This window comes from Ambystoma mexicanum, chromosome 12 (assembly GCF_040938575.1).
Source record: "Ambystoma mexicanum isolate Mex_15411 chromosome 12, UKY_AmexF1_1, whole genome shotgun sequence".
Classification (NCBI taxonomy): Eukaryota; Metazoa; Chordata; class Amphibia; order Caudata; family Ambystomatidae; genus Ambystoma; species Ambystoma mexicanum.
The window spans coordinates 249,970,825-250,115,003 of NC_090936.1; positions in this window are offsets into that span (position 1 = coordinate 249,970,825).

Sequence of the window (144,179 nt, forward strand, 5' to 3'; positions counted from 1 at the left end):
GTTCTTTGGGAATTTGGTACAAGGTCAGGGTCTCTCCACCTGCCCCTCAGACACCTGGGCTTCCTTTCATGTGCCCTGGAGAAAAAGTCTTGCAGTGGACAGAGCCAGGAGGCTGCAATCTGTCATCTCTGGCCCTTGGGAGACATGGCTCCTCAGCTGTGCAGCAGACCCTCACAGGCACTGGGCCAGCACCTTACCCTTCCGTTCTCCTCTGGACGTTCTCCATAGGTTCTTATGCACCCTCCTTCTTCTGGGCTCTCTAGGTCCTCTGTGCACTTTCGGCTGTCACAATGCTGTTTCTGGCTGCTGTTTTTATACTCCCAGCTAGAGTTTATTGGAGTGAGGTGTGTGTAGTTGTCCCTCCCTGCCTGGCCATGCCTGACCTCAATATTGGGACATCATGGAGACTGCGCATAGGAATCCATTGCCCATAGATTTCTATGGGTAATCCTCATGACTCCCATCTGCCCCTTCCTTGTCACAGTCCTTGTGTATTTCAAAAGGAGAATGGGATTATGGGAGTTGTGGTCTTCTACAAGAAAAGGATAAACACGTTGTGGAATTTTGTCAGGAAAAGGGGTTTGAATGTATGGTTCATAAAAAGTGGGTTTTGAGGAAAGGGGGGTAAAACTCATGTTGGATTTTATGGGTGGTATTTGTTTTCCTTGATGGTTTCACCTTTTCATTACAGAAAGGTACTGGGGTATGATGGGACGCTGTTTATAATATCCCATAACAACTGAGGAGATGTCGAATAGGGTTGCATCAGAATGGGAGGATTAACCATGTCTCACCCGAGGGTGTGTCTCCCAAAGTACCCAAGCACCCCCTACCCAGGAGATCCTCCCTCGTTCATCCTCCCCCAGGGTTGGGATCCAAAAGCAATGGCCCGCACCTGGCCACTGTCCTGATGCCTATCCTCGGGGAACCAGACAAGGTCAAGCAACCCCGGAAGCAGGCATCAAGTTATTTTGAGCAAGCCAAAAAAACCCTGCTAGGGGCTGTTTGGGTGCGGTCCTGGTGCCAGGCTCATATGGAGAGTCAGTCCTGGCGCCATAGGTGCCAGGCTCATAGAGTAGAACTTACCTGATGCAGACCATGCTGCAAAGCTCCAAGCCAAATGAGGCTTGGAAGGGACTATTTTACCTAGGGACTATTTTTTACTCGGGTGGGGCTGCGGAGGAATACTTACCTGGGACTACTTTGGAGGCTATTTAAACCACGCCCGAAGAGCAGCACACGCTTCGCGTTATTATGCATCCAGCAGCGTAACGCTCACCGTGTCTGCAAGCCTGCATATAGTCTTCGCCCATGCCCGCCTCGAGTCTGCTGCTCCTAGAAAAAGGGAGGAACAGAAGGAGAAAAGGTTAGAATAAGAGCAAAACCTTCGATCCTTTCCTGAATTCCGGATCCACCGCGCCTTCGAGCTGGAAGAAAGAAGCATTTTATGCGCGCCGCCTCGCCTGCTGCAGCGCCGCGCTGAACTCACCGGCCTTCGCAGCATCCTCACGATCCACTGCATCCTTCTGCACGTTCCCGCCGCACTCTGGCACCTAAGGGGAACACAAGAACAGCAAAGGTGAGCCAAGGGAATAAACAGAGGCAATAGTAACTACCCCCATAGACTTACCTGATTACCGCCGGGGGTACTATTCCTCTACGGGTCGGCGCAGTCTCCATTGCATTTTCGCCGTACCCCGGCCCCTAAGGAGAACAAAAGGACAACAAGGTGAGACAAAGGGACAAACAAGGGGAAACTCTTCTCACCACAATAGTCTTACCTAATTTTACCGCCGGAGGCATTATTCCCCGAACTTCATATTTTCTCTGCACATCTGAATAAGGGAGCAAGCAACAGGTTACATTCTGGCCTTATTTTATTGAACTGTGTAGGATAAGCCAAATCCTTACCTGAACTTCGTCAGCTACCACGAGGAACTCTTCACTGGGGTCAAGCTGCAAACTGCAAGGAATCGGACAAGAGTGAAAGTCAGACATGTGAACTCTTACGAACTACATACTTTTCGGAGTCAATATTGTTCTAGAACTCACCAATTCCTTCGAGCCAGTGAAGCAACTGGTTATCAATGCGCCCCTGCACTCAATGCAGGATGGAGAGCTCATCTTTTCAAACCATCAGGTGAGACTATAAGAGGGGACATCAAAGGTGATCTGTGGGGAGAACAGCGGAGGTGGGGGGAATTTACGCTCAACTCCACGGGTGGTTAATTCCCTTTCTCCATTTGCAGAAGAATATTCCTACGGGCCAAGCTAACGAAGCTAGGTGGACCAGTCCAGTCCGTCATCTCGGCCCTACGCGTCACATTGGTGGAGACCGCAGCTGTCCAGTTCAGATCGAAGCCTCTGTGGGAGCCAGGTGAGCGTAACATCCACCTGAACAAAGGATCCCTGGGAATAACCTGGGAGAAACGCCTCAGGTTTCTCACAGCACGAAAACTAGGTCGATTACATGGAGAACTCCTCTGTTGAAAGGGTTTGCCTGCAATCTGGCCCCAGGTGTTCACTGAATCATGTTCTTTTTTTAGGCATCATCAACTGCTTGCCCAAAAGAACATTGTCCTTAATTGGCATGTTGAGGAGACTGACCTGTGTTTCTGTCTGAAAACTGACCATCACAGCCAAGCATGTCTTGACAATAGTTCCTTCTGTAATAACTCTGCCAGCAGTCCTAGCTGAATCAAGTGCATTTTTAATAACTGCATTTGCAGATTGCTTGCCCTCTTGTAGAACCTTGAGCATCTGTGACTTAAGGTGTTGTTGGACATCCCTACCAGATTGTTATCTCATCCCACTGTGTCCAGTTATAGCTGGCTATCAGGGCAGTGGCTCTGGAAATGCAAGTCTGATATGGTGTGGAGGTTGCTACATGTATCCCCAGAGCACTGATCTTCTTGCTCTCTATCAGGTGGAGCTTCAGAAGATGTCAAAGGTGTCTGAGCCCATTTACGAGTTGTAGACACTATCAGGGAGTCAGGCGTTAGATGGTCTTTTATGAAAAGAGGGTCCTCTGTGCCAGGTTTAAAGCTCTTCTCTACATGGAGGTTAACTGCCTTAATGAGAGCGGCAGTAACATGTGAAAGTGTTATCCTCTTTTTTCACTGATTGCAATAGGCGATATATAGACCTATTTGGATATTTTCGTTGAAGGTTTCCCTCAATGAAATCTGTCTCCTCCTTGGAATTTTGTTTAATTTTAAAATGCTCAGCAGCCTTTTTAAAAGATTGTATAAAATGTGATTGTTGGGGTTACCTAAATTAGGTCGTCAATGGTACAATAGTATCCAGGGAGGCATTGAGTCAGCATCTGGTTCAAAATTTGCATATATATATATATATATATTCAGTGAAAAAACATTGTTAAATGGACATTATGGTTAAGTTGCGCTACTAAAAACCTATGAAATTCAGTGAAAAAACTTTGTCAAAGGGACGTTATGGTTCCAAGTAAAACCGAAAAACCCTTGAAATTCGCCAGTTATGGTAAGCTAAGCAACCATAACTCACGCCACCACCGTGCACTGCTAAGACTAACACCCAGAACATCAAAGATGACATCACAAATGTCATTGATGACATCACGGATGACATCACATGTGTATGTACTTTTCATGAAATATGTGTACAAGGGATTCTTATTATAATGTTGCAAAACAAGTGTCAAGGATCATTGCAATAAATATCATACCCTAATTAGTGCATTGAACGATGCATTGATATAAATAGCATTCTATTATGGGGTTCTATCTAGTATACTAAGCTACTCATACAAAAACATAACATTGTGTGCAGCGTACAAGATGCAGGTATAATATTCGTAATGTTAATATGTTGAATAATGAAATGATAATTGTTTTCTTAATAGATTTTTGTGTACTGTGAAATATGTAATACGTAGCTAATAAAACACATGTATTACATAATTGCATTACTATAGACAAAACACAAAGACACAAGAACACATACCAATATGGGTATATACAGGGAAAGTGAAGTTAGCAAAAAAGCACAAGTAGTAGCAGAAACAATTCATAACTTAACTGATTATTTTCATGCAAATAAATGATTGCTCTGTTTCAAAGCTGCTATTTACCCTATGTATATCTATCACTTGATGTGATTGGACCAGAAGGAAAGTAGTGTGAGTACAATGTATACAAATATGACCATATACAGGGAAAGTACAGCCATAAAAAAAAACAGAACTATTAGAAAGTGCTGATACTCTATTGATTATCTTTATGCACAAAAAGGATTGGTGTCTTTCAAGCTTGTGTCTTCCCGTATGTATATGTTTCATATGATGTGACTGGACTCTAAGGGAATTACTGTAATTACTTGAAGGATATGTCTACAAATAAAATAAAATGTTTAATTTCTGACTGTTACTGAAGAAAACCATGTGACCTAAATATGTCAGCAAAAGAAAAAAGAATGAGCCAGACATGTGATGTCATCAGTGATGTCATCAATGACATTTGTGATGTCATCTTTGATGTCCTGGGTGTTAGTCTTAGCAGTGCACGGTGGTGGCGCGAGTCATGGTTGCTTACCTTACCATAACTGGCGAATTTCAAGGGTTTTTCGGTTTTACTTGAAACCATAACGCCCATTTAACAAAGTTTTTTCACTGAATTTCATAGGTTTTTAGTAGCGCAACTTAACCATAACGTCCCTGTAACACATTTTGTTTTTACTGAATTTTATAGGTTTTTATTAGTGCAACGTCACCATAACATCCTTTTCAATAGATGAAGACCACTAGCATCTTAGGTCCTCAAAGTGGGAACCCTGGGTGGTAAAAAAAAAAAGATTTTCCTTCCTACACCGGGACGCCTGCAGCGTCCCGGTGTAGGAAGGAAAATCTTTTACCAAGATGGCCACCATAGAAAGGGAAGGCGGGGTGTATAAAGAGAACACAACAGGGCATGAGCGGGGGGTGGGGGGAACAGGGGAGATACATGGGCATGAGCAGGGGGTGGGGGGAACATGAGGGAGACACGGGGCATGAGCGGGGAGGTGGGGGGTAACATGAGGGAAACACGGAGCATGAGCGGGGGTGGGGCGAACACGAGGGAGACACGGGGCAAGAGGGAGACACAGGGCATGAGCAGGGGGTGAGGGGTACACGATGGAGACACAGGGCATGGGTGGGGGGTGCGGGGAACACGAGGGAGACACGGGGCATGAGCGGGGGGTGGGGGCAACAGGAGACACAATGGGCATGAGCGGAGGGTGAGGGGGTACATGAGGGAGACACAGGGCATGAGCGGGGGTGGACGGAACACGAGGGAGACATGGGGCATGAGCGGGGGTGGGGGAACAGGGCGCACACGGGGCATGAGCGGCGGTGGGGGAATAGGGCGCACACACGGGGCATGAGCGGGGGTGGGGGAACAGGGTGCACACACGGGGCATGAGCGTGGGGTGGGGGAAAAGTAGAGAGACACGGGGCATGAGCGGGTGATGGGGCAACACGAGGGGGACACGGGGCATGAGCGGGAGGGGGTGGGGGTAACACGAGGGAAACACAAGGAATGAGCGGGGGTGGGAGGAACACGAGGTAGACACGGGGCATGAGCGGGGGTTGGGGGCAACAGGAGACACGGGGCATGAGTGGGGTGTGGGGGGAACACGAGGGAGACACGGGGCATAAGCGGGGTGGGGGTAACACGAGGGAGACACGGGGCATGAGCGGGGGGTGGAGGGGGTGCGGGGAACACGAGGGAAACACGGGTCATGAGCGGGGAGGTGGGGGTACAGGAGGGAAACACGGGGCATGAGCGGGGGGTGGGGGTCCAGCATATGGGAAAAAAGTATAGAAGCACGTGCTTTTCCTTTACTCTTTTCTTCTGGGAAAGGAGGAAGGTATGATGATAGACCCACTCAGATAACAGCATCAGAATACCGCTCGTTATGAATGTATTCTAAAGATCCAAGATTTGGACAAAATGTGGAATACATATTCCACCTATTCTTTGAAAGTGAAATAGCTTCTCTATGCTACAGAGTTGCACACAAATTGAAATCAGGTACCCATTTTCAAAATATGTCAGCTACGCAATTACTACAAAATGTGCAAGAAAAAGATGAGGTTTTACAATCAAGCATTCCAAATCTGTTAGCAAACATGCGTGTTACTAAAGAGTACTGGTTCTGACATCACAGAGATGTACGTTGTATGATAAGAAACCTTGGCCCACCCACTTGGTTTGTTACATTAAGTTGTGCAGAATATGCATGGGAAGATTTACATGGTTTCCTATGCATATCAAACAAAAACAAAACAAACATAGATATACTAACACCTGGAGAAATTTGCTCTCTTGATCCTGTTAATGTTTCAAGATATGCCCATCATTGTTTCATTGCTATGCTACACTTTATTTGTAATAAAACTGTTCCTCCCATCAGAGAAGTCCAACACTTCTTTTGGAGAAAAGAATACCAAGCCAGAGGAGCACCACATATCCACAAGCTTTTATGGATTAAAGATACTCCTAAATTTGGTCAAGACAGTGATGCCACCGTTTTACTGTTTATCATAAAATATGTCACTTGTGAAATTCCTTCAGAAGCAACAAATAGTGATCTTCCTGCACAAAGTTTACAATTTCAAAGACACAAATGTGTGAAATATTGTTGTTGCAAATACAAAAACAAAGGAAAATACTACACCAAATGCCGCTTTGGTTTCCCTAGACCATTTACAGCAACAGGTCAAGTAAACAACTTCATGTCTTCAGTTAAACCTGGTGTTAAAGGTAAATTACCTAAGCACACATATTACAAAAAAAGAACAGAAGAAGCAAAATATGTCAATGATTACAATGCAATCATTGCCCTCTTATGGAATGCAAACATTGATGTGCAGTACATTGCAAACAATTCCACTGCAGTTGCACGATATGTTACAGCCTACTTAACCAAAGCAGAAAAAACAGAGCTTCAAGACCTCTGGGATGACCTATCATCGGACAAACACTGTCTCAGAAATTGTACAGCTTGGGCATAAAAATGCTCTCTCATAGAAAATGTGGCTCCTATGAAGCTGCAGACCGTTTAACCAGTACTGCTTTGTATGGAAAATCTGAAAATATAGTGTGGCTAAGTCTTGGTCTTGCTAAATCTAGAAAAAGAGTTCTCAAATCATATGACGACATAGAAACAATAGCCAAAAATGATCCCAACAGCCAAGACATTTTGAAAAACAATTTACCAGACACATGCTACCCAAACAGGAGTACCACTTTGGAAACCATGTGTCTATACCACATAGTCCAAGATTTCACATACAAACATAATATAAAACTAGATGGAAACAAAGCTAGATACTGAGTGACAAATTGTGAAGGCACTTTAGTGAAACTTACCAAACAAAGCTTAATTAATCATATCAAATTGTCATTAAAACCTCCTCAACATAAAGAACTATATTACATGTCCTGTTACAACTTTTTAAACCATGGAGAAAAGAAGAAGAGTTACTAGATATCTATGACTCCTATGAAGATGCTTTCAAAGCAAATGAAAGCACTATAACTAATGTAAACTTTACACAGTACCAAACAATATTGCACAAGGAAAAGCAACATGAAGAACTACTCCAGGCCTAACTAGATAAGAACACTCCCAACAGTAGTCAACCTTCTGTAACAGGAAGCAAAGAACCATGGGACAGTCACTAATAGCAAATGAGGCAGAAGTAGCTATGACAGAAGTAGAAAACACCATGTGTCACTATGAAGAAGATACAGAAGACTTAACTGTACTGCAATCAAAACTGAACAATGAGCAGCGTAGCATTTTCTAGAAGTAACAAAAGAAATTGCAAATGGTGTACAACATGAAAACAAAGAATGTACCTGCCAAAATTACAAACCTATACTACTATACGTCAGTGGTGAAGCTGGTTCAGGCAAAACATTCTCAATCAAAATCATCAGCAAGATCCTTCAACAAGTGACAAACAACACACTTTCAGCTGTTGCAACTGCCCCCCAAAGGTTTAGTTGCCTATAACATAGGCGGTGTCACTTTACACTGATTACTACTCCTTCCAGTAGAACATCAAAACAAATTAGAATATTACAAATTTCCTACAGAAGCTGCACAGAGTGCTAAAACAAATGGAAATGCTACTAATAGATGAAGTGAGCATGGGCTCCAATCTAATGTTGGCTTTGATTCACCTCAGATTACAAGAAGTACTCAAAACAAACTACGAAGAGCTCTTTGGAGGAAAAAACATTATTGTTTTCGGAGATCTTCTTCAATTGACACCAGTGAAAGGTCAACCTATGTTTAAAACCTTAGGACACAACTCTGCCGTAAAACTGCTGGCAGCATAGGAACTGTCAACCTTTGGCAACATTTCCAATACAGAGAATTAACAGAAAACATGCGCCATTCTGCAGACCTCACATACGCCAACATTTTAAAAAGTATTAGAGTTGGTGTACTACCTCAAGAAGCACAATCAATATTAAAAATCTGGCACATCCATGCACTGTATGGCCATAACTCATATGCTACTGATGTCATGGAAAAATTAGCACACCACAATGTTAATTGTATGTCCTTGATGCCAACTCTTGCAAGCTGTTCAAAATTCAATGAAACAATGTTGAAAAAAGAAATGCAACCAATAATTGAAATTTGCTCCACAGAAAAACTGGAAGTACATGGTATGACACTACCCATGTGTCAATAAGCCTCAACAAGACTAAATAACTTAGAAAACTCTATCTCCAACACAGCTGGTTTGGAGAAAATATTAAAATTATCTTTAAACTGTAGAGTAATGCTTAAACGTAACCTTGATGTGGAGCAAGGACTAGTTAATGGAGCACTTGGTACAGTTGTTGGCTTTCAACCATACCCACGTGACAACAACATTCAGTTTGTCAATATTCTCTTTGACAAACTATCAGAAGTAAAAAGGATAGGACACTCAACAGCTTGATTACTTCTATTCAAAGACATGTATGTGCGCAGAGAGCAATTTTCTCTAACTCTAGCATATGCAGTCACCATTCACAAATCACAAGGTCTTACCCTAGCTAAAGCACTGATAGATATTGGGAACACAGTCTTTAAAGAAGGCATGAGCTATGTAGCACTATCCCGCGTATGTACACTTGACGGTCTTTTTCTAATCAACTTTGATGAAGTAATTAAACGCTGATATTCCTTGCATTTTAGAATACAATAGACTACATTCACTGTACACCCCCATCTAAAAACCTATCAAGTTCCACAAAAAGCTAAATATTGTAAAAGAAAACTACTGCAAACAGAAATGCAACAGGATCTCACTGCAAATCCTCCAAAGAGAGTAAAAGAAGCTAATACTTCATCAATTACTACAACCAAAGAAGAATCTACTACTCAAAGTAACTCAGGTACTTCTTCAAAGAAGCAACACAAACTCCAAAGAAATGACTTGGACACAGAACTATCTGGTCCATTCAGATTTTCAAATATAACTGGTGTAAATTGCTATGCAAATCTAGCAATAAATATTCTATTCCAATTGTTGACATTTATTTACACGATACAGACCAATTGTGTTTGCAACTGTTAGTCCTTCATAGAAATGCAACCTATAATCCTGACAACACATACACAGGCCGATTCATGGAATTAATGTGCGCAGAAAATTCCCGCGCAAGCGTGCGAAACCGTGCGAATCGCAGTGCAAGTGCGAAAATAGCAGCAAAACCTGCGCACATCGATTCATGGAAGTCTGTGTGCGAGAAAAATCTGGGATGTGCGCTGAAAATCTGCGTGGCACATGCTGGCACAAAGGTCATCTAACGGTGTGCGCTACGGCCACAGCAAAGCGCACATAGCGTGGTGCACATAACAAAAGTAGGCGTAACACGGGGTGTGACACGCGGAATGGGGAACAACGCGTGCAAATGTGGGCATCATGGGGGAAGTACGGGAGGCAAGTGCGCGGAACGCCCACACACTCGCATACAACACGTATTCATGGAATCGAATAGTGCAAACCAGTGCACCGGCGAAGACGTACACAGGCCTAAACACGTATGCCACACGAAGGCAGGCGGTAGCGTCCCTGCGCATGAAAAAAATGTGCGCCCAAATGTGCGCTAACAAAAAGCATGTATATACAACTCTGATGATTGTCCCATACTGTGGCCCTCTAGGACAAATGACGTGCAAAGGGGTACACGACAAACCCGAACACCCGCTGTGTCAAAAATAGCGTGTGCGTGTATTTCGGGGGTGCGCAGGAAGTTTCACACGCGATTGGCCTTGGGTGAGCGGGGTGCGTGTAAATCTGGGGTTGCGGGAAGTTTCACACGCGATAGGCCCTGTGCGAGTGGGGTGCGTGTATTCCTGGGGTTCGCGTGAAGTTTCACACGCGATTGGCTTGGGTACGTGTAAATCTGGGGTGCAAGGAAAGTTTCACACGCGATTGGCCTTGGGCGAGCGGGGTACGTGTATTTCGGGGGTGCGTGGGAAGTTTCACACGCGACAGGCCCTGTGTGAGTGGGGTACGTGTATATCTGGGGTGCAGGGGAGTCGTACACGTGAATTGGCAGTGTGGGTCCTCCCAGGTGTTCCCTCTACACCCTCCACGGCCCCTGCAGGCAGCCCACACCACAGGGGACTACCCTGCACCCCTGGTCATGTCCCGCAGGCAGCCCATCCACCATGGGCATGCCCCCCAGCCAAGCCACATGTCACCTTGCACTACTGATCACCAACGCATGACCCCCTTCACCCCCACCCCCCCAGCAGTGCAGGGCACCTGCCAGCAGGCCCCCACTCATGTCCCCTTGCACACCCACCCCGCAGCACTGAGGGGCACCTGCCAGCAGGCCCCCACTCATGTCCCCCAGCACCCCCACCCCAGCACTGAGGGGCACCTGCCAGCAGACCCCCACTCATGTCCCCTTGCACCCCCACCCCCCAGCAGTGCAGGGCACCTGCCAGCAGGCCCCCACTCATGTCCCCTTGCACCCCCACCCCCCAGCAGTGCAGGGCACCTGCCAGCAGGCCCCCACTCATGTCCCCACGCAGCCCCATCCCCCAGCAGTGCAGGGCACCTGCCAGCAGGCCCCCACTCATGTCCCACTCATGTCCCCCTGCACTCCCACCCCCCAGCACTGAGGGGCACCTGCCAGCAGTCCCCCACTCATGTCCCCTTGCACCCCCACCCCCCAGCAGTGCAGGGCACCTGCCAGCAGGCCCCCACTCATGTCCCACTCATGTCCCCCTGCACCCCCACCTCCCAGCACTGAGGGGCACCTGCCAGCAGGCCACCACTCATATCTCCTTGCACCCCCAGCCCCCAGCAGTGTCGGGCACCTGCCAGCAGGCCCCCACTCATGTCCCCTTGCACGCCCACCCCCCAGCAGTGCAGGGCACCTGCCAGCATGCCCCCACGCATGTCCCCTCGCACCCCCACCCCCCAGCACTGAGGGGCACCTGCCAGCAGGCCCCCACTCATGTCCCCTTGCACCCCCACCCCCAGCAGTGCAGGGCACCTGCCAGCAGGCCCCCACTCATGTCCCCTTGCACCCCCACCCCCCAGCAGTGCAGCGCACCTGCCAGCAGGCCCCCACTCATGTCCCCTTGCACACCCACTCCCAGCACTGAGGGGCACCTGCCAGCAGGCCCCCACTCATGTCCCCTTGCACCCCCACCCCCCAGCAGTGCAGGGCACCTGCCAGCAGGCCCCCACTCATGTCCCCTTGCACACCCACCCCCCAGCACTGAGGGGCACCTGCCAGCAGGCCCCCACTCATGTCCCCCAGCACCCTCACCACCCAGCACCGAGGGGCACCTGCCAGCAGGCCCCCACTCATGTCCCCTTGCACACCCACCCCCCAGCACAGAGGGGCACCTGCCAGCAGGCCCCCACTCATGTCCCCTTGCACCCCCAGCAGTGCAGGGCACCTGCCAGCAGGCCCCCACTCATGTCCCCTTGCACCCCCAGCCCCCAGCACTGAGGGGCACCTGCCAGCAGGCCCCCACTCATGTCCCCTTTCACCCCCACTCCCCAGCAGTGCAGGGCACCTGCCAGCAGGCCCCCACTCATGTCCCCTTGCACCCCCACCCCCCAGCACTGAGGGGCACCTGGCAGCAGGCCCCCACTCAAGTCCCCTTGCACCCCCAACCCCCAGCACTGAGGGGCACCTGCCAGCATGCCCCCACTCATGTCCCCTTGCACCCCCACCCCCCCAGCAGTGCAGGGCACCTGCCAGCAGGCCCCCACTCATGTCCCTTTGCACCCGCACCCCCCAGCAGTGCAGGGCACCTGCCAGCAGGCCCCCACTCATGTCCCACTCATGTCCCCCTGCACCCCCACCCCCCAGCACTGAGGGGCACCTGCCAGCAGGCCCTCACTCATGTCCACTTGCACCCCCACCCCCCAGCAGTGTCAGGCACCTGCCAGCAGGCCCCCATTCATGTCCCACTCATGTCCCCTTGCACGCCCACCCCCCAGCAGTGCAGGGCACCTGCCAGCAGGCCCCCACGCATGTCCCCTTGCACACCCACCCCCCAGCACTGAGGGGCACCTGCCAGCAGGCCCCCACTCATGTCCCCTTGCTCCCCCAGCAGTGCAGGGCACCTGCCAGCAGGCCCCCACTCATGTCCCCTTGCACCCCCACCCCCCAGCAGTGCAGCGCACCTGCCAGCAGGCCCCCACTCATGTCCCCTTGCACACCCACTCCCAGCACTGAGGGGCACCTGCCAGCAGGCCTCCACTCATGTCCCCTTGCACACCCACCCCCCAGCACTGAGGGGCGCCTGCCAGCAGGCCCCCACTCATGTCCCCCAGCACACCCACCCCCCAGCACTGAGGGGCACCTGCCAGCAGGCCCCCACTCATGTCCCCCAGCACCCCCACCCCCCAGCACTGAGGGGCACCTGCCAGCAGGCCCCCACTCATGTCCCCTTGCACACCCACCCCCCAGCACTGAGGGGCACCTGCCAGCAGGCCCCCACTCATGTCCCCTTGCACCCCCACCCCCCAGCAGTGCAGGGCACCTGCCAGCAGGCCCCCACTCATGCCCCCTTGCACCTCTACCCCCAGCACTGAGGGGCACCTGCCAGCAGGCCCCCACTCATGTCCCCTTGCACCCCCACTCCCCAGCAGTGCGGGGCACCTGCCAGCAGGCCCCCACTCATGTCCCCTTGCACACCCACCCCCCAGCACTGAGGGGAACCTGCCAGCAGGCCCCCACTCATGACCCCCAGCACCCGCACCCCCCAGCACTGAGGGGCACCTGCCAGCAGGCCCCCACTCATGTCCCCTTGCACACCCACCCCCCAGCACTGAGGGGCACCTGCCAGCAGCCCCCACTCATGTCCCCTTGCACCCCCACCCCCCAGCAGTGCAGGCACCTGCCAGCAGGCCCCCACTCATGTCCCCTTGCACCCCCACCCACCAGCACTGAGGGGCACCTGCCAGCAGGCCCCCACTCATGTCCCCTTGCACCCCCACCCCCCAGCAGTGCAGGGCACCTGCCAGCTGGCCACCACTCATGTCCCACTCATGTCCCCTTGCACCCCCACCCCCCAGCAGTGAAATGGCGATCTCATGACACAAACCAAAAGTCAACTATGTACATCAACACATGTCCGCCACACGAAGGCAGGCGGTAGCGTCCCTGCGCTAACAAAAAGCCTGTATATACAGCTCTGATGAATGTCCCATAACGTGGCCCTCTAGGACAAATGACGTGCAAAGGGGTACGCGACAAACACGGACACCCGCTTTGTCAAGAATAGCGTGTTTTATTTGGGGGTGTGCGGGAAGTTTCACACGCAATTGTGCCTGGGCGAGCGGGGTACGTGTACTTCAGGGGCTCGCGGGTAGTTTTACACGCGATTGTGCCTGGGTGAGCGGGGTACGTGTACTTCAGGGGCTCGCAGGAAGTTTTACACGCGATTGTGCCTGGGTGAGCGGGGTACGTGTACTTCAGGGGCTCGCGGGAAGTTTACAAGCGATTGTGCCTCGCCGAGCGGGGTACGTGTACTTCAGGGGCTCGCAGGAAGTTTTACATGCGATTGGGCCTGGGCGAGCGGGGTACGTGTATTACTGGGGTGGGCGGGGAAGTACAGGAGGCAAATGCGTGGAACGCCCACACGCACGTGCCAAAAAAGACGCGCTAATCCGGAAACACGTACGCCAGCAGGAAGCAGGAGTACGTGGACCCGCGCAGCATAAAAGTGCGCGCAAACAACAAGCAAGCTCAGACGCCAGGATGAACATACCGTTCCTAGCAGCAGTGGTCGTGGGATACCGCAGGAGGAGGAAGAGGATAGTCGGGCCCAGAATTTTCACACCAAGAACCAGCCTTTTTGGCATGCCTGATGACCAGGTGTATGGGAGGTACAGGTTTCCACCTCACATAATACTCGACCTGGTCAGTGAGTGGGAGGATGACCTCACATCACCCACCCTCTGCTCCCAAGCACTCAACCCCCTGGAGAAGGTCCTCAATGAACTGCACTTTTTGGCCACCGGATCATTTCAGCGGACAAGTGCCATAGTGGGGGGGGTTTCACAGGCCACGCAGTCACGCTGCCTACACCAGGTCTTGGCCATCATGACTGCACGCCCATCAGTCCGTAGGCACATATACCTGCCCAGAACACCTGCAGAAAGGCAGGCTGCCGTCCAGGATTTCTACGGGGTGGCACAATTCCCCAAAGTCCTAGATGCCATTGATTGCACCCATGTGGCTCTATGTCCCCCCAGGGCATCAGAGCACATCTATAGAAACCGCAAGCACTGGCATTCCATCAACGTCCAGGTAGTATGTGATGCCAAGGGAATCATTACCTCAGTATATGCCAACTATCCAGGGTCCACCCACGACAGTTTCATTTACAGAATGTCAACCCTAAACCGGGACCTAGAAGCTGGGCGGCATGGCGATACATGGCTGCTCGGTGAGTATACATGCCACAGCACATGCATGCATGCCAGATACTGTAATGTCACAACCCTACTAATGATACCCATCACCATCTCCCCAGGGGACAGTGCCTACCCTCTGAGCACCCACATGATGATGCCAATTCGGAAACCCCACCACGCCACCCGAGGTAAGATACAACACAGCCCATATTGCAACCCGGGGCATAGTGGAGCGCACATTCGGAGTGCTCAAGTCACGCTTTCGCTCCCTTGACCGTTCTGGAGGGCAGCTGTTATACGCTCCCCCAGTAGTGTGCAGGATCATAGGAGCAGCATGTGTCCTGCACAACGTTGCAACACGCTGGGGCCTGCCGGTAGACATGGTGCTGCCCCCACATCCCCAACTACATGCACGCCCGCTGCGCATGGGAGGGGAAAGGGCACGGGGTGAGGCAGCCCGAACACAGCTGGTGGCTAATTACTTCACTTAGAATCACACCCCTGTGGAGTGCACACAGCCCTGCCACATACCGGCTGACAATCGATGATGACACAAGGGACAGTGAACTGTCACAACCATACCAGCGTGAGATTGGTCACCTGGAAGTGTCACAATGTGTGCATCCCTACCTACAGAAACACCACCAATGCTGTGTCATCAAAAGACACATATGCTGCTAAATGCATTATCCCCTTGCAAAATACAACATGAGAACAGTGCCATGTCACCCAACCCCTCCCCAGCACCACCACCCAACACACCATGGCATGTCATGCTATGTGAGAGCAAACAAAGCAATCCCGAAAACCTGACACAAGTGTCACAAAGTACAGTGTCCCTAATGGAAACTGGCCACACACAATATGCTCCCAGTAATGTTAAACTAAAAAGACACATGACCAAATACTTACCAACAATACAATGCAGCTACACAAGCTCAAACATAACTAAAACATGACAGCACTAAGTTAAAGTAGTCGTTGTCTTACAACCTGAATATGCCACCACATCGCCCCCTTCCAACTGTAGTCTTGCAGGCTTCAAAACTTGTCTGTGTAATGCATACAACATGAACTCCATCTCCAAAGTAGACGGCCTTGTGAAGACATGAGGAATGAACCTGCAAATTCAGAGGGAGACATGGAAGCAGAAGCATACATAATTCCAGCATGGAGTGTACAATACAACAACAATATACACAAGGAATGTCTACACAGTATTGACTACAGACTGCCCACACAGCTCATGGGAGCCCAACATTACTGTGTACATCACTGTCACTTGGTCACACCCTTTGCAAGCCCATGGAAACGGGAAGCAGGAGGGGTGTGTGTCTCATGAACCCAAGCATCGAACCCAAACTCAGGACAAGCCTGCATGTGCCCAGCCGGAATACAGTGGATGCCCACAGGAGCCACACAAGGCAACACACTGTTAAAAAATAATCAAAAATCAAAAAAGCAAAAATCAAAAATGGCCATGTTGGGGCCGGGGGCGGGGGGAGGCCACCCAGACGGTCCAAGGACAGGGTGCGCACCAACAGCCGCCTGTGTGGATGTTGGGAAAAAAAACACCTCCATGGGCTCATGGCCTGCACGGCTATGCCAATGTGGGAGAACTGCTGCTGTCGCTCTCATTACCCTCTGCTGCTGCCACAGGAGGTGGTGGTGCTATGGGAGGCAGCCCACGCAAAGCCCTGGTATGGTCCTCCATGGCAGCAAGCATGCGGGTGTGGAAGGTCTCGTTCTGGAGGATTATAGTGCGGAGTTCCCCATGCAGCACCTGACGTGATGCCCGGATCTCCTCCCGAGTTGCCTGCATCTCAGCTGAGAGTGGACGTGTGAGCTGCTCCAGCTGCTGTTCTGTCCTCAAGTTAGTGGAAGTCTCAAGGTCAACAAGAGTCTCCCTGAGGTGGAGTTCTACCCTCAGGGCTTCCCTGTGGCCCTGGGACTCTATTGATATCGATTGGCGTAGAGTCTCCAGTGCCGCCCGTCTGTCCCTGTTGGACGCCAACATGTCCTCCCTGTGTGATTGGCAAATGGAGTCTGTTGCCTGCTGTAGTAGCTCCATCTGCCTTTCAGGGGGGACAATGGAAGTGGCCACCCTCTCCATTGCTTGAGCCATCATCTCAACTGATGCTGCCTGTTGGGTTGCCATACCGTAAATGGATTGTTCCCATGCGGTATTGCCGGGTGGCGTACGGCCACCACACCTGTTTGGGGCAAGGCGATCTGCGCCTTGCTGTGCCGGCACTGCCTGAGGCTGCAGGACTGCATTCCCCCTCTGATCTGCTGGCCCAGGAACAGGATCAGATGTTGTGGAGTGTGACCCTGTACCCGTAACCGCCAAAGGCTGACTAACCAACACTGACATCCCCATAGAGGGTTCTACCCCTGGTGCAGGTGGGTTGGACAGAACAGAACCCCTTCCAGAAACACTTACCTGCGACGCCACATAGGTCTCATCATCCGAATCAACACCTGAATAGAGGTTTGGGGAGGTGCACCCAGAGACACCCCTTGACAGAATCGTCTGCAGCAAGAGTGGGTTCTCCCCACCACCACACCACGTCCCCCACTGGTGGCCGGTTGTGCCTCAGGTTCCTCCTGGGTCTGCACCATCTCCTCAACCTCACCAGCATCAAGTGCGTCATCCCCTGCAAAAACATGAAAGACAAAAAATGGAAACAGGCATTAGCACCATAGCACACAAATATGCCTGACAAGCTACAGAACCAATACATGATTTACATATGTCCCACATGACTATAACCCTCCCATGCATGCACTGTCACAGAGTTGGAAGGGGAGGCAAAACTCTGACACTGATTACACCAAGATGGAAGAGCAACACATTAGCTGCATGCTGGGTAGCACTGCCATCACACATTGGCCTGTGAGTGGCATGTCCTATACACATAAATGACACATGCCATCACACAGATGGCATGTACCATAGCCATGGTATTTTCCACAAGTACATCCATATGTCAGTGAATGAGTACTGTCACCCATCCATGTGAGATGGACATGAAGAGATGAAAAAGGCCACATTGTGTGAAAAGATACGCCATGTGCCACACACTGCAACACATCCAGTGTACAAAAATACAGTGATTGCAGGGCCATGTACACATCAATGGTTGTGCACATCAACATGACAGGAAACAACTAGCATGTTCCACATTCAAACAGGCCCAAAAACATCATGTGATCAGGACAATACTCATTCAGCCTGAATGGTCAAATCATTCAACTACCAAGGTGACACATGTGGGCCAATGTGGGGTTCTTCAATGACAGAAGCATGTCACATATGTCACAATAGGGCTGAGGAATGTGTTGCAAAAGTGGGAGAATTGGAACAATCAGCCTGAAAGAACAATGAAAAATACAAACAATGTTGTTGCATGATGCCACCTCAAGGGCAACTATCGTAATGTTGCGCTAAATTACTACTGTGACCAGAAGGGATAGTGTCACACCCAAATTCAAGGCCGCAGAATGTTTTGGATGAAGCACATGGGTGACCCATACTACTCAGTCACACACACCCTCACCTGCCACTCAATCAGAACCTGTCACCCAAACAACATACACATGCATTACACACACATGCATGGGCACTCACCGGACAATGTGTCATAATCGGGTAGTTCTCCCACACCTCGGATCTGTTCCTCTGTGACGAAGGTCCCAGCAACAGACTCATGTTCAGTGAGTTCGTTGTCCTCTTGTGGAGACCCACCGCCAGTCACCAGAGTAGCGGCATGACTTGAGGCCAGCTTGTCCTTTGCTCTGCGTTTCAGGTCGTTCCACCGCTTGTAGCAATCATCAGCTGAGCGCCTCACAAATCCAAGGGCACTTATGTGGTTGGCGATGGTTTGCCAGTGTGCCTTACGTTGACCAGGTGTGGTCTTGGACCCTGCAGTCACCACCATTTCGTGGCTATGTTGCAACACATAGCTCACAAGTGCATTAAGTTCCGAATCATAGAAGCAAGGCTTCCTTGAGGTACCGAGTGTGTAGCCGTGCCTGGGGTCTCAGCCTGTCATGCCAGAGCACCCTTCTTCCTCTTTTTAGAAGGTGGAGAGGGGCCAGAGTGGCTAACGCCGCTCTGGTCAGTAGGGGCAGAATCACCGGTGGACTGGGTAGTAGGAGTGTGCAAATGCACACTGACCATAGGAATTGGTGCAGGCATCGTCTGAAGTGTGATGTTGGCAGGGGGAACATCAGTATGATGGACCAGGACCGACACTGTCCTGGCTGGGAGAGTCAGAGCTGGGGCGGATGGAGCTGCAGCTGCCCCTGCAGCCTCACCACCCTGCATACTTGGGGCAGCAGATGACATAGCTGCCCCAGATCCACTTGCCTTGGTGACAACTTGAAACCGCCACACGTGGCCTAGACTTGCTGACCTGGAAGTCAGCCAGGGAGTCATCCTGTGCCAGGTCAGGTGCCACAATGGGCTGGTCCAACAGGGGCTGAGCTGGGATGGTCTCAGCCACGTTTCCCTCAACCATGGGGGGGGCATGGGTGTCCCTGATTGGTCCTCCACACATGGGGGTATAGGGGCACCCTGCAAATCCTGGCCATGTCCCCTACCGCGCCCGCCACGTCCACCTTTTGAAGGTCGGCCACCTTTGCCTCCCTTACCGCTTGGTCGCCTCCCAACCATGGCACTGATGTTGTTGTGCGTATGGGAGGAGCAGTAAACTATTGTCCTGGGCAATTGGGGGTCAAAGGGGTCGGGTACTAGATGGAATTCGTACCCTAGTGCTCTAACAAGGCTGTCTGCGACCCCTGGGGGAAGATGACGGGTCACGCAACGCACAGGTAGCCCAAAAACAAAAATAAATGTGCACGCAACCCCTCGCAGACCACGTGCGTGGAAAAATGAACCCATACTATGCTGTGGCACCCAGAAACACAAAAATAAGCATACGCTTGATACACACAGCCTACAATGACCTCTGAAGGGGTACGCGACACACGGGGCAAGCACAGTTGCTAAGTACGTGCGGAACTCACCGTTTGCCTGGAAAAGGAACGTGAAAAATATGTGCGTGTGCGTGTTGGCAACACCCCCGCCAAAAGAAGAATTGTAAGCTGTCTGAGGAGACAGGACAAAAGGAGAAGTGAATACTGTTTGAGGAAACAGGCCCAAAAAAAGTACAAAAATGAAAGCTGTCAGAGGTAACAGGGAGTGCGAACTTGAAACACTGTGAAGGAATCGCGTGTGAACCGACAAGAAGTACAGAATCCACCCACTCGCTCTCCACAAAAAGCACGTACAAGGAAATGGTGTCCTACACATACCTTTTAAACCGGCCCACACGTACACGTCACTTACGCATGTACGCGCCGTTTCCTCCAATCACACACGCTGACACTCGGACGTGCAGCTGTTCCACGTGTGCTCTGTCATCACGTGCTATGAGGGAAACACCCGCGCGCGTCACATCACAGACGCGCTTACACGCTAAGGGCCTTTGGTCCAATGAAATCAAGTACGTGCGCTGACGCACTTATGCGCTAAGGGCCTTTCCTCGAATCACACGCTGACGTGCTAGATTTTCACGTACCAAATCACTCCGTATCAAGCTGGCCACGCGTTCACACACGGAAGACCACGCTCCTGCCCAGAAGGCCGAATTACTGCCCCCCAGAGCCCTTAGCATGCTCCCACCTGCCATCTGCTGCTACCTGATTGCCTGCTGCCCACGTGCCCTGCCATTTGCTGCCTGCACGTCAGCCAGGGGTGCTGTTGCTGTGACCACCCCTGCTGGAACCGAAGACTCCTGACTGGGATTCCATCGCTCCATAGCCCAGCCCCAGGACCCAGTTGCCCACCCACTCCTGCCTCTGGGGTTGCCATGTCCAGCACTACACCATCGGGCGGCACTGGCAACCCCCAGCCAGAGAGGCAGAGGGCCACCAGCTTCACTGCCACCGAAGTTGGTGTCCTGGTGGAGCAAGTCCTGGGGCAGTATGATGCCCTGTGAGGAAGGTCGCTCGACGACAAGGAAGGACGGACCAGGATCTGGATGGACATCGTGACTGCCATCAACGCGGAGGGGGTGGCAGTCCACGAATTCCATCATGTCAAGAAGCGCTGGGAGGACTTCAGGTCCAGGACCCTCAACAAGGCCAGGCGCCTCGTGGAGGGAGGTCGGGGCAGCATGAGTACCATCCAGATGAGGGTCCTTGAACGCGTAGGCCCAGCGCTCCACACCCAGATCCTTCGGAGGCAGACCCGTCCGGAGTTGAGCAGTAAGTGGCCAAGCATTGCTGTGTGAGACAGGGCATGTTGCAGTGTGCTGGTTGTCTGATACTTGCCTGTATGTGTGACATAGGCCATGTACGTATGTGTGTGTGCAGGGACATCATGGTCATGCATGTGAGACCAGTCATGTGTGAACTACATGGTTGATGCATGTGTTACAATGCAACATGCGGAGCAGCATGGGGAATGCACACAATGCATGGCTGTCTCTGTTATTGGACATGGATGGGGTGTGAGAGATGGGTGCTGCTGTCATGGACATGCATTGTGTCCATGTCTGTGTGTCTGACTTGCGTGTCTGTGACTTGGAAATGCCATGGATGCATGACACATGTCTGTGACAATGTTCAGATTCACTGATGCAGCCTACTCATCCTTGTATCCACTGTGCCTGTGGTGTACGAGGCCAGATGGATGAAACTAGGGTGAAGTGTGTGCATGTGATGGGCATGACCCATGATGCATGCGAGTTTCAAATCAGCATTGTATGTTTGAAGAGTACCTTGGACATGTATGCTAATGTTCATAGCATGCGCCATGCCTGTTACTGCATGTGTTTTGCTTGCACTGACCCATGTGTTGTGGAGGGACATGATGGAAGTCATGTTTGACAGTGCCACTCATCTGCTATTGCTTCCTGTCTAGGGGACCATTGTACAGTACCCTGATGCTTGTGTTCTATGTCTCCCTCTACACAGTGGCAAGTGATGAAGAGGGCGGAGACGGCGCTGTGGAGCAAAGCGGTGGGGATGCCCCCACTGGCCAGCGACGCAAGGCCCAGTCACCCTCCCAGAATTTACCATTGTCTGGGACTGAGGGAACTGGTGCTGCGTCTGCCACTACGGCTGCAGCAGAAGGGGTGGGTGAGCCCCCACAGGGGCTTGCAACGGTGGAAGATGGTGTGGAGCCATCCAGGTTGGTGGTTTCCACAGAGGAGGAGGAGGCCGCTACTGAGCCACACATGGGGCCTGGTGGGGGTGGTACCACTGGTGCAAGTGGTGCAGTCCAGGGCCAGGGGCAGGAGGCAGCACAGGTCACCGCGGAGGGGCCTGTGCATGTTGCTGTCCCTTACCATGCACCAGCAGGGATGCCCCATCCCAGGCCCGTCCGCAGGTAGGGGGATGTCCATGTCATCTGACACTCCTCTACCTGCGGACGAGGGGACACCTGGCCGTATGGAGAACTTCTTGATTGGTGTTGCGTTGTGCACGCGTGACCTTCGTGATGACGTGCGTGCTTCTCGAGGGGAGCACGCACGTCATCACGAAGAGCAGCGTGCCAACGTGGCCCAGTTGGGAGTGTCCATGGTTGGAGGTTTTGTACATGTGTCGGCCACTCTGGCGGCCCTCTCCTCCTCTGTGGGGACTATGCGCCAGTCGTTCTCCATGCCGTCTTCCGGCCCAGATGCCACCAGGGTCCCCTGTGGACCTGCCCTGACCAATGCAGCTAGCTTGGTGGGGATCCCATCCCTGCCACAGTTGGGAGTCGGAGGTCCAGCAGGGGTGGACACCACAGCAACTGGACCCCAGCAGATGGAGGATGTGCCGGCATCATCGAGCAGGGCATGTGCACGACGGCGTCGGTGGATCCCATCAGCCTGGATGCCGTCGTGCTGGCAGAGGCAGTTGCGTCGGAGGCAGTGGCAGGCTCAAAGTGGGAGGCATCAAGGCTCGGGGCAATCTGTATCAGAGGGGCAGGCATCGGTCGGAGGGCAGGAGAACCCTGGAATGGGAGTGTCTTCCGTGTGGCAGTGGTTGGGCCAGCAGATAGGTGCGGAGCGGCGGCGGGCGGAGGAGGCACGGCTTACGATGGTCAGGGCGGAGAACTCCATGCGCAGGGCGCTGAGGCGGGCTGAGTGCCTCGAGGGAATTCGCAGGGAGTTGGATGTGGACATGGTGTTATCCCTGCGAGACCTCGGGGCCAGAGAACAGGCCCGCCTCCAAGACATTGAACAGGAGTTCGATGATGCCCTGGCCCATGACATCAACAAGTGAGCCGTTGGACTTGCCTGCCGCCATTGTATATAGTTCATTAGTGTTAAGTTTCATTTCTTTTTTCTTTCATTTGGGGCCCATGGACTATGCCCCACATTTTTGTATATAGTTAGTAATTTGGTAGGTTGCATTGTAGGTTTCATTTGTCGTTGGGCTCATGGACCCTGGATTTGCTATTTGTACATAGTTTTACAGTGGATTTTTCTCCTTCATCTTTATTTTTCTTCACCATGGAGCAATGGATAATACGCTTTTCTTTCCCTTTGGATTTGCTTTGTTGGACGGTGACTGTGGACACATTTTCATTTGGATTAACATGGATTCTCTTTTTTTTTATTTATCATTTTTTGGGACATGCTGCATTTTCATTATTATTGGCACTATTGTGTGTTTTTATTTCATTCCCTTCATTTTGACTTGATTACATTTTTGTTTCTTACTTCAATGTGTGGTATTCTCTCATTGGTTTCATGCATGTCACAATGAGGGTTTTCCCAGTCATGTGTTGCCATTGTGTGGGTTGGACAGACTTGTACTCATGCACATACTGCTTATTTGTGATCTATCATGTAATGGGGATTTCTATTTGGAGTGGATGTAAAGCTTGGTTGGTTGTTTGGACTGGGGTGCTGTGGTGTGGGATTTGTGTGGCCATAAGAGCCAGGGATCTGGATTGTGATGACGTGTTGGCTGGGGGACATGTGTCAAGGCCTGCTGGCAGGTGCCTGTCAATGATGGGGGGGTGGGGGTGCAGGGGGACATGTGTGGGACATGTGTGGGGGCCTGCTGGCAGGTGCCCCTGCACTGCTGGGGGGTGGGGGTGCAAGGGGACATGAGTGGGGGCCTGCTGTCAGGTGCCCTGCACTGCTGGGGGGTGGGGTTGCAAGGGGACATGAGTGGGGGCCTGCTGGCAGGGGCCCTGCACTGCTGGGGGGTGGGGGTGCAAGGGGACATGAGTGGGACATGAGTGGGGGCCTGCTGGCAGGTGCCCTGCACTGCTGGGGGGTGGGTGTGCAAGGGGACATGAGTGGGGGCCTGCTGGCAGGTGCCCTGCACTGTTGGGGGCTGGGGGTGCAAGGGTACATGAGTGGGACATGAGTGGGGGTCTGCTGGCAGGTGCCCTGCACTGCTGGGGGGTGGGGGTGCTAGGGGACATGAGTGGGACATGAGTGGGGGCCTGCTGGCAGGTGCCCTGCACTGCTGGTGGGTGGGGGTGCAAGGGGACATGAGTGAGGGCCTGCTGGCAGGTGCCCTGCACTGCTGGGGGGTGGGGGTGCAAGGGGACATGAGTGGGACATGTGTGGGGGCCTGCTGGCAGGTGCCCTGCACTGCTGGGGGGTGGGGGTGCTGGGGGACATGAGTGGGACATGAGTGGGGGCCTGCTGGCAGGTGCCCTGCACTGCTGGGGGGTTTGGGTGCAAGAGGACATGAGTGGGACATGTGTGGGGGCCTGCTGGTTGGTGCCCTGCACTGCTGGGGGGTGGGGTGCTGGGGGACATGAGTGGGACATGAGTGGGGGCCTGCTGGCAGGTGCCCTGCACTGCTGGGGGGTGGGTGTGCAAGGGGACATGAATGGGGGCCTGCTGGCAGGTGCCCTGCACGGCTGGGGGGTGGGGGTGCAAGGGGACATGAGTGGGACATGAGTGGGGGCCTGCTGGCAGGTGCCCTGCAGTGCTGGGGGGTGGGGGTGCAAGGGGACATGAGTGGGACATGTGTGGGGGCCTGCTGGCAGGTGCCCTGCACTGCTGGAGGGTGGGGTGCTGGGGTACATGTGTGGGGGCCTGCTGGCAGGTGCCCTGCACTGCTGGGGGACATGAGTGGGACATGAGTGGGGGCCTGCTGGCAGGTGCCCTGCACTGCTGGGGGGTTGGGGTGCAAGGGGACATGAGTGGGGGCCTGCTGGCAGGTGCCTTGCACTGCTGGGGGTGGGGGTGCAAGGGGACATGTGTGGGGGCCTGCTGGCAGGTGCCCTGCACTTCCGGGGGGTAGGGTGCTGGGGGACATGAGTGGGACATGAGTGGGGGCCTGCTGGCAGGTGCCCTGCACTGCTGGGGGGTGGGGGTGCAAGGGGACATGAGTGGGGCATGTGTGGGGGCCTGCTGGCTGGTGCCCTGCACTGCTGGGGGGTGGGGGTGCTGGGGGACATGAGTGGGGGCCTGCTGGCAGGTGCCCTGCACTGCTGGGGGTTGGGGTGCAAGGGGACATGATTGGGGGCCTGCTGGCAGGTGCCATGCACTGCTGGGGGGTGGGGGTGCAAGGGGACATGAGTGGGACATGTGTGGGGGCCTGCTGGCAGGTGCCCTGCACTGCTGGGGGGTGGGGGTGCTGGGAGACTTGAGTTGGTGATCATATTGCAACGTGACATATGGCTTGGCTGGGGGGCATGCCCATGGTGGATGTGCTGCCTGCGGAACATGACCAGGGGTGCAGGGTAATCCCCTGTGGTGTGGGCTGCCTGCAGGGGCCGTGGAGGGGGTAGAGGAGACACCTGGGAGGACCCACACTGCCAATTAATGTGTAGGACTCCCCGCGCACCCCCGAAATACGCGTTCCCCGCTCTGACAGCAAAATCGCATGTGAAACTTCATGCGCAGCCTGGTAATACACGTACCCTACTCCAAACGCGTGTGAAAGTTCCCGCGCACCCCTGAAATACACGTACCCGGGCCAATCACGTGTGAAACTTCCTGCGCACCCCTGAAATACACGTACCCTACTCCAATCGCGTGTGAAACTTCCCGCGCACCCCTGAAATACACATACCCAGGCCCAATCACATGTGAAACTTCCCGCGCACCCCTGAAATACTCGTACACAGGCCAATCGCGTATGAAACTTCCTGCGCACCCCTGAAATGCACGTACCCAGGCCATTCGCGTGTGATACTTCCCGCGCACCCCTGAGATACACGTACCCAGCCCAATCGCGTGTGAAACTTCCCGCACACCCCCGTCATACACGTACCCCACTCGCACAGGCCCTTTCGCGTGTGAAACTTCACGCGCACCCCAGTAATACACGTTCCCCGCTTGGCGTTTGCTGTTTGGCAGCCCTGTAAACTGGTCCAGGGTTAGCGCAGCCCTTTGCGCTGAATTGGGAATCTTGATGGCTTTTCCTTGCGCGAGGGCGTTCTTGGGGGCGTAACTGGCGCTGCTGCAGGGTCGCTGCGCCACTCTGTGCCACGGCTGGTTTTGGAGGCTAAAATCCATGAATACGCTGTGCGAAATTCTATGAATTACCCTGACAGTGTTCATGGAATAAAACAAGAATTGTAAAATTCACTATAAACTCACAGGAAGATCCACAAGAATTTCTAATGTACTTACTACAAGTACTGGAAAACAAAAACATACCAATAAATGAAATCTTCCAGATTTCATACATGTGGAAACATACATGCACTCTCTGCAACAATGTGGTACAGGAACAAATCCCTAATGAACGCTTCGTGTATGTATCCATACCTAACTGTGAATCCGTTCCATTTCAGCAACTTGTACAAAATGCAAACCATGACAGATTATGTACTACCTGCAATTCAGATAATCGCTCCACCTTACAAATACAAACACATAGTAAATATGTAATACTAATGCTTCTACGTTACAATGCAGATAGTACCAAAAGCAACTGCAAGCTGACTGGATTCACACATGGTCAAGTATCACTTGGTAAGAAAACCTTCACAACAATAGGTATAATCTACCACACAGGAGCCACAACCAATGCAGGTCACTGCACTGCATATATAAAAAAGAATTATGGATGGTTTGAATGTAGTGATAGTACCATTACTCTAAAGCAGAGATTACCAGCAAATCATATAAACGCTTATTTAATATTCTTAAAACCAAAATGTAATAACTAATCTGTGCATAAACATTAATGAAACTTCAATTAGAAAACTATGAACAGTTAGAATACACCAACAGGTATCTAACTGCCCCAAGATTCTGCAACAACCAAACCGATAAATCAATACCATTAAATTATAAGAAGAAATAAACAGTTAGAATATGCCAACAAGTATCTAACTGCCCCAAAAATCTGCAACAACCCAACAGATAGATGAGTAACTTTAAAATAAAAATAAAAAAAACTATAACCAGTTAGAATATGCCAACAGCTATCTAACAATGTGCAACAAGCCAACAGATAGAACATTAGCCAGAAACAACAAATAAGCATTGAAAACAAAGAAATACATGTATTGTACCATAACAAAAAACGTTTTTTTAATCCAACATGGATTTTTGTCCCACAGACCCAATGATTTAAGAAACAGACATAGAAACTGAGCAAATTGCACAGTACACTGGTTTGTAAACTTTGAAATATGAGGGTAGAAATAATGCAGAAATGTCTATTATGCAATGCAATAACTCATCATAAACTATATACACTAACATGATCTTTTCCTTTATCACAGAAATTGAAAAAGAATATCTGCTCCAGTTACCCAAGTCATGAAAAAAATATATCCAATCACAACAAATCAAACAGTAAGTATATTATAATTCAACTCACAAATGCTGCTCCATAATACAACAATTGAAGCAAACATCTAACCATACACCACAATCCAAAATGTTAACTTCCATGGATATGTTATACTGGAGTGCTTGTTACCAAACTCTACAATATTAATTACATGACGTAGCCAAAACTTCACATACAAACGATAAAAATCAAACCATACACAAACTGTAGATTTGTGGATATTTGATGGATGTTTGATTCTATGGGTGTGGAAAGCTGCGGTGGTTGAGGCCAGGGCCTAGAGTCTTGGGTGCATGGCTTACGGCCTTCAGCCATGTAACCAAGACTCTAGGCCCTGGCCACAACCACCGCAGCATAACACACCCATAGAATCAAACTGTTTAACTGTGCTATATGGGCTACTGCATTTTTTATGTCCAAGGACAGCCGCTATGACTGCACACATGATGAACACATCAGGGGCATCTGCCACCTGAACAAATACAGCATTTGACCCATCTCTTACTCCCCCACCCTCCCCAAGCACTCTTACACACTAACGCACTCCTCAAAGTTGTATTTTTCCCCCATTCGTCGCCACACTGTCTGCGAATGTCCGCGGATCCAAGATGGCGGTCGCATCAAAACAACTCGACGCACCTCACGCTTCATCCCAGCCAATCAGCGAACATGTCGTATGTTCGCGGACATGATGCAGGCCGATTAGCCAATCGGTGTCCTGTCCACGGCGCAAACAGGGAAATGTGTCCGCGGGGCAGACATAGATATCACTAATTTTTTGACACCTACTTTTTGGTGGTTTTGAAAAAAAAACTACCACAAATGTGGTGCAAATCCATCCAGCGGTTTGAGCTGTAGGCGTGAGAAAAGTTTTTTCCCCATTCACTCTATGGGAAAAAAAGAAATTTTGGGACCCCCTTTATAACTTTCCCCCCCCTGCACCAAACCTCACTAAACTTTGCAAACGGATTCAGCGTGGGCCATACACTCTTTTTGCAAAGTTTGGTGAGGATTCGTCCAGGGGAAGCAAAGTTATAAGCCACCCAAAAAGTGCTCTTTCTATGGGATTAGGAATCTAACCATAACTACACGGCCACTACCGTGGGCCGTGTAATGTAATATATATATATATATATATATATATATATATATATATATATATATATATACACACACTTTAATCTAGGGTTAACAGACTTTGTAAGAACTTGGTTGGCCACTGAAGGAGTTACTCTCTTCTTGACCGATTTTATCATAGGAATGTACTGAACTACCAAATGTGTTTGCTGCCCTTCTCAGAAGGTCACTGTATAGACACTGACCTTCTGTGAGTGATGATTTTATGGATGGCTCAACCACATCTGGTGAAGGCAAACTTTAATCCTCCGGCTCAATGTCTTTCCCCTCATCCAGAATGACCTCTTCCTCGGAAGAATCTAACACACCATCCTCGCGTTCCAGATGGACTTTTTTTAAAAATAGGATTGCTACCCTCAGAAAAATCATGTTTCCTTTTAATAGGTCTTTTTCTAAACAATCCATATGGGAAAGCATTTGTTCAACAGTCATTTCAAACTTCTTTTTGTCAATGTTTTCCTTGGAATTTGTAGATGGCCCCTGCTACCCCTGCTCTATGTCTTTACATGAATAAGAAAAATGTATTAAAAAAATTTCTGCGTTGAAGCAAATTGTGCCCTTCCCTTCAAACACAGCAGGTGATTTTGATATTGCCTGATTTTTTAATGTTATCAGATTTATTTACCTAATTGGCCGAAGTCGAAATGTTCTATTTTGATTCGTCCAGTCATTTAGATGCTTGTCTTGAGTGTTCTGAACTCGACTGTGCATTTATCATCACTTTTGTAGTTTGACGTCAGCACAGATTGGGTTATGGTTGCTTTCGAACGACTCCGCCATCTTGGAATTTACAGCATGCGTTGAGGCTTCAGTACTTGACTTCAGATTTGCCGCGTGTGATATCACTTTGGGTTTTGTTTCGATATGGGCCGACTTTTGGATGCTAGGTGCAAAGTCAGTGGCCAGACTCCAGAGCTTGGCCCAACTGAAAAGAAAAGTATCTTCCCTCTGTTAGCTCCTCGGTTTCACATTCAAAACCAATGCTGCTTCCCTTGGTATCAAGGCCCTCCGCCATAGTGCTTGACTCACTAAGGTTATTTCCTACCAAGCAACAAGTCAAAATAACTTGCCTTCCTGGAAATGTGGTATTTTATGTATTGTCTTAGTTAAGAAACAGGTCCATCCCCTGTCATCTGACTCCTGGCCATGAATGTGCGAGACATCACAAATGTGAGGATTTTTTGTCATATTTATTTTAGAGGCAAATATGTGATCTGAATATCCCAACAGCCCAGTTTAATGGGTTGGGCACAGATTGATGATGTCTTTATTGTACCAATCAGAGAAAAGAACTCTGATGCCCAATCCTCAAGATCTGCGTTCCATTGGGACTCCATGGAACGGGGATTTACAGCCCTTCCCACCAAATGTAATATCTCAGTTATACCAGGATGTCAGGCAGTGGGAATGGTAATACTTTTTGCCGGTACCGGATTGGAATTATGTGTGGGATACCGGCAAACGTATAATGACCCCCCAGGTGATTTATTTCAATAAGTACAGTGGGTCTCATTACAGTGTTTGTGGTAGTTTTGCAGTGAACCTGCTAAATTACCACAACACTCACCTACTGTTACCGCCACTTGGTCTGGTGGGTTAGCCCTGGCAATACAAGTGGTGGTAGATCAGTGTTATACCTCATTTTTGGAGACCATAGCAGTAGACTGGGATTTTGGTGGCATAACCATGATCAGTAATTCTGCGGATACTTTTTTCTTTTCTTCCTTAAAGGGGTGGATTTACATCCAGTATGATGCTAGAGGAAAATCCTCAACTTCAAGGTCAAAGTTTTAGTTTGGCGGTGTGTGAAATACAGCAGTAATTCTGTTACCATCCATAAAGTGGCAGAAATGGCATTACCACATGTTTTTTCCTGCACTAATGAACTTGCAATGAGGCTGAATGTCTATTGAATTTTAGAATACAGTTTCGGCTTTCTTGCACAATTTGATATGGCTGCACAAAGGAACACCTTTTGATCCTTTTCATTTGAAATGTGCTTCCACATGTTGTTTTGTAAGATGTGCACTATAGAGATGAAAAGCAATGCAAAAGGCATTTTGTTTTGTGACCATGTGTGTTTTAGTTACATTGAATAACTTTTACAGTGTTGGGTGGGCCTTTCGCCTGAAAGTTGCACAGCAGCATTGGGCATCTCCAGCTACTATGCTTCCACATGTGAAGATCTTCTGGGATAGCAGGATTGATTCCTCACACGTGCCTGGATGCTTGAGATTTGGCTATTTAGGAAGACTTGCACATCCGCACACTAAAGCAAAGAAGACCGTACTGCTGGAATTACAATTCTCAGTTCGAATGGCAAATTATTTCACTAAGTGTACCATTATGGTATCACGTATTTGTGGGTAATAGAGAACTCTGAAAGCAATCAGGGTAGTCTCAAGTTTGTAAAAAGGTTTTATGATGTTTATTTAACAAGAAAAATTATACATAAATACTTTGTGAACAATTAAAGACATGATGCCACTTCCCATGTGGATCCTCTTCTGTTTGCCAATTTACTAAAAAACTCAAGGAGTTTAAAATCGGGCAAAAAATGTGGACCCTCTCCTCTATGACAAATTGCAAAACTAAACAGGCAGTTTACTGCATTCAATGCCCCTGTGGGCTTCGATATGTCGGACAAACCTCTCGACCAGTCCACATTAGAATTTCTGAGCATCGCTCAAGAATCAGGTGCCGGACTGAATCCGCACCCCTGGTCAGTCATTACATGGAATTTCAGCACACCGCCAAGGATATATTTTGGTGGATTTTGGACGTGGTAAAAAACACTCCCAATGTGTCCCAATGTCTTCTTCAGAAGGAGGCACGATGGATTTATCGTCTTTCCACTCACATTAATGGTCTTAATGAGGATTTTCTTCCAATATCCTAAGCTACCTTTCCTTCCATCTTCTCCCCTTTTGTTGTCACTATGATCTGATCATTTTACTGCAGACTGTGACTGCTGTCTCAGTCTGACACTAACATTATTCCATCTTTCTCATCCATTTATCAGCTGCCTTCCCAACAATTGGTTCTCAATTTTTCCAATTTTACTTCCATCACACCTATTTTTTGTGGGGCCCATTAACTGTGCTCTTCTCGCCTGTGCACACGCACAGTGCGGGACCTTTCCGCCCACTTTTGTGGAGCCAGTTATTATTATTTATTTTTTTAACTGCTCTCATTTCGCACAGTGCGGCACCTTTCTGCCCATTTCTCTGCTGCACCAGAGTGCCTCAACCACTTTCCTCTTTACATTCATTTTTCCAGGGATTGTTTTCCCCGTTCTCTGACTGACCTAATTAGTGCCAGCTGTGTTCTTTACATCCAGTCCGCGGCTCTCACGGCCGCCTTCACCATGACTCAGCGGTCCTCTCCCCCACAGAGCCGCTCCCATGACTGCAGAACAGCTTGTATGATTCACGGGCTGGGCTTTTGCCCAACCAATCGCAATCGCCGACTTGGAGGCATGTCAGCTTTCAGCCAATCCAGTCACATTAAGGTCTAGCACCAATAGGACAAGGTCTTTGAGACCAACGCCCTCGCCGGAACTAGCAGTTCCATGCTTCTTTGCATCTTACACTTACACAAGCATCTCAGCGTCTCCGCAGAGCAGCACGAAAGGAGCCATCAGACGATAGCTTGGGACTTTCCGAGGTAAGAAAATCAACGATTTCCAGCCTCGTACTGTTCACGCGGATGAGGTTCGCACTGCTCATGCTGCATGAAATAAAAGCCGGGCAGCTTTTACTTAGCAATTTTTTGCCTCCTTGTCCCTTTTCAGAGGCAGGACTCAACGCTTCCTCTTTGCGACTTCTAGGTGGCAACACAGTATTTGCCGCCCGCAGCCGGTACCTCAGCCATCAAATAGCAGGGTCCTTCCTCTCCACCCCATGTGAGGTAGGCTTATGTTGAATTCTTACTGCAATTCGAAGCACTTTTTGTTCTTTGCGCATTCCAAACTTGAACATGTGTACACCTTTACACCCTTTTAGGTCAACCCCTGATGTTACTCCACAGACCTTAGGAATTCTCCCTACATGCTGTGTTGAAGGCAACTGTTTGGATCAGATTCCATCAAGAAAACAACCCTTTTTTTGCAATAATTTCTGAAAGGTAGCCCTTTAATGCGTTCTCCACGCTTTTTTAAACCATATCACACTGCATAGTATCAGCCTCGTTTCTTATTACGTTTCTCTCTTCACTTTTAGAGAGCGTGTTTTCCAATGTGACCCTTTCTTTGATGTAGCTACACCGTGGATCACCCCTGTTCCACTCTTCCAGATGCCTAGTACTGGGTCTCTTTTGCCCACAACGCGCCTGGTTTTTTCTACTCATCTGCAGCTAATTATTTATGTACATTTTGTTGCCATTGGGTATTCGAATGTCTCTTAGAGCAATCTGGGTAGTTTTAAAGAAGGGGGATTGTCCCCTTCACACTAATTATTTATTTTCTTTATGTCTGCTTCCCCACAGGGTCCAGTTGTTGTGAGGTATTTCGCCCTGAGGAAGGCAACTTTCACTATGCCATGGAATATTTGCCTAGACAGGTGGCACCTTTGCCGAAACGTGGTCTAACGATGGCAATTTGAACTTTGGTTTTTTCAGTACCAATTATTTGACACGCACACGTAGGCAGACCTGTCAACAAAGTACTGGAAACAGCACAATTCTGACTCTGCCATTTTCTTCTGAAAAACGATTTTTGCAGTGGCCATTTATAAGGCCATTAAAATTAAGAGTGTTCGCTTACAATTAGGTCATTCTCAACTACTGGCAGCCTATGTGTCTAGTTTCCTCTAGTATTTTTCTCTTTTTTTGCTAAAACAAGTTTGAAGAAAAACTGATATTTGAATTCTTGTCTTTTTCTCTATTATAGTTCGTTCGTTTACTATAATTTACTTGTCAAACAATGAACCTACATGTCTTTATATTTATTTGCTTTCGCATCATGTCTTTAATTGTTCACAGAGTATTTATGTATAATTTTTCTTAAAACCTTTTTACAAACTTGAGACTACCCTGATTGCTTTCAGAGTTCTCTATTACCCACAAATACGTGATACCATAATAGTACACTTAGTGAAATAATTTGCTATTCGAACTGAGAATTGTAATTCCAGCAGTACGGTCTTCTTTGCTTTAGTATAACTTCCAGTCCCTTTCCCTACTGCTTTTTGGGACAATTCCCCCGTTCTCTTTGTGCTTGCACATCCGCACAGGCATGAGGTTCTTAGATTCCAAATGAGCTGAGTTGACGATGGTGTGGAAAGTGGAGATTATGCCATTGTTCAACACTGCTGAAAGCTTCTTGAGCTGATTGACTTGATCATTACTCCTGTCACTGTTTATGCTGGCTAGGATTCTGAATCTAGCTTTAATGTGTGACAAGGCCAGTAACCTGCCCTTGTCAAGAGGAGATGGGAACCCCTTTCTGCTGGGGGGAGTGGTCGAAGGAGGAGTCTAGTGAAAGTCTAAACCCTGAGGTGGACGGTGGCAGTTGAGGCTCGCAGCCCCTGTCCCTGTCTTGTGCCAGCATGTTTCTATGCAGACCACTTTTTTCTCATGCTTTCATATTTGATACATGCCATGTTCTCTCTGGTCCCATTAGAGACAGCTCATCCAGTCTGAGAAGTCAAGCAGAAAGACCAAAAATCGAAATCAGATCCAGTGCCCCACACTCCTAGTGGGGAAACTGAAACACGTTAGCGGCACGGAGAGAGAGATCCACAGAGAAAAGCCACGCCTCTACAGACGTGCACCGCCGGTTTCAATGGTTTATGCCTGGGAAGGAGCATAGTGAAGCCACAGGTCTGTGTGGGCAATGGATAATCATTGCTAGGCAGCCAAAGGTTCCAGTATGCTTGTTCAGTAAACCCACTAGAACGCCCGAGACTAAGGGGGTTGGAGATAGTCCACCGTTCTAGAATACACTTAACTCTGGGGTGCTCTAAACTGTCCAGCATTTAATAGTTAAAATAACACCCAAACTGAATAAAATGATGACGGCCTTCCTGCCTAGAGGGAGAGAAATAACATTTACTGATTTTGGCACTTATTAGGGTTTCTGATTCTTGCTTGCTATCATGTTAAAAAGTGTCACCTGTCAAATGATGGTGCATGCACATAAGTTGGAAAATGAATGTTGAAATAATTTATTTTCACAACCGGACTTCCTAATAACAATGTACAGTGGCATATTTTCTTTCAGCCAGTGTGCAACTCACAGAAATCTAATTTCATAAATGCCCATCTTGAATATTTGTTTTGGAGTGTACCAGCCTTCTGGGCAAAGCATACCTAGGTTGTGTTTGAAATCCTGAGCCGAAAGCATTAAGCACAGGTGATGTACATTTGAAATACAGCTTTTTAGCAGAAAACACAGCAAGAGTTAAAGTGTTCCAAGATGAACAATGGAAAAGCATGTGGAAGGCAGTCCCAGAATAACAGTAGTTATTTTGCAGTGAATACTGCAAGCCATTTAATAAAAAACTACATTTTTTTTATTTTTTATTTTTTGTTAATGTACATGGCTTATACCAATTCAACCTTTACAATAGATAAAAAAACAATTTCATAAAAAAAATCATAAAACTGTATCTTAAGAAAGTACATTAAATAGTAAAACAGTGAAGAAAATCATGGAATTAAAACTTCATAAAATATATCCTTTCTAAAACAGACAAACTATATAAATCTTATATACATTGTGATTATAATATATAGCTCACAAACCTTAACATTGTAACTCAATACTGCAAGGAACACATTCTACCAAGAATAGACAGACACAAGTGATCATTTATTAACCTGCATAGGTTGGGAGGAAAAATGCCTAATCCAAACATGCATCTAAAATGGGAGCAAGCTTTGATTATCAAATGAAAATAAAGCAGTCCAAGTGGCGTATTGTCAAAATTAAAGGGGTGATGCTAAAATAATCTATTACCAAACCTTCCACCTAATTATCAAAAAGAGTGTGGGCAGGATTCAGAAGAAAGAAAGAAGTGTTCACAAATGATACTCAGGATGTGGTAGCCGGGGGGTCACCCTTCCCCGTGTTTTGAGCACAGGACAAGGCGAGACTCCTGAGAACAGCACACGCTTAAGCTTTCGATTCACCCTGAGGTGAGGTGAGGTGAGGTGCTGAGGTGAATCTTTTTTTTAGTTCCTGAAAAGCCTTTTCTGTGTCTTCAGTGCAGGCAACTTTTTTGTTATTTTGTCGAAGTAATGCGGTGATTGGGTGTACGATTTGGGAGAAGTCTGGTATAAACCGGCGATAAAAGTTCGCAAAGCCTAACATGCTTTGTACTCCTTTTACAGACGTTGGTGATGGCCATTTCAGAACAGTGTCGACTTTGTGCAGGTCCATCTTGATGCCTCCGGGAGTAAGAATGAAGCCTAGAAGCTCTACTTCGGTTACGTGAAAATGGCACTTTTCCATCTTGGCAAATAAACGATGTTCACAGAGTTTGGCAAGGACTGAACAGACATGTTTGACATGGTCTTGTTTGGAGGTTGAGTACACCAGGATGTCATCAATGTACACTAAGGCACAGACATCAATTAGCTCTCTCAGGACGTCATTCATGAAGTATTGGAATGCTGCCGGCGTGTTGCATAACCCAAAGGGCATGACTTGATATTCGAACAAACCATATTTAGTACGGAAAGCAGTTTTCCATTCGTCGCCACTTCTGACCAGAACCAGGTGATATGCTCCCCGCAGGCCCAATTTGGTGTAAATTTGAGCATCTTTGACTTGGTCCAGCATTTCCGGAATGAGTGGCAAAGGGTAACGGTTCTTTACAGTGACCTGGTTCAATGCGCGGTAGTCAATACAGGTCCTTAAGTTCCCTTCATTCTTCGGCACGAAGAACAAAGGACTGGCTGCAGGGAACTTCGATGGACGGATGAATCCGTTTGCAAGGTATTGATCTAAATTGGACTTCAGGTGAAGGTTTTCGGGTTCAGTTAGAGCCTACATTCTCCCACAGGGGACTTGGGCACCAGGGACAAGGTTGATTTGACAGTCATAGGGCCTGTGGGGTGGCAGGGTATTTGCCTGGCCCTTCTGGAATACATCCTGTAATTCACTGTATTCCTCAGGCAGATTACTGATTGCACCCAAGACAGATGTCGTTGTTCAGGGAGTTGTTGAACTACTGCAAGCTGTCTTCTGTTCTTGGTAATAACAGGCTAGAGAACAGTCACTGGGGAAGGTTAATTTCCTGTCTCGCCAGTTAATCAAAGGATTATGAGCAACTAACCATGGCATCCCTAGTATAGGCCGAAATTGAGGCGCTTTGATGATGTCAAACGAAATTAGTTCTCTATGCCCATCCTGATACAGCAATGTTATTTCAGCTGTGCATTGGTTAACGGGTCTGGAAGCAATTTCAGTTCCATCAACTGTAGTCACCATATCAGTAGTCGGCTTGGAACATAAGGGGAGTCCCGTCTCTGCAACCAGATTAATTTCCGACTGCCCCACTGTCGATGTAAGCATCAATGGCATGCATTCTTGAGGACCGTTGGTTGTTGATTAGGATCACTGGTATTGCAAAGTGTGAGGTCGGTGGCTCCTTTCTCTCACTTGACAAACTGACCTTTACATTTGTCGAGCTGGGTAGTTTTCCGACTTAGGTTCTTTTTCCTAATCTTTCTTAGTGGCCCCGATGACCTTCCTAGGGGGTTTTACTGGGCAGTCCTTCTGAAAGTGTCCTGATTTTCCACACTTCAGGCATAGGTGTTGCTGCCTTCTTTTGTCTCGCTCTTGTTTGGTTAATGGGGGTCACACTCCCCCAAGTTGCATTGGCTGCACAGGGTTTTCTTGTGCACGAGTTACATTATCTCTTGACTGAACATACACTGCCCGTGGATCCATTTTGGAGCGATCTGCTTTTCGGTCTTGCAGCCAATGGTCTAATTGCACGACTAAGTTTATGAACTCCGAACAGTCTCGAGGGGGGTCCACTACCTGAGCTAGAATGTCTTTTAATTCTCCCCTTAACCCCGATGAAACAACGTGGTTCTCTTGTTTTCAGGCCACCTGGCTTCAGCGACCAGTCTGTTGAAAGTTGCGATGTACGTTACCAAATCCTGATTTCCCTGTCGGAGGGAAAGGAGTTCATTTTCCACTGCTTGTTCTCGAGTGTTACGGGCAAACAGCTTCTCCATCTCCCTCTGAAATCCCCCAAAGTCATGTAATATAGGATCATCATGGGTCACTAATGGTACTGACCAATCTGCTGCGCTACCGCTCAAATATGATAGAACAAAGGCCACCCGAGCTTGGTCATTTGGAAATGCTCCTGGCCTGCAAAGAAAGTGAAGGCAGCATTGAGTCATGAAAGAGGCATATTTCCATGGATCGCATGTAAATCGTTCCGGTGAGGCTAAAGGAACTGCTCCTGGTAGAGTAATTTGCACTGGAGTTGAAGAAGGGGAGGGTTCTGCATCGGATTGCCTCCCGGCAGAGGTGTCTGGCCTGCCTGTGATTGCAAGTATTTTCTGCTAAGGTCTTCTGTGCACTCCTTAGTCACAATTAAATCTCTTCGGAGAGCATTAGTCTCCTGACGGGCAGATTGAACCTCGGCGCGTAATTCTCCTATCAGATGGGCCAATTGGTCTAGTTCTGAGGTTTCCATGGCGCCCAGGTGGATTTTAGTTTGGAGGCTTCGCGTTCTGTTACGCTCACCTGGTTCCACAGGGGCGCCACCCAGCAATCGGTGTCCAGGTATCCCTCCCTGCGATGCCCAGTAGTGACCAGCAGAAGAATCCTGCCAGAAATACAGGTAAACAATGTTTAGGGCAGGGTAACTGGGATTAACAGCCTCCCACCACCCGGTATGTCTGCGGTCCCTCTGGGCTTCCTCTCACCTTGTTCTTGATGTTGGCGTGTTCTCTGTCCTGCTGTCTCGGCAGGGGCGCGTGGTGCTTTGCGGGCAATGGCGGTCGAGTTACTTCACTGATGCTGGCCCGACGTGAGTCTTTCAGGTAGGTCGTATTGCTATGATGTTTTGCTGTCCTAGCATGCCTTTCTGGAATTAACAATGTCTTTTTCTCTTCCTTAGGTATGTGGAAGTCCAATTCATGGCGAAGATTGAATTCAGGGTTCGCTGGTAAGTATTAGCGTTTTTGGAGCGCCTAGATGCGGCGAGTTGGCGCTTAACGCAGCGCTAAGGTGCCTTGCCTTTGCTAACCTGTTATCTTTTGTCTTCACAGTTCGCGGTGCTCCGCCGGAGTGTAGAAGTCCAGAGATGTTGCGGAATGAAGTGCGAGTGGAAGGTAAGCCTTTTGGCGGAGTTTGTTAACTGTATAAAATGTCTAAAGCCTTGTCTTTCCCTTTCTGCAGGTCTGTCGATCCGAAGGAGCGCTGGTTCCAGGATGCCAGTCGGAAGAGCTGAGGACCGCTAAAGATGGAATTCAGGTAAGCTGATACCTTTTCTAACAATGTCTTCTTTCTTTTTCTGCAGATGCTGTTTATCGAGGTTTGTGGCTGAAGCTGAACGCGGTGAGCGTCACGTTGTAGTATTGTAAACTAACGCGAAGCATGTCAGTCCAGTCGGGCGTGGTTTAAATAGCTTCAAGAAAGAAGTCCAGGTAAAAGAGTTCTAAGGTGCCACGCCCAAACCATCCTTCTGCAAGCCAGGTTCCAAGAAGCCTGATTCTGTGGATGCTTCCACATTGAATGACAGTAACAAAAAGTAGTTCCCAAGCACACACTCATTATTAAGTATGAGCCTGGAGCCTAAGGCGCCAGGACTGGCCCCAAGAAGGCCTCGGTTGGGATTTAGTGGAGACTGGGGTCAAGGCTCCCCCCGGCCCATGGGTAGACCAGGGGGGCTTTGGGGTGAGGGTCGTGGCACACAGCAGCCATTGCTGCGAACACTGCTGACATTAACGCATCTGCAGTCGTCATGAGGGACTGTCTGGGGGCAGTAACGCAAGTGCTAACGTCCATCCTGCTCCATATGCAGCGGCCACGCCTTGGAGCAGGTGTGGAATCTGCCTCTGACACGTCCTCTGCTACAACACCTTCAACCTCAGCCCACACAAGCCCTGTGCGGATGACCCGGAGGAGTGCACGACACTCGGAGATGCCACCCCTGGATACCAAAAAGGCCAAGAAGTAGATTGGCCAAACAATGGCCGTTGGACACATGGTTGTTGGTGAAGGGAACAATCATCAGAGTACATTTGGGGACATTTGGGGTTTGTAGGGTGGGTTAGGGAGTTCACTGGGGGTTATTGGGGTTTGTAGGGTGGGTTAAGGAGTTCACTGGGGGTTGGGTGGGAGTGTTCACATTGTTGCCTGTTTGAAAAATACACATGTTGTGTGCCAAAAATTCAATGGCTGGACATTCTTCATTTTGTGCATGTACATTTAATGTGTGATGGTGTTCAGTGGCCAACTCCCAACAATACACATGTGCATGTACACATGGAGCCAGTGTGTCACTGACACATGTCTATCATAGTCCCTGTGTTTCAGAAGTATTTGTGAATTAGTGCTTGGCGTACAGCATGGCCATCCCGTGCATCAGGTTCTGGCAGGGGGCCTACTTCATCTCCCTCTCCATCTTCATCATCCTCACCCGGGCCATGCATGTCAATGTCAGGTGGCAGTGGTACATTTCTCCGGATGCACATGTTGTGCAGCATGTCACAGGCCATGGTGATCTTTGCGACCTTCTCAGGCCTATATAGGAGTGCCCCACCAGACCTGCTGAGGCAGCGGAACCACACCTTCAACAGGCCAAAGGTCTGCTCAATCACAACACGGGTACGGGTGTGCACACGATTGTACTCCTCTTCATGGCTGTTTTGCGGGTTCCGCACAGGGGTAAGTAGCCACTGCCTCAAGAGTTATCCTCCATCACCTGTAAGCAGATACAAATAGGTGTGTGTCACTCTGAACTGCCACCTTCAGGGAGCACAGTCATGGCGGTAGGTATTTGGTGTGGGCATACACATGTCCCTGTACGCATGCAAACATGTCACCTAGATGCAATCTATACTGTCATGAGGTGTGGTAGTCTGGATGGCGTTCAATAGATGATGCAGGGTGTAATCATGCATGCTGAGGCAGATGTGCTGTGGTATTGCAACACTGTTTAGCCTCCAATTATGCTGTTCATTCTTCACTATGCATGGTCACACTGACCACATTGCCTCAGTTGCCATCCTGTTCATTCATGCATTGCTTGCCATCACCATGGTGGCCTGGTTGTGCCTCTTACTTGTTGTCATCGATATGCATAATTTGTGCAATGTGGCCCAGTGATGTGTCATGTTCCGTTTGGCCGGTTCAGGTCAGGAGTGTTTAGCTCTGCATACATTATCCAATCTCTGGCAATTGCCACCCAGGTGGAGTATGCCCCCCCTTTCCCACCCAGGTGGAATATGCCCCCCCCTTTCCCACCCAGGTGGAGTATGCTGTCCCCTTTCCCACCCAGGTGGAGTATGCCCCACCTTTCCCACCCAGGTGGAGTCTGCCCCCCCATGCATCCCTACACATCAGTACGCCAAAGCACTGCCATGGGACAGTTGTGCAGCTCACCAAGCAGCCAGGCACGTGGTCCAGCATGTCGCTCCATGTGACAGGGTAGCATGGAGTTGCGCAGTACCGTGGCATCATGTGTTGATCTGGAATATCGGGCGGAGCAATGTGTGATGATCTTGCTGGAGTCACATACCATTTGCACATTGATGGAGTGGTATTGCTTGTGATTGCGGTACACCGCCTCTATGGCATGGGGGACTACCAATTCCACATGGGTGCAGTCAAGGGCACTAACACAATTGGGCATGCCTGCCAGTGCATGGAAGCCTACTTTGGTGTTGGCTATCTCCTGGGCAGTCCGTGGTAGGGATATGTGGCTGCTTGCGTGCTTCAGGAGGGCATCCAGCACTTGGTTGAACATGCATGAAAGTAGTGGCTGCGAAATGCCATGCAGCTGGCCCACTGTGTGTTGGTAGGTTCCTGTGGCCAGGAAGTGGAGCACAGACACCACCTTTAGTAGCGGGGGGATGGCAGTGCGTATTTCTATGAGGCTGGCAATGTCGTTCTGTATCATGTCCACTATGGTGGTGATGGTGTCACGGTCGAACCGGTACAGGGTGTGGATCTGCTCAGGGGTTACGTTAAAGGGGATGGGTCTGGTGCGAGGGATTGGTGGTTGCCTGCGAGGCACTGCTGGCTGCGCTGGTGGTAATTGCTGGGCCTGTCTCGCCCTCCTTCTCTTCCTGCGTCTCCTCTGTGCTGCCTGTTGTTGCTTCTGTAGTTGTTGTTGTTGTTGCTGTTGTTGCTGTAGTTGTAGCAGTATGGGCATGTCCTCCAGCGCCATGATTACAACAGCTAGTGGTAGCATTTGGTGTTGGAAGGGGTGTGGTGTGTGGGTGTGCTCATTTTATACTGCAGTCTCCATTGACTGCACCTGTGGGGATTGTGTGCACCTGTGGCAGTTGCCTGGTATCCTGATTGCTGTTTGCGGGTGGTCCGCGATGCCTGTATGGGTGGCATCTTGCAGCCCGTGATTACCGGCTTTGCGATGCGGGTATTTGCATGTCTGCGTGGGTTGGGATGTCCACCTACTACTGGCATGCCAGTATTTGCTCCCCGAAGGGGTGCGTGTATGCGCCCATGCCACTATTAGCGGCGCCGTTATTTAGGGTGCCGCTAATACCAGGTTGCTGGGTCAGAATACACCGGAGCGGTAAACAATGCCGGTACTAACATACCGGCATCGTTTTTGCCTTACCGCCAACCTTGTATTGAGGCCCACAGTGTTTTCTACTTCTGTCATGGCTAATTCTGCCTCATTTGCTATCTTTGGCTGTCCAAGTGGTTCTTCACTTCCTGTTACAGAAGGTTGACTACTGTCAGGAGTGTCCACATCTAGTTGTGCCTTAAGTTATTCTTCGTGTTGCTGTTCATTGTGCAACATTGTTTGGTACTGTGTAAAGTTTACATCTGTTATGCGCTTTCATTTGCTTTGAAAGTGTCTTCATAGGAGTCATAGGTATCTAGTAACTCTTCATCTTTTCTCCATGGTTTAAAAAAGTTGTAGCAGGGACATGTAATACAGTTCTTTATGTTGAGGAGTTTTTAATGACAATTTGATATGGTTAAGTAAGCTGCGTTTGGGAAGTTTCACTAAGCTACCTTCACAATTTGCCACTCCGTATCTACCTTCCTTTTCATCTGGTTTAATATTTTTTTGTATGTGAAGTTTTGGGCTATGTGATATAGACACATGGTTTCCAAAGTGGTACTCCTGTTTAGGTAGTAAGTGTCTAGTAAATTGTTTTTCAATATGTCTTGTCTGTTGGGATCATTTTTGGCTATTGTTTCTATGTCCTCATATGATTTGAGAACTCTTTTTCTAGATTTAGCAGGACCAAGACTTAGCCATACTATATTTTCAGATTTTCCATACAAGGCAGTACCGGTTAAATGGTCTGCAGCTTCATAGCAGCCACATTCTCTATGAGAGAACAATTTCTGCCTTACTGTTTTGTCAGATGATATGACATCCTAGAGGTCTTGGAGCTCTGTTTTTTCTGCTTTGGTTAAGTAGGCTGTGACATATCGTGCAACTGCAGTGGAATTGTCTGCAATGTGCTGCACATCTATGTTTGCATTCCTTCGGAGGGCAATGATTGCATTGTAATCATTGATGTATTTTGATTCTTCTGTTCTTTTTATGTAATATGTGTTCTTCTGTGATTTATCTTTGACACTATGTCTAACTGAAGACATGAAGTGGTTTACTTGACCAGTTGTTGAAACTGGTATAGGGAAACCAAAGCGGCATTTGGTGTAGTATTTCCCTTTGTTTTTATGTTTGTGACAACAATATTTCCCACATTTGTGTTTTTGAAATTGTAAAATGTATGCATGAAGGTCACTATGTGTTGTTTGTGAAGGGATTTCACAAGTGACATATTTTTGAATATACTGCAAAACAGTCGCATCACTATCCTGACCAAATTTAGGAGCATCTTTAATCTACAAAAGCATGTTGATGTGTGGTGCTCCTCTGGCTTGGTATTCTTTTCTCCTAAAGAAGTGTTGCACTTCTCCGAGGGGAGGAACAGTTTTATTAAAAATGAAGTGTAGCATAGCAATGAAGCGATGATGGAAATATCTTGATACATTTATAGGATCTAGAGAGCCGAGTTCTTCTGATATTTTTATATCTATGTTTGTTTTGTTTTTGTTTGCAATGCATAGGAAATCATGTAAATCTTCCAATACATATTCTGCACAACTTAATGTCACAAACCAAGTGGGTGGGCCAAGGTTTCTTACACAGCGTACATCTCCTTGACGCCGGAACCAGTATTCTTTTGTACCACGCATGTTTGCTAAAAGATTTGTAGTGCTTGACTGTAAAACCTCATCTTTTTCTTGGACTTTTTGTAGTAATTGCATAGCTGACATACTTTGAAAATAGTTACCTGATTTTAATGTGTGTGCAACTCTGTAGCATAGAGTTGCTAGTGAGAAGGTGGAATATGTATTCCACATTTTGTCTGAATCTGCGGTCTTTAGAATACGTTCGTAAAGAGCGGTATTCTGTTGCTGTTATTTGTGTGCATCTATCATCGTACCAGTAGGAAAGAATAGATGAAAGGCACATGCTTCTATACTTTTTTCCCATATGCTTATTGGAGATTCGTTGGCTTGTTTAATTTGGTACGTTTCCAGTGCATCATCTATGATGTCTTTCGAGTGTAATGGATGAATTGTATAATGGTCTAAAATATTGGATTCTATAGCGGGATCTAGAAGTTGAAATTGACCAGTTTCTCATGACTCTTGAATTATTTCAGTGGTTTCCCTCAGGTTTTCTTCAATATTAATTTCTTTGTAGTATTTGTGTTGTCTTTTAGGTATTGCAGGGCTTGTCTAACTTTATGTAAGTCCAAATTCTTTTGTAGGTACGTCATTTACTAAGATAATTAAAGATTGATCTATTGGATGTTGCACTGAGTGTTTAAATTTTATTTGAGATCTAATGGCAAATAACCTACTTTGCCACGAATGCCTTTCACTAATTCAGAGGGAGGTAATTGTGTTGTTTTTGGTTGAAGGCGTATTATTGCTTGAAATGAGTGCACTGTTTGAATTATGATGGTCTCATATAAGTTGAGTCGTTGCAGGAGTTTTGGTAGTGGGAATAATTCCAAGTTATTTGTGATAGCACGTGAAGGTGTTTGGTTGTTGTCAAGTTTTGCAGTGCAATAACTGCAAAGTATTAAGGGGTCAGTAATTTTGTATTTGTTTTCTGCTATAAGATAGAGAGCTAATTGGAACCATTTGGAATCTTCATTGTCTTCTACAGTTTTTGTGCTATTTTTATAAAATGTCCTGCAGCAACACACACACACACACGGTTTGGTGCTTCAGCGGATGCACTTTTAAACTTTAGTATTTCTTTTATGTATGTGTGTAGTAGAAGGTTGCCATTTGTACAGTTGTTACCAGTTTTTTGTGAAGCTATTGCGTTTTGTAAGTGGCTTTCACTTCCAAAATATTTTCTTTGGATATGCACTATTTCTTAGAGTAGTTGTTTGGCTGTACCATGCAGAAGATTGTTATTTAAATTGGCTAGTGCTAAAGCAGGACTTTTGGCGTAGTACAGTTTATGGACCAGATTTCTTATAGTTGAATGATGTTTTGATATCATTTTGATATGATGGAAGGTGTATTTGCAAATAGGTCCAGAAATGCAGACTAATGAATGTCCTTGTAGTCCTGTGTATTTGCGCACTGGACAGGCGTCCATATTTTGTAGTAGTTTCATTTTGAATTTGTCTTTGCCTTTCACATACTGATTGAGGAACAGGCGTAAAGATTTGAAAGATTTTTTGGCAATGTTACACATTGATGTGCACGGCCATTTGTAGACTGGATGTATTGGTTCAGTGGAATGGGGAGGTGATACTGACTTTTCTGGGGATATTTTTGTGAGCAGTGTTTCTTGTTCCACAATGGTATTATTCAGTTTTTCATACCCTCGTCCACTGCTATGTTTGGCAATTCGGTTTGTTTGCTTTTGTTTGTATGCTTCTTCATTGAAATATTGTTCTGTGCTTGTGGTGCGACTGCATTCACCTCCACAGATGTTTGAGAAGCTATTTATGTTGATATTCCGTTTATCGTGAAGTCTTTTTTGTAGTTTAGTGCTTAGTTTTGTTAGTGGTTTCAATTCTGTTTAAAACTAAAATAAATAATTTCCTTTTGAGAAGGAGTGCATTGTCTGAGAGCTTCTATGATGAATTTTCTATGGCAAGTTTTAAGGGTTGTGCGTGATTTCTCTCCTGTTTTTAAAAGGTTCTGAAGGACTCTGTGGTGGTGATTTTTTGTAAAACATTGTTTTTGGTATGCTCACTACATCAAGATTTATAGGTGCAGCATTAGCAGTAGTGGTAGCTGAAGACTTGTTAATCACTTTCTGATTCGCTTTACATTTTGAAAAAGGAGGCAAAGTTTCTGTATAAGAATCTTGTTTTGTTTCGCTGAATGTCTGTATTATCTGTTTTGTTGGAACTTTTTGTACAAATTCTGCCAGAGGTGGATGCTTATTTTTGAGAGTTTTATTTTGATATTGTTTACTTTTGCATTGCTTTCTACAGAGTTGCTTTTTTGTAGGCATTCTTTGGGGTCTGTTGGAGAAAAAAGGAAAGTGTGGGTTGGGCTGTTGTGCAGTGTATGTTTTCTTTGTGCATGAGTGTCTGGGTATGATGGTAAAGGATGTATGTGGAGGTGTGTGATAGTGCAATGGGCAGCTACATCAGGTGGGAAGGCTATTCTTATATTTGTGTGTTAGTATACTGGGGTTCAGATAACAATACACAGTATGCAGCTTGTTAGGGGATGCACTAATATTGAATCTAATGTTACAGGGCTAATACAATTGTTTGTTCTACAATACTTGAATTCTACTGTTTTTGAGTAACAGTTAGAATATTATTGTAGTATTGCCCTTACTTTCTTATATGGAAAAAGCAAGTTTCTTCTGAATTCTTTTTCATACTTCAGACGCTGCTGCTTTTCAGGAGAGTGGTTTTCACTGCAATTGTAAAAGAAAGAAGTTAGTAAACGTGTGTTAATACTACTGTTGTTAATGTAGACATTGATTTCTTTGTTTTTGCAGTAATAGTGCTTTCTGATAACTGAGCATAGTATGTACATGCACTTTCCTTTGCCTGTGTGCATCCTGTATATTTTACTTAGAATCTGTTATTTGAACATGCTTCACAAATGAGTACAGTAGTAAGCACACAGAGCACACTTGGTTTCTTAAGGTGTGTTATTGGATGTTAGAAGATAGAAGAAATAATCATGTTTTTTTTGCTATTGTTACAGGGTAAATGGCAGGAACTGTAAAGAAAAGCATGCAATGTATGCATTTGTGAAGGTGTGGGAAATAAAGCAGAAGGATTTGATGTAGGGGGAGTGGTGTTTCAGCTGAGCAATCATATTGCTTTTCTGTGTGCATGAATAAAGATGCATGTACTCATCGTGGCTGTGTGTCATTTTATAACACACTACAAAGCCTTTTTCCACAATTATGCTGTTATTTCTTTCATTTTTTTAACATGGAATTACACTTTCTTAGATAGTTGTGTGTGTAAATAAAATTTTGGAGAGCAGACAGATTTGCAATTGACACTTGATCGTATTGAGAGTGATCAATAGTACTGAACTGTCATGATGGAGTTAGATTTAGAGTTCTTGCATGTGATTGGTGGATGGTTGTGTGACTGCTTAACAGTAGCCAATGAGGGAATGGTGCCGTTGTTGTCCGCGGACAGAGCGTATTACATACGGGAATTTTGAGGCTGAGAGTCATACATATGAGACTTAGCAGAGAAGGGATTGGTCAATAAGGTTTACTGAGTGTGATATGTAAGGAGAGGCTTTGACAGAAAGTCTTTTTCTTGAGAGGAGAGCAGATAGCTATGGCTGTGTTTTTCAGAAAGCAGATTGTCTGTCTGGATTTTGGGAGAATCGTGGATTCATTAGTTAGAGGTGCATGCAGATCCCTGTGGAGTGGCGGCACATCTTGGATTCCCTCATGTGGAAGTGCACTGGCATGGAGTACGTGCAATGAAGTGGCTGGATTTGGTACCTCTTTGTGCTACTTTGGTGACACAGTGTCATCCAGACATTATTATTCATTGTGGAGGGAACAGTGTAGGACATGTCTCTGGAATCCCTTTGCAATTTGCAATGAAAGAAGGACTTGGGAAAGTCATGGACATGTTTCCAAAGTCTCGATTAATTTTTTCTTGTATTGCGCAGAGACAAATGTGGTTGCATTCTTCTTCATTTGGTCCACAAATGTAGAAAGCGAGGCGCAATGTCAACAAGGCTGTTTGTGCCTTTTTGAGAGATGTTGGCATGTCCTCTTTTCACAATGAAAATATTATGTTTCGTAGCACACACATTTTTCGCAGAGATGGAGTACATCTTACTTATGCTGGCAATCAGATTTTTCTGCGAAATATACAAAAAGCATTACAACCCTTTTTGGAATTATAGCACTCCATTTTGAATTTAGTGTTGACCATTTAAAGTTTTCGAAAAACAAAAAAACACCACAAAAAGGAAGGGACACCTACCACAGGGATAAGAAAGGGCAGGTGGAGAGAGGAAGATGTAGGGAGGGCCTTATTCTGGTAGTGGGCAGTCCTTCTCAATCTCCTTGACAGCAGTCTCGAAAGCACTTCGAAGGTTCTCCCCCCTGCAGAGTACTGCATTGCAGTACATGCACAATACTCTGACCCTTGAAAGGTAAGGGTCAACAGCACCACGTATGGCCTACGAGGCAGCTGGAGGGATGCTCTGTCCCACATGAGTGTCTCTTGTGTGACAGGAGCAGAAAGAGAGGATGCTGCATGGGAACTCAACCTACTACATTTATCGCAAGGTACAACCTTACGAATAGCCCCACCGTAGAACGACCTTAGGTGTTGCGCACCATCTGGCACTGATTGCAGCACACCTTGTTTGCACGTGCTTTGGTACTCCATCATGAGTGGTAAATAACCTCCACACCCAAGATTCACGATGAGTGCTAGTAGTAGGGACTTCCACTACTTCATCCTCTTCATCCTCTTCATCACTCTCCTCTGCATCCTCGGGCCTGTTCCTTTCTGCAGGCCCTTTGGGAGGTGGTGGTGGTGGAGGGCTTGAGGGTGGTGCTGAGGTAGAAGTAGCACCAGCAGTAGCAGCAGCAGCCATGGTTGCCATCTTCAATGGTTTCAGGAAGCACAGCAAAGGCAGCAATTAAAAGAATTTAAGTCAGCAGTGTCTGTCCTGGAACTCCAAAAACAGAATGAGGAGCCGTTCTAGGGTGTGGACTTTTATAGAGGTGCTGGTGCATGCTTCGTGGACACCTGCGCTGTCCGCGAACACTTTCGAACACCAAAAAAGGGTTCATAAAGTTCCAAAAAGTATGCAGATCCCCAGGGACATGGTCTGGGACATGTGCAAGGGTGAACTTTCCCAGAAAAATACCTTGGATTGCTCAGAATTTGTAGGTGTCCCGGGGCCCGGACAGTGTTCGTTATGCTTAGCGTGGATGCGGTCAAATGATGACGTCGCAGACATGTTCGCGAATGGGATGGCTGTCCGTAGAACACCAAATGCGCGGGGTTGGTTGTGCATATGTGTGCGTGTGTTCTATGGACAGTGTTCCAGTCCCCTAACTAATTAAAAGTGCAACACATGTGTGGCAGACAGTTATGGACAGCCGTGATGTTCGTAGGACCAAAGAGTGCGATACGCATCTGCTAGGGTCTCCTGCGGACCATGTTCAGGTCCCCGAACAAACTAAATGTGCGTCACAACTTTACGGACAGGCGAACGGAAGATGTGGACATATATTCAGGTTGTGGACAATGTGAACAGGGGGAATGTTCTTAGGACACCTTAATTTGCATAGTTACCAACATGCAGACGTCTTTAGTGTTCTGCGGACACCCCCATTTTGACTACGTACAGTATGAACAGATATAGTTTCCTTAGGACACCCACATTTTGGTTAATTGCGGAAAGGTGGACATCTTGTGTGTCCTAAGGACACTTCAATCTTAGTGTCTCCCATTAGTATCACTGTCATCACTCATTTCATTCCGAGGGAAATTTTCTTCCAGCCATTCCAAAGTACCAGATATTTCTGTGAAAAAAAAAAGATTAGTTTTTGTGTACCTAATACAGAAAGTTTATAAATATATAAAATAAATGTAGTGTACTTACTAGTTTCTTGCTAAGTTTTGCTGTTACTGCTGCATAGGTCTGCTGTTGCTTTTTGCTGTGCAGTTTCTGTGATGTAATTATGTTGGAGGCATATTTATTTTGTTTTGGTATATTCCATTCTGTTGCTTATGCTATTTAATTGGATGGTTGATGTCGTACATATACAGTTCCCACTTATTTATTATTATCTGTAATGTGTTTATGTTCTGCTTTTTGAACATGTTAAGTGTTTCTATTGCATGATACAATAATTTAAGATATGATGTTGACCGCGTCCATCCGCGGACATGCGCACGGTCCGCGGACATCAAAAATCACTAACGTGGTGCAGGGGTTCAGTTTCTTCTATGTTATATGTATATAAACTAAGGGAATCCTAGTAAACGTTTATCAAATTTATATTATCTATATCTTATCTATATTCAGTGAAAAATCCTTCTTCAAGGGGTGTTATATTTAGGTTGCACTACTAAAATCCTATGAAATTCAGTAAAAAAACTTTGTTAAAGGGACGTTATGGTTCCAAGTAAAACCGAAAAAAACCCTGAAATTCGACAGTTATTCTAAGCTAAGCAACCATAGCTCTCGCCACCACCATGCACTGCTAAGACTAACACCCAGGACATTAAAGATGACATCACAAATGTCATTGATAACATCACTGATGACATCACATGTCTGGCTCCCTCTTTTTTTCCTTTACAGACATATCTAGGCCAGTAACAGTCAGGAATTAAAATTCAAAAAGTCCTATATTTGTAGACTTATACTTCAAATATGTTCTTACAGTAATTCACTTGGGGTTCACCCACAGCATATGAAACTTATACATAGGGGATACACAGACTTCGAAGACACCAATGCTTTCTGTGTATGAAGCTAATCAGTAAGGTTATCAAAACTTGCTTGTTCTGCTGTTTTTCTTTATTACTGTACTTTCTCTGGATATGCTCATATTTGTACTCACACTCATTTCCTTAGGGTCATTCACATCATGTGATAGTTATACATAGGGAAGTAGAAGCTTTGAAGTAGAGTAATCATTTCTGTGTATGAAGATAATCAGTTAGGTTATGAATATTGTCTGGTAATATTGCTGTTTTTTTTGTTTACTTCACTTTCCCTATATATGCTCATATTTGTATATGTTGTCTGTGTTTTGTTTGCAATAATGCAATTATGTAATAAGTGTATTTTATTAGGTACTTATTAAATGTTTACCGTATGCAAAACTCTAATAAGAAATCATTTATAATTTTAGTACTTAACATGGCAACATTATTAATATTGCACCTCCATCATGTCTGCTGCACACAATGTCTATGTTTTTACATGTGTACTTTAGTATACTTGAAAAAACTTCATAATAGAATGCTATTTGTATCAATGCATTGCTTAATGCACTACGAACCTCATGATATTTAGCCCAATGATCCTTGACACTTTTTTTTAATCAACATTACAATAAGATTCCCTTGTACAGAGTTTTCATAAAAAGTAAATGTACATGTGATGTCATCAGTGATGTCATCAATGACATTTGTGATGTCATCTTCGATGTCCTGGGTGTTAGTCTTAGCAGTGCACGGTGGTGGCGCGAGTTATGGTTGCTTATCTTACTATAACTGGCAAATTTCAGGGGGTTTTCAGTTTTTCGGCAGAATTAATGCTGTCATTGTCGCAGAAGAACATCCCACGAGCGGATAAAAAATCACACATAATTCTGTTGATGAGAACCCTTCCAGCCTCTGGCTTGGAACATACATTAGGATAGTCTCATACTCTTCTTGGTGGTATGGCTGAGAAAACCACCTGGGCAGTGGAAAAAAGCCTCTTCATTGCATTCATCAACCTCTTCAGTTGATGGAACAAATGTGAACAAACCATGTAACCCAAATGGCATACTGCCATAATGCAAGATGACAACGTGCACTGTAGCGAACCTGGCCACTTGTCTGCAAAGGTCAAGCATAACGTCGAAACTGCAGACATGGACAACACACCAAAATGCGTCTACTCCTTCCAAACCAAAATCGCCATCAAAGTGTCTTTCCTGGGCATACTTTTGCAGATCTACCACAAAGGCATCACCCAAAATCAAAACAATGCGTTTCTCCATGTCAGCCCTCCTCACTATGCAGAGCAATGAAAAATAGTATTACCATCCCTTCCTGTGAACCACACCCTCAGTATCTAATTGGATAATCCCCACAGTCCCATTTCCATTGGCCAGCATGGTGAGAAGCACAGACTGTGGCACGTCCACTTCCCCAAGTACCGCAAGGGCCGCACTCCAATAAAGCAGTAGCAGTCCTTCTTCCCTATCCACTATTCTCTGTGCAGCACTACCTCATTGGGTACTGTTGAAAAGTCACGCATGCATCCACCAGTCACAGGCAAGACATCAGCATCTAACACTGTCAGTTCTGTACAACACTTCATGTGTACCGTTACACATTCAGTCTGCAAGAGTTGTGTGAATCAAAAGCACCTCCAGTTCAAAGTTCAGTAAAACTATCTTGATCCACATCGCCAGGAGTGGGGGAATATTACAACCAGGCTAGGGGATTTCGTCTGTAGTGGTGGCTCTGAAAAGAACCTTTTAAAAATGTATTTTTTTTTTTACATGCTTGCACAGAACCTTGTTTGTTTTTGCTCTTTATCTCAGGTTCTGTTTCCTTTTCTTCCTTACATTTTTTACAGGATTCTATTCAACGCTTCTTGCACAGTATAAATCCACAGGGCATTGGCAATGGCTGTCAAAGCAATGCCATTTGCATGGAACCAGTGCAAATTTCGCTCATTAATGATGTCATAGTCGGTGGAGAACATCCCGGCAGTGCACATAAACTGACACATTGTCATGATGCCTACCCCCAGAGCACCAGGCCAGGCCCAGCACCCCCGGAAGCAGGCATCATGCCCTCGGGTAAAAGCCCAGCGGCCCCTTATAGGGGCTCTTTGGACTCAGTCCTGGCGCCTTTGGCGCCAGGCTCATGTTGGACATCAGTCCTGGCGCTATAGGCGCAAGGCTCATAAAGGGAGGTGTTTTGTGCACTTACCTGATGCAGACCATGCTGCACGCTTCAGGCCTCCCTGAGACCTGAAAGGGACTATTTTTTCATAGGGACTATTTTTTCACTCGGGCGTGGCCAGGGAAGGATACATACCTAGTTGGGGAAGGATACATACCTGGGACTTCTTTGGAGGCTATTTAAGCCACGCCCAGACAGAAGCTCATGCTTTGCGTTGTTCTGCTTCCTGCAGCTTAACGCTCACCGTGTCTGCTCCTGCTCCTGGACTCCAGCCACGCCCGCCTCGAACCTGGAAGACCTGCAAGGAAGGAAGAGAAGAGAAAGGTGAAAACCAAGGACTATTTCAAACTTCTTACCTGCATCCGGAATCTTCTCGCCAGCATCCCTGAAGAAAGACTTCCATTTAAAAGCATCGCGTTGCTCGATTGCAGCGCCACGCTTCACTCACCTGTCCTCGAGACATCTCCCGGCTCCATCGCAGCTGTCAGCATCGGACGCCACATCTCTGCACCTAGGGGAGAGAGGAAGAAACAAAAGGTGAGCAGAAGGAACACAGAAGGAAAGCCTGATTAACAGCCATAATACTTACCGGCTTTTCTTCTACATTTCGGGTCGGCGCCACCCCGTTGGCAGGTACCGTACCCCGGCCCCTATGGGAAAAGGACAAGAGACATTTCTGGGGAATGATAAGGACATTTAGAGGGATCGCCGTCATCACTACTCACCTCGGCAGTTTAACCCCTCGACGCATCAACTTCATTCTGCACCTGAAATAAAGGACAGATCACAGGTTAGAAAGACAACATAAAGGGGGCCTCACTTGAACTTTGAACTTTCATACTTACGGCGCATCGCTCAGGAAAGTCAAGTGGATTTTTCCAGCGCCATTCTGAAAACCAGTGAAGTAACTGGACGAACACGCGCCCCTGCACCAGAAGCAGGATGGAGAGTTCATCCTTCCAAACCATAAGGTGAGCTTAAACCGGGTTTTGGAGGAAGTTAGAGAGGAACAAAGGGGGGAGCTAGCACACTATTCTGCAGACTGTTAATCCCCTTTCTCTTCTGCAGAAGGATATTCCTACGGGCCAGGCAAGCACGATTTGGAGGTCCCGTCCAATCGATGTTCCGGGTCCTGCGCATCACGCTAGAAGAGGCCACAGCAATCCAGACTAGACCAGCGCCCCCGTGGGAACCAAGTGAGCGTTACAGAACACGGAGCCTTCCTACAAATTCCCACACAGGCGCTATGGAAACTTCCGAAACTGACCAGTTGGCCCAATTACTGGGGGAATTACGGGCCGAAGTACACACCGCTCATCAAGAGACTAGTGCCCTCAGGAGGGAATTGATTGTAATAAAGGATAGAGCTGATGACCTGGCTAGACAGCTTTTGCAAGGTCAAGCTGGACAAACTCCTTTACCCGGTTCCGGGGGGAACCCCGCTCCTGTGGTTTCCAGTAACTCGGTGCAGATTAATCTACCTGGAAACATGCCGCTGGCCCCACCTGAACGCTTTGCTGGGGACCCCAAACGATTCGCTGTATTCATGAATCAGTGTTGTTTGCACTTCCTATGCAGACCTGGGGCCTTCCCTAATGATCAGACCAAGGTAGCCTTTGTGTTGTCATATCTCAGCGGCTGTGCTGCCGATTGGTCAGTCCCACTGGTAACTCAAGATGACCCGATTCTTCGTGATTTTCAAGGATTTCAAACAAGCATGGAAAGGTTATTTGCTCAACACTCCCAGGGACAGGCTCTGGATGACGAACTTCTATCTCTGCGACAGGGCAATCAAGACCTTCTATCCTACATTGCAACCTTCAATAGACTAATTGTGGAAACTGGTTGGCCAGAGGATAAAAGAATCACGTTATTCTATCGAGGTCTACCCGGAGAAATTAAAGATGTCCTGGCACAAGTTGTAAATCCGCCCCAAGAATGCACTGAATATATAGACTTAGTGGTCCAATTGGATCACAGGCTGCAAAACAGAAAAGCAGATCGGTCCAAGTTTGAAACCCGGGTTTTGGCCAAGACCCACGCTAACCCCAAGGGGGCTGATGCCTCGGAGCCTATGCAAATCAGAGGTGTTAAAGGACCCCTAACTCAAAAAGAACGGGAAAGAAGACGGCAGATGCAATTATGCCTTTATTGTGGGTCCTCTGGACACTTTCTACGAGATTGCCCGGTTAAGCCACCCAAGAAGGTGGTAGGAGCCGCTGATAAAATCCATGGAAACTCTGTATCGGGAAACGACCACGCCCGGCAAGCGTAGGGGTCCGCTTGCCGAGCTTGAAAACTAACTCTCAGACCTCACATTTCATTGTGCCAATGGTCCTCGTAGATCCGGAACGACCTAAACGGTTGCATGCTATAAAGGCATACATCGATAGCGGGGCTATAGGAAACTATGTGGATCGAGAATTGGTCTCTAGGATCAACCTCCCTCTGCGTCCTAAAACCAACAAAGATGTCATCACCACAGTAGATGGAACCGAAATTGCCTCTGGACCGGTAACACATTCCACAGCTGAGGTGACACTTGTAGGTCCGGATGGCCATCGGGAGGCAGTTGTGTTTGATGTAATCAAGGCTCCACAGTTTCAGCTTATTCTCAGAATCCCTTGGTTAGAGACACATAATCCTCAAATTGATTGGCGAGCGAAGAGAATAACCTTCCCGGATTGTGCACAAACCTGCTACCCAGAAAATCCAAAGATTAATCTAGCATCAGTAACCTCTGTCCCCGTGCAACTACCTCCAGAGTACCAAGACTTTCAGGACGTCTTCCAAAAGGAACAGGCCAACACGTTACCTCCCCACAGATCGTACAATTGCCAAATCGATCTGGTGCCCGGTGCACAACCCCCTTGTAGCAGGATTTACACCCTTACTGAACCAGAGAATCTGCATTTGAGACAATATTTAGATCAATACCTCGCCAATGGTTTCATTCGCCCGTCAAAGTCCCCGGCATCCTCAGCTTTGTTCTTCGTGCCTAAAAAAGAAGGTGACCTTAGAACTTGTATCGATTACCGCGCATTGAACCAGATAACTGTTAAAAATCGTTACCCTCTGATCCCTGAACTCCTTGACCAGGTGAAGGACGCTTGCGTATACACCAAGTTAGATCTCCGGGGGGCTTATCATCTGGTACGAGTAAAAGAAGGCGACGAATGGAAAACGTCCTTCCGTACAAAATATGGACTATTCGAATACCAGGTGATGCCTTTCGGGTTATGCAACGCGCCTGCAGCCTTCCAATTCTTCATGAACGATGTCCTTCGGGAACTCATCGATGTCTGTGTTGTTGTGTATATCGATGACATTCTTGTGTACTCCTCTTCGGAATCTGATCACAGAAAGCATGTCAGGGCCGTCCTAGAGAAACTGCGCCAGCACAAACTGTTTGCCAAGCTGGAAAAATGTGTTTTTCATACCACCGAGGTTGAGTTTCTCGGATTCATCCTGACACCTAAAGGGGTCCGAATGGATTCACGTAAAGTGGATGCCATCCTCAAATGGCCATCACCTAGTTTGGTGAAAGGTGTCCAAAGCATGCTTGGTTTTGCCAACTTTTATCGCAGGTTTATCCCGGAGTTTTCACGTGTGGTGCAACCCATCACTGCACTCTTGCGAAAAAATAAACGTTTTGAATGGACCGAGGAAGCCGAACAGGCCTTTCAGGAGTTGAAAGCTAAGTTCACGCCCGCACCTATTTTGAAGCACCCGCGTCTCGATCTCCCATATATAGTCGAAACCGACGCGTCCATCTTAGCCATGGGAGCTGTCCTGTCTCAGAGAGACCCTGAAACCAACCAACTGCACCCCGTAGCATTTTGGTCCAGAAAGTTCTCGCCGCCGGAGATAAATTATGCGATCACCGATAAGGAACTATTAGCCATTAAGTCCGCCTTCAAGGCTTGGCGGCATTATCTCCTCGGCGCCCGGCATACCATCACCGTGATCACTGATCACCGAAATTTACAATATTTAAAAACTGCCAATCGTCTCGACAGCTCCGATGGGCTTTGTTCTTTGCTGAGTTCGATTTTGTAATCACCTACCGCCCCGGCTATAAGAATGGTAAGGCGGACGCTCTATCCCGAATTGGAATGGAAGAAATAGACACAAACTCAGAACCTGTGCCGATAATTCCCGAACAAAGAATTTTGGGGATAACCACTTTACAAACCCTTGAAGACATTCAAGCACGAGTGAAACAATTCCTGGACTCTTCAGCCTTGCAGGATTGGATCAAAAGGGGGTTTAACTTTTCAGTCAAGGATGGCTTACCTTACTTCCACGGACGCTTATTTTTGCCAGAAAAGGAATTGCAAGAACTGGTTATTTCCCGTCATCATGATACCCTGATGGAAGGACATCCTGGCATTGCCAAAACAGAGGAAAAGGTTAAACGACAATTCTGGTGGCCTTCCTGGCGAAAGGATATTAAATCTTTCGTGATGTCCTGTGGAGTTTGTGCCCAAAACAAAGGTCAAAAGACAAGACCCGCCGGTCTTCTTCAGCCCTTAGACATTCCACCAGCACCTTGGCACACCCTGTCACTAGATTTCATCACAGACCTGCCCTCTTGTAATGGTTACAATACTATTCTGGTCGTGGTGGATTTATTTTACAAAATGGTCCACTTTATTCTGTTGAAAGGATTACCTTCAGCCTTTGTTCTTGCCAAAGAATTCCTCGAAAATATCATCCGTTTGCATGGATTCCTGTCCATACTAGTCTCTGATCGGGGAAGCCAGTTTATTTCTCATTTTTTGAAAAAGTGTTGTCAACTGGCACAAATCGACGTAAGACTCTCGACCAGCCACCACCCACAGACCGATGGTCAGATGGAGAGAACGAACCAGACCCTTGAACAATATCTACGATGTATGTTGCACCAATCGGAGGGTAATTGGAAGGACATTTTATGGGTGGCTGAATATGCATACAATAACTCGATACACTCTGTAACTGGTCAGAGCCCCTTTTATATCCTATATGGACATCACCCTCGTACTTCAGACTTGGACTCACCTCTGAGCCTTGAAATGCCCGCAGTGGACCATTTGCATTCTACGATTACTCAAGCCTTCAAGGATGCAACTGCACATTTGCAACATGCGAAAGGGAAATACAAAAAGAATGCAGATCTGCATCGAAGAGAGGCACCTCCATACCAAATAGGGGATCAAGTATGGTTGGCTACCAAACACCTATCACTCAAGGGGCCTCGAACTTTTAATCCAAGGTATTTAGGCCCTTACTCGATCAAAGCTATAATCAACCCAGTGGCAGTCAAGCTCGATCTACCAGCTAACATGCGGATTCACCCCGTTTTTCATGTGTCACTTTTGAAACCAGTGCACCCAGGAACCAGATTAACAAAGCCACCAGAACCGATTCAGATAGATGGGGAGCCTGAATTCGAGGTGAAGAACATTTTGGATTCTAAGATCTCAAAATCAAAACTTTTCTATCTAATTGATTGGAAAGGGTACGGGCCTCAGGAAAGGTCTTGGGAACCCAGTGATCACGTACATGCACCTCGGCTGGTAAAAAGGTTCCATCGGAATTTCCCAAACAAACCGAAACCTCCAGAAGGAACGACCTTGGGAGGGGCCTTGGGGGGGGAGTGCTTTCATGATGCCTATCCCCGGAGCACCAGGCCAGGCCCAGCACCCCCGGAAGCAGGCATGATGCCCTCGGGTAAAAGCCCAGTGGCCCCTTATAGGGGCTCTTTGGACTCAGTCCTGGCGCCTTTGGCGCCAGGCTCATGTTGGACATGAGTCCTGGGGCCATAGGCGCCAGGCTCATAAAGGGAGGTGTTTTGTGCACTTACCTGATGCAGACCATGCTGCACGCTTCAGGCCTCCCTGAGACCTGAAAGGGACTATTTTTTTCATAGGGACTATTTTTTCACTCGGGCGTGGCCAGGGAAGGATACATACCTAGTTGGGGAAGGATACATATCTGGGACTTCTTTGGAGGCTATTTAAGCCACGCCCAGACAGAAGCTCATGCTTCGCGTTGTTCTGCTTCCTGCAGCTTAACGCTCACCGTGTCTGCTCCTGCTCCTGGACTCCAGCCACGCCCGCCTCGAACCGGGAAGACCTGCAAGGAAGGAAGAGAAGAGAAAGGTGAAAACCAAGGACTATTTCAAACTTCTTACCTGCATCCGGAATCTTCTCGCCAGCATCCCTGAAGAAAGACTTCCATTTAAAAGCATCGCGTTGCTCGCTGCAGCGGCACGCTTCACTCACCTGTCCTCGAGACATCTCCCGGCTCCATCGCGGCTGTCAGCATCGGACGCCACATCTCTGCACCTAGGGGAGAGAGGAAGAAACAAAAGGTGAGCAGAAGGAACACAGAAGGAAAGCCTGATTAACAGCCATAATACTTACCGGCTTTTCTTCCACATTTCGGGTCGGCGCCGCCCCGTTGGCAGGTACCGTACCCCGGCCCCTATGGGGAAAGGACAAGAGACATTTCTGGGGAATGATAAGGACATTTAGAGGGATCGCCCTCATCACTACTCACCTCGGCAGTTTAACCCCTCGACGCATCGACTTCATTCTGCACCTGAAATAAAGGACAGATCACAGGTTAGAAAGACAACATAAAGGGGGCCTCACTTGAACTTTGAACTTTCATACTTACGACGCATCGCTCAGGAAAGTCAAGTGGATTTTGCCAGCGCCATTCTGAAAACCAGTGAAGTAACTGGACGAACACGCGCCCCTGCACCAGAAGCAGGATGGAGAGTTCATCCTTCCAAACCATAAGGTGAGCTTAAACCGGGGTTTGGAGAAAGTTAGAGAGGAACAAAGGGGCAAGGGGGGAGCTAGCACACTATTCTGCAGACTGTTAATCCCCTTTCTCATCTGCAGAAGGATATTCCTACGGGCCAGGCAAGCACGATTTGGAGGTCCTGTCCAATCGGTGTTCCGGGTCCTGCGCATCACGCTAGAAGAGACCACAGCAATCCAGACTAGACCAGCGTCCCCGTGGGAACCAGGTGAGTGTTACACACATGCATCTGTTTATAAGACACCTTCCGACCTCTTGCTGGGGACAAATTACACCCACACGGTCCCATGCTCCTTTTGGTGGTATGCTTGAGAAAACAATCTTGGCAGTGGGAAAAATCTGCATCACTGCTTTCATCAACTTCTTTAGGTGATGGAGCAAACATTCAACGACATGCACCCCAAATGTTGACCTCCAAAATGCACCACAACATCAACAGTACCGAAAGAGACCACACATCTGCAAAGGACAATGATACCGCTGAAACTGCACTCATAGACAGTGTCCCAGAAAGCCTCCACTGCTTCCAACTCAAAATAAATAGCAATGCCTCTTTGCACGTCATACCTTTGCAGATCTTGCACAAAGGTATCACCCACGATCAGCACTCTGTGTCTCTCCATCTCTGCCAACCTCACTAAAGAGTATTGAGAAAAAATAGTACCGCCCCTTCCTGTGAAGCACACCTTCGACACCTGATTCGATAATCCCCACAGTTCCATATCCATGCCCACCATGCTGAGAAGGGCAGAATGTGGCAAATGCACTTTCCCAGCTACAGCGAGGGCCGCACCCCAGTAAAGCAGGGACAGTTCTCCTTCCATTTCCACTATTGCTTTTGCAGCTCTCCCTCATTAGGTACTGTCAAATAGTCACACAGGCATGCAGCAATCACATCCAAGACCTCTGCATCGAACTCTATAATTTCTGTACAGCACTCCATATGTACCATTATACACTCAGAGTACACGTCTCATGTTATTTCAAAACACCTACAGTTAAAAGTTCACCAAAAGTATCCATGCTTTCAGCCTCCAGTTTCACCCAGAGTGGCACCCATCACCACTTAGTACAGGTAGCAATATTTTTGTATTTCCTCCCAGCACTCCAATAAGTGCAAAGAACCAATACTTCAAAGTGCAGTACAGTAGTCAGTAACCTGTGCAATGCACACTACCCAAGTACATAAAATATTGCGTTCAACCCTATCCACTTCTCTACACACAGTATTTCAACACAACACTCAGTGGACACACTGCTTGAGTGTTATCGCCATAAACTCCAGCCATGGACTAAAAACTGTAGGATGTGCTAACAATCACCACACCCATGGACCCAACAATGTATGCAAAGCTCACAAACCACACACAGAATGCAATAATGGCAAACCTACTTGCAAGCAGGCCACATAGTTGCCGGTGCAAGGGCTCCAGCCATGCATCTAAGACGCTAGGGCCTCACCACACACAAAACACTGCAGTACACCCTATGTTTAAATCCTTGTGTCATGTGCAATGCACTCCCCAGCTGCAATTGAGCCTGCCAGCTTTCACCCTGGTCACATGTTTGCATGCATGGCTGCACAACGCTGCATTGGATGTGGTGAACGGTATGTGGGTGCTGCGTACATTGTCCATATTTGAAATGTGTGATGCTGAGGACTTCCTTTCATGGCTCAATATCTTAAAGCACTTCCTACAGCAAGGGTCTTGTAGAGGGCACACCATAGCAAACGCAAATGCTCACATTTGGCTCCCTAATGCGCAACATGTGCAATGACCTACACCATGAGGTAATGTATGCATAGCACCTCACTTCGGTGTTCTACTAAGTCTAAAATGCCCTCCACAACCATTCTTTAAAGGTCACCACCATCAGAGAGATGCAGAGTTAAACCTGCATGGATGCATTATGTTGTGGTGGCTATCGTCAAGGCCTAGGCTCCTGGGTGCATGGCCTACGGCCTACTGCCTTTGGCCATGCACCCAAGAGTGTAGGCTTTTCCCACACCCAATGCAACATAATAGAGCTATGATTGCGAACATGTAGCCACGTACCACAATCCACAAACCTACCATAGGAAGGGTGTTTTAAAGGACAAACCATAGCAAATACAAATGGTCACATGTGGCTCCCTAATGTGCAACATGTGCAATAACCTACACCATATGGTATTGTGCACATATCAGCTCACTTCTGCTGTTCTACCACATCTAAAATGTCCCCCACAACCATTCTTTGATGGTCACCACCCTCGGAGAGATGCAGAGTTAAAACTGCATGGCTGCATTATGCTGTGGTGGCTGTGGTGAAGGCCTAGGCTCTTGGGTGCATGGCCTACAGCCTATGGCCTTTTGCCATGCACCCAACAGTGTAGGCCTTGCCCACACCCAGCACAACATAAGAGCCGTGCAGGCGAACATGTGGCCAGGTACCACAATCCACAAACGTAACATAGACAGTGACACTTCTACCCAACCCCCACTCCATAATACAGCAATGCATGCACAGTTAGCAGAATCTACAAACATACCACAGGGTCCGGCACTCCTACCCACTTCTATTCACATAGCATTGTATTACTGCCAACCCAACCACAAAATCTTCACAACAGTGGCTCTGCTCCCAGCACTCGAATAGGTGCACAAAACCAATACTTCATGGTGCAGTACAGTAGTCAGCACTCTGTGCAATGGACAGTACCGAAGCCAATAAAATATGCAGTTCAACCCTATCCACTTCTATGCACACAGTACGTCAACACTGCACCCAGTGGACACACTGCAGGACTGTTCACTCCATCAGGTCCAGCCATGGACTAAACACTGTAGGATGTTCTAGCAATCCCCACACCCATGGAACCAACAGGGTATGCAATGTTAAGAAACCACACACACACCAAGCAGATCAGTTACTGGACTTTGAGGGCCCCCAGCCCTTCACCTATCTATTGTATCAGCACCGATATGATGCGTTTTATCCTTCCACTTGTAATTTTTATTCCTATAGAAACACTTGGTACTCTCTTCTGAGTGGACACTCTTGTCTTTGTTTGTCTTTAGGGAGACCTGCATATATAAGGCCCCAGAAGAAGATTGTGAATTAGAACAATCGAAACGTCAGTGATCCTCGTGGGAAATTGATTACATACCACATCTAAGGACCACACTGAATTTTCTTCACTGTTTAATAGACGTCGAAACTATGAGATTGTGACCTCTATGAAGTAATATTGTGTACACCTCTAGTTCAATTATAGCAATTACAAAGAATAATTGCATATTGTTTTTACAGACCTGAAAAATTGCACTTTTTCTGCATTGTTCATCTTTATCTTTGCTTATATACACACAGTTGTTGACCTGTTGTTGACCTAGCTATGTCAAGTTAAAATCATGGCGTTTCTCTGTGCTGTCTCGTTTTATCTGAACACTTGATCCTTTTTTTAAGAAAAAAAACTCACAAGACTAGCCACCAAAATAATAAAGGGGCTACCATAAAACCAGTCATAGTTAATGGTTGTTTCTTCACCTCATGATTAGGATTTATCACTAATGCATGGGTCCCTTGGGAAGGTTTAAATCACAAACTGCTCAAAAGTGACTGCAGTACTGAATTATAGAGGACAGGAACACCCAATGTACACATACGCAGTACAGTAGTCAGCACTCTGTGCAATGGACAGTACCGAAGCCAATAAAATATGCAGTTCAACCCTATCCACTTCTATGCACACAGTACATCAACACTGCAACCAGTGGACACACTGCAGGACTGTTCACTCCATCAGGTCCAGCCATGGACTAAACACTGTAGGATGTTCTAGCAATCCCCACACCCATGGAACCAACAGTGTATGCAATGTTAAGAAACCACACACACACAAAGCAACAATGTGAAACCTACTTGCAACCAGGGCACATAGCTGTCGGTGCAAGGCCTCCACCCATGCACCGAAGGGCCTACGGCCTTACTGCACCATAGTAAACTGTATGTTAAAATGTTCATGTCATGTGCAATGCACTCCCCTTCTGCCACTGATCTCCCATCAGTCACCACAGAAAGAGGTCGCCACACCAGCTATCATGCCGTAATGCAGGCTGCCTGCATTCACCACACAAGGTAGTCACCTGTGGAGGTCCCCGCGAATTGGCGCAATAGGCACTGATACTGCAGGCACACCACCGTCTTCTTCCACCTAATGGGAAAAATCAGATGAACCACTTGTCACTCCGCCACCATTTCCATCCCTTTTTCCCACCACCACATGGCTTAAATTATGTTTTCCAGGCCCTTCCAGCACCACACTATCCTCTGATACACTATGGCAGAATTTACCAAAAATATTGACGCACAGCACGCTTCCCTCCATCCAACCACTGGCCACATCCAATGTGCGCCGACATCAGAGCGTACCGCAAGCCAATGAAACTTTTGTCCGCGGAGCGAACAGGGAAAAGGGTCTGCCAGATATCACTCATTTTTTGAGATGTACATTTCAGTTCTTTGTAACAAAAGTACTGGTCGCATTTCCACCAAATACACAAAAGCACGTTTTCGAAACTAAGCCCTGCTCCTGCTGCAAATTTGGTTAAAATCCATCCAGCCGTTCGGCCTGTAGGCATGTACAAGTTTTTGCCCATTCAGTCTACGGAAAACATATATATTTTGGGACCCCCCTTATAACTTTGCCATCCTCCACAAAACCCCACCCAACTTTCCAAAGGAATTCAGTGGGCCCCATATACTTTTTTGGCAAAGCTTTATCCAAATTCGTCCATGCGGAGCAAAGTTATAAGCCGCCCAAAAAGTGGTCTTCCTATGGGTTTAGCAACTTAACCATAACTACACGCACGCTACCGCGGGCTGTGTAATGTATATATACCATATTGTAGTGGGCTCCAGGGTAAAACTGGAGGCCCAGTCGCTAAAATGAATAGAATTGTGTTAAATACATTTTGTTTTTTTAATACCACACTGTCTGTCCTTTGCCCGAAATTAACACTTGTTTGATGGGCTACCATGGCCCTTTCGGCTGTAACCCTGCATGTAGGCAGGGCTTAGCTCACTATGTATGACTCTGCACTTCACATACACACACTGAGATGGGGAAAACAGGACCTGATTGGCCAGGAGTAGAGAACAAATTTAATTTCAAGAGGGAGGAGGGAGGAGGATGATAAAGGAGGAACAGGCAGAAGGAACTGTGATTTGATATGATAGTTTACATGTATCGCACCCATACACAAGTGTTTCAGGGTGCGACAAGGCAAGGGAGGGGTACAAGGGAGGAAAAAACAATAAAAACAAAATGATCTTACTAGGCCCAATGATAATGAGAACGCGCAAGTGCAGGGGTGAGGGAGGGGGGAGGTGCAACGGGAAGGGGAGGACTGGAAAGTGCTGAAAACAGGAGTTAAAAGTAACAAAATAACAACAAAAGGTAGTGCAGTCAGCAAGTGCATAATTTAAGCGCAGACATGAGTGCCAGATAAGTGTCGGTAAGGGGACTGTAGGGTTGCAGATACAGACCCAAGTGGTAAGGTTGCCAAGAGGCAGTGCAGGTAAGCAGACAGGCGGTCAGGGATCTCAGCCTGAATACAGAGGGTAAACCAGGAGTCCAGGGCAGAGATGGACAGACCAGCAGGGGAGGGGAAGAGAGAAGACAGAAGCAAAGAGGAAGGTGCTTCCGGAACCGAAGGTGGTTCTCCTCGAGTTTCAGAGAGGCAGGGAGGCTATTCCAGAGAGAGGCCCCAGCCAAATAAAGAGATCTACCACCAACTTGTTGTTCGGAGAAGCTACTGACCCTGAGGGAGTTAGAGGTAGAGGAGCTAAGAGCTTGAGTAAGAAGGTATTTCCGGAGAGAAAGTTGAAGGTATTGCAGACCAAGGCCCCAGAAGGCCTTGTGGACAATGCAGAGTGTCTTGAATTTAATCCTTGCAGCCACTGGGAGCAAATGGAGAGATTTCAGGGCAGGAGAGATACGATCCCTGGGCTTAAGGCCAAGGACAAGTCTTGCAGTCCTGTTTTGGATGAGTTGCAAAAGGCAGAGAGTGGAGGCAGGCAGATTTGCAGTAGTCCAGTCTGTAGAGAACCAGTACTCTAGAGACAGTGAGCTTCTGGGGGAAGGAGAGGAGGTGCAGTTGGTAGTTTGATTTCTTAGAGACATCAGAGATGTGTGGAGAAAAGGAGAGCGTGGAATCAAAGATGCCCACGAGGTTCTTAGCCTCACAGGTGGGAGCAGGAAGGGGGGCCAAGGGAGGCTGGCCAGAGAGTGGCAGGAAAGGAAGGTGCAGGAGTGCTGATGAGAAGGTTCTCTCCTTATGGCTTATTCATGTGAGTTCAGAGATGGAGGTGGTGGATGACCAAGAGACCAGCAGCAGAGAGGAAGGAACAATGGACTGTGGATGCAATTTTGCAGTGGGTGACAGATTGGCTGGTGAGTGAAAATGGTACTACAGTGTGAATGTGCATTTGTGCTTTGTGTGATGAATTGCAGGATTCAGTCACTTGTACCTGGGGGGGGGGGGGGCTTTCCCTATGAGGCTAGGGATGTGAGTCCGCTAGCGCAATACCCTGCCTAGGGGTAGAGGCAAGCAGGACCTACCTGGGAGAAACTCGCCCCTTGGGGACAAATTATTACCTTTTGATGAGGAAATCCCTAACCAACCCACCTATAGACCGACGGTAATAATACCTACCAGAAGAAAACATGAAGAACAAGGTGATATTTGTTATTGTCATCTAGAACCATTGAGCCAACCTGAAAAGATGATATACCTGTGTGGTATTGAGATAAATAAAAACACTGGAGCAATACAGAGTACAGCAGGAAAGAGAAAAAGGACGATCCACCAGGGAAGTCCTACGGAAGAGTCATAAATCTGAGAGGAGGAGACCTGGGAATGAGAGAAGCCGGGAGATTCAAATCAGCTGCGAGGGCAGAGCCGAAGGAGAATTAGACACATTAGGTGCAATCCTCCCAGAGGTGTTGCCTGGACATTCTTCTTTTAATCCAGCCCTGACCTGTGTCTTGAACTGTTGTGGAATTGTCACCTCCTCCTCTCTGTATATCACATCCTGCAACTCAGAGAATTGCCCCCATGGGAACCCAGGCCATCCTAGTCTACCTCACTATCCTCAGCATCTTACTTGACTGTGGGTCTACTTCTGAATCAGTGCGTAATGGATCCCATTACATCACCACTTGCCACAGATGGCCTCAAGAACACACAAACTGCCAGATAAGGGTCAAGGGTTTTTATTATTCTATTTTCAATCGGACTAATGGCCTCCTTCTTTCTGTAGCATGAGGATAGGCATTCCCACCCTAATCCCAGATTCCCTCAATGCTCGGATTTGTTCCAGTGATCGGTAACCCCTACTACCTAAAATCTGTCTCTCATCTTGTGATGGCCTGAAGGCAAATGCCTTATCTATATAGCCTCCCTTAAGTAAAAATCTAGGGTTCCTATCCAGGATATCCCCAGGAGATCAGACACCCCTGTCTCACCCTTTCTGTTCTTGCCTTTCCCTCATTTTTCTCTCCCTTAAACTCTCACTTTCCCTTTCTCCTTCGACTCTACTCCACTCTACTACAGCCACTGTCTCCCCTCTCTCTCTCTGGTTCCATCTATTCTGTCCCTCGATGTTCTCTTTCCACCGCCTACCTCCACCCTTCGATCTTACACTCTGCTATTTCTTCTGTAGTTCCTTCCACCAATTCTGCTCTTCCTTCTCCACGCCACTGCTCCCAGTCACTCTCCTTCCACTCTGTCACCCTCTCATCGACTCCCTTCTTTCCCACTACTACTGTAACACAATCTACTTGCACATACATTCAATACAGGGCACCACTTTCTCTCACCAACCAATGCCTCATCTTTTCTAGAACTCACCTCCACACTTCTCCACACTGCCCTTCCTCTTTCTGATCATTGGTCCACCACTTTTGCCTCTTCTGTCCTCAACCGAACAACCCACACATTCCTGTTTCATGATCCTATTTTTATCCTTCCCCTCCTTCTCCCATTTTAGTTTCCCCACTGGTTCCCCAGGCCAATTGGTCCCTACCTTCCCCACCTGGGAGAGACAACGGACAGGTGAATACATAAACGGGGGCTAAGATCTGCCTCTTTTCCTCTTGTGTGTCTGCTGGCCTTTGTCAATTGTGTCTCACTCTGAACATGTCAAAGATCAAGCCAGGGCCCCAGCACTTTACTTGAATCCGCTTAACAGCCAATCTGCAGGTGAGCGAGACTGGAGCATCATGCATCTCTCTGTGCCGCTGCTTATCACAATCCTCACCCAGTCTCTGCTGCTGCCCTGCGTTGTACCCCGTCTCTTGAAAAGCATTATGAAGTGGCATCTCTCTGGAGTCTCTGATGCATTGCTTTGTCAGGGGTTATCCACCAGGAAAATTTTGATCCGCAAATATGGAAAAGAGACTGACTAGCAAATTCATAAAGAAGTACAAAGTGATCAAAAGTGGTACTATCAGAAATAAAACTGGCACAAAGGGAAGGCTTAGGGACTCTGGCCCTCCCAACTGCCACCTTCCCCTCTGGGGTAGGAACAGCCTTGGTTAACCCTCCCTGGTAGTCCTCCCACCTCAGGCTGTGAGGGGTCCCCATCCGTTCTTGATAAGGTCAGATTAGTGACCTTGTCACACAGCGCAAGTATCAATGTGCTGAACTCCGAACATTCTACATGTATGGCGAGGGCACACCCCCTCCATACACCATCTCCTCTTCCCTGTCTCTTTTAGATAAACTGACTGTTAGGGAGAATTCTCTGTTTAGGCTGAATTTCCTAACCTAGTGAGTCCCCCAGCAGCTTTGCTGGATTTCTGGAGTTTGTTTTTTTCCATCCTGCCAAGAGTGAGACTCTTTTCCTCCCACTCTTGGACATGTACGTGTGTAATTCCTTTGAGTGTCAATGTGTTCTATGGGCTATGGGGTCTTTTACTCCATAGGGTCTCATATGTTTTTCTATGTGTGTTACACCGCACCCTACGTGCCGTAACACTGGGGCGTCCTAGCGGACCTCCACCATAGACTCCATACCCGGGGACTGACTACTGTCTCCCCGGGCATGTAAAGTCACCATTGGCTTTACTAGACCGAAATTTACTAACAGAACTGGTACAAACCATCTTATTGTGGACGTACTAGTAGGGGTAATTCGATTACTCCTGGATCTGTTATTCGAGGGGGCACTGTCCCGTCCCCCCTCGTCGAGTTTTGGCTGGTGGCAGTGGAAACTACTTGTTATGTTCGACCCCGAACATAACCCTATGGGATTCGTCCCATTGTTAGAGATTGATACTTTTTCTCGTTAATCTCTAACGTACCACCGATCTACTTATCTTAAATAAGTTTATCGGATGGTATCTTCTGCCAGAACTCGGTTTGTAAAATGGCGTCTGTGTTCATCTCTGTGACTCCTAAAGGTCGACCCCTTTGTTCCACTTTTGGCGGGCTCTGTACAGAGACCCTCCAAAGTGGTGCCATTCTGTCTGAGTTACCAGAGGGGTGTGGTAGGGGGTTTAGGCACCCTGGACCGAGTTGCCTTGCCAACTCCGGTCGCACTCTTAAGTGATTGGCCCAAGTGGTGAGCCTCCCCGCTCACCACTTAGCATGTGTTGATTGACAGCTAGGCTGAATGAATGGGGGTTTTCTGCATAAAAGCAGGGCTTTTTGGACTGGATCTTGAGAAGTCGCCACAGGACCTAAGAATCTGACGAGGGTAACGCTGAGCCGACCTGCACGACGACATCTCCGGTGGAGCCCTGCGGAACCGACTCACCACTTCCCGACGACAGAGGAGATCTCCCTGCCGGAGAGTCTCTTCCCCTGGCTGGTGGGAACAACCAGTCCCCTTTGCTTTTTATTCGCCTCAGGACGCAGTGGTTGAATTGCCCGTGCAGAGCACATCGGCAACCGGATAGCCACTACCCCTGTACCACGACCAAAAGGTGGTGCCTTGTGACGGAGCACTCCGCGGCTGGTCTCTTCCCTGGTGGTGCACCGGAATTCACTTTTCTTCGACGACGAGATCATCTCTACTCTTGGCAAAGACCCGACGTGCATCCACCACCAGGAACAACTGCCCCCGCCGGAGCTGCCCTCCACAACAAGGTACCATGTCCGCCTGGCTTCCCTTTCGATCGGTTCGAGTGAGGTGTCTTAATCCTCTCCTTTCCGTTGGGTCGCCTCCAAGCTTTCTCACGTATTGTTCTGAACTAGTTCAATCTTCGATAACAATTTGCTACAAAGACTCGAACGCATTTCCACTAACAGACTTTTTGGGACATATCACCTTGCCTCTTTCCGAGTGGGCCTGGCCTCTGAACTTTATGATCTATTGTGGTTCTTGCCTTCTTGCCTTGCATTTTTCCCGTGAAGTATTGAACTGTGTTGATTTCGTAACCTGCTTATTTTTCTCTCCCTTCCTAACTAATATTAGAGTGCCATCTAGGTTGAGGCATACACCGTTGTCTGTAATTAAGTGGTGCCGGTAGAACCTAGACTTGTCGAAATATTGCTAGGGGGATTGATCGTTTCTTCTTCGTGGAGTAATTGTGATTGAAGTCTTTGCCGTGATAGTGCCATAGTGTTTTTGATAGATGTTTCATTATAAATAAATACCTTAATATCTTTACACTGAGTCTCGTTGTGTGTTTGCTTGTCTTACTGTGAAGAAATGCCCTATATTGTATACTCCACATACTGCTTAACTCTTCTTGAGAGAAGTCTGACTGCTCAGCCACAGCTACCAACAGTGAATCTGTGTGGTACAGACTGCTACCAAGTGGGTTTACTGCCAAACGCCTGTAGTCCTAAATCTTTTGCAGTGGTCCCAGAGGGAACTGCACAGGTTTCCGCCTAACACTGGTGTACAGCGGTGGGATTTGTATCGAATATACAGTTTAGAGTGCTTTTCGACACTTTAGGATAACTAACCACAAAACTTAGCACTAAGAAGCAACTTTCAAAAACATGTCTACGATGGAAACTTACAGTCAAGAGTCCTTGTCAGGTGAAAATACTGAGAGTTTGCGAGCTCTCTGTAGGCAAGAGAATCTTTCTGTAAGAGGCAAGAAGTTAGAATTAATAGAGAGATTGCTGGCGAACCAAAGTCTGGGTACTGGTTCAGAGGAACCAATTTCTCCAGCAAATGTAGATAACAGTGATGGTGTTGATCTAAATCGTAATTCTGATGATAGCGATGAAGAGGCTGACGAGGACGTAGAGGCTAACGAAACTGACTACCCTGCTCCTCTACCTGCCTTACCAGCTGTGCCTACAGGGCCCATACCAGGTCCCACAAGTAACCCTGCTTATTTTGAACTTGAAAAAATGAAGCTCGAATTAGAATACAAACGGTTCTTGGCTCAATCTGAGCGAAACCAAGAGCTTGAGTTCAGACGGATGAATGCCCAGGCTGAGCAGAAGCAAGCTGAGTTAAGACTCAGGGAAATAGAACTTAATCACGAGTTAGAGATGAGAAAGTTGTCTATAGAAAATGCTTCTCTCTCCTCTGGTTCCTCTAGGAGCTCCAGTCCCAAAAGACCCTGGATGCCGAAGGAATTAGTGGGTATGTATGAACCGAGATTGGATGTGTTGGATTGGTTGAAACTGTTTGAGTACAATCATGGGCTCCAGGACATCACCGGGAATGATTTACTTCCCTGGTTGTTCTCTAGGCTCCCTCCTGTTGCGACTGATGTGGTAATGGAATTGGGGGAGGCGGATAAGACGGATTACGAAAGTGTGAAGCTAGCTTTGATAGCTAGATTCGGGAAGACCCCTTCCCAATATCTTAAGAGGTTTAGAACCCTCAAAAAGCATGATGGTACCCCTTGGGCTACCTGGGTGAGTGAAGGGTTGAAAAACTTAGAGGGATGGATTAAGGGTTACAAAGTGAACAATTATGAGGGTATGAGGAATCTTTTTATGTTGGAGTCTATTTATGATGCCTGTTCTCCTGAGCTCAGACAGCACTTGGCTGAATCGAAGGAATTGGATTCCCAGAAGCTAGCTAAGGCTGCTGATTTATGGGTTGCCAACAGGGCTACTCATAAGGATTCTGGGGCAACTCAGAAAAAGGATGAGGGAAAACAGCCTAAAAAAGACTCAAAAGAGAATTCTAATAACTCAAATTCCAAAGAGGGCCCCAAACAAAACCAGAAGGGTAAGCCACAAGGAAAACCACAGCAGAATAGTGTGTCTTCTGGTGCCAAACCAGAAGGAGGTCAGAACAAGCCACCATTACAGAAAGCATTCAGTAAATGCTTTGTTTGTGGCTCGACTGACCACGTGAAAGGAGATCCCAGATGTAAGGGTAAACCTTCAGGGGTCCAGCTTGTCTCCTTAGCCTTCGCTCCAGAGGAGGAAGTCCAAATGGCAAGTGGAAACTTTCTACTGCTAGCTGACGAACCCATTGGAGTCTCAGCCAGCGTTTCTTTAGTATCTCTGGGGTTGTGGGAACAACACAATTTAGATGTCTATAACTCTATCCCCGATAATACTAAAGAGTATTATAAGGACAGTGTCCAGGTGAATGGTCAGGAGACTCCTGCCATTAGGGACACTGGGGCCAGCGTAACTGGGGTGGATAATTCATTTTATCAGGCTGAGGATGTTGCTAAGGCACCCAAACGCCTCACCAAGTTAGCTGGAAGGCCTGTGCAGATGCTTCCCCAATTACCAGTTCTCATCCAGTGTAACGACATGACTGTGAAGATACCTGTCAGCATACAGAGTGAGGTACCAGGACGCGTACTGTTGGGTAACGATTTGAAAACTCTCGGAGTTGTATCGCATACTCCCAGATCTCCTAGTAAACGGTTACAGGAGCTAACCAGACCAGCAAGAGAGAGGACCATGCACGGTACTCTCCAGGAGATGATGAAGAAAGAAATCACTCTTTCTCCACTGGAATTGTCGGCCGCTGTCTCCAAGAAATCAGAAGCGAAAGGGCAACCTAAGACTTCTATCCTGAAACCAGCAGTCAGCATTCCTGTGCAGCCAACACGGACTTCCCGCGGTTGTCCAAAGTTACACCCGTGACTCCACCTCCAGCCGAGGCTGAGAGGGAGGTACAACCCTGTGTGGTAGAATTATACTCTGAGGAAGAGCTAATGGAAGGCCAGGAACTCATTGGAGATCTGGATCCTGTTGACCATCCTGAGCTGCAGTCTTTACTGGCAGAAGGTGGACCCAGCAGGGCAGACTTCAGTAAGGGGCAGAGGGAATGTCCAACTCTGGAAGGTCTTCGCCACCAGGCAGAAGCTCAGGCTGAAGGGCAAGAGCCTGGGAAATACAGGTTGCACTGGGAAGATGGCCTCGTCTACAGTGAACCGACCGAGTCTGCACCTGGAGACTACAAACGACTTGTATTACCCAAGAGAACAGACCACAGTTCTTGCAGTTAGCCCACGAGATTCCTTTGGCTGGTCACTTGAGTTTCAAGAAGACTAAGGAAAGGCTCTCTCTCTACTTCTATTGGCCGAAGATGGGCGCCGAAGTGGAAAAACACTGCAGGAGCTGCCACACCTGCCAGACCTCTGCTAAGGTTGGCTCCAAGAATGTGGCACCTTTAGTGCCTCTCCCAGTCGTGGGAGTCCCATTTGAGAGAGTGGGGATTGACATTGTTGGTCCCCTTGATCCTCCAACCTCCTCAGGCAACAGGTTTATACTTGTTGTAGTAGACCATGCTACTAGGTATCCTGAGGCAATTCCTATGAGGACTGTTACAGCTCCGGCTGTGGCTAAGGCCCTCCTTGATATTTTTACTAGGGTCGGGTTTCTTAAGGAAGTAATCTCTGACAGGGGGTCAAACTTTATGTCCCACTACATGAAAGCCATGCGGAAAACCTGTGGAGTTACTTACAAGTTCTCAACAGCTTTCCACCCACAAACCAATGGGTTGGTAGAACGGTTCAACCAAACCATGAAGAGCATGATAGGTGCTTTAGAAGAACCCCTTAAGCGTAAGTGGGACCTTCTACTGCCATGCCTTCTCTTCGCTTATAGAGAAGTCCCTCAGGAGGGAGTAGGTTACTCTCCCTTCGAACTTCTCTATGGTCACCCCGTTAGAGGTCCATTGGCCCTGATTAAGGAGGGGTTGGAGAGTGCTCCTTCCCCCAAGCCAGTCAGAGTGACTGACTACGTGATAGGTCTCTGGAGGAGAATGTCGCACATGATGACGGAAGCAAGCGATAACTTGAAAGCTGGACAAGCATTGATCAAGCACTGGCACGATCAAAAGGCTAACATGGTTGAGTTCGCTCAAGACCAGCTCGTTCTCGTTATGATCCCAACAAGGCAGAGGGCCTTGCAAGATAAGTGGATGGGACCCTTCCGAGTTGTGGGTAAACTCGGAGAGGTTAACTATCTGGTGGACTTGGGCAATCCCAAGGAGGCTCCGACAGTCTTCCACACCAACCGACTTAAAGCGTATGTCTCATGACCCGATGTAGGAGCGTTGCTTCTAGCATCACCCGAGGAAGAAGAAGAGAGTGAAGCTCTTCCGGATCTCCTCAGAGGCTTACCTTTAGTCAAACAAATTGAAGGAGTAAATCTCTCCTACAATCTGACACCCGAGCAACAAGAAGAGTGCAAATCTATGTTGAATCAGTTTGCCTCTCTGTTCTCGCTTTCACCAGGCTTGACCCCTTGGGGCCAGCACGACATACTCACTGGTGACTGTCTGCCGGTCAAAAGCAGAGGATACAGAATGTTAGAGAACGTACGAACCCACATCAAAGGTGAAGTCAGCAAGATGCTCGATCTCGGGGTAATAGAGCCCTCTACTAGTCCATGGTCTAGCCCAGTGGTGTTAGTACCAAAGGCCGGATCTAAAGAACTTAGATTCTGCGTGGATTATAGAGCTCTTAATGCAGTCACCAAGACTGATGCCCACCCTTTGCCAAGAACAGATGAGTTGGTGGATAAACTTGGCGCCGCCAAGTTCCTCAGCACATTTGACTTGATGTCAGGCTATTGGCAAATAGCCCTGACAGACCATGCCAAGGAGAAAACTGCATTTTCGACCCCCGTTGGCTTATACCAGTTTAAGGTAATGCCTTTCGGATTGAAGAATGCACCTGCTACGTTTCAACGGATGGTAAACCAGGCTCTGAATGGGATGGAGGACTTCTGCATGGCATACTTGGATGACATCGCAGTGTTCAGCAATTCCTGGGAAGAACATGTAACCCACCTGAGAGATGTTTTGCAGGCTCTTGGACGAGCCAATCTGACCATAAAGGCGAGTAAATGCCAAATTGGACAGAGTAAGGTAGTCTATCTTGGACATGAGGTAGGAGGTGGAGAAATAAGGCCTTTGCTCAGTAAGATTGAAGCTGTGCAAAATTGGACAACACTGACTACTCAAACCCAAGTGAGAGCCTTCCTAGGCCTCACTGGGTATTATAGGAATTTCATAGAGAACTATGGGACCATAGCTTCTCCACTCAATCTCATCTCCTCGCCCAAATTTCCTAAAAAAGTTAGATGGAACGAGGAGTGCAATCAGGCTTTTGAAAACCTGAAAAAGGCTCTTTGCCAAGCCCCAGTACTCAGAGCTCCTGATTACCGCCAACACTTCATTGTGCAGACAGATGCTTCAAATGTAGGAATAGGTGCTGTACTCAGTCAACTGGATGGGAAAGGTAGGGAGCACCCCGTTTGCTTCATCAGCCGCAAGCTGAAGGATCCTGAAACAAGGTGGGCAACAATCGAAAGAGAGTGCTTTGCTATCGTGTGGACTCTGAAGAAGTTTATGCCGTACTTGTATGGTTCTACTTTTGTCATTCAGACTGACCACCAACCCTTGAGATGGTTAATGCAAATGAAAGGGGAAAACCCAAAACTATTGAGATGGTCGATCTGCCTGCAAGGGTTTGATTTCACCATTGAGCACAGGTCAGGGTGTCACCACCAAAATGCTGATGGTCTCTCTAGGATGTATTTCATCGACTAGAGGTATGAGATTCATCCAGGAGTGGATTAAATCCTCCTGTCCCTTAGTCTGGGGGGGGGGGGCGAGTGTTAGGGAGAATTCTCTGTTGAGGGTGAATTTCCTAATCTAGTGAGTGTTCCAGCAGCTTTGCTGGATTTCTGGAGTTTGTTTTTTTCCATCCTGCCAAGAGTGAGATTCTTTTCCTCCCACTCTTGAACATGTATGTATGTAATTCCTTTGAGTGTCAATGTGTTCTATGTGCTATGGGGTCTTTTACTCCATAGGGTCTCATATGTTTTTCTATGTGTGTTACACTGCACCCTACGTGCCGTAACACTGGGGCGTTCTAGTGGACCTCCACCATAGACTCCATACCCGGAGACTGACTACTGTCTCCCCGGGAATGTAAAGTCACCATTGGCTTTACTAGACCTAAATTTACTAACAGAACTGGTACAAACCATCTTATTGTGGACGTACTAGTAGGGGTAATTCGATTACTCCTGGATCTGTTATTCGAGGGGGCACTGTCCCGTCCCCCCTCGTCGAGTTTTGGCTGGTGGCAGTGGAAACTACTTGTTATGTTCGACCCCGAACATAACCCTATGGGATTCGTCCCATTGTTAGAGATTGATACTTTTTCTCGTTAATCTCTAACGTACCACCGATCTACTTATCTTAAATAAGTTTATCGGATGGTATCTTCTGCCAGAACTCGGTTTGTAAAATGGCGTCTGTGTTCGTCTCTGTGACTCCTAAACCAAAGGTCGAGCCCTTTGTTCCACTTTTGGCGGGCTCTGTACAGAGACCCTCCAAAGTGGTGCCATTCTGTCTGGGTTACCACAGGGGTGTGGGAGGGGGTTTAGGCACCCTGGACCGAGTTGCCTTGCCAACTCCAGTCGCACTCTGGAGTGATTGGCCCAAGTGGTGAGCCTCCCCGCTCACCACCTAGCATGTGTTGATTGACAGCTAGGCTGAAAGAATGGGGGTTTTCTGCATAAAAGCAGGGCTTTTGGGACTGGATCTTGAGAAGTCGCCACAGGACCTAAGAATCCGACGAGGGTAACGCTGAGCCGACCTGCACGACGACACCTCCGGTGGAGCCCTGCGGAACCGACTCACCACTTCCCGACGACAGAGGAGATCTCCCTGCCGGAGAGTCTCTTCCCCTGGCTGGTGGGAACAACCAGTCCCCTTTGCTTTTTATTCGCCTCAGGACGCAGTGGTCGAATTGCCCGTGCAGAGCACCTCGGCAACCGGATAGCCACTACCCCTGTACCGCGACCAAAAGGTGGTGCCTTGTGATGGAGCACTCCGCGGCTGGTCTCTTCCCTGGTGGTGCACCGGACTTCACTTTTCTTCGACGACGAGATCATCTCTACTCTTGGCAAAGACCCGACGTGCATCCACCACCAGGAACAACTGCCCCCGCAGGAGCTGCCCTCCACAACAAGGTACCGTGTCCGCCTGGCTTCCCTTTCGATCGGTTCGAGTGAGGTGTCTTAATCCTCTCCTTTCCGTTGGGTCGCCTCCAAGCTTTCTCACGTATTGTTCTGAACTAATTCAATCTGCTGATAACAATTTGCTACAAAGACTCGAACGCATTTCCAGTAACAGACTTTTTGGGACATATCGCCTTGCTTCTCTCCGAGTGGGCCTGGCCTCTGAACTTTATGATCTATTGTGGTTCTTGCCTTCCTGCCTTGCTGTTTTCCCGTGAAGTATTGAACTGTGTTGATTTTGTAACCTGCTTATTTTTCTCTCCCGTCCTAACTAATATTAGAGTGCCATCTAGGTTGAGGCATACACCTCTGTCTGTAAATAAGTGGTGCCGGTAGAACCTAGACTTGTCGAAATTTTGCTAGGGGGATTGATCGTTTCTTCTTCGTAGAGTAATTGTGATTGAAGTGTTTGCCGTGATAGTGCCATGGTGTTTTTGATAGATGTTTCGTTATAAATAAATACCTTAATATCTTTGCACTGAGTCTTGTTGCGTGTTTGCTTGTCTTACTGTGAAGAATTGCCCTATATTGTATTCTCCACATACTGCTTAACTCTTCTTGAGAGAAGTCTGACTGCTCAGCCACAGCTACCAACAGTGAATCTGTGTGGTACAGACTGCTACCAAGTGGGTTTACTGCCAAAAGCCTGTAGTCCTAAATCTTTTGCAGTGGTCCCAGAGGGAACTGCACAGGTTTCCGCCTAACACTGACACATTTTCATATCCTATATCTTGAGATTCCTGTTAACACTTTAGATGACATACACAGAATGGACATTTATTGGGAATGAATCAATTACCAAGACATACAAAATAATGGGCATCCATTGAAAATATTCTAATACTTGTGCTTTATCAAAAAGAAATATGAAGTCTCTTACTGTGGTTTTCCTTGTATGCAAAATGTATTTTGGTAAGTAGGGTAGTTAGATAATCCATTTTTTGTGACTTTCTTTATAGGTGCACACATCTTACTGCACAAGGCTTGAGAGCAATTAAAATGAGCTCAAAAACGTTTCTTCAAACTGCAAAAAGAAAACATAAGAGTGGCGCTAACTGTGTGTCTCTCACACTTTTTCATTTGATGCACAACACAACACACGTGCGCAGAAGACAAGAATCTCCAAAGTCTTGGAAGCAAGCAATAATTGTGCCTATTTTTAAAAAAGGAAACCGGCTTGAACCAAAAAACTATCGACCTATTGCTCTTTTAGACGTACTGGGCAAAGTGTATGCAACAATGCTGCAACAGAAACTTTCACAATGGATTGTCGAAAGTGGCCACCTGGATGAAAGACAAACAGGTTTTGTAAGAGGGGTCGGCTGTGGCCTTAACCTCCTGTTGATAAACTTGCTGAAAATGGAAGCGATTAGAGCTGGGAGAAAGGTCTATCTCGCTTTGATAGACTTTTCCCACGCTTTCGACACCATCGATCGAGAGCTACTTTGGACGAAAATGTCTAACTGGGGGTGCCCCGAGAGTCTGCTAGCTGCCATCAGAGAAATCCACTCTGCTACCACCATTAGAGTGCGCCTTGACCAAGGAGGTTTGCTTACAGAAGAAATTAACACTTTTCGTGGTGTCAAACAAGGCTGCCCCCTGGCGGCAATCATCTTCAACCTTTTTCTCTCAGACATTGGCTTCGCAATAAACGAGCCACGATCGTTTTCTCCCATGATACACGGTTCTGCATTAGGATGGATGTTGTATGCTGACGATCTGATCTTGTTGGATTCTACCCCAATCGGCCTCCAGCGTAAAATAAATGCAGTCGAACGCTACGTGGAAAACAACGGTTTGATCATTAACAACTCAAAAAGTGAAATACTAACACTACAGAATTTGCAAACTGGATGCCACCAGAAAAACAACAAATTCAGATGGCACCTGGGAAAGGAAACACTAATTACGGTGGAAAGCACCAGATATCTTGGGATGCAAATTAATACAAATATAAACGATAGCCCCTGGATGGAGCTCACAAAGATGAAATGTCGACACTTAGCCTCCCAAGCCTCAATCTTAAACAAAAAATATGGAAAGTTCTCACTCAAGCCTGTGATAGCGTTTTATCAGCAGAAGGCTGTACCAGCCCTGATATACGGTGCAGAGAATGCCTTTGGATGCCCGGCGGACTTTTGGTCAACCCTGGAGCATATTTTTTGGGTAAAAATTTTACACCTACCAAACAGCACCCCCACATCCTGCATACGTTATGAGCTAGGCATGATCTCGCTTGAAGCCCGGATCATGTGGAACACCTTGGCCCTTTTCAGGAAAACTGTGTTGTCTGTAATAGCACCTCAATTCAAAATACTACGCAATCCTGGTAATGCTAGCCCAGACAGTATCTAGCGTTGTGGTACAAAAGATGTCAAGTCCTGCTAACCACTCATGGAACGAATATTAAAACTCTTCAGGACAACCCAGATTTGGTGAAGAAAAAGATCTGGGAAGCTGACTGGATTCAAACTAGTGAAGACAGAAGAATGACCAAAGCAATGAAGGACGCTCCAGCTGAGGCACGAGCATTCAACACACTACAAAACTACGTAGTTTTGTTTCCGGATAACGTTAAAAGGGCAACATACATGAGATTTCGCCTAAACCTATTCAGAACTAAAGATCGGACAAAGAACTGGACAGGAAACGTCGTCGCAAACACTGTTTGTAGATACTGCAAAATCTGTGATGAATCACTTAAGCACCTTGTCTTATTCTGCCCATTCTTTAAACTACAAAGAACTAAACACCTGGGACAACTAGTATCTGAGCACTCAATAAGGAATGCAGAAGAATGGTGGCAGTTGATGTTCTCTGGCTCCAACACACAACTGACAAGGTTGCTAACCGTGTTTTTGCAGGAAATTGAACGAAGCCTAGAGTTGAGGGACATCGAAGAGGAAGGCTGATGGTATAGGCCCGTATGGATCTTTATCAGCTCATCCGACGTCACATACGAAGGCCTTTCTGGCCCTAGTTGTGGATGACAGACCTCTCATGATTGTATCCTGAAATATGATTTCATGTATGTTTCTGAAGGTGGAAATGGATGATGTGTCTCCTTATCTCCTTCTTCTTTTTAAAGGTTTGAATAAACCAATAAAAATAAAAAAAAATAAAAAAAAAAAAATGAAAAAAAAGGAATTTCAGTGTGTTTTATGTATTTATAGTTATTAAACAAGCTGACCTGTACACTGCAACATGTTCTTACCAAGAGGAACTTCCCATAGTGAGACAGGAGGATGGAAACATGTTGGGATGAGAAGTTCTGTATTGTTTTTCAAGAACTGTATATGTATTTAGGGTATTTGTATCAGATCACTGATCTTCATTGTCATGATTTTATGTTTGTCATTGCTTGTATAGAAAAGACAACTACACTTCATAGAGACACTCTAACTTATATTAACCAGGCCTACCCTCTTATCAGAAAATCTGCGTTTAGCTTCTTTACCTTTTGATGAAAAGCAGCAACTCAGCCATGAGAGCCTGCGACTCTAAAAAGCAAGAAATAATAGATTGTTTACGCATGCGCCTCAACAAATCAGGTGTTCGATGTTCAATAAAGTAACACTAACCACTGCACATAGTTGCTGCATTCAATCCTGTCCCCTGCTGTTAAATTCTCCAGAGATGGGGTTACAATGCTATGGTGCAAAGTATGACGCTCAGCACTCAGTCTGGTGTGAGCAGGTAGGGGAGGAAAGTAAGGGGCAGGGCACCTCCAGCTAAACACCACATTTGAACAAACTGGGGCTGTGAAGATAGGCAGATTTATCAAAAGGTGGTTGCTATGTCCAGCATTGAATGCCCTCCCAAATGTCTTTGTAGACTCGGGATAAGCCTGTTTAGTGTAATATATGATTACATGCCACATGCATTCTGGGATCTGCAGTCCTGGAATGGTTAAGGCAGAAACACAATCTCAATAATAAATATATTAAATACATAGGGAGAACCTTAACCAGAGTTCTGAGCATATTTCCTGCAACTAACACACTGGAATACCTCAACAGCATCCATTAAATCATGGAATGCATAATTACAATACATAGATAAGAAATACAAAATGCAGGTTAAAATGCACAGTTTTCTGAACACATTCAAACTAACAATGATGGAGTGGATTGAACATCAGGACTTAGTTCATTTAGGGGTCAGCCAGTTGATGAAGCTTTTAACCAATAAATGTGGAGCACATCCGTTTTGAACTCTGATTCAGTCCTCAGTCTATCCCAGGTAAAGCAGTAGGGCACTCAACCCTGCAGCTCTCTTGTTACAGAAAGCAACAGGCCCCTGAACACCTATGTACCTGAAAAGACACGTATATCAGACCCTCCCCGCTCGTCTCCATGCATTTGTGGCCAAGGCCAATGCCTGCAGGTGTTGGTGATTCAGCTCTTCTTGAATGACAAGGAGTCACCTACTGAGGGCATGAGAAAGGTCTTGAAAGACTGTGGTCCTCATACGGAGGTTGGCGGAAACCCGCCAGTGCTACTGGTGGGTTGCCGCCACCCCTGTCCCACTGATTCTGCCACCTGATATCCCAGTGCCACCGGGATATCACAAGTGGCAGCGGAACAGTAAATCCCGATTCCCATGGAGTTCCAGAGGACTCCATGGGAATGGGGACAGTGAAGCCAGGGCACTGTTGCTAACGGTGCCGGTGCTTCAGTGAGAGACATGCCGGTAGACGACTGATTTCCCGGCTCACATGTATCAGAGAAATAATGGGCTTAAAATAGTGCTGCCATGTGTCAATGATATGGCTGGGGAAAAAAAAGCCTTTTGTACAAATAGCGATCTAAAGTACACTAAGTCAGGCCTAACACAAGTTGTTATTGTGTATTACCATAGGGCCACTTTTTGCAATTTCCTAGCAAGAATAATGCTGTTCATGCCCTTCATTAGGAACGATATCATTTTCTCTGCCTTTATAAGAGGATATTTCCATTTCAGGTTATGTGTGAGGAGGCGATTTTTTAATATATAAAATGTAGAATCTGAAAATATCAATGACAAAGCTGAGGATCAAGGTTCCTGTTATATTTTTTAACAGCTGAGCTGTGCTTTTTTTTTTTTAACATGGAAGGACTTTTGATTACGTATTAAATCATTTAAAATTGTATAGCATTACATTCCATAAGCATGAATGCTATGCTAGTGTACAAGTTACCTTTGAGGCTGGATCACATTTCTGAATCATTTGCCAGAAATGGTTGCAACACAATTGGCCTAATTCCTTTTTGTGCGAGGCATGAGGCACTTGGAAGGGTTCGAAATTAGAGCGACTGTGCACCAGTGAAATGCTGCTGATTTGACTTAATCTTGAGCGGTTTCTGTGGGGCACAACTGTGATATTGCAGTAGGAGTTTCTTTTCATTATGTGGCTTAAATCTCACACTTTGCTGCTTATTACATGTCATTGTGCTCCTGAAAACCTACAAAGAACAGATGCGAAATCATATTTTTTAAACTTCAAAATGTGTGTTTCAAACTGTGCATCACACTATCTATCATTGTCTATGCATTTTATTTAAATTCATATGATAACCAATGCGAGGGAACAATTACAAAATGGTGTTCGTGTTGGGAAGTGTAACTACTGGAAAGTATAGCATATTGATATGGTCATCCAATTTCGAACATCTTTGGCTCACACATGCTGTTTCTGAAACACTGCAACCTAATGCGTTGCTCACCAGATGCATTATCGCTAATTATGTAATGTGGCTGTCAACATTTTTTGGAAAGAAACAGAAACATGTATTAACTAGTGGGTCTTTGGTAAGCTTCAGTGCCAGCTCCCATTTTGCTTCTTTGTATCACAGGTCTTAAAAGCTCTGCTTCAGAATTATGGGTCTCAAGTGGGCAAAATAGGATTCTGGCTCCATGACTGGACTGTGAGCGTTAGGCTGGAATGCCAGATCACAATTGGGTCCTAAGAGTATAATTAGTTGGTATGTGAGTGAAGAAAGGTCAGTGAGGGAACGTGTGGAACAGGAGTGTCCAAAAGCTTTCTGTAGCCTTGGTGGAATCATGGTTGTGTAAGCATATTGTGCTTTTACAGAAATGGAAGAGTGTTGAAAATGTGAATCGGTAAAACACTTGCTTTGTTAAAGCGGAAATAAAGGCCTTGCTCAGAGGAATGGCTCGTTGAACTGCACTGCGGTCTATGAGTTTACATTGCAAAATGACAGGGGACTTTGCATGACAAACACCAGTGTGTGTGTGAGAGGTTCACCTGTGACAGGTTGTTTTACTTAACGATAACAAACATTCTGGGGGTCATTTTAAAAGTGCCAAAAATGACCCAGAAATGAACGCGTCCCCAGTCCTATCTGAATAATTTGTATTGTTTTTTTAAGGGCTGTGAGTCTGCAGAGATTTAATTGGGTCAAAGTTAGCTGAGTATTAGTTATGGGATGATCCACACACTTCCCTCTGGCTAGGGCTTTCCGTGGGCCCTCGTTTTCCCCATACTGAAAGCAATGAGAAAATAATCTGCGACAATACTGCTTTTGCCAAGCAGATGTCAATTTCACACCGGTGTATGATTGATTGATTGATATTTTATTTCTTTCTATCGCGCTCGTACACAAGTGTTTCAGAGCAAGACAAGGCAAGCGAGGGGAACAGGGGAGAACAAAAACACCGATCTTACTAGGCCCAGTGACGTTGAGATTGCGCAAGTGCTTGGGAGAGGAGGGAGGGGGAAGACGTGGAAAGCGCGACGCGAAGGAGAAATAGATAAATAATAATAAATAAATAAATAATAAAGACAACAGACAGTGGTAGTGCAGCCAGCAATTGGCAAGTGCTAGGTTTAAGGCAGCAGACAGGGTAGGTCTGATAAGTGCAGGAAGAAAAAGAGGGGGGTGTATGGGTACAGAAACAGACCCCAGTGCAAGGGGTGGCCCGGAGGCAGTGCGAGAGGATGGCAGGGTGAGTAGGTACCTGGGCCAGGTGCATGGTGCCAAGAGAGAACAGATCAGCAGGGGAGAGGGGGAGCGAAAGCATAAGAAAAGAGGATGGTCTTGAGGTGCTTCTGGAACCGGAGATGGTTCTCCTCAAGTTTTAGAGTGGCAGGGAGGCTGTTCCAGAGGGAGGCCCCAGCCGATGACAGAGATGTACCCTCAGCTTGATTCTTTGAAATACGACTGACCGTGAGGGAGTTAGAAGTAGAGGAGCGAAGAGCTTGAGAGGGGAGGTATTTGCGGAGGCATAGCTGAAGGTATTTTGGACCCAGGCCACAGAAAGCCTTGTGGACAATGCAGAGGGTTTTGAATTTAATCCTTGCCTCCACTGGGAGCCAATTGAGGGATTTCAGAGCTGGAGAGATACGATCCCAGGGTTTGAGGCCAAGGACAAATCTCGCAGTCCTGTTCTGGATTAGTTGCAGAGGGCAGAGAGTAGAGGCAGGTAGATTTAGAAAGAGGCTGTTACAATAGTCCAACATAGAGAGAACCAGATCTTGGGAGACCATGAGCTTCTGGGGGAACAAGAGGAAAGGCAGAGTACCTCTGAGGAGGTGCAGTAGGAAGTTTGACTTTTTAGAGACATCAGAGATGTGGGCAGAGAAGGAAAGTTTGGAGTCAAAGATGACCCCAAGGTTCTTAGCCTCGAGGTGGGGGTAGGAGGAGGGCCAAGGGAGGCTGGCCAGAGAGTGAGGGGAAAGGATGGTGAAGGTGTGCAGATGAGGAGGATCTCCGTCTTTCTGGCATTCAGACAAAGATCTTTGGCGGCACACCAATCTTGAATGGCAGTTAGGCAATCAGAGATGAGAGAGGGAGAGGAGGTGCCTGAGGGCAGCCTGAAAATGAGTTGAGTGTTGTCAGTGTAGCACTGGAAATTTGAGCAGAAAATGGCAATGCAGTGGATGAGAGTTGCCAGGTATTGGTTGAAAAGCCAGGGCAAGAGGACATGGCTGGTCCCCTTTTGCAATGGTGCAGATGGGCTGAAAAACAGTGGTGTGGAAGGTTGCCCAGAGCAATCGCCAGTGGTTTAGATTCATTCGAAACCTTCCACCCATCACTTTTGTGGTCAGTTTTTTCCTCCTTGTGAGAGAGGGTGTGCCCAAACGTGGCTCCCTTGCTCGCTGCGCCACAGGGAACCAAGCTGCACCTCACTGAGGAGGTCCAACAAGGCCGAAACATGTCTGGGGTTGCTTGGTTTTCTGTGCAGAGGGGACCTGGCCTAGCAGTTCGGGCTGGGCTGCTACCTTCGGTGGCGGCAGCTGCTGACTGATTTGCACATGGCTGGTCCCCTTTTGCAATGGCGCAGACGGGCTAAAAAACGGTGGTGTGGAAGGTTGCCCAGAGCAATTGCCAGTGATTTAGATTCATTCGAAACCTTCCACCCATCACTTTTGTGGTCAGTTTGTTTCTCCTTGTGAGAGAGGGTATGCCCAGACGTGGGTCCCATGCTCACTGCGCCACAGGGAACCAGGCTGCACCTCACTGAGGAGGTCCAACAAGGCCGAAACATGCCTGGGGTTGCTTGGTTTTCTGTGCAGAGGGGACCTGGTCTAGCAGTTCGGGCTGGGCTGCTACTTTCGGTGGCGGCAGATGCTGACTGATTTGCACATGGCTGGTCCCCTTTTGCAATGGCGCAGACGGGCTAAAAAACGGTGGTGTGGAAGGTTGCCCAGAGCAATTGCCAGTGGTTTAGATTTATTTGAAACCTTCCACCCATCACTTTTGTGGTCGGAACGAGAGGAAAGGCAGAGTACCCCTGAGGTGGTGCAGTAGGAAGTTTGACTTTTTAGAGACATCAGAGATGTGGGCAGAGAAGGAAAGTTTGGAGTCAAAGATGACCCGAAGGTTCTTAGCCTCACAGGTGGGGGTAGGAGGAGGGCTAAGGGAGGCTGGCCAGAGAGTGAGGGAAAAGGATGGTGAAGGTGTGAAGATGAGGAGGATCTCCGTCTTTCTGGCATTCAGACAAAGATCTTTGGCGGCACACCAATCTTGAATGGCAGTTAGGCAATCAGAGATGAGAGAGGGAGAGGGGGTGCCCAAGGGCAGCCTGAAAATGAGTTGAGTGTCGTCAGTGTAGCACTCGAAATTTGAGCAGAAAATGGCAATGCAGTGGGTGAGAGTTGCCAGGTATTGGTTGAAAAGCCAGGGCGAGAGGTTAGGCCCCTGGGGAACACCACAGGTAGAGAGGAAGATAGATGATGGGAAGGACCCAAGAAGGACCTGGGAGAGTTGATCATAGAGGAAAGAGGTCAGCCAGGCCAGAGCCTGATCAGTGATACCCAGGTTATCAGGGGGATGGTTGGCCAGGATGGTATGGTTGACCGTGTCGAAGGCAGAAGAGAGATCGAGAAGGATGAAGACAGACTGAATGTTGGAGTCAAGGTTGGAGAGCAGATCTAGTGTAGAGTGTAGAGTCACACACTCAGTTTCAGACGTCTGGAGTCAGATTATTTGTTTTGTAATACTCTGAAGAAAAAGTTTAACATAATAGTGAATACATTGTTGGATTTTTGGAACATATGTTTTGAAGTCATTATCATATTCAATATAAATTATTAATATATATAAATCATGGGTATCCATCAAAAGAACCGAGGGAATTGAACATGCATTACCCGAGCTTGGTTTGATATGCTTTTTACATTTCGATATGTTTTATTTTAGTCTTTTTGTTTGCTGATAAGGAAATTACATTTCACGCACCTTTGAAAATAGATTTTTCTCCCTTTTATGCCAGACCTGGAAACTCGACTGTGTCTGTTAGGCCACTCCTTTAGTGACAAAGCTACAAGTCTTCCAGACGTTCCTTATCTGGTTATAATTCTTATGTCGCACCTGGACTTCTCAGGCCCTACCCCCAACTACTGTTTCTTGACGTTTATAGTCACCCGCCCCACACCCCCCAAGTTCTCATTCTGCTTAAAACTTTTGGAATCTTCTTGGCATCCTGCAGTTGCCAATACTTTTTGCACCATTTTAGAAAAACAATTGTTAATGCATCCTGTCATGTGCCTGCATAGTGGGCAGTATTACCATGAATGCCTATGGATTCCTCTATGTTTTTGCCATTGTGAAAAAGAGGTGGAGTCTATAAGCATTTCCAGCCACATGTGGACAGAGATGCAGGCCAGTTTTCAACATGGAGATGGTTGAAGAGGTGGGAGTAAACTTCCCGCTCTGACCCCGAAAAATCGTGCTCTAAATGCATTAAAATGGCACAGATCATACACACGCAGAGTGCTGATAACTGCCTGCATACTGTTCTTAAGCCATTTTAGGGACTTTTTAAATTGACATCCTTTGTGTATTTTTGACCTTCATGGAAGTGACTCATCCCTTTGAGGACAGATACGGGCATACTCACTTTTTCATTAATGGTTCTTACGTTTCATGCATAGCTGGTGCCAGCTAAAAATGGCTTTAGAACGAATCCCTTTTAAAACGTTATCCCAAGATGTGTCTTCAGAAAACATCCTCTTGAATTCATGACTGTGGGAATTTCTCAACAAGTCAAGGTGGGCTGGAGTTAGGGTCTTAAATTGCACTAGCTGAGCTCTCACAGCATCATAATCTCAATAGATCACATGCACAAAAAAGGTGAGTCTTCTTGAAGTGCCTTGACTCTACCTTGGGTACATGATGTAACCTTGTCAGATATATCGCTTATGCAGAAAACACACAAGCATGATGCTAATCATTGAATATACAACTAATGTGAATGCCAGACAAACGGTGAAATTGACGAAAGTTAAACTGTATTAACCGAATGACTCTAACAGATCTAAGATGGAAAGAGGAAACAAAGAACATTTAATAACAAGTTGTGAAAAAAAGGCAAGTGGCCTATCGTTTCATTTGGGGACCTAAGCACATCTGTGGAGGATACACAATATTTCGAAAGGTTTCTGTGTATTTGTGTTGGTTAGTCACATTCCAAATCACCCGAACTTTGGACATTTTGGTAAAAGCATGTTTTATGGGATGAAATTGTATAAATAGGGCATGCATGATTCTATTTCAAGGTCAGTATTGTAGGGAGATGCACTAGCTTTCTAGAGCATTTGCAGGAATAGGCTTTCTTTTAAGGAAAGTTAGGAAATTAGTGGGATTGATTTGTTGAAAGGTAGAACAATAACATATTATTTAATTATTCAAAGGATAGATAATTATACAAAGATTTAGATAAGGGAGCAGTAGAACATTGAAATAAGATAAACCATAATTTTGTGACCACTGTTGACTACTGCCCGGGGAGGAGAGAATGCAAGTGATCTTCTTGCATTGCATACTCCCATGGGACAGCCATTGATTAGAGAATGAGCAGGCTGTATCTGAGTGGCCATGTTTTTGTTATAAGAAGAAACACTAGTTGCAAGGAATATATGCCTCACACTTTTTAATAGTTGTATCTCAACACTAATCAGACGCATATGTTAATTTGGTTGGCCACTATATAACTATACTGAGGACACACACAGTTTGTAATCCGCTCGCTCACTTTTATTATGTCAACAACTGCAAACTGATATATAGCCAAACTTCACTCGGGTCTGAATGCTAATAGTTGACCATTCCTATGACATGTACTTTTTGGTTTTGGCTATTAGGTGGCCCTGAAAGCGCTACCTTTAAAGCCAAAACGATTGTCCTTAACATAAGAGCTTGAAATAGGGGGTTTGAATGTAGGCTTGTGATGCTTTTCAATAAAGATGATATATGCGGATGGATTTTTGTAGTTTGGCTATGTGTCCTACCCATTTAACACCCATTGCTAAGTGAAAATTATAAGATTTTCCTCCCATTCCCACACATTTGCCCACCAATCACACCTCTTTTTACACTCTTTGACTGAATTTTTTTTGTGTCGTAAATTTTCCAGACATTTTTACTTCCCGAATGGCCGCTGCCATGCTTTAATGTTATAAAAAAGTTACTTGACTTGATTGATGCTTTTAAAAATATTTACTGCAGCCTTTAAATCATATTACATATTTTAATGTATTTTGTATTCAAAATAATCAAGTTACTGTTATAGTTGCTTTTTGATCTAAAATGTCTCTGAAAATGCCCAATAAGCGATTTGTGGTGTTGGTGTGGTGTGCAGTATGCTAGTGAAGTCACTGTGATTTCATTGGGTCTGCTGTATATGCTTTCATTTTTTGGCAAGGTAGCCATTTTCTTTCACCGAATTGTGGTGTACCGAGGACAGGGTGCCTGAGCCTGAAGAGCACCTGGGCCATGCCCTTCTTTCGTGGCTGGAGGCATCTGTGAGATCAAATTTGCCTTTCTTCGTTTATAACATGACAGCTTAAAAGTTGTTAAACTCAAGGATCTAATCGTTTTTTTTCAGGCAAAAAGACCAGCCTCAATTCAGGTTTCAGATGGCATTGTGCTTAATAAGATTTGCTCACTTTTAATTTAGAAAGTACTAAATGTTTATTTCCCTTTCCGTTCTCTGAATTCTAATGATCCCCTTAGAATTGCTCACCCATAACTACAAGTTCCAGAATGCAATGTTTGAAACAGCTTTATGTGTGCTACTGGCACAAGATGTGGAGCGACCGGAAATGCTGTATTGGTTCCTGAGTGGACTAGAGAGGTAGAGAGGTGTATTTTAAAAAAAACATTTTCCATTTGTGTAATGCGCTTTCTCATGCCTGGTATAACACTCTGCAGAAGAAGAACGAAGTGAGCATGCCCGGATAAAAATGCTCTTGTTTCGAAATTCCTCCTAATTAGTATTATAGCTTTGAGGAACTCAGGGAAAACACTTTAGAACATTTCCCTATTAAATTAGTTCATAACAACTCTTGTTATAGTGCTTATAAGCAAGAGCAATCCAATAGGGTAGGAATGCCCATTGCAGAGTCCTCATCACCTTCCTCATTATTGACTGGAGGATGTTGGCACCCTTCAGTAAGTAACGAAGTTGACGAGGCTGCTACACACTCTTCTTTCATAGCTTCCCCTTTATACGCCACTCCTGAAATTCCTAGAATGGGAGGGAATTGGTTGAAAGACTGTTGCCGGTTTTGTCTCAGAAGCGAAGGAATCCGTCAAAGCGGCATTGTGTGCTGCGGTAATCTCCTTACACTGCTTTTGCAGGTAGGCAGAGGCCATCCTTACGATGGGTAATTACGCCCGGCACCACAAGGCTTCGACTGCTGCCATCAAACCGAGGTGATATAGGTGGAGCTTTCCAAACAAAGCGCCACTGCGAAGGCAAGAGGCAGATTAATTACACAACGCTAGTGCAAGTGACGGAGCTAATTTTCTTTGTTTCTGTAATTAACTGCTGCTGAAATGTGTACTCTGCAGTTTGAGAGAAACTACTTTTCGATGAAAGCAGGTGCAGTTCTGCGCTGCCGTGACCACCATTTCTTCTTCTGCGGACGGAAGAAGGTGAAGAGTAACAAGACTTGTAATGCTCGAACAACTGGCCAGGTACTCTCCTGTGGCGAGCATAGCGCTATGAACGCTGGGTTTTCAAATCTTAACTTTGTCTAGCTCCCAGCTAGCCTGCCTCATATAAGGCAAGTGTACTGTAGGGGAGGCATGGTATCACAAGTATGACACTGACACAAAGGATACCATTTGCAAAACCTTTATTAACTTCGTGGGGTTTGGAAAAACTCCTACTGTGTCCTATAAGTAGGATGAGAGTCGTCTTGACCATCAAATAATAAAGAAAACAGTCTTAGTCGTGTGTGTCAAATCAAAATGGCCTATGCTAATAAAACCTAATGCCTGCCCTATCTCTTGTACAAAAAGTGTGTAAAGGAGGTTAGTATATAAAATGAAAATCAGTCTTCGAGAAGGAATAAATGGGGTTGAATCAGCCCTCCTCCCCACGTTTAGACAGCACAGAATAAGGCAGTATCTATATGCAGGATGACACACTCTGGCTCGGACTTTAACACTGAAACAGTTCAGAACATGAATCGAGGCCCGTCTGTCTATTTTTGCAGTCTTCCCCATATAATGAAACAAAAAGTTCACACTAGTCCCCCTCTGTCGGGCTCAGACCTAGCACTGTTGAACTTTGGCCCCCCCTCTGCCATGATCAGACCTTCCACAGTTCAACGTTAGTCCCCCTCTCTCAGGCTCAGACCTTTCACAGTTCAACAACACTTGCCAGTTCTTCCTTCTGCAAGCTTTTTACACATCTGTTCTCCCTCAGTCGGGCTCAGACCCCTTTTCGGATGTCAAAGACATTCGAATGTGCGAGCTCCCTTTACAGATCACTGCAGGACCACTTCGACTCAGATTTTTTTTTTCAGATTTTCCTCTCCCGTTCTCTCGAGGTTAACTTCATTCACTTTCACTTTTACAGTTCATTCACTGAGACTTTCGAGTGGGCTACTCCTTTTCACTGGACCATTCTGTTACGCAATATCGCTTTATCTTAAAGCTCATTCAAAGGTCTACCTTTCCTCACGTCTCACCCACACGCATGCAGCCTTCACTTGTGATATATTGTTGCAAAACCTCAAACTTTCTTCGCACACACTGGTCTCTCAGGTTGCTTGCCAACTCACCGGCTGTGTGCTGTTCCTTCCTGCTTTTTAAATTTTCAGTTCACGAGTCAAGGTTAGTACCACAGGTTTGGCCTTGCCTACCCAACTCTCCTGTTCACCCAGGAGGGTAGCTGGCATCCTTGAAACACAATGCAGTCTTCGATATTGGGATCTGGCCTCCTCCATCTGTCTTTCACAGCCTTTTGGAGGCAAGGACGTCCTGTAGGGAACTCTTGTTTTTTATATACCCTCTGCTCTCGTCCCTTGGTCTGTCGCTCTGCTCCAGTAGGTTCGCCTTTTCCCCAGAAGTTCTGCTCGTTAATTGGAATCAGTTGTATGCACTTGAAGTCAAGTGCCTGACTTTGCCTGACCCGATTAGCAGGACATGTCCAGTACAATTTATAAGAGTTAGCTGTGTTACTCTCAGTCACCCTCTTCCTCGGCCTAGTGTGTGTTTGTGCAGAAAGGGAGGGGGAGTTGGGACATCAGATCCTAAAATATAGGAGGGGTTGAATGTACAAAAAAGGGAAGAATACCACGTCTCACCATAGGCTGCCTCACCCCCACGTCCGGAACACCCCTCACCCAAGTGATCCTCCCACACTGGTCCACCACCAGGTTCTGGATCCAAAGGTGATGGCCGTGCCCTGGCCACCTGCAAGAGAGATCCCCAGGGACAAGCTATTGAGACACCTTCTGGTTTCTCACAGTACTCCCCTCCCTAGTTGAAGTCTTCATATTCTGAGACCTGCAGTCGTGCATTTATAAAGAAAAGTGGCAAAATGACAGATCTGGCAATGCAGTGAATACATTAAAAACTCAGCAGCCATGTCCACTTGTGTTATTTCATGGTTTCCATCAATCTTCATAAGCATTTCCGCACTCTCTCTACACCCACCCTAGCCCCACTACCTCGATCCCCACTCTCTCTAACCCCACCCTACCTCTACTCTCTTTACCTGCACCCACACACCCTACCTCCACTCTCTCTACCCCACCCACCCTTCTACCACTCTCTCTAACCCCAGCCACCATACTTCTACTCTACCTTCACTCTGTACAACACCCACCCTACCCACACTCTCTCTCTACTACCACCCACCCAATGCCCACTCTCTATCCACATTCCATCCACCTGACCCCCACCAGCTCTAACAACACCCACCCCCTCCCTACCCAAATATCTTTACCCAGCGCACCCATCCTACCTCCACTCCCGACTCTGCCCACCCACCCTACCTCCTCTCTACCCTCTGAGAAACCTGAAGGTGTCTCCCTAACTAGTCCCCAGGGGTCTGTCATCCATGGGGCCAGCACACGGCCATCGCTTTTGGATCCTGTTCCTGGGGGCGGACCAGTGAGGGAGGAACATCTGGATGGGGAGTCCTCGGGGAGTAGAAGTGGGACAACGACAGGTGAGATTCGGTATCCCTCTTCTTCTAACATATTTTCCCCATCCTGCCACTTAGAATACTCAGAATCTTTACCCCTCCCCCCCTTTCCGACATGAACAATTTCATACACCATGAAAGACAACGGACTACCAACAGAGCCATTTACCTGACATGTCCCAAAATAAAGGTCCGGCAAATTCAGGCAATTGAGCAGAACCAAACACACCTGACGGCCCTTTCCTTTCCCCACAGGGATAAAAGGTGGAGCACACAACCACACGACAAGCAAGGCACACCCGCAAGACGAGGCGGCTAACCCAGTACAGCAGTTGAAGATGAAGCAAAAGGCGCCATGAACCGAGGGGGCGACAAGGAGAGAAGCAACCTTGCCCTTTCTCACCCAGACCTGCAAAGCATGCGTAAAAGGAATCATAAGACTGCAAACAGTACCCACTCTGTGTTGCAGCAGATGTCAATGGTACACAGAACCCTCCTACGCTGATAATCAGGAGAGAGAGATGCTTGCCACAGTGGCACTGTCCTTGACTCCAGAGACAAAAGAAGCCAAACATTTCATCACAGCCGGTGAGTCGAGGGGAGAGCCAGTAAGAGACCGAACTGTGTTGAACAAAAGTTGAAAGTGGCAAATTAAAGGGAAAACAAAGAACTGTTAAACTCTTCAGGGGAAAACAAGCAACAGAGTGGTCCGGCACCATGTGGGTGCTCACTCGGGAGACTGCTTTATTCCCCTACTGTTGAAACTACTAATACCAGAAGGCCTTAGGAGAGCCAGAAGGAGAAGGTCAAAGTGGTCATACAGGGGTCTATTAAAACCCCCTGTACAGTTGAAAGTCTTTGACCGGCACGTAATTGAAAAGCTAACAGAGATGAATACCGCATAGTGAGAAAGGAGAAGGAAGTGTGTGGTTGGCAAGAGTAAACCCAACGGTGGGATTCCGACAGAAGGGGGTGATACATGAGGCCCCAATGAACATTGTGTTGACAAGAGTGAACCTGACGAAGGGATGTCCACAGTGGATTGTTTAAAAACAGATTAAAACATGTGAATGCAAAAGGTGAAAGTATCTTTAAATACAGGCCATAGTGAACCCAACAGAGGGAGGCTGACATTCGAGAGTAAAAGTCATAGTGAACCCAACGGAGGGAGGCAAACAGTCGAGAAGTTTCCGAGACCGCAATAGGGGGCCCCAGCGGTGTAGAATCTTCACCCTAATTGCAATGTGAAAGGATCTTTTGTTTGCTATTTTGAACATATCATGTCCTTGGAAACAAGAGATTTAATCAGCGAAGGTCCTGATATCACTGGGCACTTTTTTTGGGATCTGAGCCCAGAAGACGGGGATCCAGGAGTGAAAAGGCATCACCCAATGCACATACGAAAAGGAACTTTTTGTTTGTTATTTTTAACACATCAGGCCCTTGAAGGCAAAAGACATTTTGTAGAAAAGAGCCTTACCCACCGAAGGTCCTGATACCAGAGAACGCAACTGTAAGCTCTTGCTGGGAAAGCTCGAGCATGTGCTGTGCTCAGGAGTCTCACCTTAAAACGTGGGAAGGGAGCCCAGGGCCTCCACATACTGACATCATTTTGTGAACAATTCTTTCTTGCCAACACTATCTCACACTCCTTTTGTATCAGTTTTAAGGATTGGCAATAGATTTTTTTTAGTATAGGCCCTTTTATTTGACAAGACTCCACTAGGACTGCCTTATTATTAGTAAATGGTCGTAGCTTGCTCCGACCTTAGATTTAGTATTAGATTAGGTGTTTTTCCAACCTACCTATACAGTGTAATAAACACCCCTGAACTGTGATCACTTGTGTCTGTCTTTACTGTTGCCACCATGAATTCCTTACAACCCCCACCCACCATACCGCCACTCTCTCTAACCCCACCCTACCTCCACTGTCTCCCCCCACACATCCAACCTCCACTCTCCCTACCCATTCTACCCCCACCAACCATACCCCCAATCTTTCTACACCCACCAAACTTACCGCAAATCTCTTTACCCCCACCAACCGGACCTCCACTTTCTCTCTACCCGTACCCATTCAACCCCCACTCTCTCTACCCCGACCCAACAATTCTACCCACACACTCTCTATACCCCCTCTCTCACCGCTCTCTACCCACCATACTTCCATGCTCTCTACCCCACCCACACACCCTGCCACCACTCTCTCTACCCCATCCACACACCCTACCACCACTCTCTCTACCCCCACCCATCAACCCTACCTAAATCTCTCTACCCCCATGCACCATTCTGTCAATCTCTCTACGTTTACCCACCCACCCTACCCCCTTTATCTCTACCACATCACCCACCCTTCCCCCACTAACTCTACCCCGACTACCTACCCTATAAACACACTCTCTCTACCCACACCATCCCTCACTCTCTCTACCCCCACCCTCCCACTCTACTTCCACTCTCTCTACGCCCAGCCACCCTACGCCACTCTCTCTACCCCCAGCCACCCTACCCCCACCCACTTTATCCCCACTCTCTCTAACCCACCCTACCAACATTCTCTCTACCCTCACCCCCTACCTCCACTCTCTCTACCCCCCACCCTACCACCACTCTCACTACCCCACCCAGCAAATCTTCCTCAACTCTCTCTACCCCCCACGCTCCCTTCTTCTTCTCTCTCTGCATCCACCCACCTACCCTACGCCCTTTATCTCAATCCCTTCACCCACGATTACCTGACTCTCTCTACCCCACATACCTACCCTCACTCTCTATTCCCCACCATCCCTCACTCGTTCTACCCCCACCCTCCCTCTCTACTTCCACTCTCGCTAACCCACCCCCCCGCCATCACTCTCTACATCACCCACCCTTCCCCCACTCTCTCTACGCCCAGCCACCCTACTCACACTATCTTTGCCACCACCCACCTGACTCTCTCTACATTCCACCCACCCCTCACACCCACTTTCTACCCCCTCTCATTCCTCCTCTCAGACTGTCACTTTATTTCTTACTCTCTCACACAACCCTTCTCTATCATACTTCTTCTTGCTCATCATCGATGTCACCCCCTGCTAATCGTTTCCTCCCTTTCTCTATTCTCCTTCTTTCTCTTCATGTCTGCACTACTTAACACATCCTCTTTTGAAACTTTGCACTCTCCTCCTTGCAACCTTGGGCCTATAAATGCAAATAACAGCAGTAAACGCCAAAATGATTGGCTTTGCCAATACTTGTTTGCCTCACCATGTCGGTCATGCTTAAAGCGGCATGTTCTGAGCCATAGAGCCAGCCTTGATGCTAATGCAAAATGCAATGCAGGTTAATATTTAGTAAAATGCAAGACGCAAGATCTGCTTTAACAAAGTAAAATGATATTCAGGCAGTGCTCTATGTGAGAAACTGGCACGAGCACCAGTGACCTTGAAGTTGGAACACTATAGTTTTCTTTTTATAAACAAACCTGTTAACTGCTCCCCAGGATTTTCTGGAACAGGCATCAAGTGTTCCGATAAATAGTAAACAAGAGATAGCAATGCAAAAGAACAACAGAACTGCGGGAAAAACGACCGAACTCTTCTTTCTCAAATGTAAGTGGTCGAGCAACTTTAAGTTACTGACAGATACTGAGCTGACCTTGCTTTAGTATACGCAAGCCCGATGCTATTCACTGATATCGTCTGTTTGGACAATTTGGAGATGTTGGAGGACAAAGCAGACCTTGGATAGTTTACACAAACTCAGTGCTGTTCACTGATACCACTGCTGCGGAGCAGGTCTCTCCCCCTCTGTGTAGACAACTTTAGTGGTTGTTGGCATGGGCAAGTGGGAGCCCACATAGTATAAATAAGACAGGCTTCAAGCCCCACATATAGCTGTTCATCAGCAGAGCAAGCAAGAAGACGAGGGGGCAGAAGACGAAGGGCTGAAGGAAGGAGAAAAGCAGCGGCTTTCCAGAAGGAAGGGGTCAACTCTTTTTGTTTTCCCTAGCTTGATTTGAAAGACACTTTTTTTGCTGGATGTTTGACTTTTTGAGGCATTTTGAGCAGGGACTTCATTTCACCGAAATGGCAGTGGTAGCAGAAGTAACATCACACAACCTTTGACCTCTGATGCCATCACAGGAGGTGATATAAATTGATCCCCAGCCCGGAATGACATCACGGGAAGTGGTGGAACATGAACTTGCACCCCTTGACAAAACAGGAAGTGGCATCACATAGCATTGTTCCTAAGTACACTACGAAAACTATGGTTAAGATGTGACTATAATGTGATATACATTTCATACAAGAATGGATCACCATACGTATTGTTAATTTCAGTGTGAATAGGCCCATATTACCAAATTACTGTGAATGCAAGCAGATGTCCAAGGCCAAATGATAATGATGTGTTATTATATAGCACTTACGCTTAAGAACTTTATATAGAAAAAATATACATACACTATCACCCAACCTGTGTAAGTACTAATTTATTGACCTCAGAAGGATGAAAGGATGAGTTGAGGTGTTTAAGAACAGACTAAATCAGTGACTCACCCCCTGAAGTGTGCCTCAAATAAACGTTTAATGAGTCTATCAATTATTGCACAGAATTACAAAAAGACAAATTATTTGTTATTCCCATTCTTCCTTATTTCGGGGTCACTAGTCAAAGTGTTGCACTTGTGGAATCCCCTGTTTTTTTTTAAGAGGCCTGAACAAGAAAGCCAGCCACTACAAAAGTAAACAGCCACATGTTGCTGGCCACAGCTTAAATTAAAAAATAAAATAAAAATAAAAACGTTTTTGTTTTGTTTTTCTTTTTAGGGTAGCAAGGGAGACCACAGGGGTAGCAAGGGAGATCTCAGGTGTTGCAACTGTGAACCCTAGTGCCCCCCAAATGGCATCCCTTATTTTGAGGCCCTAAAGGAAACCCTTTGAGCAGAACTTTGATTACGATTGATCTGCATGGGGAATAATGTTGCTTTTCTCCCGCAAGGCAAATCAACTCACCACCTATGAACAGATCTTATTCTGGATTGACTACATGCTCGCACCATTCTTCATGAATCATTTATTCCTATTTGTATGCGCTCTTTTGATGATCATGGTGCTTTGATAGTTGGCTCTTTTTATTTCTGCCCATGCTTTGACATTTTTTGGCATTTTCCTGAATTGAGCAAGATCGCTCCTGGCATCAAGCCTTCTCCAAGACCTCAACTCCCTACCCTCTACAGATGAGCATGAGAGGCTTTTGTTTTACCCTTTCATTGATATCACATTGACAAAGATATTGAGGTATTGATTGAGTCAGATGCTTCTATGAGGTTGTCTATCATGATTTGGTGAGGCTGGTGCTACTATGAAGATGGTCTAGCATGATTTGTGAGTTCGCCTATCACAACCTGGTAAGGCAGGTAGTTGGTTGTTAAGGTGACTATGATTTCTTGGAGAAGGTTGATTAGTCTTCTTTGTGATTAGAGTTAGGGGCAATGACTATGATTTCAGCATTTTAATTAATGACCTTTTGCATTTTAAGTGTGCTGCGCTTGATGACAATATTAGCAATGTGTCTTTATTACTTAATTCTCATAATTCAAATATTAACTTTTTTACATGAGAGAGTAAGAAGCATTCATTGAGTGTTCATTACCGAGTGTTCTGTGAGAAGCATTTGAACATGAACGGGTCATCTTTCTAAATGCATTGTGTATTGATGTGCTATATATGATGCATGCCTTTTAATACACATCACGGGTTACTGGAAGCTTTGAGCAGTGGACTATCAATACGGAATAATGTGCCATTAGTAAACCCCTCCTTTGTGATGAATGGGTAGCAGCCACCACTGCAGGGGGGTTGATCACCTACTCTCATTACTGATGCACAGTGACAGGTAAATGTTCTTCCCTTTCACTTTTCCTACCACAGCCCCTGCTGGGGGGAGGTTCTCTTGGACACTCCCATGAGGGTGGAAGGGGGAACTGGAGATAGGGGTGATAAGAATCACATCACAATGGCACCCCAGATGGGACTTTGCTCACCCTCTCCTACACCCTAATAATATTCTCCCCACATAGCTACAGAAGAAGCGCTAAGAGGGTTGGCATTACAAAGAATATACACTCTAGTGAAGAGCAGGGTGTAGAACAAAGCTTAAAGCACACTCTAGTGAAGAACAGGGTGTATTGTTAAGCAAGTGCTCTTAACAGCTATCTAGCTAAGAAATATTATTCAGTCAGTCATCAATGTTTATTCGGATCAATTAATCCATCAAACATAACACATTATAGAACAGAATTTGCCATTTCTTCTTACTTATAAAATACGGTGTCCAAATAAAAAGACAATTTTCAAACACTAGTCCCTCTTAAAAAAAAAAGAAAAGAACAACAAAATACAGCCAATTCATAGTATCCAATACATATTAAATAGATTTAAGTGCATAGTGCATAATCCATATATTATAACCATTCATTTTAGTTCTGAAAAAAAAGAATAGAGCAAACTACGGCCAATTCATAATAACCAATTAATATTCAATATATAAAGTGCACAATGCATTAACCTGAATTATAACCATTCTTTTTAATTCAATGAGGCCAAGGTCCCCTTTCTTTGTTACATGGCCCTTTTCAAAATGGATAATAGTACCCACGCTGCCAATACAGAGTCCGCAGCCAAGAGAAATAGCACTGCCGTCCTATAGGAGTGGATATTAGCTGACCTAAGGACCGGCAATAAGGTGGACTGTCTTACAATGTTGTACTCTGGGCAGAGCAATAGGAGGTGGTCCAGGACCTCTCTATCTGCCCCGCACACAGGGCATCATTGTGTAATCACGGTTCCCATAAAATCTCCACACCGTGGGTAATAATAAGCAGTGCTCAGATACCTGAGGGTTCGTAGTGCTATATAAATGCTAAATTATTATTATTATTATTTCTCTGTTGTTCCCCTCGGCTGCAGGCAGTCAAATCTGGCACACTTGATCAGCTAACAATCTACCCTTTTAGAACCCCTGAGGAGATAGGGCTGGATCTTGGGTTCACTATGGCTTTTTCCTAAACAATTTCACCTGTTTCATTCACAAGTCTTAATGTCCTTTTAGACAATCCACTGTGGACATCCCTCTGTTGGTTTCACTCTTGTCGGCACAATGTTCATTGGGGCACCATGCTTCGCCCCGTTCTACAGACATCCCTCTGTCGCGTTTGCCAGCCCCACAGTTCCTTCTACTTTCTCACTATGTGGGATTCACTTCTCTTTGTCTTCTAATTACTTGGTGGTCAAAGACTTTTGACTGTACAGGGGGTTTTGCTACACCTCTGTATGACTACTTTGATCTTTTCCTTGCGGCTCTCCTGAGGCCTTCTGGTATCAGTAGTTTCAACAATAGGGGCATCAAACAGAGTCTCCCGAGTGAGTACCCACATGGTGCCGGACCCCTCTGCAGCTAGTTTTCCCCTGAGGTGTTAAGAGTTCTTTGATTTTCCCTTAATTTTCCATTCGCAACCATTCGCAACTTTCGTTCAAGACATTGCGGTTTCTTATCGGTTCTTCTTTCGACTCACCGGCTGTGATGAACCACTTAGCTTTTCTTGTCTTTGGAGTCAAGGACAGTACCACCGTAGCAAACATCTGGTTATCAGTGTAAGAGGGCTCTGTGTCCAACTGAAATCTGCTGCAACACACGCTGGCTATTGTTTGCGGTTTTATGATTCCTTTCACAGTGGCTTTGTGGGTCTGGCTCATAAAGGGCAAGGTCGTTTCCCTCCTTTTCACCCCCTCATTCTTGCCTCCTTTCTCCTTCTCTTGAACTGACACACTGAGATGGCCATAGTGTGCTCTCGTGCTCCACCTTTTATCCCTGTAGGGAAGGGAAAGGGCTGTCAGGTATTTGTGGTTCTGGTCAATTGCCTTACTTTGCCTGACCCTTGTGTTGGGACATGTCAGGTAAACATCTCTAGTGTTAGTCCATCGTCTTTCATGTTGTGAGAAAGTGTTCATGTCGAGAAAGGGGGATGGGTGTAGAGTTTCCGAGTATCCTACGTGGTAGGATGGGGAAAAGGTGTTATAGGAAAGGTAATGCTGCACCTCACCTGTTGGTGTCCCACTTCCACTCCCTGAGGACCCCCCATCCAGGTGATTTTCCCACACTGGTCCACCCCTAGGAACTGGATCTAATATCGATGGCTGTGTCCTGGCCATCTGGATGACAGATCCCCGGGGACAAGTCAGGGAGACACCTTCAGGTTTCTCACACCACCTATAAAACAGCAGACGGATTTTCAGATGGTTGTATACGTGGGTGGGACCCATAGGTACTAAAAAATGGCGAGTACTTGGTAGCAGAGTGTTGTACATTGTTACATGCCAATTCATCCAGCCAGATGGCTTCCACCCAAACTCCCTCCGTACTATCAGCGAAACAACAGAGGTACTGTTCTATTGCCTGGTACAGTCTCTCAGTTTGTCCGCCAGACTTCAGGTGGTAGCTTGTGGATAAACTCACAGCAGGAGTGGGTGCCACCTCTGAATGTGACTGGGACTTGCCACTGGTAGAGATATTGAACTCCCAGGGAGCAGAAGCAGCCATGAGTTTAGTGCTGGTGATAGCTGGGGGCAATTATTCATTGATAGAAGAAATACTCATGCCCCTAATAAAAGGTGAATCGGTGAGACTAGAAAACTTCAGACACCTAGCAGTATTGCCCAATGACAAAAAAAGGAAACTTCAGCTTGCTCACATTGTAACAGCTACTTACAGGTCCCTAGGCAGAGCTCACCTGGTTAGATCCCCTGAGGTATAGCAAAGGAAGGAATTAGGTGAGAATAAACACTTTAAAAGAACACCATCTACTAGTAACACTTGTACCTTATAGGTACCATGCAGAAATACCTTCTCGACAGTTTCAGCAAAAGGACAAGTAAACAGCTTCATGTCTTCTGTTAGACACAGTGTGAAAGGCAAATCACCTAAGAACACATAGGGCCTCATTCCGAGGTGGGCGCAAAGGGATACCGGGCACCGTTAAGCACATCGGTGCCAGTAATCCCTTTGCGCCCTATTCCGAGGTCCCTTAGCGGGAGAGCCTAAAAGTGTAAGGAAGAAAAGACTTAGAATTAGATACAGGAAGCAGGAACGGTCCACGGCGGGTACGCGGTCAGGAAGCAATGCTCACATACCGCATCCGCCGTTGACCGCTTATTTATACTGAGTGTAAGAGCTGTGACTTCACTCGCGCATGCGTGAGCGGCGTCACAACAATTATGATGTCACTCGCGCACGCGCGAGCAGTGAAATGTCAGAAATTGTTAAGATGCGCGTGCGCGGGCGACGTTAGAGACACATCCCCCGCTACCGCGTAATCAATGTAAACAAGACTGGAAGTGAAATGATGACGTCACTTTTGTAACGCGCTATTCGAACTTGTGAAAACGAATGAAAACGAATATAATCAAGACTCACTATTACGCTTGTACAGGAGAGGTACCGAAGATTATGATGTTGTATAAAGACCTAATACTACAACAAAATGATATTTACGGCTAAAGGCCATTCTAGTGAGCTACATAAGTGAGCAAGATCAGGATTCTGGTTTGGTGGGCAATGTTGTGTCTCAATGTTAACCATCAGGAAGATTAAAATATCAAACTATCCACATATCAAAAAAGAAAGTAGAGAATAGACACGTATACAAGTAGTCTAACCTATCAAACTTTTACATATCCACATATCAAAAAAAGAAAGTAGAGAATAGAAACGTATACAAGTAGTCTAACCCAAAACGTAAGGGTGTACAATCTAATATCAATACCTTTCTCACAGTTGTCATGATTTATAAACACATTACGGGATATTGGAAAAGCATTGTGTGATTTAGAACAATACCCATGTTAACAGAAAGGGTCCTAGATAGTTGTTGTAGTTTATAGACACATTTCGGGATAATAGACAAGCATTGTGTAAATTTGAACAATACCCCTGTTTACAGAAAGGGTCCTAAATAGTAGTCCTCATTAAGGCCCAGTGGGGTCATTGCGTCAAGTTTATTGATCCAGAACAGTTCTCTCTGGGCCAGTAGTTTAGGTAGGTTTCCTCCCCTGCTGAGGGGGTGTAGAACTTCCAAAATCACTAATCGCATTTGGCAGACGTTGTGTCTTGAGTCCCGGAAGTGTCTTAATGTTCTGTGTCCTGATGCACGATATGTGTTCCGTCCATCTATCCTTTGCCCTTCTGTTTGTCTTGCCAACATAGTATTTCCCACAAGGGCAGCGAATTGCGTAGATGACATTTTTGGTGTTGCATGTCGCAAAATGCTTCAACATGATTTTTTTACCCGTATGTGGGTGACAAATGTGGTCTCCTTTAATTAGGTTGTTACAATGCTGGCAATGCAGGCAAGCGAAAGTGCCATATTTCGGTTTACTTAGGGTTTTCTGAGTTGTAGATTTACTCCTTTCGGCTCTTATTAATTGGTCCCTAAAGTTCTTTCCACGTTTATAAGCCATCATGGGCGGGTCCGGAAACAAATTTGATAGAGTTTCATCTGATTTGATCAGGTTCCAGTTTTTATGAATGATTCTCTTAATTTGGAAACTTTGGCTTGAATATTTTAGCGAATGTATCAGATTTTTGTCTTCTCTCCTATGATTGGCCTGTAAAAGTACTTTTCTGTCCTGTGTCTCAGTGCGTATGATGGCTTTATCGATGGTCTCTGGCGGAAATCCTCTGTCTAAGAACCTTTTCTACATGGTATTGCATTCTTCTTGTAGTGTGTCCGTTTCAGAGGTAATTCTTTTAAGTCGTAATAACTGACTGTACGGTAGATTGTCTTTTAGATGTTTAGGGTGATGACTTGCATGATGCAGACAGCTGTTCACATCTGTGGGTTAACGGAAGATCTTAGTTTTCATGTGCGTGCCAGTATATTCCACTGTGACGTCTAGGAAATTCACTGTAGGTTTACCGATATCCATTGTAAAGCCAATTCTTTGGTTACAGTTGTTTAGGAAATTCCAAAATTCGAGCAGTTCTGCTTCTGTACCTTTCCAAATCCCAAATATGTCGTCGATATATCTTAGCCAGGTTTGTATCTTGTCATGCCATGTGGGGTTGTCCAGTACGTGTGTTTTCTCGAAGTGGTACATAAAAATGTTAGCATAGGATGGGGTTTCTGAAGACCCCATCGAAGTCCCTGAGATTTGGAAATAGTATTGTCTGTTATACCTGAAGTAATTATTGTAAAATATGATATGTAACAGTTCCAGTGCGAAGACTTTGTTGATGTTCACATCTCTGTGAGTCAACAGGAACCACTCCATAGCTTCTATACCTTCGGAATGTGGAATGGAAGTGTATAAACTATTCACATCCATTGTGAACAGAAGTACAGCGTTATCCTCCAGTTGTAATGCTTGTAAGCTTCTCAGGAAGTGAGTGGTGTCTCTGAGATATGTGCTGATCGATTGGACTGCTGATTGAAGGGCAGTGTCTAAGTAGATGGCAAGGGGCTGGAAAATGCTGTCTGTCCCAGCGACGATAGGACGGAATGGTGGATCATTTAAATTTTTATGAATTTTGGGGAGTCCATAGAACACCGGTGTGACAGGATGTTTTTGGATAAGGTATTCTGCTGTTTTTTCTGAGATCCAATTCATAGTCTCAGCTTTCTCCACAGTTGTCTGTATAATTGAGAAAATACCCATAGCAGGGTCGTTGTCAAGTGGTTTATAAGTGCGCATGTCTTCTACAGAGGGAATATCAACCAGAAGCTGAGACCAACACAGCTGGAGAAAATGTTAACATTGTGTTTAAACGGTAGATTAATGCTAAAGCGTAACCTTGACGTAGAGCAAGGTTTAGTTAATGGAGCACTTGGTACAGTTGTTGGCTTCCAGACATACCCATGTGACAACAGCATTCAGTTTGTCAACATCAACTTTGACAAACTTTCAGAAGTTAAAAGGATAGGAAGCTCAACAGCCCGATTCCTTCTTTTCGAAGACTTGTATGTACGCAGAGAACAGTTTTCTCTATCTCTTGCATACGCAGTCACTATTCATAAATCGCAAGGTCTAAATCTAGATCAAGCATTGATTGACATTGGCAGCACAGTCTTTAAATAAGGCATGCGTTACGTAGCACTATCATTCCTACAAAAACTTGAAGGGCTATTTCAAGTAAATTGTGATGCAAGCAAAATCAAGGCTGACATTCCTTGCATCGTAGAGTAATACAGACTACATGCACTCTACACACCCCATCTCAAAATGTACCCTGTTCCTGAAAAAAGCAAACTTTGCAAAAAAACACTAGTGCAAACACAACTTATATGTGATCTCCCAACAGTACCACCAAAGAAATTGAAAGCAGCTGGTACTCCATCAATTACCACAACCACAGAAGGATGTACTGAAAAGGCAAATGCATACCCAACTGCACAAACAAAGAGAAGTATCTCTTGAAAAAAAGCATGTGGACTTCCATCAAATGACTCAGACACAGAACTGTCTGGTCCATTCAAATTTTCCAACACAACTGGTGTAAATTGCTATGCAAATGTAGCAATCAATGTTCTATTCCAATTGCCACCAATTGTTGAAATAATTTACTTAAACGACGCCGACCAATTGTGTTTTAAAATGCTACTCCTTCACAGAAATGCAACAAACAATCCTGAGAACACTTACGGTGTCTCAAGAATAAGACAGGAATTGGACAACTGTGCAGGAATGGTGGAATTCACTATAAACACACAAGATGTTCCACAAGAATTTCTAATTTACTTATTGCAAGTACTGGAAAGCATAAACATACCTACAAATGAAGTCTTCCAGATTTCAAACATGTGGAAACATACATGCACTCTCTGCAGCCATGAGGGGCAGGAACAAGTCCCTAACAAGCGCTTTGTGTATGATTCTATACCTGCCTGTGAAACCATTCCATTTCAACAGCTCTTACAGAATGCAAACCATGGCATATTATGTACTACTTGCAATTCAGACAAGGGTTCCACCTTACAGATACAGTCACATAGCCAATACGTAATAGTGATGCTTTTATGATACAATGCAGATGGTACCAAAGACAACTGCAAGCTTACTAGCTTCACACACGGGCAAGTATCACTTGGCAAGATCACCTTCACAACAGTAGGCATAATCTACCACACGGGCACCACAACCACTGCAGGTCACTATACTGCATACATTATAAAGAAATGTGGATGGTATAATGCAATGATAGTTCCATTATTATGAAGCAGAGGTTACCAGCAAATCTTGCAAATGTCTACTTAATATTCCTGAAACCAAAATGCACTCACTGATCTACAAAAGTAGCGTAGCCTACTGCCCAATACCCACCGACAGATATGTAACGGCAAACAAAAAATAACCTTCTTCCCTGTGAAACTGGAAAAATTTAGCATACACCAACTGGCCCACAAGGACATCAATTGCACTGCTATACAGCTTTTTCCCCAATGACCCAATGATTATAGCCACAGAAACAACAACTGTGAAAGTACACACAAATATTGTTTCCCACATAGTTCTTAAAAAGAAAAGTACTGAGTATGAGGGTCTACAAAGATTTGAAATCCACCAGCAAAAATGAAAGTTCTTCTGAGGAACCCCTTCAACACTTATTAAGTTTAAGCAACCAGAAAATACCAACTAGTATCTTACTACATCCGCAGTACTACAATATTACTTCCAGTGGTCAAACTGCCAAAATCAACCTTCAGCAATCACAGTGCTACAAACATACCTCAACTACTTTCCACAGTTAGTATACGCCAACAGGTGTCTAACTGCCCCCACAATCCTGCAATATTTGTTGCAATACTACAGTACTTAGAAAACACCAACAACAATCAAACGCATAACCAGATACTGCTAAAAAGATGAAACAAATAAACAGAATATGCCAACTGGTATCTAATTGCAACCATAGTACCACCACTTCCAAAAGGAAAATCATACACCATTTCAATTCCTCCTTCTGCAACACTGCATATAACAGCAAGACCACATAGATCTGCACCTTAAACATTCCTGTAAGTACTACACACGTCAATGAAACAGAGTGTGCCACATAACAACAAATGAATGTAGAAGGTTATTTTTTATCCTGCATGGCCTTTTTCCCCCACAGACCCAATTATTCTGCAAACAAACACAGGAACCGAGCACATTGCACAGTACACTTGGAAAGGCATAGTACTTGTAATGTACTCATTATGAGGGTCCACAAAGTACATACATGTCTAAAATTGAATGCAATATGACATTATGAAGTACTTTCACTAACATTTTATGTTTTCCTTTATCACAGACAATGAAACAAAGATTTATCCTGCACTTCTACATGCAATAAAGACAATATGTGCCCACAGTGCCACAATATTCAAATGTGCTATTGCCACTTCAACGGTATTCTACACTGAGTTCTAAAAAGGTCTACAGTGCCTCAACAATATATACAGTGAATATACGATTATTGGTGCCATGCTTCTTTGTAATCAGCAAATTGCATTTCTATACACATATTTGTGCAATCCATACGCCAGTGTCACATTCTTGAGTGCATGGCCGTATTGTGCTGTGGTGGTTGCAGCCAGGCCCTGGGTGTATAGCCTCTGGCCCATGGCCTCCAGTCATGCACCCAAGAGTCTAGGGCCTGGCCACAACCAACGCAGCATAATACAGCCATGCACCAAAGAATCTGCCCACTGACCACAAACCACACACATAATGCAGCCGCCTGAGGCCCTATCCATTTCAGAGTTCACATACTATTACACTACTTGCACCCACTGCACAGACTCTCATACTCCTAAGAATCACAGGGCAGTCTAATAAGCCACCTGCCACACACCCTAACCACTTCTCTACACATACTATTACTCTACCTGTAGCCGGTAGACAGACACAGCCAAGACTCTAGTAGCTCACCACAATTAACACAGCATAATACAGCCATACACCCAAGAATCTGCCCAGTGGCCACAACCCTGAGGACAGTCCAATAAACCAGCTGCCACACACCCTGTCCACTTCTTTTCACATACTATTACACTACTTGCAGCCAGTGGGTAGACTCTGGCCATGCACCCAAGAGACTAGTAGCTGGCCACAGTTATCACAGCATAATACAGGCATACACCCAACAATCTGCACACTGGCCACAGCCCACACGCATGAGCCAACTGCCAGAGGCCCTGTCCACTTCTGTACACAAACTATTGCAGTACTTGCAACCATTCGGCAGATTCTTGGGTTCAATAAGCCAGCCACCTGAAGCCCTGTACAATTCTCTACACATACTATTACAGTACTTCAACCAGTGGGCAGACTCTTGGGTGCACGCTGGCCACAAACACCACAGCATTATACAGCCTATACAAACATCCTCATATCATCTACATTCCACTTCCCTATCCTAATGAAGCCTGCCTTCAGTCACCATATAAGCTGCTCGCCTGAGGACCTATCTATGAACTGCCATGGTGTCCGCAGACAGCCAAGGACACAAAATATTCTTCTTCCACCTAACCAAATACATCATATGAACCATCTTTCACTCCCCCACCCTTTCCAGCCCCTCTTGCCAACACTAGATGCCCCAACACATGTTTTCCAGCCCTGTTCGCCACTGCGCTATCCGCAAATATCCACAGATACAACATTGCGGGTGTTTCGGGAAAATGTGACACACATCACGCTTCCCTCCAGCCAATCAGCATGCGCGTTCGACAAGACACTGCCCTCCGGACCAATTGGAGTCCTGTCTGCGGGGGGAACGGGAAATGAATTAGCGGAGCGGAGCCAGATATTACTACATTTTTGGCACCTACATTTTGCCTGTTTTAAAAAGAACTACTGGATGGAGTTTCACCAAATTTACAAAAGCCTACTATTGGAACCAATCCGCCGCTCCTGATGCAAATTTGGTGAAAATCCGTCCAGCGGTTTGGGCTATAGGTGTGAGCAAACTGTATTTCCATTCAGTCTATGGAAAAAAACATTTTTGGGAACCCCCTATAAATTTGCCCCCCCCCCCGGACGAAACCTCACCAAACCTAGCGGAAATATTCAGAGTGTGCCATATACTTTTTTTTTCAAAGTATGATGAGTATTCGTTTAGGGGAAGTGAAGTTATTAGCTGCCCAAAAAGTGGTCTTCCTATGGGTCTAGCAACTTAACCATAACAACATGTCTGCTACCGCAGGCCTTGTAACATATATATAAACAGTCACTGAAAAAACCTTTGTTAAAGGGATGTTATGGTTAAGTCGCACTAACAAAAACCCATGCAATTTAATTAAAAAGCTTTGTTAAAGAGACGGTATGTCAGTCTAGAAAAGTAGACACCCCTCGAACGGAAGGCAATGCAGGATAATTGATTGGCCGAAGACCAACCACCTCATTTAAAGTGTTAAGAATATATGCTCATTAGTTATTACGTAGCTATTAGCTCAACTAGAGTGCGGCCATTTTAAGATGACCAGAAAAGCAATTTTGTTTTCTCTCTGCTCTCTCTAACGTTGCCATTTTGCCTCATGTAAAACTGCTTTGCTGTAGATATTATTTCGCTTCAATGGTCCAAGGCTAAGAAACATGTTGAAACATTACACTGGAAAGCCAGACAGAAATGCCCGATTCCCTCCCTCACATATCCTTGAAGGCAGGGAGCAAGGCATTTTAATCAGTACACGAATGCCAGCGAGTCTCCTGAAAAAATAGCAATGTACGAAACTAACATTTCAAGAGTTGAATTATGTTCTTCTTTACGGCCGCCCTTTCTGAGCACAGTGCGGCCCCGGAGAGCAAGTTGACCTCTAGAGCGAGAATCAAAACTAAGAGATAGTGAGGCCTGGTATGTGCCAGTCTCCTACGCGCAGCTTGCCCAGGAAAACAGAAGCGCTGTGTTCTCGCAAATAAAGAATGGTGTCTGTAAATTTGAGATTGCAACCTCTTACTAAATATGGTGGTCTAAAGTGCCATAATCGTCACCATGGTCAATCATCGCCTCCAATTCAAGGGGGATGTATTAGGGGCGGCATCAAATGTGTCATTACTGATTGTAGGATTCTAATTTTGTATATATGTGACTGATGTATAATTTTCGTTTGCTCGCGTCCCCCGAGGTCTATTGGACACACGTTGCGGGGCGTGGGACCACTTGGCCAACTGGGACTATTTGTTTTGCAATAAACCCTAGATTTTGGGAATACAACCTCGTGTCTGGCGTATCCATTCGTGTGTGGTGATTGTGCCTTGTTTCCACATCCAAGGGTCCCTCAGGGGCCCCTTCAAGATGGAGCCCGAATAGGGACCCTCCCCCACTTGTTCCATCGTGTACGTTGCAAACTTATGAAGGCGACAAGAACAGCGAGGATGGGAGCAATCGAGCCGGGATCAAGAGGTGTCCGGGGTGCCCTGCGAAAGTGATGAGACTCCTTTGCAGATCTACACACAGCTGATCCCTGATCGACGTCCCTGGCCAGCGAACAAGGAGGCGAGGGTCCCGAAACGAGGCAGTGCCGAGATACGCGGACACGTCATTGGTTGCGTCAGTATACGGACGAATTGTGTCTTGAAAAGAAAAATTGACCAATCAGGTGAGTCGTGCCCCGATTCGTAAGTGATCCTGATATTGGTTGAGAGTTGATTTTGCAAAATCAAACACCCAGAGTAAGTTTGATTAGCCAAGGGTAAGGATAAAACATGCCTGGGGTATTGTCCACCTTAGCGGGATTTTTCCGCTGCAGCGAACAATCTTTGGAAACTGGCCAGGTAGCGCCTCCGGGGGGAACGCCGGCTTATGATATGTATGTAAAGTATGGTATGGGAGCTATAATGTTTTGTGAAACGTGGCATAAGCAAACCAGAAAGCAGGAAGACCTTCAGTGGCCGAGGAATGGGAGTTTTGAGATGGACTGGATAGATAACCTGGAAAAGGTTTTGATAAGTAAGAGAGCACGCCCTGGGGCACTTGATAATCTCAGAGACTGGAGGAGGGAAGCAATGCTCCGATTTAGAAGTAGAGAGAAACATGTGCGCAGGCATAAGTCAAAAGCGGAGAAAGCTGAGGAGAAGGAGCAGGAGGAGTGGAGTAATAGTTTGAGAAAGGCAAGGCGGCGCGATGAATTAAACATAGAAAAAATATATCCACAAAAGGGAGCTAAATTCACAGGATTAATTACTGAACAAGATATTAACTGAAACAAAATAAGGCCTGAGGAGTGACACAAAAAAGATTACGTCAGTAGCCGTCATCCAGCCCCCTCCTATTGCTCAAACTGTCCCAACTCCAATACAGACACAGGCAGCGTTAGTAATGGTAGCGCCCTCTAGTCAGCCAGCCCCGACTGTTTCACAACCATCACAGCCCCAGAAGATTTCGCCCGTGCCCACTGCCTCTTCCACACCTCCCAGTCAAGAGGGTGCCTCTGTCCCGACTGACCCTCCCATAAGAGAATTAGAACAAAGCGAGTGTGTGAGAGTGACCCGCAGCACGATCAGCAATGAGAGAAAGCGTGAACTGCAAGAACAGGCGGAAATGTATATAGACGAGAATGATGGGGCAGCACGTTAGCGTCAATACATGACTTCAGGAGGAGCAATGAAAAACAGGTATTGTTGGAATGCATGGGGGAATATTTGTCGGCACAATGGAAAAAGTTAATTGGGAAGTTACCACCGCAACGATTGTTGAATTTAAATGCATTAGCCCATTGTAGAGGGAGAGATGAGGAAATAGAAGAGCATGTGAAGTGACTGTTTGAAATAAAGAATGAACTTGATGAAGAATATTCTGAAATACTTGCCACACCGTGGTACAGGAAGAAAGCGACAGGGTTTTATATGCAGAAATCCTTGCCACCACCGGGACAGATAGGTGATAGGCAAAGATTGCGAGTGTGTATGCGGGAAACAATGAGATGGATGTCAAGCCCGAGGATTTCTGTGGGTTAAATAAATGAGATATGTAATGAGTACCCTTTACAGATAAGAATAGAAGCCCTGCGAACAATAAGGGGAGTGTTACTCCAGCAAGTAGCGGGACATAACAGGGGAAGGGGAAATGCACAGGGGAGGAATAATTCGAACATGCATAGAGGGCCTTTGGGATTGAACCAATGTGCATATTGTAGAGAGGAAGGACACTGGAGGGCACAATGCCCACATTTGCAAAATAGAGGCGGATATGGTCAGAGAAGACAGCACAGAGGGCACCCGGGAACAAATGGTCACAACAGAAATCAGATGCCACAACACCAAAGCAATCAAGGGAATGGTGCACAAAATCAAGGTCAGGCTCTGAATCAGAATACTTCTGCTCAGAGTCAACATCAGCAGGGTGCACAAACTGGAAATAGAGGAAGAGGTGGGAACAGTTTTGATATTCAGACAGGTGCGTACTATAATAACAGTGGTGACTACACATCAGATGATGTGTTGTTACCCCAATAGGACAGCCCAGGACAGGGGTCGGAACCAGTATCCATTCCCATGAATCAGAAAGGACCCTATGTAGAAATGAAAGTTGGGAATGAAGAGCATAGATTCCTCGTAGACACGGGGGCACAGAAGTGCTCGATAGATCATCACTTGGTTCCAGATATACCTCTGTCAGGGCGACAAAATATCTCAGTAGGGTTGGCAGGCACCCCAGTAATAAATCCAGAGTCCAAATCAGTAGCAGTAACGATAGGGCCCTTTACTGAACATTGTCCATTTCTTTTAACAGAGCATTGTGGGGAAAATCTTTTAGGATTTAATTTATTGAAAAAGCTAAGTGCGGTTATCCACTGCACACCAGATGGGGTATTTTTGACTATTTCTCCCCAGAGTATGCCGACTTCTGAATTTGTGACGAAACCTTTAACAGGAGAATTGAGTGAGGTGCCAACTTGTATTTGGGCCGTGAATGACAATGATGTGGGATGCTTGAAAATAGAGCCAGTAAAAATTGCTTTAAAAGAAGGAGTAACGTTACCGGGTATTTCACAGTATAAAATTGCAGCAGAAGGGGAAAGAGGATTGAAATGTATTGTTTCTGATTTGGTGAAATTGGGAGTGATTGAAGAGATTACAGGTAGTGTATGTAACAGCCCCATTCTTCCAGTGTATAAGAAAGGGGGCAATGAGGTACCGTACCATTTCATAATTGATCTCCGTGCACTAAATAAAGTAGTAGATCCCCAATTTCCGTTAGTGCCAGATGTCACTACGATTTTGACAATGATCCCTGCATCGGCAGAATATTTTAGTGTTATCGATTTGAAGAACGCATTCCAGTACACAGAGAAAGCAGGTATTTATTTGCTTTCACTTTAGGAGGACGATCATTCACATTAACACGCATTCCACAAGGTTATACTGAAAGTCCGAGCATATACAGTAGGGCATTGAAAGAACAGCTAGACATGTTAGAATTACCGGCAGACTGTGTGTTGCTACAATACATTGACGATTTACTAATCACTGCTGACACGGAAGAAAAATGTAAAAAAGGTACTGCTTTGTTATTGACTCATCTAGCTGCGCATGGCCATAAAGCAAGCCTAAAGAAATTCCAGTACTGTCAAAAGGAAGTAGCTTATTTGGGTTACCTACTTCCGAAAGAAGGGAGAAGATTAACACCAGAGAGAATAGAGAGCATTTCTGGTATGCCTATTCGAAAGACGCAGAAAGGAGTGAGAGCTATAATAGGCATGGCTTCATATTGCCGTCAATGAACTTAGCTTTGATTGTGAAACCAATGGTGGAATTGACAAAAACGGATGCTGTGATGCCTTTGCAGTGGAATGAAGAATGTCAGAAAGCATTTGATTCGCTAAAAATCATTTTGAGTTCTGTTCCAGTTTTGGGCACGCTAAATTATGAAAAGGGTTTTAGACTGTTTGTGCATGAGAACGAAGGATGCGCGTTGTCTGTTCTAACACAGGAACAAGGTGGAAGAAATAGGCCGTGCGGTTATTTTTCTTCCGCGCTGGACCCTGTAGCACGCACAATACCACGTTGTTTGCGAGCTTTTGCAGCGGCTGCTGCGTCAGTGAAACAAACATAAGGGATGGTATTGGGGCACACTTTAATTTTAATGGTGCCACATGTCATAGATGTTCTACTCAATAGAACGCAGACGCAACACCTCACCTCTGCTAGATTGACTAGAGATGAAATTGTATTGTTCGCGCCCCACATCCAAATTATGAGGTGTAGCGCTTTGAATCCAGCAGAACTAATGCCAATGCCCAGGGAAAATATTGGTGGGACTGAATTACCTCCCCATGATTGTCTAATGGTTACTGAGGAAGAAACAAAAGGGAGAATTGATCTGAGTGACACACCACTAAAAGAACCAGAAAGGGAACTTTTTTGTGACGGCTCCTGTTTTAAACTACCAGACGGCACATCAACCTCCGCATACGCTATCACTACATTAAAAAGTGTGGTGGAGAGTAAAATAATCCCATACAACTCTGCCCAAGCAGCAGAGATAATTGCCTTAACAAGGGCTTGTGAAATTTCAGAGAACTTGAGCGTAAATATTTACACTGATAGCCAGTATGCTTTTGGCGTGGTTCATAACTTCGGCCGATTGTGGGCCGAGAGAGGTTTCCTAACATCACGTGGGGCTAGAATTCAACATGGCCCTTTGATTGTACGATTACTGTCTGCACCTGCATGCCCAAAGTACCTGGCGATCGTGAAATGCGAGGTGCATAAAAAAGTGACATGCAAAGTGGGAGAAGGAAACGCATTTGCAGACAAAATTGCGAAACAAACTGCCACTGATTTAAATACAAAAATGTTAACAGTGCAATTGAAGGAAGTGCCCTGCATGATAGAAAATGTAATTGTAACTGTTAGAGACATGCAGGCGGAAGCTACCACTGACGAAATACAGGAATGGGCCAAGGGCTCTGCAGAACTGGACTTGGAGGGTTGTTTGGTGGACAAGAGGAGCGGGAATTGGATGTTGCCAAATGAATATGTAAATGCAATGGTTACAATGGCTAACAGTCCCACACATATCTGTGAGAAGAAAATAGTCCAACATTTGGCCACTGTCTGGGAAAATCCTCTTATAAAAAAGAATGCCGAAAGGCTAGTACAGAACTGCATAACGTACCTACAGCACAATGTGGGGAAAGGAACGGTGACTCCAACAGGAAGTTTTGGACCTCCCTCTATGCCATTCGAAGTGATTCACTTTGACTTCATCGAAATGGAGAGATGCCAAAACCTGAAGTATGTTCTGGTGATCATATGTGCATTCAGCAAATGGGTGGAAGCATATCCGTTGAAAGACTGCACAGCCATGAGCATGGCAAAAGTAATGCTAAAAGAGTATTTCTCTCGCTACGGTGTGCCCCGTGTTATATGGTCAGACAATGGTCCGCATTTTGTAGGAGCAGTAATATTACAGATTTGTGCAGGTCTCCAGATCGATAAGCGATTCCATTGCTCCAGGCATCCCATGAGTGCCAGACTTATTGAGCGTCATAACGGCATCCTGAAATCCAAAATAAGTAAGATTTGTGCAGGTAGCAAGCTAAGTTGGGTAGATGCATTGCCAATAGCGTTACTGTGTATGCAAACATCAGTGCAAGCCAGAACTGGTCTCTCCCCCTACGAAATCATAATGGGAAGACCGGCGGATGTGTGGAGTGCACCGCAGCCGAAAAGAATGAGAGAGGTAGAATACCCTGTACTCAGCATTTATTCTAATTTGTTAGCAAAAAAACTGCGTTTGATTCATCAGCAGGTGCAGGAGGCATTACCGGTGAGGTACGCCGGCCCAGGACATGCATTGGAGCCAGGAACCTGGGTGCTCATTAGAATTTATGAGTGGAAAACATCGCTGGCACCCAGGTGGCATGGGCCCTACCAAATACTTTTGACCACACAGACAGCGATACACGTGGATGGACGAAAGGCATGGATCCATGCCACGCATGCCAAGAAAGTCTCACCGCCATTTGACATGTCGACTGATCGGGACAAAGACCAGAAAGAGACAGCAGCGGTTCCAGACACGAAAAATGCCATTGCCAGTCCCTTACCACAGAAACGGCCTGATCCTGAAACAAAGCCTGATGAGATTGCCATAAAAAAGGAAGGGCAAAGGGCGCCCCAACGTTGTCCAGCAGATTCTGCATCAATGTTGGCTGATATCAAGCATATACCTCTGTGGTGCCCACCATCTTCTGTTGCGCCGCAGCCTGCATCATCGCCTGGGCACTCATCATCATCTGCCATTGTGCCCCAGGCTGACTCCAAGCTTGACACCGGAAGTGCACTCGCACTATTTATCGAACACACGATACAGGGAGCAAATCGGTATAACCTGTGAAGCAGAAAAAAGGAGTGATTGCATCATCTTTTTGTGATTTTATTGCCTCTGTTTCCTATTCTCGGATGAAGTAGGAACCGGAGGCCTAGCGGAGAAAGGCGTGAGAGTTGTGCAAGCCAGACAGCTCAACAAATGCAACTCCTCGGTGCTAAATCCATGTGTCCGGAACCCGAGCGGACAAGCAGGGCGTACATGGTACAAAGGCAGCTGCTCTGAAACTCTAGAGCAATGTGCAGATAAGCAATCCAGGCTGAACGAGAACTGGCATGGAAGGACTGTAGACATTTATCGAACTCTCTGACATCCCAACAAGCGCATCGGCAGGAGATATTCACGACGAACACAGTGAGAGCAGGACAACGAGGGAAGATGCCGGAGCCAGCCAACGTCTCCCTCTGCACCAATGCTGATAGCGAGTTAAACGCAGTACATAGAAAAGTGAAAAAGGGACATGGTCGAAAGAATTGGATGTTGGGTTTAACGATAATAATGTGTATAATGAGTATATTAGCCCCAATATTAACCATATCAGTATTATGGTACCTATAAGAAATGCACCCCCTTGAAGTACTGTTGCCTACTGTGAACATTTCCACAATGGAAAGCCCAGTCCATGTGATTTCCTAAACCTTGTCCCCAATGGAAGAGAGACATAGGGAAGGATATGGGAACAACACATTACTATTGATAATGAATATGACACACTCAATACTAAGAAAGAACAACTGTTGGGGTCTGTGCCCACCTGCCGCAGCATGGTGGTCAGGGAATAGGATGGTATGTACAGCCCCTGCCCTTAACTTCTGCATGTTATGCTTCTCTAAGTGCCTTATATGATGGGAAATGGAACGAAAGTGAAACTGGTCAATTAGACAAAACAAACATGAATGAAATCGAGGAAGTGATTATGAAACCGGTGGGTTGCTCCATATTCCATAAAAGACGATTCATTACACCAGCAATAATGCCACAGGATAGACTGTCTGTACCTTATAAAACCTCTGTGATCACGTTCCACATGAACCCACAGGGGAATAAGGATGCGGAACCCCCTCCATATACAGTGAATTATAACCCTCATTCTGTCCCATTCTGTTTAAAGAAAAAGGGTTATTTCCAGGTAGGAACATAGCATTCCTTGATAAAGAAGTGGAACCAATATATGTGGGAGATCCTGTGTATTTCATATGTGGAGAAAAAGCATTTCCTTGGTTACCTAGAAACTGGGGAGGCACGTGTTATTTGGGATTTCTGTTTCCTGGGGTGTTTCTTTTAAAAACATCAGATATAACCAGATTGACCAGGTCATGACCTCGCCGGAAAATTGAAGACGGGTTGATTGTAGGGGACATAGCAAAATCATTCATACCATTTTGGGGCCAGGCGATAAACTCTTATAACATAAAATGACTGTCTAGAATATTGGAAGAAACAATAAATGGAACCACCGACATATTATATAATATGACTCTTGAGGAAAAAGGAATAAGATTGATGTCACTGCAAAACAGAATGGCCCTTGATATAATCTTAGTTGATCGCCGCAGTGTTTGCAAAATCGTGGGATCAGCGTGTTGCGTATTTGTAAGTGACTCCTCCCCCACGATTTTCGAAGCGATAAGAAAATTGCATGTATTAAGCTCTGACCTTTGCCCTCCTGAGAGTGGTTGGGAGTTAAATATAAGCTCCTGGTTCTGGGAAGTGTTACAGTCCTGGGGATGGAAGCAATTTGCAACCTTAGTAGCAATCCTAGGAATATTTGTGACATGTTGTTGTTGCATACACTGTCTTCCCATAGTATGCACAGAAATTAGTGAGGAATGTGTTCAGATGGTAGAACGAAAACACATTACTAGACCAAATACCCACAATGATAATGAATCGAAAAAACAATAAAAAAATTCATGGCATTTAATATCGATGATAAAAAGGAGGAATCTGAGAGCGTATATGAGTCAGAGTGCGGATCAGATTCCGAGCCTGATCTAAACACTCAGTCGGAGGAAGATGCAATGTATGGATGAGGCGTTTCGCATACGGCCAAGAGGAGGGTTTGTCAGTATAGAAAAGTAGACACCCCTCGAACGGAAGGCAATGCAGGATAATTGATTGGCCGTAGACCAACCGCCTCATTTAAAGTGTTAAGAATATATGCTCATTAGTTATTACGTAGCTATTAGCTCAACTAGAGTGCGGCCATCTTAAGATGACCAGAATCGCCATTTTGTTTTCTCTCTGCTCTCTCTAACGTTGCCACTTTGCATCATGTAAAACTGCTTTGCTGTAGATATTATTTCGCTTCAATGGTCCAAGGCTAAGAAACATGTTGAAACATTACACTGGAAAGCCAGACAGAAATGCCCGATTCCCTCACTCACATATCCTTGAAGGCAGGGAGCAAGGCATTTTAATCAGTACACGAATGCCAGCGAGTCTCCTGAAAGAATAGCAATGCACGAAACTAACATTTAAAGAGTTGAATTATGTTCTTCTTTACTGCCCCCCTTTCTGAGCATAGTGAGGCAGCCTGACCTCTAGAGCGAGAATCGAAACTAAGAGATAGTGAGGCCTGGTATGTGCCAGTCTCCTACGCGCAGCTTGCCCATGAAAACAGAAGCGCTGTGTTCTCGCAAATAAAGAATGGTGTCTGTAAATTTGAGATTGCAACCTGTTACTAAATATGGTGGTCTAAATATGGTGGTCTAAAGTGCCATAATCGTCACCATGGTCAATCATTGCCTCCAATTCAAAGGGGATGAATTAGGGGCGGCATCAAATGTGTCATTACTGATTGTAGGATTCTCATTTTGTATATATGTGACTGATGTATAATTTTTTTTTGCTTGCATCCCCCGAGGTCTGTTATACACACGTTGCGGGGCATAGGACCACTTGGCCAACTAGGACTATTTGTTTTGCAATAAACCCTAGATTTTGGGAATACAACCTCGTGTCTGGCGTATCCATTCGTGTGTGGTGATTGTGCCTTGTTTCCACATCCGAGGGTCCCTCAGGGACCCCTTCAAGAATGGTTACAAGTAAAACCGAAAAACCCTTGAAATTTGCCAGTTATGGTAAGCTAAGCAATCATAACTCACGCCACCTCCGTGCACTGCTAAGCCTAACACCTAGGAAATCAAAGATGACATCACAAATGCCATTGATGACATCACTGATGACATCACATATCTGGGCCACTTCTTTTGTTCACTGGCATCTAGGTCACATGGTTTTGTTCTATGATAGAGGCAATTTTAAAATTAAAATGTGTTACATATGTAGACATTAACCTCGTTGTATGTCGTTAAGGCACTTTCCTTAGCATTTGGCCTCAGTTCATGTTGCACATACATGGGAAAATAACATAGCCTCAAAGACACAATTCTTTTGTGTACTTCATTTTAAAGTGTAATGTCACCGTAATATTTGGGCGGTGTTGTTTCTTTCCTCCTTACTGATGTTGCCCTGTATGTGCGTCAGATTTGTATGCATTGTGGGTCTTCATATGTATTGTTTATAGTAACACAAGTATGTAGTCATTCTTGGATTATTAGCTATTAGCTATTTATCCCATATTCATTACTCAAAGCTCTCATAAGGTACCATTTCATTATTTTACTATCCAGAATTACCAGATTAAACATATTGCACTTCTATATTGCATGCTGAAACCTGTATTAACAACAACACTCCAATATCATGTTTTGTTCAGATGAGTACATTCTTTAATACAATAAGTAGTTAATGATAGGTCTCCCGATCATCCCTGACATCTTGTTACTAACATTATAAACAAACTCCCTTTTACAGACTTTTTATCAAAATGAATTTCATATGTGATGCCATCAATGAAATTTGTGATGTCATCTTTGATGTCCTGAGTGTTAGTCTTAGCAGTGCACGGAGGTGGCGTGAGTTATGGTTGCTTAGCTTTCCATAACTGGTGAATTTCAAGGGTTTTTTGGTTTTACTTCTAACCAAGTTTCATAGGTTTATATTAGTGTAACTTAACCATAACGTCATATTAACAAAGTTGTTTTCTGTGAATTTCATAGATTTTATGAATGAAAATGTTTCATGATGTTACTTCACTGTATATATGAGTTATCAATAATTCCTCTTTAAACATAAATGAACAAACTGTAAACCTCCTTTAACAAACATATTTTTTGCAATGCACACTGATGTGTCTCATTATCGGCAGCGCATGCTGGGGATGCAAGTCATGGTTGAATTATCTTGGGCATGAGACTCGACCATGACACCAGCCCCACCAACCACACCCTTCATCCACTGCACCTACCCTGCATCCTGGTTCAGTGTTCACTATACACTCAAAATGTGACCAATGGCAAGGACTTATGGCTTGCAGCCATGGCCAGTTTCCACAATCCATGAGGCATGGGCTTCGGCCATGCTGCATTCCTCAATAAGCAAATCAGAGTACATATTTGACCTTGCTCAGGGCTAGGCCCATTGTCCAGGCACCAACATTATATCACAATCTTTTGTACTTACATTTTGACCCTTTTGAAAAAATCAAACACAGAACAGATTTGCAAAACCATCTTTACTCCTCGTGAATGTTTGCTGCAATCCTGTTCAGCACTTTGGGCTGTAGCCATGAGCAGAATGTTTTTCCACATTCAAAACTATACCGATTTTGAAAAACTTTACCACATAGCCAGTCTCTGGTGGCCATGCCGACTTTAAGCCCATTGCCAGTCCCTTGTGATCATGGCCAGTAGCCAGATTGTCTGGGTTATGGCCTTTCTTGCCACTTCCCATAGCCACAGGCTATACCTCAATCACCAAAGGTATATCACTATTTGTTGTACCTACATTGTGACACTTTTCAAACAATAAAACACACACACATTTACAAAACCATGCTTTCAGGACCTTGCCAATGCTCCTGAGTTTGCTGCAAATCCGTCCATGTTTGATTTTTTGAAAAGTGTAAAAATGTGCGTACATAAAATAGTCATATAACATAGCCCCCACTTGGCAAAATCCATTCACATACATTCAAGGTTCGGTCTATAATATTTCTGCAAACTTGTGTGCACATTCATCAAATGACAACAAAGTTACAGGTCATCTAAAAATGTTGAGCCCCCCTCTTGACAGAATCCTGCCATTCTTTGCAAATCCATTCGATGCTAGCTCTAAAATCTTCTTTCAAACCTTTGAGCAGATTCATCAAATGGCACTAAATGTATAAGTCTTTCAAATATTGTGGGACCCCGCCGCTTCTTTTGCTCCCTCTTGGCAAAACAGTACCACACTTTGCAGGACCATTCACGGAAAGCTCTAGAAGGACATTTCAAACTTTCATGGAGTTTCATTGAGTGGTTCCAAAGTTATAAGCCATTCAAAAACTGCTTTTCACCAACCCTATAATTCAGAAATAGGCATGGATGTCCCCGAACACCTGAGATGTTCATGAACATCACAGAATTGTACCCAAATATCCAGACTGTTCGCTGACTTTTGGAGATGAAAAACCAGCAGTGATTTTTCTTCTTATGGCCGTATCCCAACCCAGCCTCATCAATCCTCAACTTCTCAGAGATTGATTCATTCGTTTGACAAGTGCAATGGAGTTTTTTAATATGTTTAGGCTTTCCTGTTTTCAGAGAAATTGGATAAACACCAGAAAAACTCCCCTGGAAGAAAAAGTGCCTCCAAGGTTTAAACTGAAAAACACGGTTTCCCCTTTCCCAGTGGTGCCTTAGTATGAGTAGGTATGGGATGACATTTGGAATTGAAGAGGTACCTGGAGAGGGGTTTGGCAGACAATAGGTAAAGGGCCCTACTCCCTCCAAGTATTCTTGTTTGCTTTCTCCCATTGCTTCTCCTGTGGTCCCCTGACCATATTCAAAAACACTGTACAATCAATGTTTCATTGTTTTCTTTGTAAAAAAAAATCTATTCATATGTGGTCAGAGCTCTTTTGAGGAATTGTAGACAAATTGCAGCCATTTTTATGGTTTCTGAGTCCCGTCTTAAAATTGGCTCAAATTCCTCAAATAGCCCTTGACCACGAACAAATATATGTATTTACAAAAAATGGGTTTACATGGATTTTTAGGTGTCTTGGTTTGTGGTCAGAGACCCTCTGTGTATGTGCATCTGTCTGGAGGAGAGCTGAAAAGTGTCAAATGCCTGTCGGCTTTAAAAGGAAAGCTGTGTGAGGCTTCCATGTACGAGGCTTGCATGAGGCCATGTTGTCACAGTCACCTTCCAACCTTGTAGCTCTATAGAAGTTGCAGGCCCCTTAATTGCTGCTTAGCACTTTCTTCCTTCAAGGAGAGTTTTTTAAAAATTAGGAGCGATTTATAAATGATGGCTCATTTAAGGGATACATGTGGGTGGACAGCGTAACTTGAGTGCAGACTCAACCCCTTGGGTTTTTTTGAGGTTGGCAAGCTTGCTCAAGTATTTGGCTACCAGAATTCTACCCAGGTTGTCATGTTCTCCGTGCAGATGCTTACCCACAAGAAAACAAGCACTTGTCTTGTATTGGGATTTTGTTTTTTAGGGAATATTTCACTACAGATTACTGGGTTTAAAAGGTGAGCACCTTTTATACTTTTCCAGCATTTATAGTGGAGCACTTCCTCTCTCAGGTTATTTGTCTGGTGTTTATTACTTTTTTAAAAAGTCCAATGCTCTTTTGTCTTGCAAACTTCCTTCTAAGGGGAAGGTCAATTGAACTACATTTGTATGTTTTATTTTAAGATATGTTCACTTACTGTGATATATTCATGGGTGCCAGCTTTTCATTTTCGCTATGGGGACAAAAGTTCCCACACAGAGTGAAGCGAGAGAGCCGTGCTCATCCCCAGTCAAAAAACACTTTTTACAGCACATGTTGCAGCAGGAATAGTAAAAAAGCCATATGATTTACAAAAAGGTATAAACATATAACATCTCAGCAACAATCACCTAACCTGCTGGGTTGCCTTTGAAACATTCTGCTATAGGATCCCCTCATACTCCCACAACAGGCCAACAGTTTTGGCCTGCTCACCTCCTCAAATCAAGCCTCAGGGGGTACATTAATGAGACTCCCTTCTTATTGTGTAGTGAGCAGCACTTGATAAACAGTTATTGTCTGCTTGGAGTTTATTTATTTTGACAGTCAAAATAATCCTTATCTCCACCAAAGTGAGTGCTCCCCAGCAAATCCTTTTATCATGCTATGCTTTATCTGCTAAAAGTAGAATCCTCTACAATGTGGAAAGGTCATTTTCACAAATCAAAGTCTTTATGGGAAGAAAAGAAAGGGCAAGGTTGGGCAAAGATTCCCTGAAAAAGCATTGAATAAATTACTACAATAATTTTGACTTGTAGAAATGTTAGATATGGATTAACACATTCATCTTTATTGTCTGGAAAGTGTTCATAACATCTTGGTCTAAGAGACATTAACCTACTTATGCGTGCAATGAAACAATAAAAGAATATTTGAGTGTTTACACTGGAAAAAACAGTTATCCGCGATTTTTTGAAGTGGGCAAACGGGATAACACTGATAAACACAGATCCTGAAACTTGTTGAAAACACTGAAAAAACACCACCGGAAGTAAAAAATAATAAACCCCTAAAACAGGAAACCCTAAATATGTTTTTACCACAATGTTTGCTGACAATGGGTGCTGTCTGTGAATCCAACATGGCGGGGGTGTGCCAAAAATATGACGCACCTCGCGCTTTTTACCATCCAATCAGCAGGCACGTCTGATGTCCGCAGACCTTACTTCGCCCTGTGGGCCAATCAGAGGCCCGTCCGCGGACCGAACAGGGTAGTGACTCGTGGACCGAACTCAGATATCACAATTTTTTTAACCTACTTTTTGCCCATTTAAAAAAAACAACTACTGGACAGATTTACACCAAATTTACAAAGGCGCATCTTCGAGACCAAGCCGACGCTCCTGCTACAAATTTGGTGAAATCTGTCCAGTGGTTTGGGCTATAGACGTTAGCAAAAAAATAATTCCATTGCATCTATGGGAAAAACCACACATTTTGGGAACCTCCCTATAACTTTGTCCCCCCTGCACAAAACCATAACAAACTTCGGAGAATCAATCTGACAGACCACATACTTTATTTGCAAAGTTTTAAGAGGATTCGTCTAGGTGGGGCAAAGTTATAAGCCACCCAAAAAGTGTTCTTTCTATGGGTTGAGCAACTTAACCATAACTACTGGGCTGCTACTGCAGGCCGTGTAATATATATATATATATATATATATATATATATATATATATATATATATATATCCATGTCATTTTAAAAGTATGAAGTATTGCAGGCAGCTAAGCCCCATCACATAAGGTCAGAGGCAGGACAGATGAAATCATGAGAAAGGATGAAGGCATAAGCAATGTTTCCAACAATAAGTTGCAAAGTTGAACTGGCGATGAACAGTTCACAATTGTGAGTATGGTAAAACGGTGCCAACGGATTAGGTCAGTGGGAAAGGATGTAAAAGTTAAAATTTCAGTGTCACACTGTCACATCTCACATACAATTGGTTGAAATGTGCGTAGTCATTCACTCCACGCATACTCCTTCTGGGACAACCAATTAAATGTTGAATGCGACTGATACAAGTTTAAAAGCGTTTCATCCCATCAGCACCATGAGAAAAGGGATGATCTCAATGCTAATTAACTAATAACCTGATATTAGAATTCAATCACAAACCTAGAATAAACAAATAGAGTTATGAAATGTATGGAAGCACCTATAGTGCAAATGATGATGTCCAATCAGAGGCCTGGGAAATGTGAGCAACTTGTAACATTTGTTGTCTTTTCTCTTCTGTAATCTGCTATAAACCACCACCTTACGTTTTATTGTTGAATTTCCTTTAGATAATTCCCGGTCTAGGCTGTGTTATAATACATTTTTGTTTTTCTCATATCTCGTGCATTCTTTTTTGGCTCTTTTTGGTAGATTTGTATAGCTTGGAGTGGGATTTGGCTTACATATTTTGGTGGTCCGTACAGGCAATCCAAGTTTTCCAGACAGCTGTAAGCTCCTCCGCCGCACTTTGGGGCAAGCGAGGTCTGCATGGAGAGACTAGAAGACTGCATGGACTACGAGGAGGCAGCAGGCATCGGTATTCCCCAGAAGGCCTACCTGATTGCGCTAGGCCCCGGCCGGCTCCCTCGAGTGCAGTCCATTGTTGGTAGAGGCAGCCCCGGAAAGACTTAGGATGCCGATCGCAAGGCAGTGCACCTGTTCTGAGAACTACAATGGGGAAGTGAGTATGAATGCAGAAGTGGAGTGAATGACATTCTAAGTCATGTGGTCTCTTTTTGCCTTGTTTTCCTTTTTCTTTTTGTAGAAACTGAAGAGGGCTCCAGAAGTGAGGAGCAGTGAGGTCACATAGTCTTCAAGCTTGGTAAGGGAAGTTTACACATCCCCCCCGTAAACGAGGGAGGGCAGTGCTGCTTTAGAAATAAGAGGGGGAAGTCCTGCACTAGCAAGGACTGTACCCTCCACCTGCGGTAAGGGGGCGATAGGCAGCACAAATAAAACTTTGTGTACAGAACTGTTATGTTTTTCTTGCATTGTGTGTAAATAAATTCATATGGTACTGAGGGATCAGAGGCAACTGGTTGGTGTAAAATGGTATTGTGGGGAAAAGATTGGGGTGGAGATTGCATTCAGGAGAGGGTGCGGTTTTGGAGATGTTGCTTTTGTGCATCAGCGCACTGTGATTTTGTTTTGAAGTGTTTTTTATATGTTTTTGTAGTTTCTAGGCATTTCAGGGGTGTGCTAAAGATGATATTGAAGGCATTGGGCCTCATTCCGAGTACGGCGCTAACCAATGGCGCTATTAACGCCTTGGTTGACGCCGTACCCGGACCGGCAGCGCCTTGGTGGATGGCGGAATTACCGCCCCATTCCAAGGTTGGCGGGGCGGTAATTCCCCAATCCCCATTTACCCTTCCCCATTCCCATTCTTGCCCCATAGGGCATAATGGGAGTGGGGAAGGCGTCAATTACGCCACCGTAAATTACGGTGGCGTAATTAACATCAAGGTCCCTTAGCGCCATGGTTTTTAACACCTGCTAAAGGCAGGTGTTAAAACCACCATGGCGCAAAGGGAACTCGGAGTATGGCGGTAAGGGATTACCGCCACCGCTCTCTTTAGCGGTGGCCGCTATCCCTTACCGCCATGCTCGGAATGAGGCCCATTGTGTTGATTAATTTTTCATGTAGAGAGCAATGCTGATCAGTTATCTTTGTGCTTCACTGTGTAGAAAAAAATGAGTACTCTTATTAAAGCATTTGTGTAAAGAGTTACCGGCTTATAGGGAGAACTGATTGAAGTATAATCAAAAATGGGCTATAGGAACAGAAGGGAAAATGTTTACAGCTTGGCCAGCTAAGGGTGCACACGGCAAGAGTATTATTGAACATATGTACATCCATATACTGTCCACATATAAGGGTAAAAAGCTGAAGAAGGCAGAGAGTATATCAGAATTGTGGAAATGATATGAGGAAAATGAGAGTAGCACTAAAGGAAAGGGAATACTCAGGGTGCGTCAACCCTACCCCTGTAAAACAGCGCAAATTCGACACAGGCTTCGATGCCTCTGTAGTTGGTACCCTAGGCAAGTGTAGAGAAAAGCACTCATTTGGCACAGTTCCCATTGCCTGCACAGCTGACAGCTACACCCGTAATGGCACATTACCCCTTAAAACCAGCTCCAGGGTATACAAACCCCAATATAAACCCTCATTGTATTCAGATACGAACCCAGTAAAGGGAGCAAGTGCACCTAGCAACAAGTGAAACCAGGCAATATTAAAGATAGAAAATAAGGCATCCAAGGATTTAGAAGAAGCGATACGCAAGAAAGAAGAAGAATTGTTTTGCCCTATGGTAGGTGCATAAAGGTTTGCAGCAAGGGAAATATTATTGAAATTGCACAAGACAGTAATACAAAATCTAAGGGTAGAAACTGAAGAACCAGAGCAATAGGATGTAGACTATGAATCGGGGTGATTAAAAGTGAAGAAGAGCAGCTAGCGAGCGAGTAGAATTGGGAGACAGAAGAGGATCAGGAAAAGCAAACTCCTTGGGAGAGACAACAAAGACCTCGGCCAATTGCAGTGGTTAGAGAGAGGAAGAAGGCTAGAAAACATTGTAGCCCAGAACGAGGGAGACATTTCACATTAATACAAAATTGAGTGGACAGATTGCAATATATAGCATGGTCACACATGGACAAGAATAATTGATTAAGACCCTACCAACTCGCACAGCAAGGGGCGGCTAAGTGGATCAGTGCATTAGGAAAACCTCCAGCATGGTCTACTCTCGCAATTGGATATATGAAAAGCCTATTAGCTGATATAATGGGAGATCAGACCAACATCATGTGGGAACAAGCAGGGTACCCAGGTGTTTGGCTAGAGAGTGATGCACATTATGGGACTCCATTTAATAACTGCTGAGCCCGTGTACGGGATGCATTGAGAAGGGCATATCTTCAAAGAGCTGATGTAGGTGCCGTAATGGTGTGCAAAATGAAACACAATGAGGATCCTGCATTGTATATTCAGTACATCCAGGAAATGTGGCGAGAAGAGACAGGGAAACATGAGAAAAGATTGTACAATTTTTCTACCATGTACACGGTCTTCCCACTGAAGTGCATGTACAATTAGATAGAATAGTAGGTATGGAAGTGAAAGGAAGGGGCGAGATACTAGTGCACATAGTGAATTTTTGTGAACGCAATTGTGAGAATGAGAGGGTGGCTGAATAAAAGGCACGTGCACGAAGAAGCCAAACTAGTATAAAAGAAACTAGTGAAGGTTAGCATGAAGGGAGCAGTAGTCACCAACCCTACAGATGTGCAACAGCAGCTAGGACACCATCACAAGAACGGACAAATACTCAAGGCAGCAATCACAGAGATAAGGGAGGGGGTCTAAGGGGCAAGGGGTAATTCACAAAAAGCATGAGGGGGAGGATTTGGGGGATTACGACCTCGATTTTGGGGAGCATGTTGGACATGTGGGAAGATGGGACACATGTCTTAGGATTGTTGAGGCAGACACCCATGCAATATCACGCAGGAGAAACCCTAACTCTGGATTATGCACAAAGGCCAACACTGGGATTGTATGTCCCAAACCAAACCACAGCCCTAGTACCAATGTATGCCCCAGGCTCTGCACAACCCGGAATGTAGACTCAGTCCAAATAATCACTCCCACACAGGGATAGCCCACACTGTACCCAACTCCATATGTGATGTAGAATGTCACTCACCAAGCTCCAGCAAAAGCAACTACATTAGTACAATAGGAGCAGAATGTCCTTCCACGAGGAACAGTTACACAATACACTGGAGCTAATGTTTTAGGAAGCAATGTTTTCCCACTTCCAGGATCCAATACATATACACACAATAGGACAGCCCACAGCAAGCCCTGACATGCCCAGTTCTCTCAATCATTCCAGACGCAGATAAGGAACCCAAAGTGGGGGTGAAGATAGGGAACAGGATGTTTACCTTCAAGTTAGACACCGGAGCCATCCAATACTGTATAAGGGAAGAACGGTTTCCATTGACAAACAGGAGTATGGACACTCAGGGATTTCCTGAGGTAATTGTAAGGATTTTTTTCACAGAGGAATTACCCCTGACTATAGGGACTCAAGAGATAGTTGCACCATTACTTTTTTTTCAATATGCTTTTATTCAAAGTATGTCATTTTGCCTTACAAATTTTATGAAATACAGAAGTAAAAAAGATCACCACATCATTAAATATAGCAATAGGCGAGGTTCTAATTAAAAATACCTATATCCGGTAAACACAATACTGCTAAAAAGTTCATACATATACAGATGAAAATCAAACTATTAGTGTGCGTGTTTTGATGCTTTTTCCTCTTATCCACCAAGCACACATGAGAAATGTAGCTACACAAAACACGACTTTAATCACATCACCTTTTTTTTAGATAGCTTAGTGCTTCTACTGTTGTTGTTATACCACTTGCAATTAACACTGGTACTACAAATCTGTGCCTAAGGGAACTATAGGCTTTGCAAAAAAACAGAAAATGTGTTAGGGTTTCCTCTGCTAATAGGAAAAAGGGACAGGCACCATTACCATTTGTAGACCATCTCTTACTGACATTCGCAAGAGGTACGTTGGAGAAGCTAAACTTAACACACAGTTTACGTGTGCTAGGTGGCCTTACCATATCAAGGTATGTTTCGAGACCCCACACCATTCTGCTTTCCAGATATAAGATTCCCCTTGTAGAATTACTACAATTGGCAACTAATTCTGTTTCAATAAATTGTCTTACTTTGTTCTTAGCGGTGGCTCTATGTCCCTCTGTTATGCAATGTGGGCTGTGCCATAGGTTTCTCAACCCCAAAAAATCCAATGAGTCTTTTATTTGTCGTGCCCACGGGAGGGATCTAACACCCTCTAAGTCAAATACGTGGGTTATTGCTTTTTTGGTAGGCATTAAGCTCAGGGACTGACCAGATCCCAAACCAAAAGAGAGCAGGTCTAAAATAAACCTCTTGTTGTATTGGACTATGTCCCACCTCTAAATACATTTGGTTAGCTGGAGCTGATTTTGGTAGGCCCAGTAATTTCTTTAGAACTGTTCGTTCTGCTGAGCCCAAAATTTGACAATCAGCATGACCCCATAATTTAGCTCCATAACTCGACGCTGCCTTTGCCTAGATAGATATCATTTTCATTGCTGGTGAGACTGCTCCTTGCCCATGCCTATAGAATTATCTTGTTATATCACCCTCATATTTCTCCATTTGCAGGGTAGCTTTCTTCACTTGTGGGGGCCAGTTCCCTTTGTCATTAAAATACATGCCCAAATAATCATATTCCTGTACTGGACAATATTCTTGACCTGAACCAACATTTTAGTGTATTTACAAAACTTCGGGCAGAATATCAGGATCTTGCTCTTGGACATATTCATTTCCAAAGACAACTCAGTGCATTTCTCCTGGAATGCTTCCAATGTGGTCCTAAGTCCTTTAGGGGAGAGAGACAAAATAACTGCATCATAGGCAAAAATAAGTAGAGGACATTTTGGGGGTCTAAACATTGCCTTTTTACATGGGCCACCACCAAGTCCATGTCAGGAAAAGTATGGGGGCCAGCATACAACCCTGTCGGACCTCTCTTTTGAGCTAGAACAGCTCGGTCAATTCACCCTCTACACCCCACATTACAGCTGTCTTATTTTATGTGTAAAGCTGTATAATTATTTTAAGCAACCCTGGGGGAACTCCTCTTTTGGTCACGATTTTCCAAACGTCCATCCTTGACAAAGAGTCGAATGCGGTCCTCAAGTCCACAAAGGCAGAATACACCGTCATCCTCCTTAATTAATTAATTAATTTAGTTTATTTGTTTCGTTTTAAAAAAAACTTTACAAAAATTACATCATCAATTAATGCCTGATCTAATGTAATGACTCTTGGTTGGAATCCTGCTGGAGACAATCATGTCATTTTGAGTTGCCCATTCATGTAAATGAGCACAAATTGACTTGGTGAAGATTTTTCCCACTCTATCTAGCAATGATATAGGCCTAAAGTTGAATGGGTCACTCCTACACCCATTCTTATATGTAGGGATTTTGATGGCCATACACCATGATGGGGGGACCCACTTCAATCTCAGACATGCATTAAAAAAGAGCCATAACATGGGGCCCCATATCATCGGTTCATCCTTAAAGAAGTCTGTGGGAATGAGGTTGGGGCCAGGAGCCTTGTCCTATTTCTGTTTAATTATTGCCTCACATACTTGTTTCATTTCTAATTAGAGGTGCCTACTTGTAACATCCATCTCCTCCCTTAATACCATGCAGGGGAACTGTCCTTCCAAATCTCATGTGTAATAGATGCCTGGCGTTGAGCACACCACCCCCTTTTCCTTGAATTATTTCATGGCGTTCAGTTTGCTGAGAAGTCTCTCCCCAGTATATTGATAGGGGTGTCTTTGGAATACAATAGTGGTGCTACAATGTGCCACCTTCCTATTGCTAGTACTAATTCTTTTGTTACTGAACCATTTCAAATGCCCCAGAAAAGCCCTATGTATCCATCACTTTGCGAGCGGGAATCCCCCTTCCCTTATACAAGATTTGCTGGCTCCTGTATCTATGTGGAATGAGAGCTCTCTTGGTCCTATTTTCACTGCTACTTCGGGTTCCTCTTCGGGGCCATCAGCTACTGCTAGGACTGTGCACACTAGAGCTGTCTGTGGGCCCCCCCTATTGTTGTTGGTTATTCTTTGAGTAAGGGAAACGGTTTTGCGCGACAAAGCAGACACTTGTGTAGTGGAGTCCTACGTTCTGTCCTAACACCACTGTACTTCCCACAGCTAGTGCTGGCATTTGTATCATACTTTGAGGTGCCAATCCACTATTGGCCAGCCACCTTTGGGCCTGCTGTGGCCCCTGCAGCAGGTGCACAGGCCCCTGCTGCAGCTCAGCTGGGTGGGGCTGCATCTGCTGTCACTGCTGTAGTTCAGTGACAAACCCTTGCTGTTGTGCCATTTGGATCACTTGTGCCTGAGCTTGTTACCCAAAGGGGCATGAGTGCGTGAAAAGCCCCATGTTCCCACATCTGAAGCATGGCCCGAAAGCCCTGTATCCTTCTCCCCGGTATCCTCCTCCTCTCCCTTGTTGATTGTTCTCTCTCCCCATCTGAAAGTACCCTTCCTGCATGTAATTCCCCTGCTGTGGAGATCCCCACTGTGGCACTTACTCTGGCTGCACATAACCCCCTGCTGATGTGCCTTCCCTAGGGGAACCACCCCTGTTGAGCAGGTGCCACAGTGGCAGCATTAGGAACGAGCATTGCCCCTTCCATTGTATACTGTGCAATTTCTATTGCACCAGTTTGTTTTCTGCCTTGTGTAACTAACTCATGGTGGCAACAGTAAAGACAGACACAAGTGATCACAGCTCAAGGGTGTTTATTAAACTGTATGCAGGGGTGAGAAAACACCTAATCTAAACCTAAAGCTAAGATGGGAGCAAGCTACGACCATCAAATAATAATAAGGTAGTCCTAGTACCGTCTCGTCAAATCAAAAGGGCCTATACTAAAAAAAAAGATTACCAATCCTTACTACTAAGTTACAAATAGAGTGTGGGAAAATGTTCATCAGAAAAGAAAGAAGTGTTCTCAAAATGATAAGTAAGGATGGTAGGGCTAGGTCTCCCTTCCCCACGTTTCAAGCACGGGACAAGGCGGAACTTCTGAGCACAGCACACTCCTGGGCCTCTCCAGCACGAGGCTCACAATTCCAGTTCAACAATACCAGAACCTTCAAGGGCCAAGTGTCCTTCCTCAAAGTCTCTTGCCTTAGAAGGCTTGCTGGGCCAAAACATTAAACAAACAGAGATTATTTCGGCAGTCTTGCACTTTGGGCGATTACTCTTCACCCCTAGTATCTCCCTCCGGGCTCGTATCCTACTTGCAACTGGGCCTACTTGCAACTGGGCCTCCCTCTATCGGGTTCACTACAGCCTTTCTTTAACACAGTTCATGTATTTCTAACACAGTTCATGTTTTGCTCATTTTCCTCAGAAAGCAGGTTTTCTTTCACCTTGCTTTCTTGCAGCATCCCTCTGTCGGGTTCACATTTGCCTTATATCACAGTTTGCAATCTTCTCAGAAAGCGGGGTTCAATTCCCCTAGCTTTCTCTTCCAATCACGAGTCAGAGACTTTCGATTGTACATTGAGGTGACCTTTGTAGAACCACTCTGACATCTAACGTTACTTTTTCCTAGGACATTCTGGTACTTTCAGTTCCTAACACAAAAGGGGCCAAAGAGAGTCCTTTGACTGAGCATTCATACAGCACCTGACCACTCTGCAGCTGGCCCTTCTTTGGGCTCTCACAAACGTTCGAATATGCACAGGTTCCCTGTTTCAGGTTCCTACATTCATCAAATCGTGCCACTTGCAACCTTGGGCTCAACACAAGTCGGTTTTGCTATCAGCTTCCTTCGACTCACTGGCTGTGTTGAACCCATTGGCTGGTCTTGCCTCTGGAGTCAAGGACAGTAGCATGGTAGCCAGCACACCGCTCTGCCTGTGTTATCAATGCGGGGGGCCCCCTTGAACTGTTGACATCTGCTCCTCCATATGCCAGCTGTAACTCCTAGCCTTATCATTTCCCTCTTGGAGGCTTTGCGGGTCTGAGGTGAAAAGTACAACAGCAATTCCCCATTCGTCGTCCTTCCAGGTCTCGCCACCTTTTGCCTCCATTTGAACGGCCAGTTCAGTGTAGCTGTTTCCTTGTGTGTTCAAACTTGCTCGAAGTGTGCTTTCGTGCTCTGCCTTTTATCCCTGTGGGGAAGGTAAAGGGCCGCCAGGTGTGCTTGGTTATTTTCAATTGTCTGACTCCGCCTGACCCGTGTGTTGGGACATGTCAGGTAAACGGCTCTGGTGTTAGTCCGCTGTCTGTTATAGTGTAAGAAAGTATTTGTGTTGGAAAAGGGGTGGGTGTAGAGCTTCTAAATATCCTACAGGGTAGGGTGGGGAAAAGGTGTTACAGAGAATGGGGTACCACATCTCACCCATCAGTGTCCCACCTCCACTCCCTGAAGACCCCTTGCCTATGTAATCCTCCCCCACTGGTCCACCCCCAGGAACTGGATCCAATAGCAATAGCTGTGTCCTGGTCACCTGGACGACAGTTCTCCAGGATTAGCGGGTGAGACACCTCCAGGTTTCTCACACTAGGCAGCATTTTCTGTCACCTGTCTCTCACTCTCTTGCTTCCTTTTACAGAAGTGTACTATTGTTGCCTGTATCTCTAGACATCCCTTCACTTGTATTCCTACAATCTTCTCTAGCAACGTCTGGACGCTGTCGGCAATCCACTGCCCAGTATGAGGTAAAATAAGGGTATGCAGTCATTCTGGCTCCTTTGTGTTTCCTGCATCCAGAGATCCTGGACCTGTTTTATATATTCTGGGGAGGTCCTCATCAGGTTTCATCTTACATGCCATCACTGCCCTAAATTGTAAATATCTAGGTACATGCTTCCCAAGACCTTTCACACAACCGCTTGCCAGTTGCTGAACAGAGCCCCACATGTGTGTTATTGTAAAACCAGGTATTATATGAAGAAGCCTGGTATGTTATCATTAGAAATTCATTACTCATTTAGTGATTCATTTAGTGATTCATTCATCCTGAGTAGTGACATTAGTTATCCATATTATTCAGCCATTTGGTTTACTAGAGAATGAGGCCTGTTAGATTAAGTGCCTTGTGGAGACATGTTTAGAAAGACATATGTTATTATGTATTATGTATGCATTTAGAGACACACATGAGTGTGCACTTAGAAGTATGCATTGGTTTGTGTGATTGCGTTAGCCACTATAGAGCATGTAGCTGGCTCCTAAGTCATTCTGAAGAGACACTGGAAGCTATTCGTTCCGCAGATATTGTTATGGTACACTGTGAAAGAGAGGAATGTGTAAACAAAGACTGGCAGGCAGGAAGATAAGAAGGGCATGGCTTCAGCAGGCCCTGGGCTGCTCGCAGACATACAGGAAGGTGGGGGCATGCAGGGAGTGAGGAGCTTTAGACAGAGAGACACGGATATAGGGATTTCAATGAATGGAGTGAATGAGAGAAATGGGAGGATGGTTTAGTAACACAGTAACACAGACAGGAGAAGGCGATAGAACACAGACAAGATATGATGTACAATGTCACGGTAACAGAACACACAGTGACTGGCATAGAACAGAACAAGACATTCGTACACAGACTTTCAGGTGCTTGGCTTGAAGAAATGCTGGTTTGATAGAGAGAGAGGGAATCTTAGCTAAGAGAGGATGTAACCATGGAGAAAGAGTGACGTGAATTGACACTATAACTGGAAGCCTGAAATGAGCAGTATGAGGTATGAGAGAGAGAGACGTTTGGGAATGAAAGGAAGCGTTGCCATTGAGGGAGACGTTTGGTGTGGCATTGGCGGTGGCATTGAGAGGCGTTTTGGCAGAGAGACCTTTGGACAATCGCTGACATGCTGCTTGGGGAAGCATTCTAGTAGGGAGCCTTGGCAGGAGAACAGATCACTGAGAGGCCAAGGATAGAGGCCCTGATTGGCTGGCTGCAAGGGAGCTGGAGAAGAGAGAGATGGGACACATTAGAGATTGGGAAGCTTGCACATCCAGAGGGGAGTATTGCTGATTGATTGAGTATGAGGCCTAATTGATCTGAATAAGACACATGCCAATGGGGAATTAGGACAGACACTCACACAGAGCTTTTGGTTTGATAGAAGGGGAGATCAAACAGGGATTGTCTTAGAGAGAGAGTGTGATGTGTGGTGTGGATTGGAGAGGAATACTGAATGCTGATGTTTGCGAATTGTTATTAGGCTGCATTTTTTGTTATTAACATGCATTATTATTAGCATTGTAGATTTGCATTATTGCATTATAGTAGTGTTGCATCATGCCTTGCTGTACATGAATAAAAGTGTTTTTATTGTTTAATTGATTCATGTGTTTTCTTTGTGCCTTATGTTATTTCATTTGGTGTCTATTCTTAGGGTTATGGTATTAGGGTATGATTGTGTGTCCACAGCATAGTAACTTAGCAGTAACACACTGCACATTCGCCCTGAGATACATTTGCAGGGGGTGCCAGAGTGGCACACCCCCCTCAGGTAGTTTTGGAAACTAACAAATGGTCTCCCAATGTGGGGCTAGGCCAAAGGTAGAATTTACTCACTTTCACTCCTTTGTAGTCTGCCTGCTCCCATATTTTATCTCCTCGCTCCACTATTATGGTCACAAATAAACTTTTCATGTCCCCGATTGCCAGCGTCACCCCTGCTGTCTTTTTCTTGAGTGCTTCTATCCATTTGCTGGCCCCTGCAACAAGGGAAGGCAAGCTGCATATTAGGTTGTCTCGGTCTATTGTCTTCCACGGTATGTAATGTGCGTCCCCTCCTCCTTCTGTAACACCAGCATCTACTTGGCCCTGAGCCATGTCCTCTCTCCCCCTTTTGTTGCCTGGGTCAGTCCTATTTTCTCCTTCACCTTCCGACTATGAAGGGAGGTGGACCAGTCCCTCCCGTTCTCCTCGCATTCCTGATGTCTCCTTTTCTTTCCTCCCCTTCTGCTCTCTTTGTCGGGGGTCCACTCGCTGCCCTCTCTACCCCTATTTCTTCCTGATCTGATGCCATACTGTCCTCGTCCCCTCCTCTGCCATCTTCCTCGCCCTGTTCTCCCTCCTCCTCATTCAGTCTGAATTTTACCCTCCGCGACAGCCATTCCTTTCTGTCTCCCTTGTCCCCTTTCTCCTTAGTCTATCTATGTACCTCCTGTTCGATCAACCTTTTTATAATGCATCCACCTGCTGTTGTGTGTTCATCAAATTGTCCGCTAAGTATTTCCTCTCCCCCTTTTTGTATGCCTCATTCCATTGCATGTCTTTATCCTTCTTTTTTCCTATCATCCCTCATTCTTCCTCTGGGCTTTCCTGCTCCGGGTTTGTATACCCCGCCGCAGGCTGTAATGTTGGGTAGACACCAATGGGGTAGGGGTGGACAGCTTTGTCCATCCTATGTTCCCCCTCCCTCTTTCTTCATTGGCTACCCCTTCTTTTTCCCATACAATTTCCAAAGCCCCAATTTATTCTGCCTGCTCTTTAGCTTTCAAACTTTGTACTTTATGACTAAATATGAAATCATATTTTCTATTATTTTACTATTGAACAATCCCACCACGGGCCACACATGGAAACACTGACCTCCAGTCTCTTGGCCCCACTGAAAGATATACTTTAGTATTTTATCGCAATATTGGGGGTACTTATTACACATATGGTTGAGGGGGCTATCTTGATAGGCCATTATCTCCCCTCTTTTGACTGCCCCTCCTCTACATCCTAATTACCCTAGGAACCCCCACTTCTCCTTTCCTTCCCCTTTTATACCTCTTTCTCTGCAACTCCCACACTCACCCTCTGTCACTTGTCCCCCCTTTATTTCTCTCTTTTGCTCTGGCCTGCTCCACATGCCCACCCACGCCCTCTTATTCAACACACCATCCTTCTCCTCAGGCACATCCAGTCACTCCGGGTTAGCAAGTCAATGGCCCTCTCCAAAGGCCATCTTCCCCTGTGTTAGTAAAGGAAGGTGCCGAGTTACAACCACTCCTCCTGCTCCCGCTCACTGCTACAATGCCAAGCGCACTATAGTATACCAGGTGCCTATCAGCAAAAACCCTTTCACCTTGGCCTACACCACAAAAACACTACGAACAGCACTTAAAAGAACGTGCCTGTCCCTCTCTGCTACTTCAAAATACTTCTTCAACAACCACACAATATAATGACACCCATCTACCCTAAATGACACAACTATACAATCACTGTTGCTACATGCAACTCTGCTCTACCGGGTCCGCCACTCACTACACACCCCTCCTGCTCCAATGCAGTGGAGCACACACGGTGGACGGTCTGTGTGTTCTGAGCTGGCCTGCAGGGTCAGGTCCACCTACAGCACCCCATGGAGTACACCTTACCTGTGGTTTTGTTTCCCTTGAATTTTTGAGGCAGGTTACCTTGTGTCCATATTGTGTTATATACAGAGTGCCCGAGTGCCCCACTTTTTCCCCTCCACGCTAGGTCCCTGTGGTTGGCTATAACTTCCAGTAAAACCCTTGCTCCCCATGGGTGTTTTACAGCCCACCCCCTTATTATGGCAATTGGTAGGTGCGCCCCGCTGTCTGGCAGCAATTCAGCACCTTCATGGCAGTGTGTTGGGGAAGTGTTTATGCGGTGCAGGGAAAAAAGTAAACTGTGGTGACTTTTTTCCCCAAGTACTTATTTACATAGAACCAAAGCATCTTGAACAGGCTCAAATGGGTTGCTGCACCATCTTGTGGCAATGAAATCTTTGTGCATAAACACTCCAACAAATAAAATCAGACATTAACTATGTGAAGTATGCAAAGACCCCAAATAAATCTAGCAACAAACCAAAGCACTAAGTGTCAAGAGAATCATCTTAAATCAAGCTAACTGCAAAGTCATAATATTGAAGCAGGTACTCTAAAACCTAGGAATGTAGTGCATTCACTCCATAACTTTATAGTTCTAAACTATGGTGAAAGCCTTGCTAGGGTCGGTAAAACAATGGACTGTGCTATCAATTTGGATCTTGTAAGTAGCAGGGTACAAACAAAAGTAATTCAGGTGTTTCACACTTGCTAATATCTGGTTGAAGGAACAGCTTCCTAAGTCTTTAGTTGGGCCATTGAAGAACAGTATCTTATTCATCTCCTTCCATACCACTTCTTTCTTCTGCCTTGCAGCCTCAAGGAGTTGGGGCTCTGAATTTTCGCAGTAGGGGCTCTACATTTCATCATTTTAGCATACACATGTTAGCGTGGGTTTGAACTGCAATAGGGGCTAAGGTGGTGAAACTCATTTTTGGACTCAAGAGTAAGAGTCTCGGGCAGAATTAAATAGAGGCCAATGCACAGAGCACATGCTTGAAATTGCACATTGTTTCAGGATGATATTTCAATGGATTCAGCTGCACTAAACATGATACTAATATAAATTAACATACTAACCCAATCCCAGTAACATGTAACTGAATACCTTAATAATATTTAGTGCAAATTAATCTATAATAAAGTAGCCTGCAGGCAGATTGGAAAATGCATGATGCTCTTTAAAATGGGAAAGTAAATGTGCAGGCTAAATTTGCACTGCGTGATAAAAAAATGTGAAGCTCCATTCCACTGAGAACAGGGCATTGTGTTGAGCAGGAAACCCTTGGAGAAACATATCTTTTACTATCCAAAAATGAAATCACGTGCCATTTGCAGTGGAATGATCTGCTCAAGGGAGTTGTTTCCCTTGAGTGACAGGGGGATGTAATAAAAAGGTGTTTTGAGAAGGAGGACATGCAGACATCTTCAGGCACCAGGAGACGAGGTAACAGAGGCTGGCTAGGTAGACAAAATTCATTGCTGGCAGGCCGTCTGATGCTGTAGCAGTCCTTATCTGAGTGACCCCTGGGGAGGCAGGTGGAAATATTGATGAAGATTCCTGTGCTAAACTGAATCAGAAACATCGCCAGCATTCTAGGTAAATATGGGTTTAAGTGAGGAGCTGCTGTGTTGAATGGGCTCAGTTAGTCAAGGGAAAGTAGAACATTTTGTATTAAGTGCTATTTTTAACGTGCATGTAATCCTGCATTTATATGTTGGAAAGCCTTGGTTTTTTTCTGGTTTTAAAGTGTATTTCTCTTGCAAAGTTCCACATTGCCAAGGACGGTTGGTTAGACTTGGCACACATAAACGGAAAGATTTTGCAATGTATTTGCACTGTGAAATATAATGGGGTCATAGGTGCCACTCTTTGTAACTTGCATATTTCTATTTGATGATAAAAACAACAAATTTAAAAATAACTTGTAGTCTTGTTACATGCTTTCTGCAGTCAGTCCTTGGTATTTGATATGTATAAAGAGACAGGCGCGCAGTAAGACATATCTCAAAGTGAGGCAAATGATGTGAACTGTTTAGCAAGAGAGATTGAATGAATGTGCAGTGTTTCAATTTACCTGTTTTACAATTGTTGAAACTTAGCCAAAAGGGTGTATTGTGGTATTGTATATAAGATACAACGAGGGGGCATGAGCCATTCATCCAGAGAGTATCAAGTCCAGTATTTTGTTTGTTTTTAGTGACCCTGGCATGGACGTAGGACAAGTTGGGGGATGGGTGGGACAAATCCCCCCACAATTTTAATCGGGGAGGATACAATGGCATTTATCTCCCAGTTTCCCCCACGTGTGTTTGTGTCTCTGGAGACTGCAGCATGTGCAGAGTGATGCGTGCAAACTTGACTCTGAAGTTTACTTCGCACACAGTTCAGCTGCTTCAGCAGCAGCGTGTATTGAAGATTCTTGTAACAAGAATCTTGTTACAACAACAACAAGAACTTGTGCGTCTCCTTCCCACGCCCCGTCCGCACCTGCGCATTGGAGCGTCACTTGTGCCCAGGCCGGGCCCGGGGAACATACTGCATGTGCCAGCCCTGAGTGCAAAGTACACTGCTGCGCAGCCTCCTCCCCCTCACCTTCCAGAAGCCACTAGCCAACAGGTAGCGATGCATGCTGAGAGTGTGACTCTGACTGTGCAACTGCTCCTGCGACGCTGACACTGTCACGCCGACTCGACCCCTGAGATGCAGAGACTCAATGAGTCGACGACGAGACCTCACTTACAAGGTAAGTCAAAGTGGCCACTGGCCTGGCCCCCTTGAGTGCAGGCTGGGCTGCAGTGCTGGCGGGGCACAGCACGCATTGGGTGGGAATGGGGAGGTGGGAGGTGTGCTATCTAAGTGGCATGGCTGTGGTGGGGAAAGAGTAGGAGCGAGCGAGTGCGACTGTGCGTGAGTTAAGCAGGGGGTCAGACTCAGGTGTGTGACTGTGAATGGTGAGGTTGCTGAAGTCAATCACAGCAGTTTGCCTTCTCTTCAGCAAAAAGAGCCAGCAAGTAATCCAGAAAGTGATTCTCTTCTATGTAGGATTGTAACTGGGTCAGGACTAAGCTTTCTATGAGCTTGGCGAGGAAGGGAAGGTTGGCAGCTGGACTGTAATTGCCAGGAAGCTCAGGGTCCAGAGAGGGTTTCTTAAAAAACTGCCCTCTATAGTAAAGCAGGCACTAGGCCCTAGACCAGGGAAGCATTCAATATACCCTCCAGTACTGCTATGCTTTCTGGCTAGAGCGAAAACTGTTTATAATGCGGGCGGGCGGGCAGTGGGTCCAATGGAAAATGGGAGAGCTTCACAGTTCACATTAGAGAGTGAGCGACATCCAAAGAATGAGGTTGGAAATGTTTTGCGACACATGGGTTCAACACCCCGTACTATGTATGGGTCTAGGAATGGTGAAATGTTCTTTGAATGATAAGTAAGGTCTTCCGGTCCCTCGTGTTGTATGGGTGCATCAGGGCAAGTCGTATCTGCAACTGGCAACATCTTCCAGAGACAGGCTGCTGCATAGCTGGGAGATTACTGCGTTCTAGTTCTTTTCCTTTTACAATTCTTGGTTGCAATTCTGGCAATGTTGCTGCTTCGGGTGATGCATTGCCAATCAGTGAGTGTCTTGGTCATGTAAAGCGTGTGGGTTTTGAATGCTCTCTCGGTTGTGAATTATCCCATTTGATATTGAATTTCGGGGCACTGCACCTAGCCATGTTGTGTGTAACCATGGTGTGTCTACTACTTTCTAGTGAGTATAAGTAATGAGAATAAAATAGGCGGTCCATATAATGGAGAAAAAAAAACAACACTCTGAGCCTGCTTGGAAGGCTGTGAAATCCACGCACAGGGTGCCTCTAAAATACAGGCCGGCTCCCCCACTGGGTCCATTGGGAGCAGCCTAGTGTGGCGCCATTTTAGAAAGAAATGCAACCAGCCTCCCCTTGCTCCTGGGATGGATTCATCACTGATTGAATGAATGGATAACCCGGTCCATCATTGAACCATCGATGTAAAAACCTAGAGGAGACAGGACACGTTTAGCGACCTCTGGTTTCCCTTCATTTGATGGGGAGGGGCTGAGACAACGAGCTCGATGTGTGTGCTATCCTCCCATTCACGTAGAGGAAGGGGCCACGCAGATACATGCGGACGGAAATAAATCATTTTCCTTATTGATATTTATTTATCTATCTATCTATTTATTTATTTATTTAATTTATTACATTTGTTACTCGCCCAGACCCAAGGGTATCACGGCGAAATTTCAGGTGAGTTATCGCATTTTTATACAGTGTTAAAGTTACAAACATATAAAACATATTTTATATAAATTACAAATAAAGTCATGTGGTCAAATTTCGTATACTAAGTTACAGTCGGTCAAATTAGCAGGTCACAATTTGTTTCAACACTAGTTGCAGATCTAAAGGTACCCCTGGAGATAAATGAAGGCCATGGGAACTACATTTAGTTTTTCGGTTCAAAGAAAGGAGGTAAACCAGAAGCGTTCTAGTACTGAGGTGGAGTAGGACTAGTTAATGTTAATATTTGTTGAATAACCAAGTTTTCAGCGCTTTTTTGAATCTTAGTAGGGAGTCCTTGTTTTTGATGCTAAGGGGTAGTGCGTTCCAGTGCGATTGGGCTAGGACTTTGAAGCTACTTCCTCCTGCACTACTGTATTTGTATTGAGGAACTTCCAAGAGGGCCAGTTTATTAGATCTCAGTGTCCTACAGGAGATTTTTTTCTTGATGGTGTTGTTGAGGTAGCTAGGCGCTTTGTTGGTGATGCATTTATAGACGATGCTAAGTATTTTGAAGATGATTCTTGCTTCAATTGGCAGCCAGTGGTTTTCTCTTCTGATGCTAGATATGTGTTCGGATTTCTTCATACCCAGTGCCGCTCTAAGGGCTTTGTTCTGTAATAATTGGATTTTATTTAAGTTGGTTTTGGAGGTTCCTAGAAAGAGGATGTTACAATAATCCAATTTTGTTAAGATCAGCGCTCTGGCCAAAGTAATGCAATTTGTAGGGGTAAGAAATTGGCGGCTGAGTGCAATAAGTTTTGCTGTGTAGGCTGTGGACGAGGAGAGGGCTGCTATTTATTTGTGCACAGTAAGGTTGGCATCTATTTATAAACCAAGAGTTTTGACTTGTTTGAGTACTGGGATCAGTGTACCATCAATGTTGATATGAGAGTAGTTAGAATGGAGGGTGCTTATTCTTTTTTGGGATCCCATGATGAGGACCTCCATTTTCTCATCGTTAACGTATCATATACAGAAAAAAGTCAGGTAAAGGCACTAGGACCCTGGATGCTGCCAGGCCTGGACAGCTAGTGATGGCGAGAGTCCTCCTTCTCCCACAGCCCTGAGTTAATACAGCACACTTAGGGGGAGGGGGGATTTAAAACTGTTTCTGAAATTGCATTTACTGAATGCTGCATGACACCATCCATCATACATAAGTCGCATATGGTGGACGTGTTTGAAAGTACAGGCATTTTATCGGAATGAGATGGACATTGGCAACAACAAAAGTCAGCTCAGCCCAGTCATAGTTGCACTAGTCCACTAGGGCCTTCTGCTTGTTCTGAAAGAAAGAAATCAACTGCATGTTGGACCCTGTGTCGAACCTATTGGTTGTACCTAATGTATAATGAAGACCTAACTCTATTAATACCCAGAAGTGATGCATGGAAAGCTTAGAGTTAATCATAGCTTCTCAGAATCCCTATGGGTCACTTCAAGTACTTAATTATTTAGCTCATCAACACCATTACCAAACAGGACCAAACAGAACCATATGTCAAACAGTAAGAGTCCTGCTCCCCAGTGGGGTGTGGGCAGCTCATCTTGAAC